At 43.5% G+C, this 140,754-nt stretch overlaps 14 protein-coding genes and 1 long non-coding RNA gene across 20 annotated transcripts in view; 5 read left to right on the top strand and 10 right to left on the bottom strand.

Moving 5' to 3' along the window:
- Positions 1 to 1,949, bottom strand: part of LOC136475788 (auxin response factor 6-like) — a 5,966-nt gene extending 4,017 nt beyond the window's left edge. Inside the window, exons 1-2 of the mRNA XM_066473380.1 lie at positions 1,035 to 1,949; positions 203 to 321 (exon numbers count right to left, since the gene is read on the bottom strand). Of these exons, the coding sequence (XP_066329477.1) occupies positions 203 to 321; positions 1,035 to 1,092 (177 nt within the window). The 5' untranslated portion in view covers positions 1,093 to 1,949. The remainder of the gene's footprint in view (positions 1 to 202; positions 322 to 1,034) is intronic.
- Positions 1,950 to 39,377: 37,428 nt separating this feature from the next.
- Positions 39,378 to 42,545, bottom strand: LOC136475786 (OVARIAN TUMOR DOMAIN-containing deubiquitinating enzyme 2). Its single transcript, XM_066473378.1, has 9 exons — positions 42,408 to 42,545; positions 41,775 to 41,849; positions 41,624 to 41,669; positions 40,768 to 40,876; positions 40,240 to 40,331; positions 40,099 to 40,161; positions 39,895 to 40,013; positions 39,677 to 39,752; positions 39,378 to 39,581 (listed from the first exon to the last, which is right to left on the bottom strand). The coding sequence occupies exons 2-9, from the start codon at positions 41,837 to 41,839 to the stop codon at positions 39,525 to 39,527; spliced, it is 627 nt and encodes a 208-aa protein (XP_066329475.1). The 5' UTR covers positions 41,840 to 41,849; positions 42,408 to 42,545; the 3' UTR covers positions 39,378 to 39,524.
- Positions 42,546 to 42,778: 233 nt separating this feature from the next.
- Positions 42,779 to 48,000, bottom strand: LOC136475785 (pentatricopeptide repeat-containing protein At4g21065-like). 2 transcript variants are annotated; one of them, XM_066473377.1, is made up of 7 exons: positions 46,516 to 48,000; positions 46,304 to 46,411; positions 45,793 to 46,214; positions 45,546 to 45,654; positions 44,623 to 44,754; positions 44,346 to 44,437; positions 42,779 to 44,122 (listed from the first exon to the last, which is right to left on the bottom strand). In XM_066473377.1, the coding sequence occupies exon 1, from the start codon at positions 47,991 to 47,993 to the stop codon at positions 46,572 to 46,574; it is 1,422 nt and encodes a 473-aa protein (XP_066329474.1). In that variant the 5' UTR covers positions 47,994 to 48,000; the 3' UTR covers positions 42,779 to 44,122; positions 44,346 to 44,437; positions 44,623 to 44,754; positions 45,546 to 45,654; positions 45,793 to 46,214; positions 46,304 to 46,411; positions 46,516 to 46,571. The 2 variants fall into 2 exon arrangements, with proteins under 2 accessions (XP_066329474.1, XP_066329473.1); XM_066473376.1 differs by having other exon boundaries at positions 42,779 to 43,848; positions 46,141 to 46,214.
- Positions 48,001 to 48,292: 292 nt separating this feature from the next.
- Positions 48,293 to 55,940, top strand: LOC136468595 (uncharacterized). Its single transcript, XM_066467107.1, has 17 exons — positions 48,293 to 48,659; positions 50,522 to 50,634; positions 50,723 to 50,803; positions 51,101 to 51,160; positions 51,334 to 51,753; positions 51,860 to 52,000; positions 52,097 to 52,240; positions 53,046 to 53,153; positions 53,252 to 53,840; positions 53,925 to 54,061; positions 54,140 to 54,256; positions 54,441 to 54,558; positions 54,643 to 54,780; positions 54,935 to 55,116; positions 55,208 to 55,276; positions 55,364 to 55,522; positions 55,613 to 55,940. Exons 1-17 carry the CDS (start codon positions 48,650 to 48,652, stop codon positions 55,742 to 55,744), a joined length of 2,718 nt encoding a protein of 905 aa, XP_066323204.1. The 5' UTR covers positions 48,293 to 48,649; the 3' UTR covers positions 55,745 to 55,940.
- Positions 55,941 to 56,591: 651 nt separating this feature from the next.
- Positions 56,592 to 57,651, top strand: LOC136471163 (uncharacterized). Of its 2 annotated transcripts, XR_010761955.1 has the most exons (4): positions 56,592 to 56,656; positions 56,737 to 56,853; positions 56,964 to 57,104; positions 57,479 to 57,651. It is a non-coding gene; the product is annotated as an uncharacterized lncRNA (long non-coding RNA). The 2 variants fall into 2 exon arrangements; XR_010761954.1 differs by having other exon boundaries at positions 56,636 to 56,853.
- Positions 57,652 to 60,537: 2,886 nt separating this feature from the next.
- LOC136468594 (protein FAR1-RELATED SEQUENCE 5-like) lies at positions 60,538 to 61,496 on the bottom strand. Its single transcript, XM_066467106.1, has 2 exons — positions 60,619 to 61,496; positions 60,538 to 60,574 (listed from the first exon to the last, which is right to left on the bottom strand). The coding sequence occupies exons 1-2, from the start codon at positions 61,494 to 61,496 to the stop codon at positions 60,538 to 60,540; spliced, it is 915 nt and encodes a 304-aa protein (XP_066323203.1).
- A 624-nt stretch (positions 61,497 to 62,120) lies between these two features.
- On the bottom strand, positions 62,121 to 64,208 carry LOC136471162 (uncharacterized). Of its 3 annotated transcripts, XM_066468893.1 has the most exons (7): positions 64,057 to 64,208; positions 63,376 to 63,504; positions 63,205 to 63,291; positions 62,933 to 63,079; positions 62,668 to 62,733; positions 62,387 to 62,566; positions 62,121 to 62,285 (listed from the first exon to the last, which is right to left on the bottom strand). In XM_066468893.1, exons 1-7 carry the CDS (start codon positions 64,093 to 64,095, stop codon positions 62,145 to 62,147), a joined length of 789 nt encoding a protein of 262 aa, XP_066324990.1. In that variant the 5' UTR covers positions 64,096 to 64,208; the 3' UTR covers positions 62,121 to 62,144. The 3 variants fall into 3 exon arrangements, with proteins under 3 accessions (XP_066324990.1, XP_066324988.1, XP_066324989.1); XM_066468891.1 differs by lacking the exon at positions 64,057 to 64,208 and having other exon boundaries at positions 63,376 to 63,740; XM_066468892.1 differs by lacking the exon at positions 64,057 to 64,208 and having other exon boundaries at positions 62,668 to 62,730; positions 63,376 to 63,740.
- A 374-nt stretch (positions 64,209 to 64,582) lies between these two features.
- Positions 64,583 to 65,551, bottom strand: LOC136468593 (uncharacterized). The gene has a single exon (XM_066467105.1). The coding sequence runs from the start codon at positions 65,549 to 65,551 to the stop codon at positions 64,583 to 64,585; it is 969 nt and encodes a 322-aa protein (XP_066323202.1).
- A 2,593-nt stretch (positions 65,552 to 68,144) lies between these two features.
- On the bottom strand, positions 68,145 to 68,677 carry LOC136471161 (uncharacterized). Its single transcript, XM_066468890.1, has one exon. It carries the CDS (start codon positions 68,628 to 68,630, stop codon positions 68,316 to 68,318), a length of 315 nt encoding a protein of 104 aa, XP_066324987.1. The 5' UTR covers positions 68,631 to 68,677; the 3' UTR covers positions 68,145 to 68,315.
- Positions 68,678 to 69,002: 325 nt separating this feature from the next.
- On the bottom strand, positions 69,003 to 69,980 carry LOC136468592 (agamous-like MADS-box protein AGL28). Its single transcript, XM_066467104.1, has one exon. The coding sequence runs from the start codon at positions 69,978 to 69,980 to the stop codon at positions 69,003 to 69,005; it is 978 nt and encodes a 325-aa protein (XP_066323201.1).
- A 1,410-nt stretch (positions 69,981 to 71,390) lies between these two features.
- On the bottom strand, positions 71,391 to 72,255 carry LOC136471160 (uncharacterized). The gene has a single exon (XM_066468889.1). The coding sequence runs from the start codon at positions 72,023 to 72,025 to the stop codon at positions 71,711 to 71,713; it is 315 nt and encodes a 104-aa protein (XP_066324986.1). The 5' UTR covers positions 72,026 to 72,255; the 3' UTR covers positions 71,391 to 71,710.
- A 272-nt stretch (positions 72,256 to 72,527) lies between these two features.
- On the bottom strand, positions 72,528 to 76,130 carry LOC136475783 (probable beta-1,3-galactosyltransferase 2). The gene is made up of 11 exons (XM_066473375.1): positions 75,776 to 76,130; positions 75,122 to 75,218; positions 74,857 to 74,918; positions 74,541 to 74,752; positions 74,383 to 74,446; positions 74,170 to 74,242; positions 73,934 to 74,054; positions 73,643 to 73,730; positions 73,425 to 73,550; positions 73,226 to 73,335; positions 72,528 to 73,051 (listed from the first exon to the last, which is right to left on the bottom strand). The coding sequence occupies exons 1-11, from the start codon at positions 75,877 to 75,879 to the stop codon at positions 72,903 to 72,905; spliced, it is 1,206 nt and encodes a 401-aa protein (XP_066329472.1). The 5' UTR covers positions 75,880 to 76,130; the 3' UTR covers positions 72,528 to 72,902.
- Positions 76,131 to 94,632: 18,502 nt separating this feature from the next.
- On the top strand, positions 94,633 to 119,956 carry LOC136475782 (BEACH domain-containing protein B-like). 2 transcript variants are annotated; one of them, XM_066473373.1, is made up of 40 exons: positions 94,634 to 95,063; positions 95,692 to 95,755; positions 96,232 to 96,436; positions 97,072 to 97,245; positions 97,443 to 97,760; positions 99,400 to 99,622; positions 100,679 to 100,732; positions 101,412 to 101,852; positions 102,379 to 102,676; positions 102,785 to 103,231; positions 103,313 to 103,471; positions 103,600 to 103,749; positions 104,610 to 104,765; positions 104,900 to 104,941; positions 105,044 to 105,388; positions 105,540 to 105,713; positions 106,219 to 106,379; positions 106,833 to 107,142; positions 107,234 to 107,639; positions 107,721 to 108,042; positions 108,243 to 108,431; positions 108,776 to 109,040; positions 109,157 to 109,345; positions 109,414 to 109,635; positions 109,720 to 109,896; positions 109,981 to 110,078; positions 112,664 to 113,119; positions 113,201 to 113,411; positions 113,653 to 113,874; positions 113,969 to 114,439; positions 114,533 to 114,835; positions 114,928 to 115,380; positions 115,470 to 115,516; positions 115,623 to 115,716; positions 115,923 to 116,129; positions 116,830 to 116,955; positions 117,059 to 117,427; positions 117,511 to 117,742; positions 118,268 to 119,019; positions 119,475 to 119,956. In XM_066473373.1, the coding sequence occupies exons 1-39, from the start codon at positions 94,903 to 94,905 to the stop codon at positions 118,963 to 118,965; spliced, it is 9,639 nt and encodes a 3,212-aa protein (XP_066329470.1). In that variant the 5' UTR covers positions 94,634 to 94,902; the 3' UTR covers positions 118,966 to 119,019; positions 119,475 to 119,956. The 2 variants fall into 2 exon arrangements, with proteins under 2 accessions (XP_066329471.1, XP_066329470.1); XM_066473374.1 differs by lacking the exons at positions 117,511 to 117,742; positions 118,268 to 119,019; positions 119,475 to 119,956 and having other exon boundaries at positions 94,633 to 95,063; positions 116,840 to 116,955; positions 117,059 to 117,196.
- A 2,303-nt stretch (positions 119,957 to 122,259) lies between these two features.
- Positions 122,260 to 123,204, top strand: LOC136471159 (uncharacterized). Its single transcript, XM_066468888.1, has 2 exons — positions 122,260 to 122,535; positions 122,694 to 123,204. The coding sequence occupies exons 1-2, from the start codon at positions 122,356 to 122,358 to the stop codon at positions 122,898 to 122,900; spliced, it is 387 nt and encodes a 128-aa protein (XP_066324985.1). The 5' UTR covers positions 122,260 to 122,355; the 3' UTR covers positions 122,901 to 123,204.
- A 15,437-nt stretch (positions 123,205 to 138,641) lies between these two features.
- LOC136468591 (secreted RxLR effector protein 161-like) lies at positions 138,642 to 138,998 on the top strand. Its single transcript, XM_066467103.1, has one exon. The coding sequence runs from the start codon at positions 138,642 to 138,644 to the stop codon at positions 138,996 to 138,998; it is 357 nt and encodes a 118-aa protein (XP_066323200.1).
- The last annotated feature ends 1,756 nt before the right edge of the window (positions 138,999 to 140,754 follow it).

The following is a 140,754-nucleotide window of genomic DNA, read 5'->3' as shown; positions in this document are numbered from 1 at the left end:
TGTTCAGTGAATTTCTTTAAAAAGAAAACAGAAGGAGCTTTAATTCTGGCACAACCATTTAAGATCTGACAATGAATACCGTAAGATATGGAATTCAGGACCACACAAGACTCACGTTCTTGACAGTATTAACACCCAGATAAACTCTGCAATATTTATGTCTAATTTCGTGGCAATCTGAAGTCCAAGGAAGAAAGGTAACCTGCTCACCGTGGCCTTGAGGAAAATACACCACTCGACTACCCACCGCAGGCAATGAAACAAGAGGGCCGGCACATGCATGCCACAACTCAGAATTTAGGCACTTGTGCTCTTCAGCTTCTGAAAAAGGCCAAAAGGATTTGAGCAGAAGGCATATCAGAATGAAGTTTACAAATCATCTCATAAGTAATAATTGTAGATCTAGGAAGCATCTTACAAACAAATCCTAGTTTATGAAATGATTCTAAGAAGGTATTATTATGAGCAGAATGACAGTTTTTTTTAGTATAGAATGGATATAATTGTTAAAAAAACATGCTTCTAGAAAAAGAAAATTTCTGAACAAAGTCTGCATCAAGAACCTCATATTTCATTACTAATTTGCTAAAAAAACATGCTTCTAGAAAAAGAAAATTTCTGAACAAAGTCTGCATCAAGAACCTCATATTTCATTACTAATTTGCTTACACTGAATTCAACAGAGGGCTGAAGAAGAATAAAAATAATTGCAGAACGTGTCAATAGCTTAATAAATCACCCAAAAGAAGAGTGAGCAGTGAGCTCAGAGCCCACCACAATAATTGCAGAACGTGTCAATAGCTTAATAAATCACCCAAAAGAAGAGTGAGCAGTGAGCTCAGAGCCCACCACATTGGAGTGATTTGGATCACATAATGACCGAGGAATTTAAAGCAAGGGACAGAAGTAAACCAAATTATCCTGCAGATTTATACCACCCAATGAAAAGGACAGTACTAGTGAACTAAGCAGTATGCGCAGAGCACAAAATTTGGTACAAACCATAAAATGAATGCCAACAAGCGATGCCGTACCTTCCGGCGACGCCGGCTGGTCCTGGAGGCCACCGCTGGCCGACGGCGAGAGCTTCATTCTTTTCCCGCCGCTCGCCGACCGATCCAGGAGCGCACGAAATGGAGGGGGGAAGGGGGAGAGAGAGAACCGAAGCAAGGGCCCTCCTATCTACACCAAAACCAAATCACGCGCCTTTCCAAGCATGTGCGCGGGGGTCCGGATTGAGCAGCCCGGCACCGCCACTTGCTCCTCCGCCGAACAGCGCCAAACCTCCGGCCGGTCGGCGCAAAGGCGCAATCTTTTCGATCCGCGATCACAAATTTACATCATGGCGCGAGCCGCTCGGTCCGAGAATCCCAGTTCCAATTCTTTGGGAGCTTTAGAGCTTGCGGGGAAGGGACAGCCGAACGGCAATGCCCAAAGGCTCCGCCTTCGTGGCTCCGGGAGCACCAGGAGGCACGCCGGCACAGCGAAACCTCCTCCCGCGCGGCTACCGAACTCAGATCTCGACACCGCGAGCTTCAGAAGGACAGCTCCGAGCTCCAGGGGACGCTTCCGCCGCCGCAACGCAGATCCGACCGCCGCCGGAGGGGATAACTAGGACCGCGGAGCACCCCCACCGCCGGTACTGACGGACACAGCTTCCTTCTCGCGCTTGCAACCTTGCACCCACTCTCTGCGGCAGCGAGGAGGAGGTGGCCTTGCTTCTTTCTTGGTTCCTGCTCGCTTTGCTTCTTCGTCTTCCTCGTGCTGCAGCTCTCGGCTCGTATGCGCTCGACTCCTCGGGGTTTTAACTTAAAAGGTTTTAACCCCACGAGTGGTGCTCCTCCTTTTCGCTTCTCTCTCTCTCCTCTCTGCGCTTTAAACAATCTCTCTCTCCTCCTCTGCTGCTGCTACATGCTTCTGGTAGTAGTAAAGTTTTTGCACATCTTTTTTTACAGCCCAGAGGGCGTATGTATGTACATGGCGTGGTTTGACATTGGTTCCTTCCCTTCCTTGTGCTGCTCCACTCCAGACCACCCTCTTCCTCCACGAGAAAGACGACGACCATCCACGACCAATGGCGTGGAATCGAAACGTGTTGTGCTGGAATGGAAAGGAAAGGCGAAGGCAATGGTCATCCCCAGTGGGGGCTGCGTCTCGTCCCATGGATCCTCCGTGATCCTGCCTTTTTGACCTTTGTTTATTCACCCTGAATGAAATCGATTGGTTAGCAGGAGCTACAAAAAATTGACACTCTAGTGTGGACGGAACAAACCAGCATGTGCTGGTTTGTGAAGGTGATTAGCAGTGTTGTTTAATGCGCAATTAGGCTCGTGGAAACCGGTCTGACTTGACTTTACGGAGCTGAGACTGAGAGCTCCTCCCTGCTCTGTCATCATCAGATTGGGAAAAAAAATGAAAGGGGCTTCATGTCCCCATCGTCGGCCGTCGCGTACTCCGTGCTGTACGTGTAGATGCCATCTCCGTACGCAATACTGTCCGGTTCCTCTGTCATACTAGAAACTAGGCCATTAATTAACAACCGAATATACACCCGGATGCAAATAAATCAATTCAGATTGATTAGGGCTGACTGGCTAAGCAGTGGCTCCACTAAAAAAGTACACGCTGTTTTTTTTATTCTTTTCATTAGGACAAGGTTTTGATCGATAATAGTATAATATTAATGTGCTCCATCAATTTCAAAATATAGCATTTCTGATTTTTTTCTAAGTCAAATTATTTTAGGATTTTATAAAGAAGAAGAGTATTAACATCTATTCTGTATATAAAAAAGTAAAATATGAAGATATATTTTATAATTGACCTAATGATTCTTATTTGATGACATGGATATTGTTGTTCATAGAAATTTGGTTGTTAAATTTGGGGTATTTTGACTTCGAACAAAATAAAAAAAAACTTGTTTATTTACAGAGGGGGTATTATTTATTTATCTGATATAAATTTTACCATAAGTAGGTTTTTTTTAATATGATTCTAGTGACATCATGGTTGGGTCACACAAGAATTATGTTTTGATAAGAGTAATTATTGATGAAAGGCTTGTCCTGGTGAAACGAAATAAGCTTTTAAATTTCAAAAATGAAGGCAGTATAAACTCAGAGATAGCTTATACGCATAGTATGTTATAATTGCCGCCTTTTCTGCAACTTTTTTTACAGGAGTAGGAGTACATGTGCGAAGGAGGAAGTCAAGGACCCTTAGAACTATTCAAACTACGTACTGTTCATCAGCAACAAAGGAAAGGGAGGACCACGAATCTATCCATTCCAGTGTCACTATACCAGCACGTTCACACAAATGCAGAGCTCAGCTGAGCTGACCGTCAATGATATGATGATGACAAGGCCGCCGATTCGCCGAACCTAAGCTCATTGCCTTGTTGGCTGTTGCCGACAGTATCCAAGGTCAAGATTCAACCGTGTATTTAAAGTTCCAGTCGAGGTACGCACCAGGAAGAATGAATTCCACAGCTGTTTTAATGTAGAATTTCTGTTTGAGAATGTCGTCAGCCCATTCAAAACACGAGAAAGTTCATGAAAATCTCCATGCCATGCACTCAGAGGAAGTTCAAGGGACGGGTGTGGTATCGGGTGGGAGGACACTGGCATGAAGAATGTTACAAAGAAAATGTTGTAGTATGAAAGGAGGACCCCGCATCGTCTCGCCGTGAGGTGGCTCGGAGCTAGCCCTGGGCAAATTTAACCGAAAACCGAGAACCGAAACCGAAAGAACCGGAGCCGAAACCGAAAAATTCGGTTCCTTATTCGGTTCATGATATTGAGGAACCGAAATAACCGAAGAAAATTCGGTTCCTACTCTCGGTTAACCGAATTAACCGAAAGAACCGAATTACATGAATTATACTTCACTTACTTGTATTTTGTAGGATTATGTTTGGTTTATGTGTAGTGTTTTATATTTGAACTTGTGTTACTATATTGCTATTGTTTTCTTATATATTATTATTATTATTAAAAATGAATATAGTGTTGCATAAATTTGCCTTAGAACAAGTATATTTATTATTGTCTTGAGGTCTTCTGAAAAAATTTGGTTAGTTCGGTTAGAACCGGAACCGAACCGAAATGACCGAGAACCGAAATGCTCGGTTTCTAAATTTTTTTGGAACCGATCGGTTCCTGTTTTCTAGGAACCGAATTTCATCAATAACCGAGGGAACCGAACCGAAACCGAACCAAGAACCGAACGTCCACCCTCACTCGGAGCGACCAGCCTTCACCGTGTGAAACCCCCACCTCTAGCTGCTCCTTGGCTGCCACCGCCACCGTTCTCCTTGGTATGAAAGGAGGACCATGTGTCGTCTCCCCGAGTGGTGGCGGTGGGCGCAATGGTGCTCAAAAAGACGGCCATCCGTAGTCCACCCCCTCTCCAGGCTACCCCTACTTCGCTAGCAGTTAGGTTAGCCAGCGGCAAGATCCGTGTTCGTCGGGGCCAAATCAGGTGCCTTCCTCCCGTGACTCGGTGGCTCCGCTACCTGTTCAGTCGTCTGGGGCAGACCCCTGTCCTGCGTGGCAATGCGGGCGCGGTTGTTAGCGTTGACGCCGGCTTGAGGTGCTCCACGAGCTTCATCGCAGGGCGGTGGACGTTGTTGGCATGCGGTGTCCGGCGCCATGGACCTGACCCGTGCAGGTGCGTCATCGGCGATGGTGGTGGTCATGTTGGTGACAACATCACCTGGTGGTGGGCTACCACACAGCTCGGGGCGCGGCTACCATGGTTCTCTATGGTATTCACGACCATGGAGGCCAAGGCGTCTGTCTCTGTGTGGTCCCCAACTCATTATGGGCCCTGCGAGCGTCTGATGGCCTCATGGCCACCCACCTAGGGGCCTCCTCTTGGATGCATGGGGTTTCGAGCGAAACCTCAGTCTAGTTTTGGGCGGGCTAACGATGGTGATGCCTCGGGTGCCAGATCACTCCTTGGAGACGTCGTTGAAGAAACCCATGCTCTAATAAGAGGACGATTGATCTATTTGGATCACATAAAAAACAAGCATCCACTTAAATAAAATAAACAAGAGCCTTTTACCTATGTGTCACTAAAATAGTTTGAAATTTCAGACCTGTCACTAAAAAAGTTTTGGTGCCTAATATGTCATCATGGATGAAAACGAGATTTTACCCTTGGCTGAGGTCACTTTGAAAATTTTCGTCGTTCTCCAGCTTGCCATTCTCTCCCTAACGCGCAAGCCCGTCTCATCAGCCTCCCTCTTCTCTTCCTTCTCCATCCAGCACCACGCTTCACGCTTCCCTCCCTCTTCTCTCGTGTGTTGATCAACCCACTCGTGAGCAGGCATGGGGCTACAATAGGGGCATAACACGAGGCGCGGGTAAGGACATTGCATGACGCCGAGGTGATGGCGGGTTGGCGGGTGTGGTGCTTGCAGTGCTGACAGGCAAGCCCCACGTGAGGGTGTGTCACGGGTAGGGCGATGGTGACTACGGCACAAGTAGGGTGAGGCCAGGCTAGGGCATGGCACATGGTGTTGGGCAAATTAAAGGGCGAGCACGATGACGACAACGTGAGGCCAAGGGTGTGGCACAGTGCTAGGATGATGGCGGATGTGGGCGGTGCCCCGATGAGGGTGTGGATAGTATAGAGCCACCACTCAGCACGTGGCAAGGGCAGGCGGGGCAGGTGATGTGTGAGGAGCGTAGCGAGGTTGGGTGGTGTGCGGCACGAGAGGGGCACACGAGGGCTGGCATGAGTGCATGGTGCATGTAGGCTGTCTTCACACGGGGGCGTGCCACGGTGCCAGGCACGAGGTCAGGTGGGTGTCGCAAGGATGGGTGCAATGCCGTGGTGGGGTGTAGCACGGTGCTGGGCTCTAGGGCTAGGGCAAGACCACCTCTTCCTAATTCTCCATTGCCTCTCTCTCTCAAATATGTTGACCCTGAGAGATCCGACGATGTGACTAGGGTTAGAATTTTAGGGTTTCATATTAGGGTTTTTGTGCTCTCTGGTAGTCCGATTGTAAAGGGAAGTTTGTGGAGGCCGGTTGACTAATGGTGAAGGCAGGGCGGAGTTTAAAGCATTTGTGTATTGTAGGCAACGTGGTGCCAAAGAAGACGATGTGGCTAGGATAAGTGTCACGATGGTGGAGAGCAGGGGCAAAGATAGTGGTGCGCCACCAGAGCTCGGGAGGTGGCGACGGCAAGGGTGCTCACATTGAATCTCAAGGAGAAGCTTGGGTTAGCGGTAGCTATGGGCGAGGATGGTAGCGGAGGTTGCGTGGATGTTGCCGGAGCGGGACAGGATGAGGCAGCGGCTACGGAGCAGTATGCACTACTACAGAATAAAGCTTTGGAGGCAGTCATTTCATATTTTTAGAGGCGGGTGAGGCACCGGCTAGGGAGCGCTCTGCACTGCTACAGAATAAAGCTTTGGAGGCGGTCATTTCGCATTTTTAGAGACGGGCATTCAGCCCGCCTCAACACCATTGTCACTTTTAATCAATATTTTTGGAGACGGTCATCTAAGTCTGCCTATAGAAACCGTCTTTACAGATGTGAACGTGTTACAATGCTTGCCTTTATAAATCAATAAAGAAATAAAAACACATTGCTAGCATCGAGCTCGACGATGCTGGCTACCACCGGCCTCAAATCTGTACTCGCCGCGAGTCTCGGGCCTCTCCGTCGGCTTCTCACCTTGGGTGCATCTTAACTCGCCGCCGCCGACAGTCTCGAGCTATAGGTCTAAGAGAAATATAAGGAGACGGGCAGGAAGACGGTGATGCCACATATCTGAGAGGAATATGAGGAGATAAGAGATGAGGGGATCACCAGGAGTCATTTCCACATGGATCTTGGCTTTCCACTCGTAGATCGACCACACCGCGGATCTATGCTCGTCGGTTGCACCCCCATCAATGTCGGAGGGGGGGAGAGCCATGCCCTTGACCGCGCCGCCGCTATCAAAGCATCCTCGGGCCGTGCCCTTGCCCTAGGCCATGACCATGACCCAGCCTCCACCTAGATGCGACGACTGCTCCCGTTGCCGCGCCCCATCAGTCGGCCCACCGCCATACTCCCATCGTGCTGTCAGCCATCAGATGTGCCCCCGCACTCGGCCACGCACCAACTCCGCTAGGGTGCCACCACCGCTGCTGCAAGGCTCCTCCACCAGGGTACTGTCACCGCCTGAAAGGTCCTAATGGCTAGAGGGGGGTGAATAGCCTAATAAAATTTCTACAACAACACTTAACAAAGTGGTTAGACAATTATGAGGCGAAGCGAGTGTTGTGCTAGCCTACTTAAAATGCAAGCCACCTACCACAATTCTAGTTTAGATAGTGTCTATTCACACAATAGCAAAGACACTATCCTATGTTAGTGTGCTCTCAAAGATTAACTAAAGAGCCACACCAACCAACCAAGCAAGCTCTCACAACTAGCTACACTAAAGAGCTTGTCAACTAGTTTACGGTAAAGTAAAGAGAGTGATTAAGATAGTTATACCGCAGTGTAGATGAAGAACCAATCAATCACAAAGATGAATAACAATGAAGACCAATCACCTCGGAATCAATGATGAACACAATGATTTTTACCGAGGTTCAGTTGCTTGCCGGCAAGCTAGTCCTCGTTGTGGCGATTCACTCACTTGGAGGTTCACGCGCTAATTGGCTTCACACGCCAAACCCTCAATAGGGTGCCGCACAACCAACATAAGATGAGGATCACACAAGCCACGAGCAATCCACTAGAGTACCTTTTGACGCTCCACCGGGGAAAGGTCAAGAACCACTCACAATCACCATGATCGGAGCCGGAGACAATCACCACCTCCGCTCGACGATCCTCGCTGCTCTAAGCCGTCTAGGTGGCGGCAACCACCAAGAGTAACAAGCAAAATCCGCAGCGAAACACGAACACCAAGTGCCTCTAGATGCAATCACTCAAGCAATGCACTTGGATCACTCCCAATCTCACTATGATGATGAATTAATGATGTAGATGAGTGGGAGGACTTTGGCTTAGCTCACAAGGTTGCTATGTCAATGAAAATGGCCAAAGATATGAGCCACAACCGGCCATGGGCTTAAATAGAAGCCCCCACGAAATAGAGCCGTTTTACCCTTCACTGGGTACTCTACGCTCTGACCGGACGCTCCGGTCCACCTGACCGGACCCTGGACCAGCGTCCGGTCCACAGATGGACGCCACGCGTCATCAACTTCAAACTGATTCTAACGGCTATGAAGTTGACCGAACACTCCGGTGAAATTGACCGGACGCTGGAGCCTCAGCGTCCGGTCGAGTATAGTAAGGGTCGAAACCTGGTTTTCCTCGACCGGACGCGTCCGGTCCACCTTGACCGGACACAGCCCAGCGTCCGGTGGTAAACCCTAGCCACTGTACCGACAGTCAACGCGACCGGACGCAGGCAGTCAGCGTCCGGTGCTCCTGGATCCAGCGTCCGGTCACTGGACCGACGCTGGCATCAGCTCTGTTTTCACTTCTATCTTCTCCACCCTTGCTCCAATGTGCCAACCACAAGAATTTGCATCCGGCGCAATAGAAAATAGGCATTCCATTTTCCCGAAAGCGCCGAATCCCGCCGAGCTTACGAGGCGGGAGGGAGAGAGGGACCCAAACCCATCTCAACCCTGCAAACACCACCTCCTTTGTAGATGTGCCAACACCACCACGTGTATCACCTTGTGCACAAGTGTTAGCATATTTTCACAAACATTTTTAAGGGTGTTAGCACTCCGCTAGATCCTAAATGCATATGCAATGAGTTAGAGCATCTAGTGGCACTTTGATAACCGTATTCCGATACGAGTTTCACCCCTCTTAATAGTACGGCTATCAAACCTAAATGTGATCACACTCTCTAAGTGTCTTGATCACCAAAACAAAATAGCTCCTACAAGTTATACCTTTGCCTTGAACTTTTTGTTTTTCTCTTTCTTCTTTTCAAGTTTAAGCCCTTGATCATCTCCATGCCATCACCATTGTCATGCTATGATCTTCATAAGCTTCTCCACTTGAAGTGTGCTACCTATCTCATGATCACTTGATAAACTAGGTTAGCACTTAGGGTTTCATCAATTCACCAAAACCAAACTAGAGCTTTCACCGCCGCAAGTGCCGCATCTAAGAGGAGAGAGAGATCTAAGGACTAGAGAATAAAAGGCAGTCGTATCCAAGAGTAGAGAAAGAGAGGAGGCGTGAGAAGTGAAGAGAAACCCTAAGGTTTGGTTATATATCGTTGGGTTACTGGGCTGGACCTTCTTAGTAGAGGCAGGCCATCTAAAATGGCCCGCTTCCGTATATAGATTTACAGAGGTGGGCCTTCTGAAATGTCTGCCTCTATTAATTACTATTTTTAGAGACGGACATTTCAAGATGTCCATTTCTGTAAATATATTTATGGAGATGGGCTTTTTTAGCGTCTTCGTCCGTCTCCAAAAATCATGAGGTATTTTGGGAGGCAGTGAGATTTTTTTGTCTGTCTTTGTTTCTAAAATAGTTTGTTAATATAAAAGAAGTTGTCTCCTAAAATAGTAATAGTTTATGTAGTAGTGCCGGAGGAAATGGAGAAGGTCTGCGTGGAAGAGTGGAGAAAGCGTGCAGCCCGTTCCACCTAACCCGTGCACATGCGCCCAGGAGTTACGCCAAGATATTGGAGATGCTAGCATTCGGATTTCCGGACGGACGCCCGCGCCTGCACCCTGTGTTGCGTGCATCTCCGTTTCCCGCGCCCTCGTCGCCCGGATGCCTTGCCCGACCTGCACCACCTGCTCGCACACAGGGACTGCACGCTTCCGCTCCGCTTCCCGCGTGTAGGTGGGGAGTACCGGCGCCCTACTCCGTATCGCACATGTGGGGACCGCATGCGCCTGCACCTGCTCCATATCGCGCTTGCACCCCCGCCTGCGGATGTGTACCGTGTGACTCTGGCCGTCCCATTTAACGCTTGAAACATGAAAACACTTGCAACACCAAAAAAAACTTGCTGCAATATTCGTCTGAAACAGATGAAATATTTGGAACAAATGCGTGCAACATCCATATAAAACATTTCCAACACTAAAATGGATCAAACATTTCGAACAAATGCTTACAACATCTCTGTGAAACACATGCAACATAAGATAAAAGACCTGTAACATACTCCCTCCGTCCAAAAAAATGCAATTCTCGTTTTTTGAGAAGTCCAACAATTTGAACTTTGACTAAATTTATATAAAAATATAAACATTTATGATACAAAGTAAGTACTATTAGATTAGTTATAGAATATAATTTTATATTAAATTTATTTGGAGACATAAATGCTAATAATGTTTGCTATAAACTTGGTCAAACTTGAACTCCTTTGACCGGCACGCATCCCATAATTGCATTCTTTTGCGGACAGAGGTAGTACGTCTGAAAAATAGATGAAACATTCTGATCAAACGCTTGCAACATACTATATAACCATTGCAATATGTGCAATATCCTGATCTACTTTTGCAACATCCATATGCAAACATACCTCTAAAACATTTGAAACTTACGCTTGCAATATGTGTTTCTTCCTGTTGTGTGGTGTCGTCGGGGTGGTGGCAGCGTGGTGCACGCCGTGGCCACGACAAGCGAGCGTGGAGTGGGGCGGCGGCGCGGCTGTGGATGGCTGCGTGGCGAGGGATGACCGCGGCAGTGAGGCAGAGTGGGCGGCGCGACGCATGATGGGTGCGCGCGCGGGGAGATGGCCGCGGCGGCGAGGAAGAGTGGTGCGACACGGCGTAGGATGGGGGCACGTGCGAGGAGATGACCGTGGCGGCGATGCGGATTGGGGCGAGCGGATGTCGCATGGTGCGGTGAAGCACGTGACGGGCGAGCAGAGTGGGAGATATTTTTAGAGAGATGAGGAGACGTAGAGAGCAAGTAAACCTATTAGGCCCAGGCCTGTCAAGGAGCGTCCGGGCAGACGGACACCCTGACTAAAGCATTACCGCCAAGATATTTATATGTACAAAGATCATTGTTGAACAGAGTCAAACTGCGATCATTGTTGAGCAAAACTAAACTGCGTCTGAGCACACATCTATATCAGAATGGACCAGAAGCCGAACTGCAGAGCAAGCCAAAGATCAATGGGAAAGCCGAGAAATAAGCGGTTGCCTTTTGAACGCCATTGTAGGCAGTTTGTTCCCAGCTCTCTGCTCGATCTCTCGCATAGTCGTCACATCACATGGCGATGGCAACGCCAAGAAAAGCATCCCGCCGTCCGGGACGTACGCGCACACGATGCAGCTAGCAGTGCCGCAGGAGCTTTGGATAATTCGATTCCGATCGGACAGCGACCTGGCCGACCGACGCTTCCTTCGGTTCGTTGTGTACCCTACATATTCTGATATATATACCCCTGCTCTGGCAACAAGGAGAGCAAACAATCCCCACACACATGGAAAGGCCTTCTAGGTTCATTCCTCAATAAGCTTATGCCATGTGCATCATGCATTATTGTATTGCATTTGGATGGATCGATCCAATGGATACTTTTGTTGGAATATATATATGAAGGACAAATTGCAACTTGAAATTTGAGAGACCCACATATATAAGATGTTTTATTCATTTCAAATTAAATGCCGACGACCATCTAGTCGGCTCCTTTACTGTAAAAACCACCCTACATCATACACATACTTAGGGGCCCCTTCGTTTCTCTTGGAATTGTGCCTTGGAAGATATTCACCTAAAACCACAGGCTAATTTATATAGCAATTGAATAGTTGGAATGAATTCTGGCCTCATTTCGGAACAACCGAATGAGCTCTTAGTCGATCGATTCCACCCATTTTAGCTAACATGAAGGCACTATACAAGCCATTGCTAGCCAAGCAAATTCTACCGTAACAAACTACCAAGCTGAGCTACGGCAGTTGCTACGCAGGTCACACTCTCGGGATCAAACGGCTGCTGCAATCCATGCATTAGTAGGCCCTGCATGCGGCGTGTACGTACGGTCATCATGCAATGCATGCATGCAAGCGCACCCGCATTTGTTGTTTGTGGTTACGTTGTGGATCAGGCACTACGTACGTGCTGCTGCACAGGCAAAAACCTGTGCCGGAAAAAAAAGCAGGTCATCCTCGTCGTCGTACCTGTACCTCGATTGCAAGGACAATTTGTCCATCTGCACAAATTTCTGCGCAGTCGTCATGGATTAGTCGGTTGGTCCTCCAATGTTCAGAAAAATTGACTATATGGGCGCAGATTAAGGAATTGGCCGGTCTGGTCCTGATGCTCATTAATGCCCCGGCAATCTTATTTAATCCTGAGACGGTGACAGAGCCATATATAATACAGGGGTGTGCTAATTATTAGATCAGATTTTTTGTTTTAATTATTTTTTGGTACCACACGGGCACACGGCAGAGCTGCAGAAGAGAACACAGTTGTACACACAAAGGTGCAAAAGCACAGGACCAAGCCAAGCAGTGGCTACACTTTATTTGGGAGGGCAGAGGCACAGGAAGCATGTGCTGATTGTGACAACCAGTAACATATATATGTTCTTTTGCATGTATAGATATGATGGGCAAAGCTATATAGATATCCAGGAACAACTAGGTTTTGTGATGTTTTTTTTATATAAATTTGCTCTACTTCCTGGTCAATTATGGTGTGCATGCATGCATTTTAATTAAGGCATATACATAGGGGAAATTAAAGGCATTTGTACAAATATTAACGACTAGTAAACCCTGCCTTAGAGCATCTCATAGAGAAGGCTAATAACACCCCCCCCCCCCCCCCCCCCCCCCACACCCACCCACCCACACACCCCCCAAAATTGATATCTGCTTGAATAGCTGTAAAACATGGGTCCAACAGTTCTCCAAAACTTCTCCCAATATTTAGTCGCTCCGGAAAACGAGCGTGCGCCCCGCATCTCTCCAGAAGAAAGGCACGCCCCCAATAGTGCTGCTGGTACTAATTACTGCTTTGCTGCTGATGGTACTAGTGCTGCCTTCTCAGCCACCGTCATCATTGTCTGTCCCTGTCCCTGTTCGTCTCCCTCTCTGGCTGCTTGCTTGATGCCTGCCTCCGTGTACTATTCGACAAGAGGAGGTGCGCTAGCATTCTGGAGAGCAGCCTGCCCATGTACGTGTGTTGCTTGCAGGCCTGAAGTCACCGTATATACCAACACAAAGGAACGAGCGGACGGAAAAGATCTAGATCCAACTAATCCGATCTCTCATCCAACTAACTAATGACGTGTCACTGTTGGGGGCGGAAATATTAGGGAGCTGCTGTGGAAGAAACTGATTTTGGGGTACAATTTGTCTAAGAGGGCCTCCAATAATAAATTTTGAGGGTTAACTTTTAAGGGACCTCTTGGAGATGCTCTTAGATTATTATTTATACATTCTCCTACCTTTTTTTTAAAAAAAATGCAAGAGGCACAATAGTATTATTGATCTGAAATTGATGTCATATATGGAAGCTAAGTGCATGAAAATCCAATGGTACCAAATTTGTATAGTATTATCTATAAATTCTTAAACTAAGTATTAGTCAAAGATGTGAACATTTTAATCTTGTGTCGCTGTGTGCCATCCAAGAATAAAAGGAGTGAGTACTCTTCAAATCACTCTCCGTCCTTTCTACGGTAATTATCCTCCAGCCTTTGGAAAATACATTTGATAACTTTTGTTCATTAAAGTTGTCAAAAGTGTAGTTGTTCTTGCTCTATTTTTCACTCTCAACCCCAGTTAACGGCGTGTTTGGTTGCATATATACCTGGCCTGGCCTATCCATGCAGCGTTCACAACCCTAGCCGTTTGAAATCGGATGCCCGATCGAGAACACTGCCTGGGCCAAGTGGTGCCTAGCTAGCAGGAGCGCACTAAACATGCCCTAAATAATTCTAAGAAAGAAGAGAAGTAGTTGTATCATATTATTTATTACAATTATGGATAATCATGTCACTTGTTTTTTTTTTGAGACAACAGTCCCTTGATCGGTACGGTGTCCGCATAATGTGCTATGAACAAATACTTATTGCAAAATGGAGGGAGTAGTTCACTACAACAGGGAAAATATTAGGCATTAGGGCAACCCAACTACCACACAATATAATCTCAGTTGCCAAATTCAAGAAGTGGTAAATTGACAACACCTGGGATTGCAGATCTGAGAATGGTGATACAGTATATACATATATGTACCACAACCACAAATCTGAGAATGGTGATGCAGTGAAAAGGGCTTGCATGGTCACGCATGCAGTAAAATTTGGTCATGAATTGTGCCTATCTGCTCACATATACCCATGCACAGTACAGCCGTGGAGCTAGGACCAATATATATAAATTGCTCATGTGGTGGTACCTAATGGGAAATGGTCCCTCCCTCCCTCTTTAAGTACGTCTTATTATCTCTTCTCTCTCTCTCACGACCATACTCACTTTGGAGAAAAGGGCTAGACTCTTTATGTGAAACTATTTACATATATCCAAACCCAAGAGTCAGCAAAAGTGTTGTAGTTGTCTTGTCTTTGTTTGATTGTTTCCTTGCATTGGCGAATGGTGAGACAGCGCCAATTCGTTCGCAGGATGGACGGACGATGTAGAGTGGGGATGCTCTACACTACGACAGGCACAGGGATAGATATCATCTATCTAGTTGCAACGTGCTCTCGAGTAGCTAGCTAGTAGGCATGAGCCGGCTACACACCTCAAAGTTCAAGGGTAGGTGCCATATATAGCCCATAGGTATACTAGCACATCTACCGTACTGTCTCTCCTGTTGGCTAGTTCGTATAGTTGCTGGTTCGTGAAGAAGTACTGCTGGCTGGTTTGTGTGAGAGAAAAATACTGTTCCGGCTGAAAATTTACGATCGTTTACGACAAGCCACAGCCAAACAAACAGGCTGCTGGTGTGGTAAAACTTCAGATAAGTACAGTGCACTACTTTCCTGAAGAACAAGAGTAGCCATTTCTCGATGGTTAGATTCTTTTCCTCCCTACCAGTAACACTGGTACAGAGATGGGCTTTACTCTCGGTGGAGAACCCCTTTAGTCCCGGTTCCTCACCCAGGAGCAAGCATCCGGGACTAAAGGGTGTCCTTTAGTCCCGAGTTAGGAACCGGGACTAAAGAGGAACCTTTCGTCCTGGTGGGTAACATCAACCGGGACTAAAGGTGCCTCCTGACATGCCACGGGGCCAGCACCTTTTAGTCCCGGTTGGTTTATTTTTTTTCTTTTTTCTTTTCTTTTCATTTTTTGTTTTTTTTTCAAAATAGGTTTTCGAAGTCGTATTGTACGCTGCTAATAATACATTTATACGCGCGTATAGTATGTTTCGGTTCAAGCACAATGAACGTATTAAATGACACAATTCAAGCATATATATATATATATCATATATATATTTACATGCATGCATGCATATGTGTATTTTACATTATATTATTTCATGTACATATATTACAAAAGATTGCATTACAGTTGTTGTGATATAACAAGTTTCCTCTCATCCTCTAGCTTGGCTTTCATGGCAGTGTTGGGTCGAAATAGAACTCGCCCTTGGAATCGATGACCTAGTCATTAAAAATCCGGCTATAGACTCTTGAATTGCTTTGAACTGGTCTTGCCGTATGACCTTTTCCTCCAACCATCGAGCCTACAGGTTTGAATTAAAGGAAAAATAAATTAATATATGTACATACATACATACATATATATATATATAAGACATAGTAACACAATCAATAATAATAATTAAATGAATATATAGTGTATTTTTAACGTACTTTGAGTTTCTCTGTAGGAGTTCTTTGGGAGACCTGCTTGATAAACTCGCAAACATAGTAACCACAGTAGTTGTTCCCCTGTTCTTGCCTCAGACACCACTTTACGAGAAAAATATTTGTCATCCAATCTGGTGATCCGGTGAAAGCTATATGTTTAATTAATAAAGATGATGCGATTTAGGGGACTTACTTTCAAAGGGATTATATTCAGTGGCGCTTTGCATTTTCCCATGTGTTGCTTCTCAATAAAGGTTTTCCAAACACTGTCCAATAAAAAATTGCCACATCATCAGATATAGTTAATCATCATGTTTGTGTGTATATATAGTTGCTAGAGATACCGAAATTACCTCTGGATAATATCTATCATATCTTGGTAGTCTTGTTATGGTTTTCTCATCGAGTCATAGATTATCAAGTGACTTTTCACCAGATCGATGTCCATCAATATCCAGTGATTGCTGCATGTGTTTATAGGATATAACGCATAACACTCATTAATTAACTAGAATCAACATATGAGCCATTAAGGATGATCGACATTATTAACACTCACTTAAGTTGTAGGGGAAGAGTATATCCTTCTTGTGGCGTTGGTTCACTAAGAAGTTCATGAGGTTACTCTCTGACTCAGACTTCCAATTAGGCTTTGGAGTAACTAGGTCTTTGAATACTATATGGGGATCAACAAAACCAATTTCATTGCAGCCTTTCTTTCTGCGCTCTGTCATTGTAAATCTGCATATATATAGTACTTGTTAGGATAATTTATATGCATATACACACATATGATGAGTTTAATAATAGATCGAAAGAATTATTACTTACATGCAATAGTAGCTAATGATAACTTTGTCCAGAGAGGTCAGGTGGCATAGTTGATGAAATTCTGCAAAGTCAACATACATAACATCATCGCCACGGAACCAATGTTCGTCTCTAATTCTGACACCAACGCAGAAGTATCCATCGGTAGACGCCTGCATGTACCACTTGTTTAGCAGGTACATTTGCGTCCCCAGATCACCTAAGGCTTGAGGGTTGTATAGACTCTGGCCTAGTACAAATTTTTTCTTCCAAATATCAACCTCCGCCGCACTCTCAATGTTTCTATCACCAAACATCTAGTAAAGGTTGAGACCAGTCTCTTCAATAAATTCACCAAGGTGATCCAAATCGACATCTAGAGGTATGTTTGCCTGATGCATTAATCCTAAATTCGAACCATATTCATTACCAACAACTAGCGGGGGGACTGATTGGTGCGATTGTCGTCCGAGTTATGCAACTCCTTTCCCTGCCCGCTTCTTTTTCTGTGCCACCTCAATTGACTTGGTGAGAGTGCGGTCATAGTCCATTAACGTTGCTTTGGACGGCTTACGAGATTCTCACTGTTATTGCTGGTAAGAAGCCACCTTTTTTCTTAGAATATCTGGAGCTACGAAGAAGTATGGTTTCTCCGGGTTTCTCCTTACTTCTTGATCCTTTTTAAGTTTGTCATAGAATCTGGACATATCTTTTTTATATGTATCAGTTACTTCTTCCTTCTCTTCAGATATTATTTTGGGAATAGCCCTTGGTTTCACGATGGCTTTCTTTGCCGGCGGGGGCTGGTTCTTCGTTTGCGGGGCTGGCCTCTTGCTAGTACTTGGCTTCTTTGTAGGCAGGGGTGGGGGAGGCATTGGAGATGATGTGGATGCAGCCTCGCCTTCCAACACATTGTCATCATACAGAGCACTATGATGATCTAGCGATTGAACAATTAGACTTAGGTTGGAGGAGGATCTGCTACAAAAAAAGGAATGACATATTATTATGAGCAGATTGTTAATTATTTAAGCCAATATAAATTAATGATGTAGTGTTTTCATCCACACCTATGGTGAGGTAGTTCAGGAGGAGGTGGAGGCGACATCCCGGGAATGATGATGCAGCGCTTGCGCCATAGAATGAATGTCTTCTCTGCTTCTCCTAGAGTCTTCTCGCCATCACCTCCAGGAATGTCAAGAGGCAAATCACTAAAACCTTTTTCAGCTTTATCTACCGAGATAGTAGCATATCCTTCTTGGATTATATTCTCATGAATCCTTGGTGTCTTGGTTCGGTCGATAGGATTAACAAGATCGATAGCCACCTTGATTGTGGAATTCCCCTTCGGAATGTGTAGCTCACACGATGTACAAGGTTTAGTGACGTCATCCACAGGGAAGTGCAGTCCTGTGTCCCCTTGATTTGGTATCTCCATGGAAGCGCAGCTGCTTTTCAACTGAGCAGGGGGGCTAATGTTGATTCCTGGCTCTGATGCCTGCTTGCTTGCACTCACTGCTATTTGCACTTGCCTTCTAATTTCCTCCTACATTCTTGCTTCAAGGTTTTTTCCCGCTCCTGTGCTTCACGCACCGCTTCCTCCAATCTCTGGAGCCGCTGTGCCTCGTCTTCCTTCTTTCTCTGGCGGCTTCTGTAGGAAGGTCTATCCTGAGGGAATCCATGCTCCCACGAGACACTTCCTTTGCCTCTAGTTCGGCCACCGTGTTCAATAGTCCCGATGGCGTATGTCAGTTCATCTTTCTCTCTGTTGGGCCTGAACGCACCACTAGTAGTAGCTCTCTGAGCATAAAACAATCTTTCTGCTGCTTCTTACAGTCGTGCGCCATAAACGCACTTCCCTGTCTCCTGGTCCAGTGTTCCTCCATGAGCAAAAAACCAATTCTTTGCACGCTCTCCCCACTCGAGTGATTCTGGTGTGATACCCTTGGTAAGAAGGTCTGCTTCCATTTTGTTCCACGTCTTAATGGCAGTCAGGTAGTCACCTGATCCTAAGTTATGGTGGTATGTCTTCTGTTGGGCATTACGCTGGTTCTTTATCACCCGACTCACACCCTCTTCCGATGTCTTGTACTATACAAACTCATCCCAATAGAGCCTCTGCTTTGAGATCGGGTCTAGGACAGTGAAATCTGGTGCTATGTTCTTCTTGACATACGTCGTGTATTAGTGTTTCTTCCAAGTCTAAAACTGGGTGGCCATCTTCTTCATTGCCCAATCCCTAACTCGCTCCTTCAATTCATCACCATCTATTATATCATCATAACCATCTGTTTGGAGCGTGAAATGTTCCAAGACATCATTCCAAATTAACGTCTTGTCACGATCGGAGACAAAACTGATATGAGGAGCATTGGTCTTCTTCTTCCATACGTGACTACTGATCGGGAGCCGGTCCCTTACAAGGTAACCACAGTGGTGCATGAATTTTGTTTTATTTGCCCCCCCCAGTTCGCCTGTATCCACATTGAACTCCGAGATGATGAAGCGGCCCTCCAATGGCTTTTTGGGACCTCGAACATTTTTACTCTTCGTTGTAGTTGTTGATGTCGATCCAGAGGGCTACAAAACATAAACATTATTTTTAATGTCATGAGCACACATAAGACATATGATAATATATATAGCTAATAATAAAAAATATATACTTGGCCAATATCTTTTTGCTCATTTTGTTCAAGAGCTAAGTACTAACTCCCGTCATCTGCATCCTCTTGCACGTTATTTTTAGCACCATCATCGCCGGCAACTTGAGTGCCAGTGTTGATCAAATTCATCATCAACTCCTCCTCATCCATGTTTCTCAGGTCAGCCATCTAGCTTCAAAAAACAAAACCAATATATAGTACGTCAAATCTTTGCTTACATGCGTAAAATCTACGAACAATATGCATTATTAAATCTTGCCCCTCGGTCACGGACGCAATTCGCCACACTAGGGCGAACTGCGTCGGTACTAGGGTGAATTAGGGCTATACATAAATGACCGAGGGCGAATTGCGTCAGTGACTAGGGCGAACCACGTCGGTGACATCAACAACGCGGTTCACCCTAGTCACCGACGCAATTCGCCCTAGTGTGATTGTTTAGCGTTAACGATAACGATAATACGAATGTTGATCGACTAGGCCGCGAGAGAGGGCGGTGTGACAAGAGTGGCGATGCTCCGCTCCGCCGTATATATGTTGGTACACATGGGTGAACAAGGGCGGCGGTGCTTCGCCGTATAAACCCTAAACCCTAGAACGAACGAGGGCGGCGGTGCTCTGCCGTATAAACCCTAAAACCTAGGGCGAATGAGGGCGGCGGTGCTCCACCGTATAAACCCTAAACCCTAGGGCGAACGAGGGCGGTGGTGCTCCACCGTATAAACCCTAAACCCTAGGCGAACGAGGGAGGTGGTGCTCTGCCGTATACATAGAAACGCATGGGCGAACGAGGGCGGCAATGCTCCACGACGTATATATACATGCATATGAATACAAATGACAAAAACATATGAATCGCGATCGAGGACAAGGACGTATGGCAAGATGAGCGGCGTGGTCTCGACGTCGGCGTAGAGTGGGCCGGGGCGGTGGTCGGCGCAGAAGAGCGGGCCGGGCCGTGTCGGCGCGGTGGCGACCGGCGTTGGGGCTACGCACACTGTGGTCTCTGCTAACGACAACGACGTGAGGCGGGCCGGGACGGGGGCGGTGCTCGGCACGAACTAGGGGCGGCGGCACGGTGGAGGTGGCCGGCGTGCTGACGACGACGACGTGAGGTGAGCCGGGCCGGGGCGATGTCGGAGCGGTGGAGGGCGTCGTTGGCACGGAGCGGCCCAGGCCGGGGCAACGGTCAACACGCTGGAGGGTGTGGCCCGTGCGTCGGGCCGAGGCGGGCAGCAGCTGGCGCCGTGAGGTCGTCGGCGCGCAGTGGAGGGTGGCGCGTGGGCACGCACGGTGGAGGGCCGACGACGAGGACGGTGGTCGGTGCGGTCGGTGTAGAGGTGGAGGGCGTCGTGGGGACCGAGGTCGGCGGCGATGTTGGGGCCGGGTCGATGGGGTCGCGACGGCAGCGGCGCGGTGAACGCGCGTGCGAGGACCGTGGACGCGCGCGAGGCGGTGGCGACGACCAGCATCGGGTGGGGTGGTGGCGGTGTCCTCGGTGTGGCGGGTCGGGTGGCGTGGGCACAGCGGGGGAGAGGAATCGGCGATGGCGCGCGCGGCGGCGAAGATCGACAACGCAAGGAAGAAGATGGGGCGACGAGGGGTTTGGGCACTGGCATATATATGCCACACCCCTTTACTCCCGGTGCTAGCCCCCACCGGGAGTAAAGGTCCTTTACTCCGGGTGCGTATTACCAACCGGGAGTAAATGTATACCTTTACTCCCGGTTGGTAACACGCACCGGGAGCAAAGGTTTACCTTTACTCCCGGTTAGTAATACGCACCGGGAGTAAAGGTTTTTTTGGCGGGCCATGAAACTGCAGCCCACCTTTACTCCCGGGTGGGCTTCCCACCCGGGAGTAAAGGTGGGCTGCAGTTTCGTTACCCGCCTATTTTGAGCAAATTTTTTTAATAGAAATGCAATAGTCTTGTTAAATACATAGTAAATTAAATAAAAGACATAAAATTATTTTGTTAAAAATATGGATTTTCTTTTTCTTTATTGCACATAGGAAAAATCTATAACCTAACTTTTTTATTTTTTGTTATAATTATAAAACATAATGTAACTAATATTTATTATTTCGTTAATGCAAAAATGTAGTGTTTAATTAAAATTATTAAAACTATTGGTTTTGGACAGGAAATTTATTTTCACATCATTTTAACGTTAATATTTTAATTTTTCATCACTCAATATCCAAATTTAACTTTTCGAGAGAGAAATCCCACCAAATCAAACATTGATTTAATTTGAAACACGACATAATAAATATCTGAATTTACAATTATTACATAATATCTCAAACACACACTACATTAAATCACTATATCATCAAGTGGGCATAGCAGTGAACTTCTTCTTTACGTATGTCCCTTGGTTATGATCGTGTCGTAACTATGGAGTGTCATCATCATTTACCAAGATGCTAGGGTCTTTGTTCACTTTGAAGGGCGGAATTCGATCATCCTTTTCATAATCTTCTGACATGTCTGACTTGTCCTCAATTCTCACGATGACTCTTTTCCCTGAAAGAACTATATGACGCTTTGGCTCTTTGGTTGAGTCATTATCGTTTTTCCCTCTTTTTGGTTTGGTAGACATATCATTGACATAGAACACCTGATTCACATCCTTGGCAAGGATGAATGGTTCGTCTTTGTACCCAATATTACTAAGGTCTATTGTTGTCATTCCATACTCGTTGTCTACTGTTACCCCGCCTCCGGTCACCTTGACCCATTGGCACTTGAACAATGGGATCTTCAAAGTAGGTGCATATTCTAGTTCCCATATTTCATCTATGCGGCCATAATATGTCTGCTTATTCCCATTCGGGTCTGTGGCATCTATGCGGACACCACTGTTTTGGTTGGTACTCCTTTTATCTTGGGCTACTGTGTAGAATATGTTCCCATTTATCTCGTACCCTTTGTATGTGATGATATGCCATGATGGTTGCATAGCCAATAAATACAATTGCTCATGGATGCTCTCATCACCTTGACATTTTTTTCGTAACCAACCATCAAAAGTTTCCATATGCTTACGCGTAATCCAAGCTTCAGTCTTCCCTAGAAACTCGTATCGTAAGAGATCCTTGTGTGTCTCAATATACGGATCTACCAAAGAGGAGTTCTGTAGAACTGTGTAGTGCGCTTTATTGAAATAATCATCCTCCGTACCAATATATGTTTTCTCCCTAGTGTCCCCTTTCCGCTTAGTCTCCCCTCATGTCTCGATTCAGGAACACCAATCGAGTCAAGGTCGGGAATAAAGTCAACACATAACTCAATGACCTCTTCTGTTCCATAGCCCTTCGCGATGCTTTCTTCTGGGTGAGCACGGTTGTGAACATATTTCTTCAGGACTCCCATGAATCTCTCTAAGGGGAACATGTTGTGTAGGAACATAGGACCGAGAATGAAAATCACCTTGACTAGGTGAACTAGGAGGTGTGTCATGATATCAAAGAAGGAAGGAGGGAACACCATCTCAAAGCTGACGAGACATTGAACCACATCATTATGTAGTTTAGCTAGATCAGTTGGATCAATTGCCTTATGAGAAATTGCATTGAGGAATGCACATAGCTTCACGGTGGCTAGACGTACATTTGGAGGTAGAATTCCTCTTAATGCAACTGGAAGTAATTGCGTCATGAGAACATGACAGTCATCGGACTTTAAGTTACAGAATTTCTTCTCTGGCACATTTATAATACCCTTTATATTCGAGGAGAATCCAGATGGTACCTTGATGTTGTTTAAGCATTCAAACATGATTTCCTTCTCTTTGCTTAGAGTGTAGCTAGCAGGGCGTAAGTAATGGCATCCATCATCTGTCTTCTCTGGATGCAGGTTGTCTCTTTCTCTCAAACAACGCAGGTCCTGTCGTGCTTTAAATGTGTCCTTAGGCTTTCCATACACACCCATGAAGCCTAGCAGGTTCACACAAAGATTCTTTGTCAGGTGTATCACGTCGATCGAGCTGCGGATCTCTAGGACTTGCCAATAGGGTAGGTCCCAAAATATGGACTTCTTCCACATGGGTGTGTGACCGTTAGCGTCGTTCGGAACAGGTTGGCTGCCATGTCCTTTTCCAAAGACGACTTTCACATCATTGACCATATCGAGTACATCCTCACCGGTTCGGTTGCGAGGCTTGGTCAGGTGGTCTGCCTTCCTTTTAAAATGCTTGCCTTTCTTTCTTACGGGGTGATTTGCAGGAAGAAATCAACGATGGCTAAGTTACACGACCTTTCGACATTTTTTCAAGAATACACCTCTAATATCACCGAAGCAGTGTGTACATGCATTATATCCCTTGTTTGATTGTCCTGAAAGATTACTTAGAGTAGGCCAATCATTGATTGTTACGAACAACAATGCTCGTAGATCAAAGTGTTCCTATTTGTACTCATCCCACACACGTACACCTTCTTTATTCCACAAAATGAGAAGTTCGTCAATAAGTGGTCTCAGGTACACATCGATGTCATTGCCAGGTTGCTTCAGGGCCTTGGATGAGCACAGGCATCATAATGAACTTCTGCTTCATGCATAACCAAGGAGGAATGTTGTAGATACTTAGAGTAACAGGCCAAGTGCTATGACTACTGTTCTGCTCTCTAAAAGGAATTGATACCATCTGTACTTAAAGCAAACCTTAAGTTTCTTGCGTCATTTGCAAACTCTGAGAATTCTCTATCGATTGCTCTCCACTGGGAACCCATCAGCAGGGTGTCTCAATATATTGTCTAACTTATGATCTTCTTTGTGCCATCGCAACAATTTTGCATGTTCTTTGTTTCTGAACAGACGTTTCAAGCGTGGTATTATAGGAGCATACCACATAACCTTGGCAAGGATTTTCTTCTGCGGACAGTTCGCCCCCAACATCACCAGGGTCATCTCGCCTGATCTTATACCGCGATGCATGGCATACTGGGCATGCATCCAATTTCTCGTACTCTTTGCCACGGTAGAGGATGCAGTCATTAGGACATGCATGTATCTTCTTGATTTCTAGCCCCATAGGACAGACAACTTGTTTTGCTTCGTAGGTAGTGGTGGGCAATTCATTATCCTTCGGAAATATCTTTTTTGGATTTTTAGTAACTCTCCAAATCCTTTGTTAGATACACCATTCTTTGCCTTCCATTGCAGCAATTCTAGTGTGGTTCCCAACTTTTTCTGCCCTGCATCACAAGTTGGGTACAACAATTTCTTGTGATCTTCTAGCATCCGCTCGAACTTGATCTTCTCCTTTTCACTTTCACATTCTCTTTGTGCGTCACGAATGACCTGACAAAGATCATCAGCAGGCTCATCTTCTACGGCTACCTCTTCTTCAGCTTCTCCCATTGCAGTATCATTGAAGCACGCACCATCGGGAATAATATCATTGTCGTCCCATTGTTCTTCTTCACCTTCTTTCATTACAACGTCGGTTTCTCCGTACTTTGTCCAACAAATATAGTTTGGCATAAAACCCTGACTTGAACAAGTGTGAATGAAGAGTCCTTGAGCAAGGATATTCCACCGTATTCTTACATATGGCACATGGGCAGCACATGAAACCATTGCGTTTGTTTGCCTCGGCCGCACGTAACAAAGAATGCACGCCGTCAATGAACTCTTGGGAGCGGCGATCAGCATTGTACATCCAATGCCGGCTCATCTGCATTACATGACATAAATATCATATTAAAACCTAGATCATAATTAATTATTTATACAACATGCGTGCCACCACAAAAGGTACAAATTTATGAAAGCATCGCTACAATGTAGATAATCCCAACTACCACTAAAAGAACTAAAGCTAAAATACATTTCAGGAGCACAAGAATTTCGCGACCAATCTCAACTAAAACAGACAGATCCCCCGATTGTGCAACATCTTTAGGGCTTCTTTGGCTAGATCACAGCCTCATTAGCCGCCGTATCTGCCTGTTGTGCAAGATATTTTTGCACGAGTTCAACATACTCTTCCTTCCCAGTAGAAGCCTGAACATCGTCCACTGCCATCCCACTGAAATTAAAACTAAAAAATTAGAACTTTAATCACAACCATCATGAAAATAGGTATAAACTAACCATAATCATAAAATACGATAAAATAACTCACATTGCGATCCGGCACCTTGTAGAAGATACTGACCCTTGTTGGGACCCTCCTTCTTCACTCGGTACTCCATCACAATCTTTGTCTCATCACGACACTTGCCGCATGGAATGAGAGGGAGGCCCGGCCTAAGTCGCTTTGAAAACCCATGAGAGGCCGAGGACCCGGAAAGCAGTTGTCATCTACTCTCTATACTCATTTTTAATACACTATAAATTTCTCATTTTATAAACAAATAAAATTAAGAAACTATAAAATTATCTATATCTCTAAACAATGAAGTGTGCTATGCATGCTAGAAATAAAAAGTGAATACTAATTTTAAATACCTACTTTAACCTTTCTTCATCCAAATATGCAAACTATAAGTTATTTTGAGCTCAAATTGTTTACAAATAAAAAAACACCATAAAACAATATATATATATATAGTGAACAATATGAGATAAGCCAATGATGAAAAATGAGAGTATGAGATTGGTAACCTTTACAACTGAAGAATCGACGGAGGAATCGAAGAAATTGACGGAGGAATCGAAGAATGGATGGAGGAACAATGGAGGGAGGAAGCAAGAACACTAGTGCAGTGAGCTTCAAAATGTGCTGAGCTCGGGCTCGGGGAGGAAGAAGGAGACGGCCGGGATATAAAGGGGGACCTTTAGTCCCTGGTTGGTGGCTCCAACCGGGACTAAAGGTAACTTTTCAACCCCCGGCGCAGCCACGGCCTGTGAGTAGACCTTTACTCCCGGTTAGGAGCCACCAACCAGGCAGTAAAAGTCTACCTTGAGTCCCAGGTTGGTGGTTCCAACCAGGACTAAAGGTCCCTGCCACCTCTGTCTGGCGACAGTAGCCGTTGGGCAGGGACCTTTAGTCCCGGTTGGAGCCATCAACCGGGACTAAAGGTCTCTCTAGTCCCGAGCGCAAAAATGCCAGGACTAGAGCCCATTTTGACCGAGGATCAAAGATCTGTTCTCTACTAATGTAATTAGTACATATGTTGCATTGGTCAATCGAGCTCTATTAGTACGTAGCTCTAGATTCAAACATATTCTCTCTTCTAATTTATAGGTCGTTTTAACTTTTCTAAATATATATATTCATGATAGCAAAAGTTATATACTAAAAAAAACACCAAAACTATCTATAATTTAGAACAGGTGTACACTTTCCTTCCGATGAAGGCTGCTCTAGTGAAGACGAAGACAACAAACATTAGTTTGTGCTCGATCTCCAGAGCTAGGAGCCCCTTTGTTTTCAAGGCATGTTTGGTTGAGCGCCATGCCAGCGATTTAAGAGCCTCAGAACGTCTAAAATCAGACACGCACCGAGTAGCTGCGAACAAAACAAGCCCTCGAGGATGTCTGTGTAGGGTTTCTCGCATTGGGATCGACGGAGGATATGCACGACGTCACCTAACTGTACCAGCTAGCTAGGTTACCAGCCATTGGAAATTTCTGCAAGGACACGATCGACGGCAATCGATGCAAATGATGTTCGTTATTATGATAAATTCGACTGATGTTAGATTTATTATAAGAGAAAAATACTATTGATTACGTGACAAGCGAACACGGTGAATGACCGATCGCTAGTGTAGTACCAAAATACTATTGATTACGTGACAAGCGAACACCGGTGAATGACCGATCGCTAGTGTAGTACCACCCTCTTCTTTAACTCTCATTACTGCACATGTACTGCGTGTGGTCTCCCTTTTCCGTTCCATCTGTTGTGTCAATGAACAGTATGCACGCGATTGTAGTGCTAGGCCGGCGTGTGTGTGACTGGGAGCCCGTAGTACTGGGGCTGTACAATTGTCACCGGCTGCATCCAGGGAAATCAATTGCCTCAGCTAATACCCCAGAAGTGGCCCTGTTCACGTGGACTACCAAACAGTCCGGTGGCACTTCTTCTCTAGCTACAGTGCCAAAACAAGCAATATACTGATGAGATCTCTCGCCTCTCGGCTGTAATGTAACATTTAATTCCTAGGTTCCAAAATATAAATCGTTTATATATACTTCTTCAGGACATGAATCGATCAAGAAATACTCCCTCTAGTCACAAATAAGTGAAGTTTTAAAGGGTTCAGTTGAAGCAATCATTCTAATTAAACTTTCGTCACTACTATAACTTACTTTTTACTGCTTGAGTTTGAATTGGAAATGGAAGCAGGCATATTTGTCTTGAAAAGTAGTTTCTTCATGAAAGTAAGTGTGTTATTAATTTGTGTAAATATATTATAATAAAATATACTAGTCAAACTTTATGGTTGACTTGAGGCAAGCATAAAGTGTCACTTATACCATGTTTAGCGCAGGCTTCATCGGTTCTAGCTCATCATGACACTTAGACCCTATTTAGTAGGCTTCATCGGCACAAGCTCCTCATGAAACTATAGTAAGGAGCTGAAACCGCTTGAAGCCCAGTCAAATATGGCCTTATATGTGACAAGAGAGAATAAAAGAGCAGGAAAACCATATTATTCTCCCTTATTAACTAGGAAAGCTAAGACCAAAAATATGAAAGTAGGGTGAAAAGGGTACCGCCAAAATGTATAATGAACATATATATTCAACATAGTGGAAAGTCTAAAACATATATTTTAGATTGGAGGGAGTAGTGAACAACTACCTTGATCACTTTATAAATCAATATATATCATAAAAGGCACAAACAATATGCAAGCATGCAGATGAGATGATAGCTATTTTCCACTCGAACAATGCTGGTTTTATTATTTGTGTCAATATATATATTTAGAATTTTATAACTAATTTTGTTAGTAACCATAGTTAATAAAGTTCTTTGTATTGAGCCAAAGGAACCATCAGTTATATAATAGAATACTAAACAAGGATTGCCCATGTAGCCATGCTTTTTAATTAGCAACCAAAATCTGAATTATGGAACCTTGGGGATTTAGATCGTACATAATAGTTGTCCAAATAGATCCTAAAAAGTGCTTATAACTAGATGGGAAAGTTACATGCCTACTCTATGCATCAATTCATTGCCTATGCACTCTATTGCAACTGCATCTCTTCGAATAATCCTGTTACTTTTGTCTATGTCCTTTGAAGCTACGAGCAAGGAACAATCCCAAAATGATTAGCTGCCATCATTATATATTACTAGCCCATCAACCCCATGCTCCTGCATGGCCTAGAATCTTATATTACATAAGCACACTAAAGTTTACTAATGTGTGTTTGCTTTGAATTTTACAACGGTAGAAGTGAGTAGTATAAAAAAGTATATATGATATTTACTACTATATAAATCTTTTCCATAGTTGCTTATGTTGGTAATTTAGATGAAGATTTGAGGGATATTTAAGTTTATTTTTTGTAATGACAAATATGGATAATTTAGATGCAAATTAGAGGGGTTACCATATATCATCTTTCATAATGGTAGAGGTGGATAATTTAGATGCAAATTAGAGGGGTTACCATATGCCCTCTCAAGAACAGATCTACCAAATAACAATCCCTACTCCACGGTGCTAACAGTGGGGTGTGAGGCAGAAATCACACGGGCCGTGATAACGGGCCATGGAACAGTTTTCGCTAACCAATAGATCTACTCAAGATCAAACACGTCTTAACCGCACGCTATGCACGATCAAGATTGATGTAAAACAGCCGATAAAACATAACTCATCGTTTAAAGTACAGATTAGATCAGTTTTAGATTAACAAACGATGAGTTAAAAAGGATATAAGGCCGATCTAGATCAATCCCAATCGGACAAAGTGATATTGCTTATAATTAAATAAATAATGGAAGCAATAAGTAATATCGGTAACTTAATGAATCTATCCAAAGAAACTGTCACCCTTAGATAGAGCCGATAACTTGACCTTGATCTAGTTCATGCTAGTGGGGGTCGACCGGATCGATGCAGTCATACTTGAACTAGGCAAGAATCGATAACTAACTTATACCAGAGTCGCAGTGGAGGTCGACCGGATCGATGCAGCCGTACGAACAGAGGTATAAGCCATGACGGTACTTACAACAAGCAGTGGAGGTCGACCGGATCGATGCAGCCGTACTTACTGAAGAACTCGTCGAGATCTACTCTACTCCTACTCCTAAGGGGTGGCCAGGAGCCGAAAAGTAAATAACTTGTATATTGGATTGATTGTGTTTTACAATAGCGGGGGTTTGGTATTTATACCCGGAACCTACGCATGACTCCTATCTAAGCACGACTCATCACAATCTTTGGCCCTACGAGAAAACATTCTAATTTAAGATAACTTGGACTCTAATCTTTCTCTTTTTGTAGAGTCCAACATGTTTTCTCCTGGCAGCCGATCGTCGCCCTCGCCGTCATTTGCTGGTGTTACCTGAAGAAAGCCGATTCGAGTGCTGCATTCGAATCAGCTAATTTCGATCTACACACAATTGCTTCTTTGATGACATGATCTTGGGAGCTTTCAAATCCCTGCGAGACTCCTTCCAAATTTTGGTGTAAACAAAATGTAATTTAGAAACATATATAGCATGCTTTATGGCTATTTAATTCATTTTCATAATGCCTTATATTGGTAATTTAGGCATGGATCTCATGGATATTTTAGTTTATTTTTCTAATAGTCTTGTTCACAATTTATATGCAAATTAAAGTGGCTACTTTATATTATCATTCATAGTGACATAAGTGGATAATTTAAAAGCAATTTAGGGGTTACTTTGTATTTATCTTCCATAATGGTAGAGGTGGGTAATGTAGATGCAATTTTAGGGGTTGCTTGAAATTACTTTTCATAATGGACAAATGTAGGTAATTTATTTGCACATTTAAGAGGTTATTAATGTATTTTTCATAATGGCGATGTTTAGATTTTTTTAGAAATTAGATTAGATCTAATGTCTATTATTGGTCATTATGATTAGAGTCTACCAAATTAGTTGGCAAATGTTTTAGATTATTGGGAGATTTTTTTGGATTTATTTCTAGCCTGTCTTGTGAGGATCAAAACGGAAGCCTATTGGAGGTCTCGGTGGGTAATTTTTTCTTTTGAAATATAGTAGATCTAGTGGCTATTACTGACCATGCATGATTAGAGTATACAAATTAGTGAGTAGACGTTTCTAACTAGTGTGAGAATTTAGAATTTTTATCTTTTTCTTAGTAATTCTAATGGGGATTAATATGGAGGCTCCATTGGAGGGCCTCCATAGGTTTTTTTTTCTAGAAATGAGATTGGATCTAATGGAATATTATTGTTCACGATGATTAGATTCTACCAAATTAATGACTAGGGCCCTGTTCGCTTATCTTATAATCCGTCTTTTTTAGCTTGTTTTTTTTCAGTCGGAACAGTGTTTTCCTCTCACAACAAATCAGCCGGAACAGTGTTTCGGCTTGTTTTTTCAGCGAAGCGAACGTGGCCTAGATGTTTCTGAATATTTTGGGAATTTTTAGAGTTTATCCTTTTTAGCGTCTCGTGAAAATAAATGCTTCATGAGGCCTCCAATCGCATAAATCTTGTCGATAATACTTTGCAATTTGATATACATATATATATATATACATACATACATATATATATATATATATATATATATATATATATATATATATATATATATATATATATATATATATATGGTAAGGCTATTCTGCAGCTGGCCATAGAATAACTTATTCTATGGCCACCTTGATTTACGATAATGTTTGTACCAATTTACGATAACATGAATATGCATTTACGATACTCGTGTTACTACACCCCACCGTGATATTTACCATAATGTTATAGTAAATCACTTAGTAAGGAGTTACTGTAGTCTCATAAATTAGCATAGTAACTATCGTAACTCAAAGTTGCCACAGAATAAGTTATTATATGGCCAACTGCAGTATATATATATATATATATATATATATATATATATATATATATATATATATATATATATAGAAATAGTACACCCGTCCTTCAGGAAAATCAGAGCACTGCCATACCTGTGGTGCTTTTGTATGGACAGAGAGAATCTGCAAAACGTTGTTGCTAGCTGGTCCTGATCATCAGCATCAGAAAACTGTTGTGTTTCACTTGAATGATGGATGGATGGATGCCCCAGCATATGTATTTTTTCCCAAACACTATGATGTTAAATTGTTAATAACTGCAAAGGACAACACTTCTTGAAATGTAGTAGCAGAACACTACTTGGAGTATATAATTCAACACATAATAATTGCATGCATGCATGTAGGAGTATATATAATCTATCTCATCTGGCCTACTGTTGAACTCATGAAGGGTCGATTCGTATTTGACCGATCAACGACACGTAGCACGTAGTATAGCAACATGGTAACAATTGAATTAGCCTCGACGAAGAGATGGTACTTACGTGCCGTCGTACGTCCTGCATGCACCCACACCGCGTCCTAGCCCAGGCAATAAACCAGTGGGCCATCACCTAGCTAGCACGGCCAGTGGGCCCCCACTGCGCTGTGCTGAGGGGCCACCCTCTACCTCTACCTCTAGCTGATCGATCTTGGACTACTAGCTTGGAGCAGCCCAGTGAGTGAGCGAGACTGATGAGTGATGAGGGGAAGGGGTGTGCATGTGGCGGCAAAAGCATGAGCATGAGCATGACAAGACAAGTTCAATGAGAGCATGCATGCATGCAGTGATGCAGCAGCGCTATATAAGCGTAGTATGTGGTGTCAAAAGCGGTCAAGGAAGGCATCCAATGATGCTTCCAAACTTAAGAATGAAGCACTGCATGCACGGCGGCCTAATATTCCTCCTCCTCCTCAAGTTAGGGCAAAGGTATTGTAGATAGATATAGATGATGATTAGCTTTAATTCCCACTGTCAATCAACAAACTAACTAAAGAGAGATTGTTCAATTTGTTCGGTAATCGGTAGCAGTAGTATAGACTAGTAGGATAGCATATAAATGAAGCTAAGCAATGGCCAGAAGCCCAGAAATAGCTACTAGCATGCAAGCGAGCTGACTCTAGTGTGTTATTTTGTTGGTGCACCAAGTAGGTCATCACTATGTTGTCAAAAAAGTAGGTCATCACTACTATATTGGGACAAGACCATGCAGGATAATAAACTTTAATGCATTCTATTCTATTTTACCACAGAATTAATTCAAAAGGAGATTGACTTGATATGCTTGCATTAGTATCCATGATTATATATTATATAATAGATCTTGCACTTCTTACTAGTGCAACTGCAATATATGGCGTGTAGGCCCTTACTGCAGAAAACACTGTTAGGTCTTATTTAGATATAGTCGGATTCATGACATCCAAACAAGGCCTTAGGACATAACTGCAGCCGGGCAAGGTAGAGTTCGCAGGATGTGTACAGCTATTTCATCAATGTTCCACTTAATTCTTATGTGCTCCAGCTTCTAGATCATAGCTAGATAGAGTGCAAGTGTAACAGGTTGCAACTCATCTCTGTTCAACATCAGTGCACTGAAAGCTTGACTCTCAGAATTGGTGTTCACTCAGGAATGGCAGCTATATAGGGGTCTCTCTCTCTGTGCTGGATTCATGATTGCACAAGCTATGCGTGCACAAGAGCAGAAGGCCCATATATGTGCTAATTGATTGCACATAAATATTTGGAAATTCATAACAACATTCTAGTATAACACATATATGTGCGGCAATTACATAATCCTTGAGCAGAAATGTATATATGCCCTCAACTAATAAGAGGGTCCATCTACCCCATCCTTGGACCTAACCAACCATCCAGTACTTCACATAATGTAAATTAACCCAAGGATGCCAAGTTAGCTACAGCTACCCTAGTAGGTGGCCCCGGCCGAGACTAGCAGTACAGCTCACTAAATTTACAAGGTTGGGGTAGGAGTACACTCGATCTTGACCACAAGGAATTGTTAGAATTAGGTCTCGTTTAGATCACCTTCAAATTCCAAGTTTTTTCACTCTCTCTCCATCACATCAATTTTTAGATGCATGCATGGAGCATTAAATGTAGGTAAAAAAAACTAATTGCAAAGTTTGGTTGTAAATCACGAGACGAATCTTTTGAGCCTAGTTAATCCATGATCGGACAAAGTTTGTCAAATACAAACGAAACGTGCTACAGTGTCCAGATTACAAAAATTTACAATCTAAACAAGGCCTTAAATGGGTACTCCTCACTCTCACATCTTCAACTATATGCACTTGCGTATGCATATATATTCCTATATACTACCTCCGTTTTCGTTTACTTGTCACCGAATGTTTACTGTAGCATTTTTTTTAGATACATTAAGTTTTCACATATATGATTCTTTATTGAACATACTTCATTAGTGTTATATACATTGAAGTATCTAAGATTTTTTTAGAAGAAAAAACAGATGGTTAAATTTACTACAGTAAAAAAATTGATAACAAGTAAACACAAACGGAGGGAAGTACCATATAATTATACACTAGTATAGAGTGATAGGACACCACCTAAAGCTAGGTATAGTACCATAGGCTAGCAGATGATGCATGGTTTGGGGGGCGACCTCTATGTCAGAGCCGAGGCAAGTTGATTACTTAGCGGATAATCACAAGGACCAATATTTTAGTTACTAGCGGCAAGTGCATGCTGCATGCATATCTGATATCTGATAAGGATAACACCAAAATATAAGATATGCCACTTGGCCACAACGGCCTTGATGGACATATAGTGATATATATTGACACAAAGGCGTACATGATTGAGTATATATATGGATTCAGACCTTAAAAAATATATATGGATTCATTTTATAATCTTATAATTCTCTTAGGCCCTGTTTGGATCATTGGAATTGAATTTATTTTAATAAATTATAATTTAGGCACATATTAATTAAGCTAATATGGTTGTAGGATAATATATTTGTATACTATTGTTAGCCATGCAAGGGAGATGCTTATATTTTGTATTTCTACTATAGGAAAGCGAGTTAAAGAACGTGCTATAAGTTGAAGAGTAAAAACATAACATGGTGATCTATATAACCAATTTCTATCTCCCACCCTATAAATTTGAGATAGGCTTATATGTGAACTTTGTAAAGTTGTGGAATCTCAAATTTTAAGCCAAATAGCATAATCCATCAAGTAGATTCTAAATTCTCTAAAATGAAAGGATCCAAACGGCCCCTTATATATATTAATGGAGGGAGTATTAGTTAAAGGAACATTTTTAGTAGTTTGATATATATTTTGGGTTTGCCTCGGATTCGTGAAGCAGGAGTTGTTGTCTAGAACTCTAGATCCCATAATTAAGAGGCAACAGGGGAAACGATGATGATTAGGATGGAATCAATGTCTCCCCATACCTAGTTAGTTTGCTTTCAATCGATGCGTGCATATGTCGTTGAAGAGAATGATATGACCCAATGTCATTCATGCCATGTCATACCACGCGCAAAAACACTTGTATATAAATGGCCCTGTTCGGCTTATCCCATATTCGGTTTGTTCGGCTTCTTTTTTAGCCGGAATAGTGTTTTTCTCTCACAACAATTCAGCCAGAACAGTATTTTTCAGCCAGTTTCAGCCAAGTTTCAGACCAGCGAACGAAGTCATTGTTTTGTTAGAAACAGGAGGAGCCGAAGCCTCTACCGGAAATACACTAAAGAATGAACCAAAGTGCCAACTGTGAGACCCCACTAATGGGCCTTGGGCCGGTCTGATGATGGGTTGGGCCGTGAACTACTGTAGCACGAAGAGGTTGGTGGTGCTGTAGCACGCGTAACACTGTAGCTGCGCGAGTTTAGTCCTCGGAGCCCGAGGGTGGGTCGATCCAACTTAAAAACCCAGCTCCGGGAAAGCTGACGAACTGCGGTTCGAACCTTTTGCGCGAAGCGAGGACGAAAGCGCAAGAGAGTTAATTAGCAGGCGTGGTCTATTCAACGTGTAAAGTGGATCTTAGCTGTTTTTCCGGGCTAGGACGTACGTCCCAGCAACGTCCTAGCCCGGAAAAACGGTTAAGATCCACTTTACACGTTGAATGGACCACGCCTGCTAATTAACTCTCTTGCGCTTTCGTCCTCGCTTCGCGCAAAAGGTTCGAACCGCAGTTCGTTAGCTTTTTGTAACGTCCCAGCCCCGGAAAAAGCGGCTAAGATTCCACTTTACACGTTGAATGGACCACGTCTGCTAATTAACTCTCTTGCGCTTTCGTTCTCGCTTCGCGCAAAAGGTTCGAACCGCAGTTCGTTAGCTTTCTCGGAGCTGGGTTTTTAAGTTGGATCGACCCACCCTCTGGTTCCGAGGACTAAACTCGCACAGTAACCGGCAACCCCTTCGTGCTACAGTAGTTCACGGCCCAGCCCATCATCAGACCGGCCCAAGGCCCATTAGTGGGGTCTCACATACACCCACCCTTAAGGACTCGACGTCCTCGTCGAGGGTCGAACCAACCTACCCAAACAGGACAAATGGTATTCAGAGCCAACTCTCGCGGTTCCATGGATATATGGCTCGGAAGCTCGGACAGGCTGCGCATGACTCCTGTGAGAGCATGGCACTTGGGCCGGGGAGCTGGGAATATATACGTGGGCCAAGAGAACTCTCGCGGTTCCACGGATATATGGCTCGGGAGCTCGGACAGGCTGCGCATGACTCCTGTGAGAGCATGGCACTTGGGCCGGGGAGCTGGGAATATATACGTGGCCAAGAGAGTCGATCTTGGACATTTGTCCCGTTTGGGTAGGTTGGTTCGACCCTCGACGAGGACGTCGAGTCCTTAAGGGTGGGTGTATGTGAGACCCCACTAATGGGCCTTGGGCCGGTCTGATGATGGGCTAGGTCGCGAACTACTGTAGCACGGAGGGGTTGGTGGTTACTGTAGCACGCGTAACACTGTAGCTGCGCGAGTTTAGTCCTCGGGGCCAGAGGGTGGGTCGATCCAACTTAAAAACCCAGCTCCGGGAAAGCTAACGAACTGCGGTTCGAACCTTTTACGCGAAGCGAGGACGAAAGCGCAAGAGAGTTAATTAGCAGGCGTGGTCCATTCAACGTGTAAAGTGGATCTTAACCGTTTTTCGGGCTGGGACGTTACACCAACAAACAAAACATGGACATGAAACAAAGAAAAATAAAAAAATACAAAATACTATCAAGCCAAGAGAAGAGATCAATGAGAGAAAATAATGCAATACTATCAAGCTGAAGCCTCTAATTAGATGTTCTCTTTGTGTCGATTCCCAAAAATCATCAGGAACGGTTTCACTCCTCGGAAGAAATAAAATTAATAGGTTTGTTTGGTTTGAGGAATGGGTTAGTCCATCATCTTCTCACTCTTCACTTTTTGTTTGGTTTGTGGAATGTAATGGATTGCTACATCATCACCTCGTTTCTCACAAACTAATAATTAATATTAGTGTGAGGAATAGAGTCATTCCACCAAATTTAAGGAATGAACGCATCACCTCATCTGGGATGGTTTGATTCATCAAACCAAACACATGCTAAGTAATACAGTAGTTGTCAGGAAATAGGTGTTCCCCTTGTAGTGAATTGCAACAATATATAGTGATGTGATCATGCATCCAACTATATAGGTTCGAGTTCCTTCAACTCGAATTTAGGTGCTTATTTTCTTCGTTCTGAAAAAAAAGTCTAGTATCTAATTAGATTGGTCTATCCTTATATATAATTATGTATGTAGTACCTAGCATCACTTTGACGTGGTATAGTACTATACATGTGCACATCAGGATAAAATGCGCGTGCAGTGGTTTATGCCATCAGCAATGCTGATGATGCACATACATCATCGTTATCTATAGATGGCCATTCTTATCCGGAAGTCATCCCTATCAATCAAAGGGAAGGTTTAAGCATTATATTACTTTGAGGACGTAAATTGAGCGTGGTTAGGTCTTCTATAGCATGAGTGCCCACTAGATTCAAGTTCTCGATTTAGTATGTGTGCTTCTTTTTTGATTTATTCTAAAATTCAATGATGATATTCTTTCGCAATATATCTGTCGACAGTGAAGCGTTTATAATGACTTATCAATCTCAATATTTTGTCAATCGAACTCAGCTCTTCGAATGTACTCACATGGGTGGGATATGCGTGTTTTTCATAGAGGTTAGTGTATGTGTATGTCCATGTAGGTGATGCTCGTCGACTTCGAGGCACTTACGATGATTTTGTTATTAATTTCAAGAATTACCGTTTCAGATTAATCCTTCGAATGTCCTCGTAGAACTATGATGTTCAAGTATGTATTCATACCGTAAATCTTGTTTCTAGAGGAGTCAATCAATATATCAGTTTGACTAGGTTTATAAAATTAGTATCTTTAAATAGATTTATATAAAAATATATGTTTTATTTAATCTAGCGATACTATTACGCGTCATAAATATTGGTATTTTTTTTATATATTTGATAATTGGCTCATAGGGAAAAAATTCCATTCTTTTTCATCGGCGGCAGTTGTTTTCAACCTGGCGCTAAGAGCGTTACTTTGGTCGAATTGCAACGTACGATACGACGTTAAAGCGAGCGTGATAATTTGGTATTTGATTTGAAGGTGGGATGCATATACATAAGAAAGGGAAAGCCGGTTGAAATCGAATTGGCGCATGTGTCACGCGATGAGCGAAATTGCGAATTGGATTTGTGAAATAAAGCGTGACAGCGACTAAAGTGAATCGAATTGAATTGGGAGAGATCCATGTGTGTGCATCAGTCAAAAAGATATTGAAAAGAAGGCCACACTCAATTGCGACGTGCCCATTTCTCACACACTCTCTCTCTCCATATGTAACCTACTACTCCTACTAGCTAGAGGTGGGTAGGCCTGTGCATTTGAGCAACATATATGAATTGAACACGCTGATCATTTATTGGGGCCCATGCATGCATGGCTCTGCAAGTAGTAACAGTATTGCCGTTGGGCATGCATGGACGCATGGGCAAAGCTAGCATGCTCACTGATCAATATGTGCGGTAGTGGACTGCTCAAATCAAATGTGCAAAACAAAAAGTATTTATTCCACGGACGCGCGCCTTTAATTATAGTCAAAATGTCACAGCACGGGAGAACATGCACGGATCACCCATGCGTGTATGCTTTCTTTTACTGTTTATATATATATCAAAGAGATGTCTGTTGTTTATATATTTGTTTAATAATCTCGGCTCGTGATCGACTGATATCCTGGTATCTGATGATCATGTGACTGACCTGCTCCATGCATGACTTCGTCTGGCATTTGATACGTGTTCTTTGACCGGCCGTCTTTTATTTCTCGATCTCAAAAGAAAGCTAGCGTAGCATTTTGAAAGAAAAAAGGGGGGCAAACAAGCAAAGGTGTGTGATTCTGGACAGCAGTTCAGTTGACATGTGTAGGCTGCACTCGTGCATTCCAGAATAGCCAGCTCGCAGATTATTCTTTGCCTGCTTTTATCTCTAGCTTAATAATTATTACCAGAGAAAGAAGCATCCGGATTTGACTAAACAGTGTGCTCGCTACACACAGATTATGGGTGTACGTTCTTCGTCGTCGTCCATTTTACTATTATTATTACGGGAATACGCATACCAACCACAGCTACTTGCAATGGTGGAGCCCTAGAACAAAACTGAAAAAAAAACAATTTCACCAAATGAGAAACCAGATATGATGCAACTGGCCACACAGCCCAATATGGATACGGCCCATGGGCCAACAGACCTAATGCAAGACCGCAAACGTGTCTCTCTTTTTTTTCCTTATATATAAGTGTTAATTAATTGTCTCAAAAAAAGTGTTAATTAATTTCTCCATAAAAAATGGGATCATATTTCAAAGCAAGGATGGAGGATGTTGCAAAACCCGAGCTCCTTATGTGCACAAGTTCTTTTTAAGGCAAAATACTTTCCCAGCGCGCATAGGAGTAGAATCAGAACGACAATGGATTTTGTAAGCGCTTCAACCGAGATTGACAGGCAATTTAGACATTATCCAGAACGAAGATGACAGAATTTATTCTGTTTGCCCTGTAAGAATTACATTGTGATACAAAGTAGTGCCAACCATATCCAACAAAAGGAGAATGTCAGTTGGGACCAAATGATAGTCAAGTTTACAACAGAACAGTCTAATCTCGTACTGTCATTTGTATTCTTGGAAGTTAACATGGCCAGTGGCTTGCGCATGTTCGACAGCCTCCTGCATTGCGCACAGACATGCTGCAACATTCAGTACAACGATATTTGCACATTTGGTCGGAAGTTGAAACCTTTTGCGTTTTATAAGAGCCTTGCCTTTTGACCGATGACGCCGATCTGGCACACCCCACAGCGCAGAGTGAAGTTTGCAGTGTCAGTATAGCTCCTCTTCCTGCATGTTGCATGTCAAACAAAACAATCGATAAAATGTTGACTCCAACATATTTCCATGGTTTCAAACAAATGGGCAATATTATCATCATCAGGGAAGTTGGCAGGTAAGAACAGTGTTCAAATGGCTATGGGTTGAGTACCTCTGCGCCTCCCTCACTAAGTTGAGGGCAAGGCCTTCTGCTGGACCAATGGAACGGTTATGATTGACAGGGAAGATTGTCTGGTCAAATTCTTCTGGTGCTCCTTCAGCTGGAGACATCTGAATTTTTGTTCATAAAGAAGTAGATATAGTTAGCAAATACCTCGTGTCTTGTTAATTAGCATAATACCGTCAATGAACTTACAGCGAGAGCATCGTAATGCAATCCATCATAAATGAGAATGGCCCTTTCACTATAATTCTTCTCCTGTGTCAAGGGGTGCAAAACTGATAAGTAAATTAACAAATTTGGCACAAGAACATAGGGGGAAGAAAGATCACTAACCTGACCATAGAGATCACAGCGGGTGGTCTGAATGTCATATGCCGCAATTTCACGCCCGTAATATTCGGATAGAATAGAAAGTTCAATGGCTCCTTTACAGACAAAGAGGGTTGAAATTAGTTCTAAAAGAAGCAAAGTGGCAATTTTACAAAACACCATGTTCAAAAACATTTATTGTTACAGTCTTAAAGCTTCTAAACAGAAACACTTTTACTAATAACTCATAGTTCTATTGGTTGTTGTGTGTAATTAAAGAGCCTCTCTTAACTAGTGGTTTCTGATGGACGACCATAAATTAATGGTGGAGATGCCTAATCAGGAGCCACGAGGACTTGAATCCCAACATTTTTCATGGTATTAGGAGCAGCTGTTTTTTTCTCATAATGTCCTTTTTTTGGGAAAGAAAGTCTCGTTAATAACGCAGACATTTGAAATCCAGTTCACATATAGAATAGCATGGAAACCCTTCAAGCTGAGACTATTTTCAGCTTTAACGCTGATGTACAAGTCTATAGTGCTGAAACTCACCTCCCCACTTTTCAGGATCCAAAATCCAAGCACAATACGCTTCATTTGGTTTGCCAAGAAATGCTTCATTGTATTTCTCGGGATCACTAGCAACTGTTGCTGCTATGACCTTCAAGCAAAGGAGGGAAGAAAAGGTAGCTGTGTGTCAACATAAAAGTTCAGAGAGGAAGCAAAATGGCAATACCAGGTGCAGATCTGCACTCTGTGAACAGCAATTTCTAGCTAAAAGTAAGAGAAACTCCATGGAATACAAATGAGGATTCAATTTATCATAGCTCAACTAAGGTGGTCTATTGAAATTATTCTTGTTTGAAGTGTGAGAAGCAGAGTGGCAGTGGATGAAACATCACATCTTGCATAAACATTTTTTTATGACAATGGAATTGGTACAGTACACACAATAATATAATGAAGCAACACTCAGACTGGCCAAGATGCTATTGGATCTAACAGCTGTCATCAATTACATAATCAGCAGATGGTATTAGAACAAACCTCAAAACAGCTTCAATGGATTTCAGTTAGCATCCAGCAGCTCTGCTAATCTATCTATATGACATATTTTCACACCACTGTCAAACCGTCCCATGCAGCAAGACATACCAATTTTTAATGCACTTATGCATGGCCCCACAGGCCACAGCTCCTTTTATTAGTAGACGGTGGAAATCATGACAGTAATAAGATCTCGGGCAACAGATTTGGCTCTGCCGTTTTTCAGGCAACCATGCAAGCTCCGATCCAAGCAAAGCATAATACCATTTTGACAATATACCAAAGACAAAGAGACAAGTCTAAAAGTGAGGCCCACCGCAGGCAGCAAACAGCTAATTACAGAGTTGGTCGAAGCAGTTACCTGTCTGAGCTCAGAAGCCTTATTCCGGTTGTGCTCCATAACGTAGCTGTACCAAAGCACAGGTGTTGTAAACTGTAATAAGCAACCGGTTCCATTTGCTAGACCATGAATCATGAATGGTGCAGTAGCAGCAGTGCTATGACAGACTTACCCCACAGCATTGAAGAGGCAACTGTTATCCGAAGGGATGACCCTCCTGACAACGACACCTTCCATTTCGCCCGGCCTACAATCACCCCAAACAAAACAAGCGCCAGTTATGCTGAAAGAACCAATGGCGACGCCGACTGAAGCTATCGCGGGCTACTATAATACACTCGCTATAACAAGAGCGATAGCAGCAGCAAGATTGCCCTGCCTGCCCGCCACGTCCTTATGTTCCAACTTCCAATCCCACGGACGCACGGCACGGCAGGTAGAAGGAAGGCAGAGGTTCCATCCAGAACGGCGCACAACGCAGGGAGTTGCGTGGAATGGAAGGGAAAAGGCTACGCCGCTACGGGAAGCTACCAGGTGGGGTTCTCCAAGAAATGGGTAAAAGAAGGCGCCAGCCAACCACCCCCACGGCTCCGCTCCACCCACCGCCGCTAGGCACGCGGGCTGCGGGAGAGCGAAATCCCACGCCCCAAGGCGGCGGGCCGTGCCGACCGAGAGGCAACGGATTCCCGCGCTCGCAAGCCGCAGGCGACGACACGGCCACCGCGCGCGAAGCAGGCAGAGGAATCACGCACGCACGCAGACCTCGGAGCAGCAGCAAAAGCAGAGCACGGACGCACGCACGTACCCGGAAGCGGCAGGAGACTCGTCGCAGGGGGAGGGGTCGACACGGACACGCGGGGCGCGTCGCGCTCTGTCCGAATTCGCGGAGCTCTGAATCGAGGGATGGAGGGAGGGCAGCGGAGGAAAGGGGCGCGGAGAGGAAGGGGGAGGCGGTATATAAACCAGGCCAGCGGCGAGGCGAGGAATCAGACGGAAGTGGCACTGTGGCAGAGGGCCCGGATCTGCTTGGCCTGTGGCCTGTGGCAGGCAGAGATCTCCCTCTGACAGCCGCCCCAGTGCCTGCCTCGATCTGGCAGGTGAGCACAGCGCTCCTGACACCCTTGCCTGAAATGCTACGACTACGAGTAGGAGGAATTCATGGATGGCATGCCCATTCGATTTTTTTTTTTACGGCACACACCCCTTCGATATAAAACCAGGTGACAGATATATCTTTATTATATTATATTAAAAATGGGAGTCGCTAATTTTAGGGTTTTTTCAGGCGACGGTTATTACTCAGATTTTATGTTAAAATTGTAGTTTTAGTTTGTTGCAACTTTTGTTGGCATAATCTGCAAGATGTAAGAATAAAAAACTTGATAGACAAAATCACAAACCTGACAAATCTAATATATATTGACACAAAGACAATTAATAATTTATAATTTTTTTTCTATAGTTAGGGCCTGTTTAGTTTCCAAAAAATTTTACGCAGTACTCATTACATCGAATCTTGCGGCACACGCATGGAGTACTAAATGTAGACGAAAAAAAAACTAATTGCACAGTTGGGTGAGAAATCGCGAGACGAAACTTTTGAACCTAATTAGTCCATAATTAGACACTAATTGCCAAATGCAAACGAAAGTGCTACAGTAGCAAAAACCCAAAAAAAATTGGATCTAAACGCGGCCTTAGACAAGGACAAAAAAAAAATGTTGTAACACAAAAACAATGAACAAATCACGAGAGGATAGATTACAAGATGATCGAAAAAATTAGACGAGGCAGAAAACGAGGGAGCTGATAATCCTGCTACAGCTAGCGTGTTTGGATAAAGATCCGATAGGTAAAGCGGGCCAATAAAAGAATACATCACCACCAGCACAAGCTACGGGGCTACGGCACAAGATCAAACGGACGAGCCGTCGCCTGAACAAACGAAGCATTTCAGTCGACTGATATATTGGAAACATGGTTAAAAATAGATGTCGAAGAAAGACACTTCTACGAGCAAGCAGTGAGACGTGCCTCGCTACGAGAGCGGAAAAATCAAAGGCCCTTTGTCAACGCCAAGAGCCGCGAGCCTACAGGCATCTGCCCCGATGGCGAGTCCAAAGTCCGTTTCCTCGGCGGGCGAATCCGATCCCACAAGCAAAGCGACCACCGACCGGTGCCGCTGCTTGGCTACTGGGCAAACCTTTGGTTCCCCTGGCTCCTTTCCCCCAGGCCCCCGTCTCCTCCTAGTCATAAGTCAGAACTCAGAACAGGAAACATGGCAGATATATGGGGGCATTTTTTTTTGCGATCATATATGGCGGCATATTGCGCGGCAAGTAACTACTGTTAGTGTAATTTCTTTTTATATCCATGACAGATAGGCGGCATATATTGCGTGGCTTCTCCGTCGGTGCGTCCCAAGATTGAATTTGTACTCGTGTTAGCATGGACGCAGCCACGCAGGTATTCTGTCCAAACTGGAACAGCTGCTTCCCAGAGAACCAATATCCCCCCTGTCTGATAGCAGAAAGTGGTTAGTTGATATGCTCGTGGTTTATCCAGGCACCATATATTATCCCCGCTATTTCCACAACCCGCGAGAGTCAAAGCCACAGCAATTTCAACAAGATGTCAGCCATGCCAAAAGGTGCATGGTATGATGCACCACAATGCAGAAAGCCAGAAACATACCGCGTCATCAGGAGAAAGGAAAAAGAGAAAGATATGGTATTTTTCTCACCAGATCTTGCAAAAGGATAAAATCTGCTATTCTGTCACAAGGGCTGGCACTTGGGCCTGGAGGCAGTAAGCCTGGAACCAGATCACTCTGAGCTGCATTGGAATATGAAACGTCAGCTCACTGAAACAACGTGTGGGTAAATTTTTCAGTGAAAACGCACAACTAAATGGAATTCTTAATCTTAATGAAATACAAATCGCAAAACCTAAAATATTTGTGAGAGGCTCGACAGCACAAGCAGAAGAGCAAACAGAACAAGAATGACAGCATTGAATACCTGTTTAAGGCAGCACTATTTCAGTAGCATCTCAAGTTCATCAGGCTCCACTAACCCTACTTCATTCTCATCAAAAGAATCGAGCCTAATCCAGCTTTGGAGCTCCTCCTTGAGTAACACAATAATTATTACCTATATACAGAGTACAGACAAGTCTATCAGGCAATCTTGCTATGTTAAGAAGATAGCGCTCATTTGTAGATCAATATCTAGATTAAGGAATCAATATACTCATCAGCTAATCTTGCAGAACAGTATTTTCATTAGTTGAATCTAAGTATCTAACGTTCATTTTCAAACAGACTAGTTCAACCATGAGCATCTTGACATCTTAAAACAAGAAACAGGTTAGATATCTTTTTTTTTTTTTGAATCTCAGGTTAGATATCTTAGTTGAATGAAAGGATAGATTTCTTTGCAAGTTCCCATCCCGTTCAATATCAGGAGCCATAGCTGAACAGAAAGGCATCATGGAGCCTCTGAAACTAAGTCGTAGGCTTCTAATGGAGGTTCATACATTTACGGTGGAGATGACTAATGAGGAATCGTGAGCTATAAAGTCCCAGATATTTTCTAATATCAGGTGTAAGAGACTTGGAAAATAAAATATCACAATATGTCCATTCTTATGGAACCAATAGTCTGTTCAATACATTGGAACATTGCCACAAATAGTCCCAGATATGACCAGATACTATGCAAGATTTAAGGAGAAAGTCCAGTCCACGGGAAAAAAAAATGCCATCATAGTGTTTTGTTGCCAGCCTGATTGCCACAATGCCATCCAAAGTTCTGACATTGACAAAATGACATATTGTGGCATAGCCGATGCTATTTTGACAACGCCACAAATTTGATAGCATTTTGGCAACTGAGTTTCAACATAATGCTATGAAACGCAAATTAAAACTACTGAAACTCACCTTCCCATTTTTCACGATCCAAAATCCAAGCACAGCAGGCTTCATTTGGTTTGCAAAGAAACGCTACATTGAACTTTTCAGGATCACAAGTAACTGATGCTGCTCCAACCTTCAAGCAGATAGGGAAGAAATAAATAGCAATATCAACAATATGAAAGTCCAGATAGTAGGAAAAATGGCCATAGCACGTGCACACTTGCACTACATTCACAATATTTCGTAGCTAAAAGAGTAAAAGAGGCAGCACCATGGGTATCAAATGTTACGGTTCTGGTTTGAAATCAATGACACAGTGGGTAGACCATCGTATCTTGCACAAAAATGTTGATTTATAATTATAACAGCTGCCTCATAAATGTTGACATGCCCTTTAATCCAACCAATTTCATCAAGTTTGATTCGATAGTCAACTCATGAGAAATGGCTTGAGAACAGCCCTGGAAGAAGATTTATAATTATATACATGGACTCGATTAACATCCAGTTGTTCCTCTACATTGATATATTTCTATATCATTGTAAAATCGTTTGGTACAGATCGCTTTATTAGACATTCGAAATCATACAGGAATAAAGTATCAATTGATTTGTCTACCCTTTTTCAGGCACAAGAAAACTCATGATCTGGCAGCCTCAAAAGCCTTTTTCTGGCGGTGTTCCATCACGTATCTGTATCAAAACAGAGGTGTTATAAAGCATAATATGCAACCTCTCCATTTGCTAAAATCATCAAATAGTACAGTATGACAAAAAATTACCCCACAGCATTTATGAGGCAGCTGTTGTCCGAAGTGATCACCCTCCTCATAACACATTTCCATTTCAACCGGCCTACAGAATTGTTGAAAGCAAACACCCCAAACCTCCTGTCATCAGGAACCAACATATTAAATAATCATCATCTAGTATATAGAAGAGTAATGTTCAATTGTACAAATATAAGGATAGGTTCTTTTAGAAGTTTCCTAACCTTTGCAAAAATCAGGACCAGCAGCTTCATTAAAAGTGAATCTGTGCAATTACTAATCAGAAACTCATGGAAGGAACTTGTGCTGCAATCGAACTCTGGCCAGGTGGCTTCCTGACAATTGCTTCAGTCCTTATCTTCCTTCTAAGGGTATCCACTTCATGCCACAGATTTTGGTTAGCATATATATTTGACAGAAGCACACTAGCACCTCCTTTGTAGGAGCAGAGTGACTCAATCTTATTGAGCACGAGCTCCCCAATCTCTAGTTCATTATTGATACTGCATGCACTCAGCAGGGCCCCAAGAATCTCCAAGTTTGGTTCTAAAGGCATCATGCTAATGAATTCATAAGCACGGCGAACAAGCCCTGCTCTGCTGAAAAGATCCACCATGCATCCATAGTGCTTGATGTCCCGGGGGACATTGTGCTCACTCTCCATGGAATTGAAGATATGTATCCCCTCGTCTACCAGTCCAGCATGGCTACAGGCAGACAGAACCACAATGAAAGTAGTTGAATCTGGTAATACTCCATCCTCCTGCATGCTGAAGAACAATTCAACCGCTTCTTCACCACGTCCATGAGAAGACAGCCCTGAAATCATTGCTGTCCATGAATGCAAGTCCTTCTCACGCATCAAACAAAACAATCTACGTGCAGACTCAATGCTGCCACACTTCCCATACATGTCAACCAATGCATTCCTAACAATTAACTCGCCCTCCAATCCAGTCTTCTCCACATACGAATGCAGACCCTTTGCATGCTCCAGCGAGCCCAGACCGGCACAGGCAGAAGCAAGCAACGCCACCGTGGCCTCATTAGGCCACACAAGATCATCAGCACCTCTCATCTCGTTAAACACCTCAACGGCTTTCAAGTACATCCCGGAGTCTACATAGCCGGACACCATGCTGGTCCACGCAACCACATCCTTCACCGGCATTTCCTCAAACACCCTGCGAGCGGTGACCACCGACCCGCACGCGAGGTACATGTTCATCAGCGCCGTCTGGGTGAAGAGGTGGCAGTTGTAGCCAAGACGGAAGCCCTGCCCGTGCAGAGACTGGCACAGTGTAGGGCCGCTGCGGGAACAGGCGCCGATCAAGAGCGGCAAGGTGTAGGGGTCCGTGGGGACGCCTCGGCTGCGCATTTGGTCAAACAGGCGGAGCGCCAGGCGCTGCGGGGAGGCGCGGATGAGCGAGTTGAAGGAGAACGGAGAGAGCGAGGAGGCCGGGAGATAGGCGAGGAGGGCGAGGGAGAAGGGGAGGGAGAGGCTGGAGGATGCGAGGAGCAGGCGGGAGGCCACGAAGGGGTTGCGGGCAAGGCCAGAGACGAGGCAATAGGACAGAACAGGGAGGTGGTCGCGGAGGGAGGCGGCGGGGATGAGGAGGGGCCGCAGGCGCCGGTGGCGGCGGAAGAGGGAGTTGGCCTCCGCCCACGCCGGGATGGGAGGGGAAGGCCGTGGCGGCGGCATGCAGATCGCAAGGGCATCTGTCTTCGTCGTTTCAAATTTAAGTTTCCAAAATATGTAAACCGAACGTGCTAGGCATTTCAAATTTGGGTTTGGTCGTTTCAAACTTTGTAACCAACAATCAAGATAATTGATCACAACTCATCAATCTAAGCATGCTCCTAAGTCCATTAGAGGCCTCAGTCCATTATTATCTGAACCAAGATATGCTTCTCGTTCGTTATTGTAATATGTATATACAAATTGAATTTAACTAACCCAATTTAAATTCCACATTTCCTATTGTACAGTCGCCTGAAATCTGTCTCTGTTTCAGGCGATGCCTCCTCCGTTGGATGGAGTTTGCGATCTGTGCGCTTTGGGTACGATCTTTCTTATCGGGTCCGGGCACCGGAGGCCGCATCCGCTACTACCCAACGGACCGAGAACCCAATTCGGAGACTGTTCGTATTCCTCGATCCCCGCGCATAAAAAGGTATCGTGCTTTCTAGAGCTCGTCGCGGTGGCGATTGTTCTGCCCCTCTCCGTGGTTCTCCCCGTCGAGGCTCGTCGGCGTCCCCTCCTCGACGATTCGGAGGCTCGCTGCTCCGCCATAGCGTCGAGGCTCGTCGGCGTCTCCTCCTCGGCGATTCGGAGGCTCGCTGCTCCGCCATAGCTTGATGTCAGCAGGTAACTTCTTACGCTGCGCTCTCTTTCCCTGATTCGAGCTCTGTTTTTGGGTCATCTGTGTTTATGGTTCAGTAGATCTACGCTTTGATTGCATCTTTGATGTATTTGTGGTTCGATTTCATGGAGGATGAGTCTGCTTGCTTTCGCCTCACCTGGACGGGCGTTGTCTCGTCGAGGATGAGTCTGCTTGTGTCGTCGCTTCAGCGGCAGCCGACGAGCGACCGGGCGGAAGCAAGGTGGGGTGGGGATGATGTCAGGCGAGGTGGATGAGGGGTGATTTGCGCTTATTTAGCCCCTTGATTTTGTGCTTGTTTGATTTTGTTGTGGGTTTTTAGAAGTCCCCCTGCTCGAGGGGTAGTAGGATAGACGCCAGGGCAGCTGCAGCTTGCCTCCATGCTGGGTCTGGTTCGATTTGCGGCTGGGATCGAGGGGGAGCTAGGATTTGTTTGATTTTTAATTTTTTTAGTCGCCCTGAAGGAGCCTGACAATTGTGAAGACGCTTGCATTGCTGGTAGAAGATTGGATCCAGGTGAAGTATAGGGGATCCAGCAGATCCGGAGGAGCATTGCAATATGGTGTCGATTTGCATATGCTGGTACATGATGTGGTGTCGATTTGCTTTGATTGGTAAAATCTTCTAGCGTCAGGAGGTCATAGGGTTAGAGATTGGTGGTGTTTATGTTTGTTGTGTTGGGTTGAGCGAGCTAGCTACGGCCCGTACTGTGCGCCATGGTGTAGCAGCCTGAGCATTAGGGCGATTTGTTATTGTTCTTTGTGTGCAATGGTTTTTATGGTCAGCAATGGTGCTTGCTTTTTTTTTGCTTGGTATGGTTGTTCAATGGTTTATTTGATCTATAGTTGAAGAGAGGACTATACCACAACATATTGAAAAATCGAAAAGGGCTATTCTCTACCTGAATGTGCTGCTTACTGATCTATTATTGGTTTTATCCTTAACAAAATGCTCTGCAATATAGATTATCATCATATAAGTAGTAAATTGCACACTTAAATTACTGCAATTATGGTGTTTAACATGTGTAATATCCAGTCTTTTAACTTGTGTGTTCCATTCTTTTTTGTTCATTTCAGATTCAGATACTAGTTCTGATTTACAGTGAGTTGTTTGATAACTTGATTAGTTTTAATTTTTTTGTATGGTACTGAGCTTCCATCAGGAGTACGGTTGTCTGTTGAATATATGCTATTGCTATTGATAATGCTATGATATGATTTCAGATTCAGATACAATGTATGCTATATATGCTATTGCTAATGCTATGATATGATTTCGATCCTCCGTGCATGTGCAGATGTGCTCGCTGATTCACATGATTAAATAGGACTGTCCATTTAGTAGTTTTTGTTTATTTGGTTCTGTCAGATACGTTAAATAGGACTAAATTGATTTGTGTTTGTGTCTGCATGAGCTCACATGCATGGTTTATTTTAGAAATTTGTTTAAGCTCCCACAACTTACTGCATGTAATTTTGATAACTGAATTATGTGTTATACTATACTATTGTACTATCTGCATATTAATAACAAACCATGAGAGTGCTATGCATTTCGCATTTCAGGACTGAATTTCCTTTGCACAATATATGAAAATTGTATAGGGTGAGCAATACTGTCCACAAGCAGCATGTCAAGCATCTAGGTGTTCTGGTCAAAATCATGCTCCTGTTCTAGTAATTTCCTTCTTTATATAGAAGTCATTGTACTAGTAATTTTAGCTTCTTATGTACTTGACATGCTAGGCCCTGACCCCTCATCTGTAGAGAGCTTTGCTAAATTTCAATTCGATTGGTTTTTTACTGCAGCTAGCAATGAGATCATTAACCATTTTTTTGTTATGTAGCCATGGATGATGATGAGTTTCTTTCTGATGGTGAGTCTACAAATGGTGAGAGTGAGGATGATCTTCCTAACAACTCAGAAGAGGAAACCTCTGATCCTTTCAATGATGGCGAGGTACTAAGTTCATTTTGAATTTGTTTTTGTGTGTGCACTTGTGTATTATAATAATTTGATATATGATATATCTTGTTGCCTTTTTTAGGATCCAAATCCTGAAGATGATAATATTGATACTAGTGAAATGCTGAAAACTTTGAAGCATGTTCAAAAAGCCGTTTGTGGAGTATGTTGTGAAACCTTTGTCTGTTAATATCTGATATATTGTGTTGTGGTTGTTTTAGTTTTGTATTACTCCTGTAGTAGTAGTAGTAGTTTAGGGTCCATGCTAGTTTTATTGTTCCTGTATATACTACATGATTATTATACTGTAGATGATTGAGTGATACTGGTGGCATTGGTCCTTGCCTATTTTTCTTTTCTGTTCTTGAATGCTTGATGTCATCATGCACTTTTGTTCTTGTATAGTGCTATTTGCATTTGAACTGTACCTGATATTTTTGTTTCTATTATGTATTCTCAGTTTGCTAAGTTTGTTGAGAAGAAAGGGAAAGCAAGGGGTTCAGGTGTCCAGACTAGAAAGGTAAATTCAGTAGCATTACGATTGAGCGGATGCATGATGAGCATGATATTTCAGGGAATAGGTTTTGTTCAAAAAACATAGCCAACTAATGAAGTTTTTTGCTAAATTTGTCACCATGTTTAGTGATTCTAGTATCCTAACCAGATTTTCTTTTTTGTTGCATTGTTTTACAGAGTATCAGAACAGTTAGAGGTAGAGGTAAAGGGAAATTGAGTGGCACTGCAGGTACATCAGAGAGACCAGGAAGTAGGTTTAATAGCAAGTACTTTGGAGAAAAGATAATAGCAAAGTTGGATGAGCGCAAAAAGAAAATTATCAGGCATCATGGCTTTGGAATTTTACTGGAGTACGATGGTTGCTCAGCACCCAGAGGATTTGTGCAATGGATAGCAGATCAAGTAGATGTGAGTTGTAGTGACATAGTAGTTGGAGGGAAAGTGATTCCATTGGATCCATTGTCAGTCCATCTCTTTTTAGGGCTTCCAAATGATGGTGAAGATATTAAGGAGAATTATACTGAGTCTACGAAGAGCAATTTCCTTTCAGCAATCAAAGAGTCCCTCTTTGCCCATGATCAAGACATTTGGGGACAAGTTGGTAGGAGGCACGTTATCTGATGATGACGTGCTTCGATACTTCATGGTTGTAGCCTTGTCTACATTTCTTTGTGTTAATTCTAGTACTTATCCGAGCCCGTAGTATCTAGGTTCATTGATTGATGTATCTAAGGTGAAAGAATGGAATTGGTCAAAGTTCATCTATGATTGGATGTTTTCTTCCATTACAAACTATAGAAAGAAGCATCGGAGTACAATTGGTGGTTGCAGATACTTTCTAGCTGTAAGTGTGCCTATATTTGTATTTTTTTCCTTTATTCAGTTGTCCGTTTTTTGGTTATGCAGCATGTTTTAGTGATGCCTTTGAAATCATATGTAGGGTTATTATCTTGATTATATCAACTTTGGAGTACGTAATCAGCTACCCCTAGATCTGCCAAGAATCCATTGTTGGAAGGGCTCGATGATCAAGACCTTTGCTTCATATGATCGTGTGTCTGGTGAGATTTATGGAAAGCGACCGGTGAGTAGTGAACCTAAAAATTCATATTTGTAGTTGTGATGTTGTGTATCCATGAGCTTTATTGATGTATCATGTATCCTTACTGCATGAGTTTAGATCTTTCTGGAGTTGTATAAATATTTCTTAGTCTTAGTGCCCTAAGGCTCTTCTGATTCTTACTGTCAGCAAAATGTTGACCTTGTGCTTTCTTAGAAAAAATTCTCTTCTGATTCTGCTAACACAACTTTTCATCTATTTATTGTGGTTTTGCTTGCCCAATATACATTGGTGTTGTATTGTCTAGTATGAAAAAAATCTACCAAAAATCTTGAGTGTTGATCTTAGGTTGCTTACTTGATCAAAGGCATTTATTGCAATCACCAATAATATAAATTACAAGTTACGACCATTGCAATTTTAGTTATAAGCATGTGCAATATGCATGTTAAATCTGTGCAAGTGTCATTCTTGTATTAAGTTCATAGCTCAAGATTGTGATTTCTGTAGTGATGTTGTTGGTCTGACTGTGATTAATTTCAGAGGCTGCCTGTTTAGTTTTTAGAACCAGTGGCTATCTATTTAGTTGCAGGTAGTGTTTCATTTTGTCCTGTGCAGTATTTATTAAGTTTTAGAAGTGATTTATCTGCTGTGTGATATCTCAAAACTTTCTACATCTAATAGCCCCTAGTTCTCTATGAAGTTTGTGTGGCTGCCCATGCCTTGTTAACATTCTGTTATTGGGTTTTTGTTGACTTCTAATGCACATCTAGAGTTGTATTAGCTGTATGGGTTTTTTGAGATCACTGGTTGAGTTGATTTTATGTAGGTGAAATCCATCGATGACACATGCTATGCTGAAGAGTATCTACCGGAAGAGGCTTGTGCTCTTTTTAGGAGAACTTTGGATAGACGTTGTGATTTCATCAGGACAAATGTATGTGTCTTTGTGCAATCCTTTGATTTGATCATTTCATTACTCTTGTATAATGAAATTTACATGATTCATATGTTACTATTAACTTGGCATTACAGGACATGGATAACATGTGCAATATTTTTGAAAACCACCATACAAGACTAGGCTTTAGGAGCCCAGGCACACTTGTTGCTAAGATGTTTATGTATATGCATAGGACTCATGTAATTAATCGTGGTGGTGATGCTTCTGATGAGGCTGAGGGTTCTGCTGCTAGAGTGCCCCCTCCAAGACATGATGATGGTGATGATGGAGTTGTTGATGGTATCCGTGCTGAATATGAAGCTCCTCTTCCTTCTCCAGCACATCATAATGGTGATGATGATGCTGTCCGTGCTAAATATGAAGCCCCACTGCCTTCTCCAGGACATTTTGTTGTGCAAGATGATGTCTTTGATGCGGGAATGGCTGGTGATACAAGTAAAACAGCTGTGAAAGAAGTGGATGGTGCTGCTACTGCTGCAAATAATACCATTATTGAAGATGTGCATCCTACAGTTGCTGCTCCTACTGAAACAAATGAAGAAGAATGCTCTGTGACTGATAAAATTGAATCTGATGGATTATACGATGGATCTGGTGGTGAGAATTGTCGTGCTTCTCAGTCAACTGAAATTATTCCTTCCAAAGACTCATCAGCTGAAGGTACATGGAATGTTGTGTAACATTTATTTCTACATTTAGTTGATTTGTTTGTATGTGTGTTCATAATCTTATGATTATTTTTAGGTTCAGCTATAAGTAAAAGGAAGAGGAAAAGATGCGCATCACAATATTCGAGCGCCAATAGTGTAGCGTCTAGGACTCGACTCTCTCAACGTCTTGGCAAGTCCCCTCTGAGTCACATAAAAGATCATAATGCTGAGGTGAATGTTCATATTTCTCATTTTATTTGTCTTCACTTGTTTATTTTCTAAATTGTTGGGTCACTTTTGTCTTTTTAGGCAACTGTGCCGGATCAAACTGGAAATGGATGTAACAAGGATAATACTGTAGTTATTGAGGAAGACCAAGTGTTAACTACTAATGTTGCAACTAAACGTCAAAAGCTCCATCTAAAAGTGAGTTTTGCATTATTTGGTTCTTGTTTTTATATGCTTTTGTAGCTGTTCTGCTATTCCATGATCAGATAGGCATAGGTTCCAGCATATTTTTGCTGTTAGTAATATACACTACTAGGTATTGATGTAGTAAATGAAATACCCTACTGAATAGACTTGTTTCATTCTGTTCTCTATTGTTTAGAAAGGCAAAGCAACTAGTGCATATACTGCTTCCCCCTTGGTTCCTACTGTTCATGAAGGCGAGACAACTAATGCGGCCGCTGCTATGCCCTTGGTTGGTACAGTTGAGAGGGCCCCAGGTTTGTCCCACTGATGAAAAAAAATGCTTTACGAAATCTAAGATATATGAATTGGGTTCATGTTTGAGCATGGTCTCTATGTAGGACAAATAGGAGAAGCACCGAGTCTAAGGAATGCTATTGGTTCTCTGAGTGGTCTTGGTCCTTTTGGAGTGGAGAATGCTCAAGCTGGTTCTAGAGCTGACTTGGATGAAAATGCAGTTTCTGCTCAAGATCTTAATGGTTAGTCCCTATTTTTTATGTTGCATTCTCTTTATCAGTAAATTGCACCTTTGTAATTCTGCAATTGTAGTATTTGAATTCTGCAATATGAATTTTTTTATTTCATTTAAGTTTCAGCCTTCTTTATTGTCTTATATTTTTTTTGCTGGAAAAGCACCTGTCAAGGAACCTTGTCTGAAGACGAAGATTCCATTCTTTCGTAGCCCTAGTGTACCTTCGTTCAGAATGTTTGAAGAACTAGATGACTTAGGAAATTATGTTGCAGATCCTAACTTGAGGCGCTCTGTTGGTACTACTTGTGATACATCTTGTCCTCTTGATAGAGCATTGTCTATGGTACATGTCCTCTTCCATCTTGTTTATTCTTCCCATGCTAAGTCATTATATATTATGTATATGAAATTTTATTTATTCTTTGTTGCTGCAGTTGAGTAGAGTTTCTACTTCAGGTCAGAATGTTGGTGCTAATATGTCCCACGGAGGTGTCCCTGGAAATGTATGTTGTTTTGTTTCTATAGATGCCAAGTAGTTTTTGATGTACAAGGAATGTTTTCCCACCTGATTTAGTTTCATTTTTTCATAGGTTGAAACCAAAAGCAACTTGAACTTGAAATCTAGGTCTGCATCTAAAGAATGGGTTTTTGTTGATAAGCCGACGTCTCCTAGAGGTGGTAATGTGAGCAATGAGGAGACCATTGGCACTGGAAATGCTGGGACTAAGATAAATGGGAATGTTGAAAATGTAATCCTCCCTATTGCATTATATCGATTTTGTATTGTGATGTAACTTTTGATCTCTCTGGTCTTATTTCTGTATTTATTGTTGTTTTAGGACGTTATCCGTATGGAGTCTTTACCTTTAACTGAATATTCTGAGATCGAAGAAGATCCAAGTCAACCTGTTCCTCTTGCTGCAGTCAGTCCTTATGGAGATCCTATAAAAATTGTAATTAGGCGTACCTAATCTTATCATTCTGGAAAGTTTGTGGTGGGAGATAATGTGATGGTGCATGCTTCCTTCTGCTTTATCTTTTTTGGAGACATTGTAGTAGAAGGGGAAGTAGTTAGTACAATGCTACATGGTAGCAGTTGGGGCTGCTTTCGGATCATGTAATAGCTTATATATATTTGGAGTAAATGCCCCCTTCTTTTTTCTTTGATAGTGTATCGTATTGTGTTTGTGTGATTTTTTGTGATGTATTTTTAGGATATATTGAAATTATTAGATCCTTGCTCTAACACTATTAGTTTTTCCATTTTTTCGAACAATTTTATGTGTTCCTTGTTGTATGTTTTGTAGACACCTATTCAATCACGTCTTCCATCCCATAGTGAAAAGTCTGTGGTTGGTGTGCCTTGCTTGTCTACAAAGTCTATTGGCAGCTATGGATTTGTATTGAACTCTGAGTCGTCCAGTGAAGTTGTTTGGCAGTCTTCGAGTTCAAAGGTTGCTATTCATCGTCCTAGACGGCTTGCGAAGCCTAGCATGTACAAGATCAGCCCTTTTATCATCCCTCAATCCAAGATTAGTGTGTCCAAACTTGAATCTGATGTGTATGAAGCTGTTTTGAAGATGGGAGAAAGCAGCGAACACTTGAAGTAAGTTTGAAATTTACACAATTTTCCCATTCTTAGCCTTCTGCAGCACCGTGTGTTAATACTTGTACCAATTCACTATGAATTGTTTTGTTTTTGTGTTTGCAGTCTAAAAGTGGTGGATTATGGGTTTGTTGTTGTCTTGTTGAGTGCACTTTCATCTTCTCTTCGGCCTGGCGGAAAGGTCAACCATTTTGTAGTGAACGCATTTTACAAGCTGCTGTTCCTTAGAAAACACCCCAGGGATTCTAGAAAGCATTACTTCTTCTCTAAAGTTGGGGTTAGTAGTCGTTGATGTATTCTTTGTAAACTATATGTTTGCACTATATGGAAATAATATCGGTCAATTTGTTATTGTAGGATTATCTTATTGGAAATCATGGTCGTGATGATGAGAAGGAGAAGGAGCTATTTGAGACTGCTGTGAGATGCTTTAAGGGTGCTCATCGTGCCAGGCCTTTAACATCCAGCGACTATGTGCGTAACATATCTTCTCTATTGTTTGAAAAAGAGTACTAGCATAAATGTTGTGTTCTAGTCCTACTATGTGATGTTACTAATAATCACAATGTTTGTTATTTTGTCAGCTCTATTTTCCAATACTCTTCCATGATCGGTGGTATGTTGTTGTACTGTATTTTAGCCTGAGATGGTGTATAATCTTGGATTCATGCACAGTGTGCTTTGGAGTAGACTCAGCTTTCCACAAAGCTGTGAAAGATGAATTTGTAAGTATCAGTTTGTATTTGTATATGCACCATTTGTCTATTTTCAGTATTGCAGTGGCAGCTTTTTCCCATTATTTTCAGTTCTACAGTAGTTTACTATATCCTTCATTGAAACAAATATTATTTTGCATGGTGTAGTCATTTTCTTTTTACCTGATTTGTAGCTAGAAAACTTAGGCCACTGTCTGGAAACAAGTTGTTAATATCGACTATGGCTTACATGCATTCCATGTCTTCTTTGGAACTGTACCCCAGCAATCTGATAAGTATGTGATTGAAATGTAGTCCTTTGATTTATATAGATCATGTGGATTTTGTTTGTGCTTATAGTCCCATTGTTTCCTATTTTTCCCTTTTTCTTTTTCTTTTTTCAGCATAATCAATGATAGTGGTGTGTATGCTATAAAGAATCTAGAGCATTTTGAAGTCCATCTGAATATGTTGGAGAAGTACACCGAAGATGATATTAGTCAACTTCGCATCAAACTTGTTAATGACATGGTTTTCAATGAATACAATAGTGCATATGATGGTACATGCAAAGTGAAGGAGGTAATATTAGTTCCAACGTCACTTTGTTTATTATAACTTCACGTTTTTTAATCTGATTGTTTGTTTCTATTTTTTTCTTTCTCAGGTCTCTGGCAATTTGAATCATGGAGCATTATTTGAGGCTTGTCTCTAGATCTTGCGTTTAGGTCAATATAGGGTGTAGGTTCTTGCTATGAGTGCATGCCACTTTGTAAAGAAGTAGCTAGTTTGGTGAGAGCATTTGATGCTAAAATGGTTGTAAATTTTAATATATATTGAAGAGGCTAAAGTAAACAAGATGATAATATTCTGTTGGATTGCTGATGTTAACTCTTTTGTACCCATTATTATAGTTTTATGGTTTTGTCTATAAGTGTTTTTTGTTGTGTACTACTAACCTTTTATAGGGAAGACAAGGAGAAGTTTGAGGGTTGTGCATGTTCCTCTTGTCTTCTTGTTTATACATAGTTCAATTGGGTCTTGTGTTATATTATTATGAATTTGATTTTGTTCTTACAGACCAAGATGTTGAAGTATGACTTTTGTGCATGGATACTAGAAGCACCATGAGGGTACGCGGTCAGTTAAAGTCCAACCAGCATCTTATTGAGATCCTTTGTCCTCAGTACCATGGCAACATGTGAGTTTTGCATTTTTTAAATTTAGTCTGTGTAGCACTTGCTTTTTAACTCATTGATAGTTGTTGAATTGATCATATGATGACAATATGAGTCGCCTTGTTATATGTTTCTTGTGATTTCTTTGTTATTTGTGATTGTGCTTACCCTCACCTAGTTTGTATCCTTGTCCTTCCATAGAAAGAAATTGTCCTTTGTGATTTGTGCTAACACACCTTGTCTTATGTTTGTTGTGTTTTGTGTCAGTCCACACCAAGTTTTTATCCTTGTCCTTCCATAGAAAGAAATTGTCCTTTGTGCTCTGTCCTATGTGATCTGTGTTTGTGTTAGATGAAGGTTTGTGGAGGTAGGCCAAGATGTGGTGGCTGTTCCATCTTTGTTTTTGTTGAATGATTTCACAGGAGGTTCGATGGCCTCATCAACAATTGTTTTGTGTTTTTCTTGATCTAGAATGAATTCATCATTTAGTTGTCTGTCCTGTTCTGTATATTCTGTGCAACCATTTCTTGCATATTGATTATGTATTGTGATTTGACTACATTGTCTTATTTGTTGGGTTTGTCTGTACAGGAAGATGGGAAGGCCACCTAGCTCCAATTCTGCCGATATCAGGAGTGGGAGACCACCTGAGCAAGTTAGATCAGAACATGCCATTGCTCAAGCAGAGGGTCGCCTTTCTTGATATTGCTAGGATTTGTGAACTCTTTGTGTGAGTGATTGAAATATTTATGTGTTGATAATTTTAGTTGTGAAGCGTGATGGTAATTTTCATAACAAGGATGACTCAAAAGTTGTTATTTTTTTGCAGCTTGCAACAAAAAAGAAAAATGACAATCCAATTGAAACCATAGATGAAGCATATGGCAGGTATGTATGTCTGCACCAAGTTCTCTTAGCAGTAGCAGTAGCTGTAGGACACTGCATATGTAAACCAAACAACTTAAATATTCAGTTATGTAATTGCAGTTTGATGTAATATAAATTGCCAGTGTAGGGCACTGCAATTTTAGTTATGAGCACGTGCAATCCATGTTTTATCAAGTTGCGGCCCAGTAGTCTCTTCCAGTAGCCTCAGATAGATACATTTCATTGTAGGTCTAAAGATATAATAGTACTGAATTTACAATTGCTCTATTACTAATAAATTACATAAATTATTTGGCCACTGTAGTTGCAGCTATTAGCATTCCATCTCTTGTTTTTGGTTTTCTCAATTCTTGACTTTCCCCTTCTTTGCTTTGCTTGCTGCACTTGCACTGCTACTATTTATTGGTGTTGTCAACATCTCCTGCATGATAATATCAACAACATTAGATGAATATACATATGAAGAAGTGACATCTGTTGTTGTAGTGCTAACATTTACTTTTTGCCTATGTTTCTCTGTGTTACCTGATTTCCTTTTCTTTGTTTTTTTAGGCACAGGAGGAAGATGCTTTTTTTGGCATGTCTTGATGTTATGCCCTCCTTCACGACAGTGTGTACAGGTAAAGTTGCTTTTTGCTTTGCTTCTGATGTCCTCAACTATTCCTATTTGCCTGGTCACTTTCTTGGGCCTTCCTCTTTTCTGAGCATTATTAGGGTCTTGCAAAAGCATTGTATCACTTTCTTGAGCTGATTCTGTTTGAGGTAGTCTGACTGCATCATTAGCATCTTGCAAAACATTAGTACCACTTTGTTGAACAGATTGTGATTGTTGCAGTCTGACTTCATCTGCTGGTTCATTGAGTTTTCTTTGCATTCGCTCGGCTTCTTCTAGAACATAGTTGAATGTTTCCATTGTTCTTGATCCATCTGAAGCAATATTGCTCAACTTGTTTGACAATATGTTGTGCCTCAATGGCCTGCTCTTCTCAATCTCTATTTCTGGTACAGTATTCTGCCTTGTCAACTGTTTCCTCTCTTTAGCCCTCCATCTTTCAATGAAATAACTGTCATCTAGCTGAGATATATTTAGGTTTGTGAGCACCTTGATGATATGGCAGCATATTATACCATCTTTTTCAAATTTGCAACACAGACATCTGTAGTTTTTCTGTGTCAAGTCTACTGTCACAATGTATCTCCTTGTTCTGAACTCAAACTGCCTATGGTACTCTGATTTTAACACTGCATAAACTTGATCTTTCTGGAGTTCTTGAGCCTCATATTTTGTTGCCAATATGAGCTCCTTTTGAAACTTGAAGAATATCTTTCTGTTGTACAGCCTTGCAGCCTGCCTTTCGAACTCATATGCCGTACTCAACCAAGGCATTGATCTAGTTTCAAAGTCCTGTTCTGCTTGATTCTTTTCTGTTGTATCTGAAATTCTTTGGAACTCATTCATAAATCTCATAATACTATACCTTGGTGTGACATCCAGTTTGAATAATGCATTTGTGCCTTCACTTCTCGCTGTAGAGTTGATGAAAGGGAAGAAATGCTTCTTGAAGTAACATGGAACAAAATTTTCCCTATTAAACCACATGTCATCAAGGTATCTGAAGCCACCGACATCATATGTTTGTGGTAACTTCTTGTACAAGTACTCAAACTCTGTTTCGGTCAATGAGTTCCTAAGAATGTCAAAGAGATCGTCATGCAGGTTCTTGTTTCTTTCCAATGAAAATATCCTGCCACCTTTCTCCTGAGCTTTCTTCACAATGTGGAAGAAGCAGTTCCGATAAATAGTGTACGGTAGAACGTTTCTGATAGCAGCCTTCATTGCTAGGTCCTGGTCAGTGATTATAGTTTTAGGGTGCTTTCCTCCCATACAAGTCAGCATTGTCTGAAACAACCACTCAAAAGTTTCAGTAGTTTCATCCATTATGAAAGCGTAGCCAAACAGGCAATTGTCCTCATGACCTGTAATACCAACAATTGGTGCAAACTTGAGGGAGTACTTGTTCGTGTTGTAGGTTGTATCAAAACTGATGCAATCTCCAAATTCCTCATAGTACCTTCTGCTTGTACCATTGGACCAGAAAATGTTTTTCACTTTGTTGTTTTCATCTATGGAAAACTTGTAGAAGAACATTGGGTCCTTAGCCTGTTTCTTAGAGAACCAGTCATACACTTGCTGCATGTCATTATCCGATGTTGCCTTATTTATCTTTGTCTTCTCGTTGCTGATATGTTTCTTGTTGTATGGAGTGACATCGCCTCTTATATAAGATAGGACTGCCATAATCTTCCTATCTGGTAGGTTCACTTTGTTGAATGTTGCAATAAGTTCCTTCTCCATTTCAGTCATCCTAATCTGTGAAAATAGTTTATTTTTCTGATCCTTGCTTGCAAACGCATGATTATGCTCAAGATTCAACCTGGTTATTGTCCATTCTCCATTCTATAGTGTGACAACAAGTTCAGCGGGGCACTCGGTTGGTACAAGCGTACTTGTTTTCCTTTTGTTTGGCACAGGATTAGGTGTTGGCGGCGTAGCAGAAATCTTCTTTTTGTTATTTCTTGCGCTTTGGACTCTAGAAACAGAAATCTTCCTTTTGTTGTTTCTTGTGCTTCGTACTCCTGAAACATCAGTGCTATCATCCTCCTTTCTCTTACCAGACAAGTTACACTTGTATGTGACCCTTGTTATCTGGCCATAGTTGTGATCTTTCTTGTCTTGGCACTTGTATGTGTGCCATTTGACCAATGAAAACCCGACTATAAATGCGTAGTCATTGTAGAAACTATACGCATCTTCTGTTGTTTTGAATTTCATGCCTAGCTGTGGAACATGCCTGCTAGCATGTTCGTGAGACAAACACTCAGCTGCCATAATACTTTGGCTTTCAATCTGAATTGCCCTGAGCTCTTCTTCATCTTGTTCTTCACTTGCTACTAGATGTTGTTTTGTCATGTTGCCCTCTGTATCTTGCTCCCCTTCACTGCCTTATCCATCTTGTCTTTCCTCATGTACCATGTTTTCTTCATTTGCAAACTCTGGTACTGCTTCTGATTCTTCATTTCGCAGGCTATCTCCATCATCTTGTGGTGGCTCATAGATTCTGTTGGTAGTGATGAACATCCGGTTCTATTTTCACCGGTAAGGAAAAAGGTGTACTGTTAGATATTTCATCTTGTATTGTAGCAAACAAAGTAATTTAGCTGTATATGTAGAGAACAAGTAAATACCTCTAGTGGAAATGGCTCATTGAGTATGTCCATGAAACTTCCTGTCATTTCAGATGACAAAAATTCTTCATAATTCTGATTTGAAGATTTAGCCTGAGCTATGACTTGGTTCATAAGGCTTGTATAGCTTGATCCGCCCTGTGATAGTACATAACTTGTTCCTCCTGGTGACATGATCTCCTGCAAATTTTGGGGTTCACCATTACAATAAAATCTTAGTTCTTTTGTTAGTACCCATTTTTTTCAAAAAAATTGTGAAATGCGAGTTTTAGGAATCTCACTTCTTGTCTCTGCATTTCTTGTTCTTGTCCATAGCTGCTGTAGTTCACTGGTGGTATTGAGCTCTGCTGTTACAGCATGAGGTCAGTCAAATGCTAAGGAGATAGAGAGGAAGATAAAGTAGTGGAATAACACATTGAAGCAAGACAAAGTAAGTCAAACTTGTAATGCCTGCTGCATTATTATTATTGTATTTTTTGCACAGGGTTTGATGAACTTATATATGTCACACTGACAATATGTGTTATAAGTTGAATTCCTTTTTACCTCATGAGTATTGTTGGCATTTTCAATGTTTGTATGAAACATGTAGCTCTCAGGATTGAATTCCACTTCTCTTTCGGACGCACCCTGCATATGAAGAAGACTATCCTGTCCATAACTGTTGTATTCCAGTAGTGCTGATGAACTATCCTGTTCATTACAAACAAACAAAAAGAAACTCAAATATCAGTAGTTGCAATTAGGAATAGTCTAAATTACAAGTTTGTAGCATTGAAAATGTAGCTTAATATGTAATAACTGCAATTTTTATTTACCTGATTAGTATAATTGGGGTTTACAATGTTTGAATCAAAATTGTAGTAACTTTGAATATTGGCTTCTAAATCTCTTGCTAAAGCACTCTGCATATATTAAGATAAACCGATTAGTGAAAGCAACACTGCCAAAGCACTCTGCATATAATAAGATAAATAAAATTTTCAAACCTGTTCACAATGTATGTTAGTTGTTATCTCTGATAATTGTGTAAGTTCCAGTCCAGTGTCATCACATCCAATACCCATTTCCCTTAAGAAGTCTTCATCTCCTATTTGATGCAGTCGTTCGTTGTGAACCTGCATAAACATGCAACAAACTGTTATTTTTAGGTGTAAGAAGATCTTTTGCATTGCAGTCAGCCAGTGGGCAGTGACATTTGTGGTGGTCATCTAAACTTACAACCAAAACAAACAAGCAAAAAAGAAGGGTGTCTGCCTCTATTGCAATTCTGTCATGTGCAAGGAATTCCACAAGCTGATCAATTTGTGATCAAGTTGCCTCTGAGTTCTTTACAAGTTTCCCCAAAATCCTATACAAGTTACCTGTAAATCCTATACTAGTTGTCTCTGAATTCTATACAAGTTGCCCCTAAATTCTATACAAGTTGCCTAGGTTCATAACACATTGTTCTTTTAGTCATCAACCACCATGGAGGCATGGATCCCACTAGATTTGTAAAATCTAAATCGGGTTGACAAGTGTACTTTACTTTGGATAACTATAGACCTATAGCAACAGCAACAAAGAAGACAGAAGCAAGATGGTTACGGTTCAGGTGTTTCAGTGAACTGATGCAATGAAAAAAAGCAGATGAAGGCAAGAAATAGAATAATCTTGCTGGTTAGTACCTTTTTCCTAGGCAGATCATATCCTTTGCCCTTGTTCATCTTCTTGTGTTTTACCTGTGCATTTATTCTCTAATTTTCGCTCCTCTCCACTGTAATTCCTCTTCTAGATCCAGATTGATCGGGGTTTTTCTTTCTTGCTGGAGGGTGTAGTGGCAGAGCTGTAATTTGTGAACTGTTCAATTGGGCCGAATAGCTGTTTTGTGGGCCGAATGAGTAGTTATTTGATATAGCGGGTATCGGATGTTGCACCCGTTAAGGTTTGGCGGGCCCGGTAGCTGCTTTGGTGGTTCATTTGCGGACCCGTTTTGTTGCCTGCTACATAGAAACAACAGAGAACAGATCTGACCCTTGGATGAAGATCCAAGGGCCCTGGACGTCGCCTGAGATGGTTGATATATTTCAGGCGACTGAAATATAGCAACTCCCTTTAAATTCATTGATCATGTAGACCTAAGGCACAACGGCATTATTATTCACCATTAAGTGAACACGTAGTAACAGTACTAGTAATTAAACTGACGCAAAGCTACCCAGAGAAGTTGCACGTCGCCGTTGGCCCGAAGTAACACCCTGCTTCCGTTTCATAAGCGGAGCCATAGCCGCCGCCATCTCCAAGGTCGTAGGCATAGCCTTCATAGCCTGTGACATGGCTGTGGTCAGAGCCGTAGTTGAAAGCCAGTGGCACCGGCGCCGCCGCCGGCGGGAGATCAGGAGGAGGCAGCAGCATCGGAGCGTGGGTGGCGGCATGCCCGACGACGTTGCCGCCTATCAGAAGAGCCATCGTCAGCGCGTCCACGGGCGCCTGCTGATGATGGCTGCTGCTGCTGGCGCCACCATAATCATCAACCGCGAACGACGTGCCGTCGCCGAGGTCGTAGTAGCAGGCGTCGCAGGAGCCAGCCGCCGCCGCCGCGGCGCACTGATGCTGCCTCATCGCATGGTCGGCGTCGTCCTTAACTCGCTCGAGCGCGGCGAGCATGGCGACGAGTTCGGCCATCTCGGCTTGGCGCACGACGTCGTCGGTCCACACCCCGGCCGCGCGCGCCGCCGCGTCTAGCGCGTCCTTCCGCCGCGCCTCCGCCGCGATGGACTCGCACAGGCGGTCGCGCTGGCCGTCGAACTCGTACATCATCGGCGGCGGCGGCGCCTCGAACGCGTCGTTGGCGGCGGCGGAGGAGACGGGGTCGAGGTCGAGGTACCGCTCGACGACGGCGCTCACGGAGGGGTGGCCGAACGAGTAGGGCTTCCCGGCCGGGGAGTACACGATGACCGCGACCTTGGCGCCGGTCAGCGCGCAGAGCTCGCTGGCCTTCTTGTTGAGGCCCTCGCGGCGCTTGGAGAAGCACACGTGCCTCACCTCCATGCACTTGATGGGCTTGATGTCGATCTTTCGGCGCCCCAGCGTCTTCTTCCTCTTGCGCTCCCCGCCGCAGCCGGCCTCGACGACCATCTCCGCCTCCGAAGCCATCGACGCCGACGCCGCCGTCACCTGCATCTCGTCGCCCTCTCGCGGGATGATCGCGGAACGGCGAGAGCTAGCGTGCGTGCGCGAGGACGAGAAGAGAGAGGTTCTCTGGACGTGCCACGTCGGGAGGTGGGTATATAAGGGAGCAGAACAGATGCATGCAAGGAAACCGAGGGCCCCATATCGGACAGATTTCGTGACTGTCGATTGATTGATTGAGAATTTCGTTACGGCAGGGTTTCCATGTTTGAGAATTGAGACGCGAAATCGAACTCTGTTCCAACGTTCGTTCGAATGGGGTGGGTGACCCCGTGCTGTACTACGATTTCCGTATCTCGATCAGTCACCGTGTACTGCCCCGTTCGACTGGCAGAATTTTGACCGAAACTAGCTGAAAAATATTATTCTAGCTGAATTGTTGTAGGAGAAAAATACTATTTCAGTAAAAAAAGAAGTCAAACAATCAGAATATGGGGTAAGTCGAACGGGGCCGCTAACGAGCATGGTGTCTAGTCAGTGCCTTACCTGCGTTCGAACGGGATCAGCACAATTGCAGAAATATGGATGAAAGTGGTGCAGAAAATTATATACACGGATCAACCTATTTGCTTGAACTTATCAGCTTAATTTATCAGTCATAATACAGCGTTTTTTTCTCACAACAAAACAGCATTATCCGGCTTATCAGTCGTAAAAACCATCAGCCGAACAGCTTACCTTTTTTTTTACCGAAACATAAAATTTACCATTTTGTGATTTCAGCACAGCCATTTTTTCATTAATTATTTTGATATAAAAAAGTGGGCCCAATCACGGAAGCAGTAGGCGCGCGCTTCAGATTAGCTGTAAAATGTGGCTTTGGATTTCGGCAGCACTAGCTCCTCAGACGTTCCGATGCCATGCTGCTCCGCCCGCGCCAACTCCATTCCCCGCGCTCGCATTCAAACCGCCTACTTTGGATCCACTGTCTTCACTAATCAGATGATTCGCCCCCGCCTCTTCCACACCGGTGTAGCGCCCGTCTCTTCTAAACCACCAGGAAGACTCGCCCAGCCTCTTCCATAACAGAACCGCGTCCTCCCCACACCGCCACCGCTGACCAGCACTTCCTCCACGCGCCGGTGACTGCGGCTTGGCCCTGCTCGCCCTCATGGATACCAACTTCGGCGGTCTGTACTTGCAACTTGAAACACTAGAATGCAACGTACATTTGAAATAGATGAAACATTTAGAACATACGCTTGCAACATGTGTGTGAAACATATCCAACATCTAGATAAAACTAGTGCAACATGAAAAAAAACACTTACTGCAACATAAGACTGAAACAACTGAAACATTGAAATATAGTGTGAAATCATATGTGTGAAAACATATACAACATCTAGATAAAAAACGATTGCAACGTACATCTGGAAACAACGAAATATTTTGAACAAACTACTGTAACATGCTTCTAAAACACTTGCAACATATGCTACATGTGCAACATCCTCGATCTACTTTTGCAACATCCATAAAAAACAACCGCAACATACCTTTAAAACGACTGAAACACACATTTACAACATATGGGAGGGGAAGCCTTGGCCCGTCGCTTCCAGCCGTCAGGTTGGAACCGGTGGCGAGCGGCGGCGCACGAGCACCGTTGCCACCAACACCACCGGTACCGGGCTTGGCTCGGCGGCGATGGTGAGGGATGGGGGGCAAGGAGCGCCAGGGCCGCGTGGGTGAGGGGAGCTTGGTCGCTAGTATGTGAGAGGGCGCCGCCACGGGTAGGGAGGGCGCTGCGCACCAGGGTGGAGGAGAGCCGCCAACTCCCCTGCAACACCGCCGCGCCACCTCCATGGATCTCGCAGGATGCGAGCAGATCTCGCTCCTGCTCTATGGATCTCGTCGGGTAGGGAAGAGAGCCACCGAATCTACGGACGTTAGGGGCTACCGATGGGGGAGGACGTCGGGCGTTGCGGTCAGGGATAAGGAGCACGGAAGGGGTAAGGGCGGGAGCAGAGCGAGGGGTGCAGGAGTTGATTTATTTTTTTAGGCGAGCGAAGCATGCTTAATGATAGCATTACCATTCGGATTTTGTTCCCAATCAGATCATGCACACACAAGCCTCCTGATCTCAGAAGAGAAGACAAACCACAAGTTCATGCTGTGCCTGTGGATCCAGTTCTGCTTCAAAGCAGCGCTACCATCCAATCTTGAAAAACGTCCAAATCGATCCTCCTATTGCCTTTTTCCTATGAAACCCTCACTGATGGAAGTGCAAAACCGAAAGGGACAAGGCATCTCGTCTCACATACATAGGCCCTGTTTGGATCCATGGGTTAGAGCTGGTTTGGGCTAGTTGGAGCTCAACTAGCCCTAAAGTAGTTAAACAGGAGGGTTAGAGTGGGTTATTTGTACCTAGCCCACCCTAAAAAACTATCCCCCAAAGAGGTGATTATTTGGGCTAGTTGGAGCTATTTAAGGTGGAACTAACTCTAGCTGTGCTAGAGTATCCAAACAGGGCTATAGTCATGTGTCAGCAATTGCATCCGCATTGCAGCTTGCAAGCGAGGTGAAGAGTCTGAAGACTAAGTTGAATCAGGAACAAAATTCAGGAGTGATTATTCCTTCTCAAATCCATTTTTTTAAAGTAAACCAAGAAACTGCAAAGCATCTGCACGGGTGATACTGAACTAAACACAAATCTAGACTTCTAGACACAACTTCTCAACTAGTCGCGGCGCCAGGAGACGAGATCCGGCGCCGGCGCGAGCGCTCCCGACAACAACTTCTCCGTGTCAGGCTACGGCAACGGCGGAGGCAAGAACGACACGCCCCTGGCGGCGGCGACCCTCCTGCGGAGCGGGTACCGCCCCGAGCCGCTCGTCGTCCCCAGGAAACGCGGCGCGGCGGGCTGCTCGTCCGCGGCGAGGACTGGCCGCGCGGGGGACGGAGGGGCGGACCGCGGGAGCAGGAGGCACGCCGACGACCGGACGGACCGGGCCACGATCCTCGAGTCCCGGAGCCGCGCGAGCGCGCCGGGGCGGAGGAACCGCTGGTGCTGCTGCTGCTGGTGGCGCTCGGAGGCGCGCGGTAAGGCTCGGAGGCGGCGGTCCATGGCAGGCGGTTGGGCGAAGGATGGCGGCGGCGCAGGCGAGGAGAGCAGCTGAGATGTGTGGATTGCGTGGGGTGATTGGCGGGGGACGAGTAGGAGATTTTAAGGAGGCGGGCGGGGAAGGGAGGAGTGAGCAGTGGAGGGAAACGATGGCGGGAACGGAAAGCCTGCGCGGGCAAATTGACAAAGGAGTGGAGACGATGACGAAGTCTAGTACTGGCACTGGTACACGCGGACCCTGTCACTGACCTGTGGGCCTCGTTTGCCAGTTTAGGCGCGTGCATATTGATCATGTAGACCTAAGGCACAACGGCATTATTATTCACCATTAAGTGAACACGTAGTAATAGTACTAGTAATTAAACTGACGCAAAGCTACCCAGAGAAGTTGCACGTCGCCGTTGGCCCGAAGTAACACCCTGCTTCCGTTTCATAAGTGGAGCCATGGCCGCCGCCATCTCCAAGGTCGTAGGCATAGCCTTCATAGCCTGTGACATGGCTGTGGTCAGAGCCGTAGTTGAAAGCCAGTGGCACCGGCGCCGCCGCCGGCGGGAGATCAGGAGGAGGCAGCAGCATCGGAGCGTGGGTGGCGGCATGGCCGACGACGTTGCCGCCCATCAGAAGAGCCATCGTCAGCGCGTCCACGGCCGCCTGCTGATGATGGCTGCTGCTGCTGGCGCCACCATAATCATCAACCGCGAACGACGTGCCGTCGCCGAGGTCGTAGTAGCAGGCGTCGCAGCCGCCAGCCGCCGCCGCCGCCGCCGCCGCGGCGCACTGATGCTGCCTCATCGCATGGTCGGCGTCGTCCTTAACCCGCTCGAGCGCGGCGAGCATGGCGACGAGTTCGGCCATCTCGGTTTGGCGCACGACGTCGTCGGTCCACACCCCGGCCTCGCGCGCCGCCGCGTCTAGCGCGTCCTTCCGCCGCGCCTCCGCCGCGACGGACTCGCACAGGCGGTCGCGCTCGCCGTCGAACTCGTACATCATCGTCGGCGGCGGCGCCTCGAACGCGTCGTTGGCGGCGGCGGAGGAGACGGGGTCGAGGTCGAGGTACCGCTCGACGACGGCGCTCACGGAGGGGTGGCCGAACGAGTAGGGCTTCCCGGCCGGGGAGTACACGATGACCGCGACCTTGGCGCCGGTCAGCGCGCAGAGCTCGCTGGCCTTCTTGTTGAGGCCCTCGCGGCGCTTGGAGAAGCACACGTGCCTCACCTCCATGCGCTTGATGGGCTTGATGTCGATCTTTCGGCGCCCCAGCGTCTTCTTCCTCTTGCGCTCCCCGCCGCCGCCGGCCTCGACGACCATCTCCGCCTCCGAAGCCATCGACGCCGACGCCGCCGTCACCTGCATCTCGTCGCCCTCTCGCGGGATGATCGCGGAATGGCGAGAGCTAGCGTGCGTGCGCGAGGACGAGAAGACAGAGGTTCTCTGGACGTGCCACGTCGGGAGGTGGGTATATAAGGGAGCAGAAGAGATGCATGCAAGGAAACCGAGGGCCCCATATCGGACAGATTTCGTGACTGTCGATTGATTGATTCAGAATTTCGTTACGGCAGGGTTTCCATGTTTGAGAATTGAGACGCGAAATCGAACTCTGTTCCAACGTTCGAATGGGGTGGGTGACCCCGTGCTGTACTACGATTTCCGTATCTCGATCGGTCACCGTGTACTGCCCTGTTCTGCTGGCAAAATTTTGGCTGAAACTAGATGAAAAATATTGTTCTAGCTAAATTATTGTGAGAGAAAAAAATACTATTTCGATAAAAAAAAGTCGAATAAGTAGAATATGGGTAAGCCGAACGAGGCCACTAAGAACTCTAGGATTGACGAGCATCGTGTCTGGTCAGTGCCTTACGTGCGTTCGAACGGGATCAGCACAATTGCAGAAATATGGATGAAAGTGGTGCAGAAAATCATATACACGGATCAACCTATTTGCTTAAACTCATCAGCTTGGTTTATTAGTCATACAACGTTTTTCTCTCACAATAAAACAGAATCAGCCGGCTTATCAGTCGTAAAAACCATCAGCTGAACAACTTACCTTTTTTTACCGAAACATAAAATTTACCATTTGTTGCAACATATGGGAGGGGAAGTCAGGTCGAAACCGGTGGCGAGCGGCGGCGCACGAGCACCATTGCCACCAACACCACCAGTACCAGGCTTGGCTCGGCGGCGATGGTGAGGGATGGGGGGCGAGGAGCGCCAGGGCCGCGTGGGTGAGGGGAGCTTGGTCGCCGGTGTGTGAGAGGGCGCAGCCGCGGGTAGAGAGGGCGCTGCGCACCAGGGTGGAGGAGAGCCGCCAACTCCCCTGCAACACCGACGCGCCACCTCCATGGATCTCGCAGGATGCTAGCAGATCTCGCTCATGCTCCATGGATCTCGTCGGGGTAGGGGAGAGAGCCACCGGATCTACGGACGTTAGGGGCTACCGATGGGGGAGGACGCCGGGCGTTGCGGTTGGGGACAAGGAGCACGGAAGGGATAAGGGCGGGAGGAGAGCGAGGGGTGCAGGAGTTGATTTGTTTTTTTAGACGAGCGAAACATGCTTAATGATAGCATTACCGTTCGGATTTTGTTCCCAATCAGATCATGCACACACAAGCCTCCTGATCTCAGAAGAGAAGACAAACCACAAGTTCATGCTGTGCCTGTGGATCCAGTTCTGCTTCAAAGCAGCGCTACCATCCAATCTTGAAAAACGTCCAAATCTATCCTCCTATTGCCTTTTCCTATGAAACCCTCACTGATGGAAGTGCAAAACCGAAAGGGACAAGGCATCTCGTCTCACATACATAGTCATGTGTCAGCAATTGCATCCGCATTGCAGCTTGCAAGCGAGGTGAAGAGTCTGAAGACTACTCAGTTGAATCAGGAACAAAATTCCGGAGTGATTATTCCTTCTCAAATCCAATTTTTTTTAAGTAAACCAAGAAACTGCAAAGCATCTGCACGGGTGATCCTGAACTAAACACAAATCTAGACTTCTAGACACAACTTCTCAACTAGTCGCGGCGCCAGGAGACGAGATCCGGCGCCGGCGCGAGCGCTCCCGACAACAACTTCTCCGTGTCAGGCTACGGCGACGGCGGAGGCAAGAACGACACGCCCCTGGCGGCGGCGACCCTCCTGCGGAGCGGGTACCGCCCCGAGCCGCTCGTCGTCCCCAGGAAACGCGGCGCGGCGGGCTGCTCGTCCGCGGCGAGGACTGGCCGCGCGGGGGACGGAGGGGCGGACCGCGGGAGCAGGAGGCACGCCGACGACCGGACGGACCGGGCCACGATCCTCGAGTCCCGGAGCCGCGCGAGCGCGCCGGGGCGGAGGAACCGCTGGTGCTGCTGCTGCTGGTGGCGCTCGGAGGCGCGCGGTAAGGCTCGGAGGCGGCGGTCCATGGCAGGCGGTTGGGCGAAGGATGGCGGCGGCGCAGGCGAGGCGAGCAGCTGAGATGTGTGGATTGCGTGGGGTGATTGGCGGGGGACGAGTAGGAGATTTTAAGGAGGCGGGCGGGGAAGGGAGGAGTGAGCAGTGGAGGGAAACGATGGCGGGAACGGAAAGCCTGCGCGGGCAAATTGACAAAGGAGGGGAGACGATGACGAAGTCTAGTACTGGCACTGGTCCAGCGCACTGGTACACGCGGACCCTGTCACTGACCTGTGGGCCTCGTTTGCCAGTTTAGGCGCGTGCATCTTAGTGGTACCAAGCTTCCGACGTGTAGGCTAGGTGTACTAGCTCACAATTTGCACATGATTCAGTGGTAGCTTCAGAACGAATTTACTAGTAAAGCTAAGTTACTTCTTTTATGGCATAAAGTGGATACCGATTACTAAATTTACTATTACTTTTATGGCACAAAGTGAACGTTGCACTCTAGTTTCAACTGATTTTCACAAGAAATACTTGAAAATCACTGAGATAAGGCGCCAGGCAGGCATGAAAGTTTTATTGTTTTTGGTATCACATATCGGCAGCCATACATACAGTACAGGAGATCGGTACAAAATGACCACCTTAGACATTTTACCGCACAAAAGAATGCATCACCACTCATATCATATCCTTCTTCATCTTCATCTTCATCTTCTTCACTGGCACCGGCTGACAGACGCTACATAAAATTGTGGTCCGCTTTCGTCGGTGTTAGCCCGTTACAAGATCACAGCTACCTACAATGAATTACATACACACAAAACCGTGGGACAATGTACAAACAACAGTCAGAATGGTTTGATCTATTATATAGCAGCTTCTGTTGATGTTTCTTTTTTTGTGCTAGAAAGTGGCGTTCCACAGCGCCTTCTCGCCTTCGGCGCACTTGTTGTGGACTTCCCAGATCCTCCCCTCGGAGTTGCATATGCCGCTGCATCTCCAGTCAAATGACGCGGCACAGATGTTCCCTGCCTGAGCTTTCCATTCGCAGTCTGTGATTAAAGGTGGTACAAAATGAGACTCCGTGAAAATATTTCACATTCTTCAGTCTATCAAATAGTTCCAAACTTCCATAGTTATGTTTCAAAAGAGCAGTTGAAATGATCAGGCCTCATGAATGATGAACGAACAAACTTAAGTTTGTCAGACATGTAACAGAAGCTCACCAGGGGGAGTACCACAACAAAGTCTCCTATCATCAATATGCTCAACATCTAACCCGATGAACCAAGATCCTAATGAAACGTCCTCGTTTATATACTTGTGCAGGATATGCCTGGCATAGTTGGATTAATAGCAACTAAGTCAGTGAAAAATCCTAAAATGAACTGTATTTCGAGAAAATTCAAGCACATGTTAACTCACTTGTTTATAGATATATAGGTTGCCAAATCTTTCGAAATAGCATATAATTGACCAGTAGCATGCCGGAAATACTTGTTTCCTGATTCCCCAAATTTCCAGTGCTCAGGTTCATAATATCTCACGCCCCTGGAGGAAAGGACAAACATGTCCAATATCTTTCAGTAAATTGCTATCCCTATCCTCAAGACAATTGGATTCTGTCCATAAGATATGCTTACTTTTCAGATAGGACAGGTCCGGATTTCATGCATCCAATATATACTCTCGGCTTCAATGCCTGTTTTGACAAAATCTGTCCAAGTGTTGCTGCAAATGCAAAACTTCGGCATTAGATGCTTTGCCAGGGCTTATCATATGCTATTTTTGAAAAATATTCACTCACCAGCTAGTACATCTAGTTTTAAGTGTACAAAAAAGGAAATGGCTGATGATTATTGAAAAGTAACCGGGAGTTCCTAAATCCTAACTGAAGATCAACAAAGAGCGTAAAGTTCTCACAAGGAGATTACCTATGTTCACATGCACATCATCATCAACCTTAACATAAAAGTCAGCATCCCATAGTGAAACAGCTGTAGCAAAGTAGGCCTTGGTTTTGCCTGACAATGCAAGGTATCCTTCAACATGATCCTGAATAAAATTGCAACCATGGTGAATAGGGAGGAAAATCCAGCAGTCTGACCAAAACTCAGAACAAAATCCACCTATATCACTCCCGTGCGAAAATAATAGGGAATTAACTTACTATCCTCATGAAGTCCCCATGTTTCCTGTCCTCTGCTTCAATTGCTCTATCAACAATGCCACCTGATATAGCACTGCAAGGCACGTGCAGCTTAAGGCAAGTTACTTTCATGTTTTTTTAGGAAACAAGTTACTTTCACGGTTGAAATAAATGAACCCAGAACTTCTTGTAAACGTCAACTACAGATAGCCACAAAGTATGTTTCCATCACACCTGTGGCCAATGACGAACCGAATTATGATCCCCTTCTCTTCTTCAAGCTTTTTCCTCTTTTCACCTAATTTTAAGTACTATAATATTAGTTATTCAGAGCATGGTAACTAGAAACATTCCAAACCAATGACATGTACATTATATTTTAATATTAGAACCTTGGGGCATCCAGGTGTAACGTATTGAATCTCTCCTCTTGCGACTGCTAAATGCGGTATTGATCCCTATCACCATAAGATACTTTCGCCTCCCAATTGATTCAGAAACTTTAAACTCTTCCGCAACAGGGGAACCGTTCAGCAGGGATTCTTGCAGTGATCTTGCAGCTGAGAGCTCTGTCTCTAAGCTTGTTATCGTCTTATCTAGTGTTCTACATCCAAGTATACGTAAACACCAACCAGAAGACTAATAAAAGAATCGATAATCTCAAACATGGGACAGACATTAGGTCAAGAAAGAAAGGCCAATACATACTGTACATCATGATGGCTATCTTGAACTTGTAAAATATCTCTGTAATCTTGCTTTTCTTGGACCTGGTACCAAATAATAATAACAAAATAAAGTATCATCAATGATTCCAAGCATGGCATTGTATTAACCGTAAAGCACTGAATTTTATAACGCTAACTTGTTGTGGCAGCTGTTCTAATAACAATAGAAAGGCATGAATAAAACTACGAGTCTCTGCCTTTGGAATTCTTGGAGGAATTAGAAGGGGTAGAAAGAAGCAGCCTACCTTTTTAGAACCACACTCCGCAGCAACTGGCACGTTGCCTTCCTCTACATTTGCGTTTGGCCTAGCAATCTCACTTGCCTCAGGCAGTGTCCACATTCTGAAACAGAGGATCATGGCAACGTAAGGAAGCATAGATCATTAGGTCTCGCGGAGCACCACATGATACTAGTTGAAATTGATGAACCAGACATCCGTACGTTTGGTGCACTGTTACAGTGCTACAAAACTGAAGCCAGCAGAGAGTACAAAGCTACAAGTGCATTCTGGATTCTGAGTAGGACTATCCATAAAAGGACCACCCCAATTGGCAAAGGAAAATGGCCCCATATTGCAATTGCAATCCACTGAATCCGCACCTCATGGTCTCATGGAACATCAAAATCCCAGCTCAATAGCAATTGCATAGAAAACCAGCAAACGCGCCCATGGAATCCAGAAACATGTAAGGAAACAAAACAGCACGCCCAACCCAAATCCAGCGAACGCGAATTCACGGCGACACAGGAATCTATCCCCCGATAATGCAGAGGGCTAATCAAACGCCAGGGGTCTCGAGCCGGGGCCAACTCAAACAAGCGAGCAGCGCTAATAAGCCAAGAATCTCGAATTGGAGGCGCGGGAAGGAATCTGGAGCCGGAGCAGCGGCTGGGTTACCTGTTGGTGAAGAGCAGGCCGAGGCAGAAGCTGCCGACGCAGAGCAGGACAGCCCACCTCCTCGACACCCCGCCATCGCCTCCTCCGCCTCGTCTCCAGCTCATGGCCGCCGCTGCCGATGCGCGCTATGAGCTATCCCTCCCTTCAGCAGCTCCTCCTCCCGACCCGGCCTCAGCTCCTCACCTCTCAGATCGAATCCATGGAGAGGGACGGAGCTTGACGTCGAGGAAAGGAAGAAGGAAGGGAGGAGCGCTTGGCTCGTTGCCCTTTCTTCAGTCTCCGTCGCAGCAGCTGGAGCGCTCCTCGCTTTCCATGTGGGTGAGGGGTCGGTAGATGCGACGCGAAGCAGAGCAACCGACGGTCGGTCGGTCGGTCACGCGCCACTTGCCCCCGCCCACCGCAATTAAACTAACTACCCATTAGGCCATTAGTTACCGCCATTCAGCAGCAGTAACTGCGAAGCAATGGCCGCCGTACGACGAGAGACGACGAGCGCGGGCAATCGAATCACTGCGGCGCGGGCTCACCCGCGGAGCTAGTAGATCGGGGGAGCGGCGGGCGGCGGCTCGGAGTTCCAGTCCATCCAGAACCGCAGGCTGAACAGTGAACAAAAACTCCTCCGCTGTTTTTTAATGGCTTCGGCTCGTCCGTTTCCCCGCCCGTCCTGGCGCGCCTCACATGGGCGGCCCTGGCTCTGCGATCGCACGCACGCACGTGGTTCCACCGCTCCCGCCGCGCGTCGACCCGACCCGAACCCCAACCGCCGCTGGGCGACGCGCAAGTGCGCTGCTGCTGGTGCGGTGTCGCTTTCGTCCGGGGCGTGGTCCTCGCGCCCCCGGCGCCTGCGGGGTCGTCGGTGCCTGCGTCCAGCCAGTGGACACGGCAGGTAGAGAGGGGCACGGGGCGGGTGCCGTGGCCGCCTTGGCGGATAATGTCGCGTACTCGCGTCTGATCGTGAGCTAGCGCGCAGGTTGCGGCTGCAGCCGCATGCGGGTGATTATGACTATGGCTCTGTTTGGATACTCTAACTAAGTTAGAGGTTAGAGTTACTCTCTAGCTCATGAATAGCCCTAAACTAACTCTAGCCAAAGAGGTGTTTGGATGCAAAGATTAGATTGACAATAAATATACTTTCCCAATCATTTGGCTCCTTCCCAGCCGGATTTGGTGTGGCCGGCTGTTGTGTGCCCTCCTCCCGCTCACAAATAACACAAACAAGTGGAGTTGCCGGGCGTAGGGTGAGGCTGGAGTCGCCCACGCGTCTCCTGCTCCGGCTCGCGGTGGACGATAGGGAGGGAGGCCGGAGCCCCTGACGCGGCCAGGGAGGAGCTCGTCGACGTTGCCCTGGAGGACGGCTCCGTAGAGCCCAAGCCCCGGGAACACCTCCGCCGCCGGCGCTTGCGAGTTGAGGTTGAGATCCGCGAGGCCAGCGCGAGCGTAGCCAGGGCCGCTCACCGACGGCTGCGAGCCCCATGCGTCGAAGTCGTCTCCGTCCATCGATGGGAGGCGGCGGCACGGCTGGGGAGACGCGACAGCGCGGATGCCGGGAGGCGGCGACGTGCGTGTGGCGAGATCCGCGGCGGCGCGCATGTGGGGAACGGGAGGGAGACGAGTGCGGGTGGGGAACGGGAGCGAGATCCCGTGCGGGAGAAAAAACACTTTTCCAGTGGGCCCCACCTCAAATAGCCTCAATAAGCATCTCTTGTGGTGGATAGTTTTTTGGGTGGGTTAGATGCAAATAACCCCAATCTAACCCTCATGTTTGGATACTTTAGGGCTATTTGAGCCCCAAATAGCTCCAACTAACTCTAACCCATGGATCCAAACAAGGCCTGTGAGAGAGATCACCTGATCTGTATCAGGGTTAGAGAGTGTGGTAATGGCAGTGTCTGGCGTGAGCAGGGCAAACTGCTTGGGTAACCTCCGTTTCCAAATACCACAACGTGCTTGACACCGAACTTTTAATACGTCTTATTATTATTATAATTGGACTCTATGTTACTGTTGGTCGCTGGTTATTCTAACTCATATAAAAAAATCAGAAGTAGCACCATGACGAGAAAATTTCCGTTCTAATATTAGCGAAATGAAAGAGAAAAGATAGATCCATGGTTAATTCTGTATGATCGATCTAGGGCCCGTTTGGAGGGCTCTAGCTCCTCGTAAAAGGGCTTCGGCCCTGGCTTCTCATGGGAAGAAGTTTTTTTTTTTGGAGTTAGGGCCATTTTAGGAAAAGTTTGACAAAAACAGTTCTAGTAGTAGTTTTGTAGTAATTGGTATTAGGTTTGTGAAGATGAGCTAAGAGAAGACGCTTTTTCTAGTTCTGGCTCCTCCATACAAAAATAGCTCAGGCTCCTTGCAATGAGCCGTTTTTTAGGTGTCCATTGGCAGGGCTCCTTAAGATGAGCCGCAAGTAGCCGGAGACGAAGCCCTACCAAAAGGGGGCAAGAGTCTCGTACGACATTGTCATGCGCCACATGGATTTCGTCACCATGGCGTTGCTTCATAGTTAGCACACAGAGACGACAGCCTCGGTGTCACGTCTTCCTATGGGAAGGTACGCCACACTTGTTTAGGCCGGGCCTCGTCATCGTTGGGTGCTCTAATGTTCGTTGCAGGCAAATATGATGAAGCAAACCGCCACCACATATGACTAGGTATCGAAAAATGAAACACATGCAACAATTTGACCAGGAGTTCGGCCCCTCCGACAAAACACGAGCATCCTCGCCTACCTTCGAGCACCTGAACTGTCCTTCTATTATCAATGCACACATGCAGGGCAAGCTAACAAGCCAGCTCAGACCAGCTCGTTCTGGCTCGCTAAGATAACAAGGCAGCTCGATTTAGCTCATTTACGAGCTCGAGCTGAGTCGTTTAGCTCGGTTCAGCTCATTTACGAGCTCGAGTTGGCTGGTCATAGAAAATATAATATATGTTTTTATCTAAAGCTTGAGAATAATAATAATATAAAAATAGTCTATTTATAAGCCTTAAATCAAACAAATAAATTAAATGCGTACAAGTATATCAATGTATTATAGTACTTGTCGATGTTTCGTAAACCGGACTAATAAACTTATACGATTGCCGCGCTGCTCCAGGAAGACGATGGTAGCATCTAAAAGACACGAGGATTTATACTGGTTCAGACCAGGGCCCTACGTCTAGTCTCAGAGATGATCGAGTGCGTGTTCCTCGCTTAAATACTCTAAAGTTTTTACAATGGATGGTGCAAGAATGGTGGAAGAGGTAGGAGAACCTAAGCTAGGCGTTGGGTTGTCCAAAGGGAAGCTTCAGGAGGCCTTCTACGATGGAGAATGAGTGAATGAGTCAGGGACTCAGAATGATCTCGAAAGGGTGCCCTGGCCGCCCTTATATAGAGTTTCGGGGCCTAGGGCGCATATAGCGGAGGTGGTTCTCCCGACCGAGGGTCGTGAGCCTTGAGGGAGGTCCTAGCTAACTTGGCTTGCTAGCTACACCATCTTGTGGAGCGCGTCCAGACGTGGTTGTCGTCATCGTCTTGTGGCCACGTCGTGGCAGGATGTGGCGTGGTGCTTACTATGCCGGCCGTGGCGACACTGTAGGCACGGTGATGGTTCACCAGCCGTCCTGTGCGACAGTGGTCTTCAGCCATGGTCTTTGTCGTCATCTCCTGATTTCATGAGGCGCGGTATAAGAGTTGGTAGTCGTGCTTATGTCGTCGTTGTGGAGCTGAGGGCCACGATACCAATCATTGGGTCAGTGGCTCTCGTCGGTTCGGGTGGCCTTTAAGTCAAGGCCCCTGTCGTAGATCCCGTCCCGTAACAGGGTGAGATCGTACATGCATCTTGTCGGGTTGTATCTGACCGGTGGTTATCGTGCCTGTCGTCACTGCCCGAAGACGAGTTGTCCTATTTGATCTTTGTGGTGCAGGGCTAGCATATGACCGGACCGAGGTGATTGCTATCCTCTCGGTCCTTGCGGGATCGGTGAGACGTGTCTGCCCTTGCTAGAGTAGGTGTACTTAGCGGGGCTCGACCTCTCCCCGTCCTCTTTAGGGGTTGTGATAGGGGCAAGGTCGCATGTTTTTTGAGCGTCATGCGGCTAAGGAAGTAGAAAGAGGTCATGGCTGACCCTAGCCCTAGCATCCGCCCTGGCTTGCTCGGCTTGGCTGGGCCTCGATCATTCAGTCCTTCGCCAGCTAGTGTATTGCGATCACGAAGTGATCGTGAAAGCGCTGAAAGACGTGCACATTGAGCGTGGGTCTATAGTTGTGGCTCGTGCGAGCTTCGTTGCTCGACCCTTCGCGGGTTGGTGCTTTTAATGCGGTAGGTGGCCACTGCGTTCCATCTTATCAGGTCACCCTGGCGTCATGGTACGTGATTGTTAAGCCTTACCATGTTAGTGTGCTGCGTATCGGGGTTCATGACCAGGCGGGGCTAAGTAGTCTCGTCGACGTTGTACTTGTCCTGCCTTTATGAGAGTCTCGATTTTGCCCATTCTTACGCGGACATCTGACATTGGTTGTGGCTTCCCGTGCTTCGCCATGCGGCTTGGGAGTTTTAGGCTGTTCGGTCTGTTCTTGGGCCTATAAATGGAGACCTTCCTATCGTTTGAAGTCATCATGAGTTGTTCACAAATTGTTCCTGTCCTTCCTGCTGAGAGAGCGATGAGATGGGAGAGAAGAGTTTGAGGAGAGCCACGTGGCTCCCTTCATATGTCCCTCTGAGGGTCATCTATGGTGGCTGGAGTTGACGTCGCCCTTTCAACAACTGGTGCTTGATGGGATTTTGCGAGCAGGAGAGGACCGGGGAGGTGCTTAGGCCCCTTTTTGGGCTCAGTGGTTTTAGCAGTCTCCAAACCCTCTAGGTTTGGGCTCGCTGAAACACTAGTCCTAATGGCCATGATCAACCTCTCCGGAGAACTATGGGTGCCTCGTCTTTCCCCTCGTGTTTTCCAGAGAGTGCTGGTAGTGGTGACCTTACCCTTTCCCATACGCTTTGGTCCGGAGGTGATGGCACGACGAGAAGGTCATCCCCTGCGCTCATGGCATTCTCCTCTAGTTGTTTTCGAGGTATCGTCATCGTGATGACACTTGGTCTTAGCACCCTGTGGGCATTGCGCCCGCTCCTGTATTAGAGATTTAGAGGGGCTAAGCAGGGAGAGTTTTCCCCTCAAATTTTAGGCTTCCCTCACAACGCCCCCTCGATTCTTATGGTTGGGGTCGTGCCTTTGTCTAGGGTTGACAGAATTCTTGTTTGAGACGAGAGGTTATCTCCTTGACCTCTTTCTACACAGTTGCGAGGATTTTTGTGGTCGTGCGTTGGCTCGTGGGTCTTAGACCATTTGTTTATTCCATGTGACCGAGTTGTGACCACGTTTTGGGCTCTGCATCCCATGTTACCCTAGCCATCTGTTTTGCCGATCTCTCCCGGAGAGGTCATGAACCTCTAATGGTTGATGAGTCTACAAAGCTAGCCTTAGGTCTAAGACCTAGGATGCGGGGAAGAGTTAGTTGAGCATGGCCCTAACTTCTTTTGGGTTACGGGGATCCAACTCCATTCATTCCCTGGCATCTTTGTCGACCTCAAGTGGTCATGTTGCCTTGTTAAAGGCATATTTTGGTTTCGCCCCACACGGGGAGAGGCATGTCCACCGTAACCACATGGTCGGAGTGGTGCGCCTCGTCGGGGTCTATGGGTAATTTGAGCGGGACCTGGAGTTTGGTTGTGCCTCATGTGAGACGTCCCGTGAATCGTCAGCCGTCAATCCCGTTGGTCTCCAACCACCTCCACAGTGGCCAGAGGGCAAGATGCCTTCCCTCCGGATGGGGGTTAACCTAGGAGACTTTGAAGCGGTGATTGAAACACTGTTATAAATGGTTGTGTGGCTCTGTACCACCGATTAGAGCCGTAGAGCCCTTCTCCTCTCTGCCCTATCCCTTTTGTGGCCTCAAGTCCTTCTAAGGGTCAGTCCAAGATAAGTTTTCCTAAGTACGATGCAGGGTCGTGGTCGTGGTAGGTCACTCTGCGCATGACCTTGGAGGGCTATTGGCCTCCTTAGTTACGTCATGGCGTAATGGTGCCCATTTACGAGCGATCATGCTCCGCGAAGTACAGGGCGCATGAATCGAAATGGTATGGACAAAGTGGGGAAACACAAGGCTTACCTAGTTCAGTGCCGCTTCGTGGGCAACCATCGCACCGCCTTTCCCCCGATCGCTTCACCTCATCTGCAAAATTTTCCAAAATGGTTAGTAAATGAAGGTGAATGTGCATGCGCCTAAGGTATCCCTTATGGCTAGCTCTTGTGGTTATAAATTAGGAGAGCTAGTACAACAAAGGGGATCATCTGCTTTTTAATGTTTGCCCTACTGCTTCCCTCTTCTCGTCTTCATGTGCTCGTAGCTTTCTTTCCCCTTTGAGTCGATGGACCACGATAACCCTCCGTGGGAGGAGATGCCAGAGGCTGGTGGTTTGCTACGCGAATAGGGGTAAGTATTCAAGCAATATTTTGAGTTTTGAGGTTGACTTGAGTTGATCGCGAGCGCTCCTCAGGGCCGTTTCTCATGCTGCATCAAGAAGGGTCGCTGGCGCTGCCTCGACTGAGGCCCCACCAGTGGCAAGGTCGAGCGCATCCTCATCATCCCTAGGCGACCACCGAGAGTTTCATCGAACTCATCCGCGAGGCAGACGAAGCCCACAAGCAGTTTTCTATAGCGGCCCATGAAGCGAGGCGGCTGGAGCTCGCCCTTGACGCTGCCAAAGCCGCTCTCACAGCCTCAAATAGCAAAGCCACCACCGCTCAGGCGGCGACCGCCGATGCCTAGGCCCGCATTGTGGGTAAGGATTCCCCATATCTTGTCGTCTTGATGTATGTTCATGGTCTCTAATCCTGGTGTCATCTTGTTGCCAGCATTGGAGGAGCAGCTGGTGGCTTCTCGTCATGAAGAGAAGACAGCTCGCCTCCAGGGGTTCATCGTGGCAGAGGACCATGAGCGGGCCATGGTGGCGGGAATCCAGCAAGGAGCTGGTGCTGCCCTTACCGCCATGTAGCTGCGGATCGAGATGAACCTCTATCGGGTGATGCCTGGGTTCCCTAAGCATGCTGGGTAGGAGGAGCAGATGGCGTGGGTCTCAAGATTTATACAATGAGATCTACAATATTTATGATAAACATATGCATCTACAACCACCCTTTCAAAGTTTTTATGAACATAGAGTATGATGGGATTGAAAATCTTGTGTATGGCAATGTTAGAGAGACCAATTGATTTAGGAAATTTCTCATGTGAGAATGGATTTGATGAGGTGTTCATGCAATAACTTCCTATGCTCATTGATGTTATCTTCCTTTTCAAGTTCTAAGGGTGTTTCTTTATAAATGTCTATTGGTGAAAACATTGTCTCCATTATTCCATGCCTATGACATTCTTTGGACGTTTTATTGTCCAAGATTTCTCATGGATCGGTGACTCTCAGGTTGATCTCATTTAAAGCCTCGTCCATCCATTCAATGGCAATGGTACATAAGTTCTTAATATCCTCCAACCATCGTTGTTGCTCTTCTTGGTCTTTCTTGTGGCCTTCATGATTCCTATGCTTTGGGTGTCTTGGTGAATTTTTAGGATCATCATAAGACTTAGGAGAGAAAGCATAAGAGGGACCATTAGGGTCAAGAATGGGTTGAAAGATGGGGGGTTTAGATAAGACATCTAATGTGGGCATAGAAGGGGAGAGAATAGGAGTGGCTTCTAAATAGCTTGGCTCTCCTTCTATGGGTTCACTAGACATGCCATCCTTGAATTCTTCCCAATATCCTATATGAGAATAAGGACACTTTCTAAGAGATCCCTTCTTGAGAGGATTTGAATTATATTCGCTCGAAGGTCTCTTATGTAGTAGAAAGTTTAAGCTTTTCTCAAAATCAGCATAAAAAAGATCATCCTTAATTTCAATAGGGATTTCCAAAGGTAGAATTCCTTCTTCTCTTGGGGGATTTGGGGTATTGATGGTTCAGGATTAATAGCTAAATCTTGAGATTGGAGTGGTTGTGATTTGGCTATTAGAATTTCCTCTTCTTGATCGGGGGATAATTCCTTACCTTTCTCGGGGAGTTCATTATGAATGCTAGTGCAGGAAGTCTTTCCACTAATTCTATCAAGCACAGCCCTTGCTTCACTAGTAGATAAATTAAAGAAAGCTCCTCTAGAGGCTGCATTAAGGGATTCCATGGAATCCTTGCTAAGACCTATGTAAAAATATTGAAGAAGTACAGGGTCTTAAATGGCAAGGTCTGGGTCAATGAAGATGAGTTTATTAAAATGATCCCACAATGTACCAAGAGATTCTTCTTCTAGTTGTCTAAAATTTAGAACCTCTTTCTGAAGGCTAACCACTTTAGAGGTGGGAAAGAAACATAAACAAAATTTAGGCCATAACGTTTCCCAATCTCCTTGCACACTTCCTACGTTTTGACTATGCCATGTTTTAGCTTTTCCCGTCAAAGAGAACGAAAATAACTTCCATCTTAAGGTCTTGTCAGACATGCCAGTGATACGCAAACATGCATAGATCTACTCAAACTCACATAGGTGTGAGTATGGGTTTTTATAACCTTCTCCTGAGAAGGATTTATCCTAAATCAATTTTATTAAACACGGACGTAGCTCATAACTAGGTGTTATGATAGGCTCTAAGGATTCTGGTGGCTTTAGGCTTGCACTCGTGGGTTTAGCATATCGATAAATAGGAGTGGAATCCATGCTAAAAAATGTTAAGCTAGGCTTGAAGTTAATTCAACAACCGTTTTCCGACAACGGTGCTAGAAAGCTTGTTAGTATATTTTAACGCACACAGATAAATCTACAAGCGTATAGATACTACTGTAGCTTTCACCAGAAAATATTCCAAGTATCATATCCATAGGGAAACGTGTAAGACTAACTATGGTCTAACTTAACGAGGGGTAGTGAATAGGTTAAGGGTTAATTTATCTAGGAGTAGCAACAAGGTTAGGGTAAATAGGAGCGTAGAGAGGACAACTGAGATTCTCTAGTTCTGACTTGGGTAAGCTTATGTCTTCTACTATTCAACTAGGGACATTACTAGGGAAAGACACCAGCAGAGGATGCTTTCCTTCACAACCACGTCCTACGTGCGCCTACAGACGGGAGGTGGATTATAAAGGATTCAACTAGGCCATAAGAGTCACCCTCACGAGCTACCATCGATCCGAAATACAGGGTGCATCCACGATTAACCTAAGTCTAAGCACCACGCTTACACTTACAATTAATACTCTACTCCCTCTAGTGCAGGAATAAAGCACTCAAAAGAGTCGTGAACCTAAAAAACAATATAAATAAGATACTTACTTGAATCAGAAGTTAATTGTTAGAGAAATCTCAGAAGCAAACTTAATTAGAACTTGAATCCACCAAGGCACAAGCTGTAGAGAGAGCAAGTCCGGCATCTCCTCTAAACTCTTCCCTCACTCACTATCTTACTATTTCTAATTATAAGACTAAGTCTTATAGAGGACTAATCTTATTTTGATAGCTAGCTCTGATCCTCATGAGGAGAATATGAATTAGGGTTTCAGGATCTGATGAGGGAAGGGGATAAGGGCTGCTATATATAGGCCAGAGGTAGAGTAGTAGCCAAGGAATCGAGGTGGAGTAAGGGGTAAGGACTCTAGGAGGAGTAGGGGGCAAGGAATTGCCACGTCATCGATCCGCGTCAACTCTCTCGACCACCATTGGATGAACCGACCTAAAACCGCCTTAGAATCAAGGGTGTAGATCATAGGTAGAGTACACGGTGATGGAGGGTGATGGGCCACCCTCATGGGCCGAGTGGCCTCCCTAGTGGGCTAGCTAGCCCACTATGGTGCTAGGTGGGCTCCTCCTTCTAGTGGCGAGGCTTGGGCTCCGTCTTGGGTCGACTTTCATAGGTGTCGCGGGTAAAATCACTTATTATCGTCGGTTTGCTCGTTTGGAGTGTATGACAGTAGTCCTAGGAGCCGTTTTCTAGATAAATCCTTCCGCAGTCATGAAATCATCAAAGCTCATATAATTCATTAGTTTAAACCCCTAAATCTTCATTGGTGATTACATTTATGCCCTTATACATGTTTAATTAACGGTTTATAATAGTTGTTAACTATCGTCAATACTAACTAATCGGTGCCCTGAGACCACCCGAGGTTATAACCTCGATAATACTACACCATACATCCATGATCCACACTCCATACCATACATAATGCATCCATAATCTGTTATTGATTATCGATACATCCATTTAAACAAAATGATAGTCATAGTAATCCCAAATTTATAGCGGCCAAGTCCGACCATCAATCAACGAATTGTAAAGTGCAAGACATAAGTCATACAAAACCAATATAAGTTTAAGGCCAACAACTTTGGCTCAGTAGGCTCATGAGCCAGCTCGAGCCAGCTTGACTCGTTAACTACATGAGCTAACCTAGACTTAGCTTGTTGAAAAATATAAACGAGCCGAGCCGAGTTGAGCCACTAACGAGTCAAGTTGAGCAAGCTATCGAGCAGCGAGCTTTTCATCTAGCCCTACATGCATATCATATCAGCCACATACATCATAGCGAGACTACAAATGGATAGAAAAATAGAAAGAAAGACAGAACAAATAAATTCTCCATGCTTTTATCACAATCCAACGGTCGTTCCAAATATAGTTGAAGAGCATGCATGAAGAAGACGTGTATCTGAACCATCTTTAACATCCTTGGTTGTCTCATCGAGGTAAAAGTGTTACTGAAGATTGAAGAAAAAGGCCTTGTCGACCCATGAGTCGGTGTGCCATAACTGGCCCGTCAGCCCGTCCGCCCATGTCATCCACCTCGTCGACTTTAAGTGACGTGTGCTTCTCGATATAGGTGGTATCGGTGCATCTCGAAGCCCGCCCCACTCATGTCGTTCAGCTCATCGATGCGAGTGGAGGAGAGCATATTATAGACTTGCATATGTGAGGACACTGGTTCCACTCTTATAGGTAAGGAGGAGGAGGGCATAACACTATATCTCGTTTAAGAGGAAATGATGAAGAAAAAAGCTAGGATTAGTATTTGTTGTAGAAGAACTTACAAAATAGTATAAAACCATCAAAAACAATGTCACCGATTTATATTTTGAGGAGTTAAAAAGCAAAACTATTTGTGCTTCAACGATTACCTATGTCTATTTTTGCTTGTTTTCTTGCTATAACATTGTTCATTTACTTCTATTATATCTTGAGACAAGACATATAACTGATTTAATATACAACCAATTTTTATGGGTATATACGTTGGATTTATTGATGTGTACCAAAGATATAGAAAATTGTTAGGGATTTGCATATTGTATATTACAAAATAGGTATAACTAGATTGCATTAGTTTATTAGAACCAATGATGGAGAGCAGAGAGTCTAGTTGTGTTGTTGTGTTGCAATACCCTAAAGGGCAATATATAATACTTGAGGGAAGTCTCTAGACTATAGCAAAATACCTAAACAACCTTGCACCTGCTTAATAATACATATTACACACTTCTACATTTAACACCCTTAAAATCACCTCCTCAAATGCAATCCTTATGATACTACTGATCTTTCATGAGTTTTACATGAGAGAAACACATCCTTAGCTTGCAGAGTGAATATAAAATTCTAGAAACAAATATCCAAGTGAATGCTTGTAAATAAATATTCATGGTCAACTTTGAAATAGAATAGGTGAATGGCAAGTAATATCTACAATGCATGGTCAAACAACAATGGTCGTAAAGGAAAGATAGATGTCGCCTTTGTCAATGAAATGCTTTGTTATATATGACTTATGAGTGTTGTAGGGTCGAGATGGCGGACTAGAGGGGGGGTTGAATAGTCCTTTCTAAAATTAATCACGCCGGCTAACAGAAATAAATGCAGAATTAAATCTATCGGTCAAGCCAAGACTACACCCCTCTATCTAAGTTCTCAAGCACCTTATTAAGATCCTAATTAGGCAACAAAGGTGCCGGGCTAGCTAGAGCTCACCTAACAATTCTAGCTTGCAAGGTCACACAAACCTATGCAACTAGTACTTTAGTAACCGGGGAGCTCCTACACAATCTAGTAAGCAAAAGCACAAAGCCACCTAAGCTCACTAGCAATGCTCAATAACAAAGCTACACAAGCCAAATTATAGAGCGTACATTACTTAGCTACACAAACTAAGCAATACGACTAACAAGGTTACTCAAACCGAATTAGTCACGCAAGTGAGCTATTTCTATGCTACACAAGCAAGAAGCTAACTAATTACAAGAGCAACTACACAAGCACAAAGTATCATAAATGTAAATACAAGCTGTGTAACGAGGATGCCAAACCAACGGAAGACAAAGATGACACGGTTGATTTTATATCCTGCGGTTCACGTACTTGCCAGCAACAACACAAGCTTAATGTATATGAAAGTAAACACAAGCTTGTGTAACGGGGATGCAAACCAACGGGAAGAACAAGGTTGACACGATGATTTTTCTCCCGAGGTTCACGTGTTTGCCAACACGCTAGTCCCGTTGTGTCGACCGCTCACTTGGTGGTTCGGCGGCTAATTAGCATCACCCGCTAAGCCCGCACGTTGGGCGCCGCAAGAACCTACCCCTTGAGTGAGGGTAGCTCAATGACACGCTTTACTAAAGTTGCTCTTCGCGACTCCCGCGGGGCGAGCACAATGCCCCTCACAAGCACTTCTCCGGAGCGCCGCACAAGCTTCTTGCGCGCTTCGACAGAGACCACCACCAAGCCATCTAGGAGGTGGCAACCTCCAAGAGTAACAAGCACCATCGGCTTGCAACTCGATCACCTAGTGCCACTCGATGCAACCTCACGATGCAATCGCACTAGAATCGCTCACTCACACAATCGAATGATCACTATCAAGTATATGTGTGATGGAGGTCTCCCAAGCACTCACAAGCATGGACACTAAGTCCCTTGAGGTGCTCCACACCAGCCATGGCCGAAGGCCACTTCTATTTATAGCCCTAGGGGCTAAACTAGCCGTTACCCCTTCACTGGGCAACGGTCGGGCCGACCGGACGCTCCGATCGAGTTGACCGGACGCTGGACCTCAGCGTCCGGTCGCTCACAGATGACCACGTGTCCCGATTCCAACGGTCACTGACTTGACCGGACGCAGCAGCTTCAACTGACCGGACACTGGACCCTCAGCGTCCGGTCGTTTCCAGTAAGCTTCCGAGCATGACCGGACGCGTCCGGTCGAACGCGATCGGACGCAGCCAGCGTCCGGTCACTCTCCAGCTACTGCTACACCCCATGTCAGCGTGACCGGACGTAGCCTGCCAGCGTCCGGTGCATTCAGATCCAGCGTCCGGTCAGTTTACCGACGCCAGCATCTTCTCCATTCTCTTCACCCTTGCTCAAGTGTGCTAACCACAAGAATTTGCATCCGGTGCAATAGAAAATAGGCATTCCATTTTCCTGAAAGCGCCGAATCCCGTCTAGATCACTCGAGTGGCACTAGATGACCGATATGCAAACAAGTTTGCCCCTCTTGATAGTACGGCCATCTATCCTAAACCCGGTCATAAACTTCTCTACACACCTATGACCGGTGAAATGAAATGCCCTAGGTTATACCTTTGCCTTGCGCATTCCATTCCATCTCCTTCAATGTCGATGCAACACATGCACCAACACGATCAACAATGATATGATCCACTTCATATTATCACATGATCATATTGGTTCATCGATCTTGACTCTACTTGCTCTTCACCGTTGCCATCGTCCATCGGCGCCAAGTCTTGCTCAAGCTTCACCGCCACGCGGTCCATCACTCCAAAGCCTTCGACTTGCCCTTCACGCTTGCAACCGGTCTATCAAGCCAAGTCTTATCTTGATCTTCTCCACCTTGATCACCAGTTCCCGTGGTCGACCATCCACTTGGTGGGTTCAAAGGATATTAGAAAGGTACCACCCAACACACCAACACACTAGTTTCCGTTGTGTCGACCATCTCTGGTGGTTCAACGGCTAATTAGCACCATACCCAAGCCCACACGGTTGGGTGCGCAAGAACCATCATGAACCAAGTGAGGGTAGCTCAATCGACACGCTCTACTAGTTGTTGCTCTTCGCGGCTCTCGCGGGGTGACCACGTTACCCCTCACAATCTCTTCTCCGGAGCACCGCACAAGCTTCTTGCGTGCTTCGACGGAGACTACCACCAAGCCATCCAGGAGGTGGCAACCTCTAAGAGTAACAAGCACCACCGGCTTGCGACTCAATCACCTAGTGCCACTCGATGCACTCTCACAATGCAATCGCACTAGAATCACACTCACACTCAATTGAATGATCACTATCAAGCGTATGTGAGTTAGAGGGCTCCCAAGCACACCTACACAAGCCAACAAGGCTTAAGGGTGCTCAGCAACCAGCCCAAGGCCGAGCTCCACCTCTATTTATAGCCCCCAAGCCAAATAGAGCCGTTGGAGCAAAGTGGCTAGTTTCTGCGAGGGCACTGGACAAGGCGGTGCCCACCCCAATGGTCAAATTCCAACGGCTAATTTGAACTAGCCGTTGAGCCCCTAGCACTGGACATAGGGTGGTGGTGCACCGCCCTAGGCGTGGCGGTGCCCCCGACCAAGTTCCCCCCTCTCTGGAAAAAAGTGGTGGTGACACACCGCCATGGTCACCGGACAGTTCGGTGACCCTAACTTGCTCCAAATTGAAAACCATCACTTTAAGGCTGTAGAACTATTCGTTAGCTTTCCGAAAAGTGCTAGATCATCGAAATCGGAGTTCAGAGCTAGGAGTTATGTCTGAAATACGAAAGGGTGTTGTTGCTGTTTTTGGGCACCGCCCTAGGGGTGGCGGTGCCCACTTTTTTGCCACCGGAAAGGGTGGTGCCACCCTCTATAATGGCTACGATTTGGCTACGAGTTAGGTTGCAACTTTCGACCTCCGGACAACCATAACTTGCACTTTTCTTCTCCTTTTTCTCTTCAAGTTGATCCGTTTCAACACCAACAATATCCCATTTGCAAATGTGCCAACACCACCAAGTGTTCACCATCTTATGCATGTGTGTTATGTTTTCACAAATATTTTCCAAAGGATTAGTCACTCAATTCACCACGCCACTCGATCCTAATAACGATGCAAACTTAGATCACTCGAGTGGCACTAGATGATCGATATGCAAACAAGTTTTGTCCCTCTTGATAGTACAGCCATCTATCCTAAATCTGGTCATAAACTTCTCTACACACCTATGACCGGTGAAATAAAATGCCCTACAAATATACATTTGTCTTGCGCAGTCTATTCCATCTCCTCCAATGTTAATGCAACACATACACCAACCTTGATCAACAAATGATATGATCCACTTCATATCATCATAGAACCATATTGATTCATCGATCTTGACTTTACTTGCTCTTCACCATTGCCTTTGTCTATCGGCGCCAAGTCTTGCTCAAGCTTCACTGCCATGCGGTCCATCGCTCCAAAGCCTCCAACTTGCCCTTCACGCTTGCAACCGGTCCATTAACCCAAGTATTGTCTTGATCTTCTCCACCTTAGTCACATGACTCCATGTCATGTCTCATATGCAATGAGCTCATTCATCACATGTGTGAACCTTGCAACATATCCAAGCCATTTTACCTCCATGGCATAGGTTGCTCACACATGATGTACTTATTGACTAATCACCTGTGTATCTCACATTTAAGCACATTAGTCCACCTAGGTTGTCACTTAATTATCAAAACCAAACTAGGGACCTTTTCAAGTGTCCAAATATATCAAAAGGCAGATGTCTCCTTTGATGATGAAATGTTACATGTGTCCAAATATATAGCAACCGCCTTTTCAAGATAGGCACCATTAGATGTGGAACCACTGAAATGTAACTCATATCTCATCATATGCGAAGTTGGCACACCTACATCAAGGAATGATGCCTTAGGTAAAGGAGAGACAAGAAATAACGAAATAAACTATTTATTTAGCATCCATATTACAAATAGTTATTCTCTTAATATATTTAATCTTTCCAAAGCAATGGCACTATCGATGTGCCAAAATTGTATTTACCCCACAAAAATACCATTGATGGACCTCCATAGCACTAATGTGAAGCTCTGCCACTAGACCTAAGTATCATACATCTAAATCATACAACAATTGGTGAAACTGAATAATAAGATTAAGTTCTTTTACCCCACTAATACCGACCTAAAATGAGTTTTTTCTATATCTTTTTTAACGTTTTAAACCAAAGTTCATCTACCATGTAGGTTTCTATGATTAAAAAATTTAATATAACTGGATTCATGAAAGTAGTTTTCAACAATCATGAGTTTTTAGCTATTGACAACATAGCTCTTTTTTTTTAAAACACGGGCAGCGGCAACAGCTCTGCTCGGTATTATATATTAAGAGAGGGGTAGTGGACACCATAATAAAACATACTACTTCTATTTCATGAAATGAGTCGCTTTTTATTTTTCAACAAAATTTAATTGCCAATATCGAGTTTCATGGCTAGGACCAGGCACTGGAAAAGTCAGGAAACAGACTTGTAGCACCCCTTTCATCCCTTCTATTTCCTCACACTATACCATGAAAAGTCCTTAACAGCCACGGACATTGTCCTTTCCCTTGTCATCAGGAAACCCAGAAAATAAAAGGGATTTTTTCACTGTCTATGACCAAATTCCAGAAAACGAGTTCTGGGCATACTTGCCTTCCCATCTTTTAAAGACTAGCATAGTAAAATTGCTAACCGCAACCATTGATATATATGCACATAATGTCAAGGCTAACCAGAAATATAGAAGAACAAATAAAGAATGCCACTTTTGCAGCTTCTGCTCCTCCATCTCCTCCTGACACAACAAGCTATCTCTCTAGCTGATTCGTAAAAAAAAGATCACACTCTAGCTACCCCTGCCCGAGGAGCCGAAGTTACTTTAAAAGAAGCATCACTAGTTTATAATTAGGACACTTAATTGGCTTAAGATGTTGAGTAAGTAGGTATTCATGATTAAATCTAGAACATAAATCATGGTAATCTCACGTGCTAGCATGCATAGCCCTAATATACTAGTTGCACAGAGCAACATGAACATTATCAAAGCGAACGACAACATGCTTATTTTGTAGACAGAGATGCTGTCATTGGTGGTGGTACAAAGTCATCTATGAGCGGTGGAGAAAAAACTCGAAGCAGCTGGCGATGGAAGACGACCCATCGTGGAGGTTGGGAGCAGCCGTGCGAAAAAGTGCTTCCCAAAAACCATATTCGCCCTCATGATCACAGAGCGGATTTCCACAGATCATTTACGCAGGTTCTGTGTGCCCCGCGAGGCGAGTAAGCATGCATGTGTGGGATCAGCTTACATGTAAATTTTGCATGATAGAAACTTAGAAAGGAAGCACTCGTATTTGCTCTGTTTTAAGGTGTATTTGTGTCAATGTGTTAGTCTTTTTTATGTTTGATCATTAGATATTCAGATGTACTTACTGTTTGACGATATGGCACAACTTATCAACATGACGTAGCCAATCTATCTAGAAACAATAACGGGGCAGCTTCATTCAAGAGTGAACAATATTTTGTTAAGGAGTTATAAAAAAGAAGCTGGAAATGATGGTGGCTACTTCTTTTGCCTTATCTTGTGGTTCGGTGTTTTGTGAATAAAAAATAAATGAGACGGAGAAAAAGGGAGAGACGCAAACGCAAGTGCCTACTTTCTAAAAGGGGAGATGCAAATTTTAATCGGATGAAAACAATATGGTTTTTTACCACACTTGCCTCTCCATATTTAGGTCGTCGTCTAAGCACTTCATCTTGGTTTCCTTCCCATCATTCTTCAATCTTTAACACACCCCACCTTGTCCCATTGCTCACTCCTACTCCGCGGGTCATCTTGGCGGTGAACCCTTTCCTACATCCAAACTTTATATAAGAGTTAGTTCCTTATGATGTTGATATTATGCATTAGTTTAGACCCCTTTTAGAATGTATGATCTTTTCTAGGAAATATAATCCAATTTCATAAAGAAAAATAGAATTAATAAAATACTGTGGTCCAAAGAGTCTTATTGTATATAAATAAAACCGGAAAACCTAAAGGATACAAGTCCATCTTCACCGATGAGCTGGAATTATACACAAACAAAATGCCGTCTTTATAGAAGCTTATAATTACGGGTTGTTCTTGGCACCACTCGTAGAGAATGAACTTAAAAAGTCTTTCTTTCTGAAAAAGTCCCAAATGAACTAATTTCTTTATCATATAAACGTCATATATAACTAAAAACAGAGGAGTAACAATTCAAAAATAAAAAAAGTACATGTGGATTTAACACTGGCATGGGCCATTTCACAAGGTGAAAAGATGAAAATGGGTCATCCATATCGGCTCAAGGCTCACATTCGGGCGAAACAGAACCCAACCGAAGTTAACAGTTGCCTAATATTCACTCTGTTCGCTTGTTGGTTTCAGCCAGCAAAAACCAGCCAGCCACCAGTATTTTTCTCTCACAACAAACTAGCACCGACCAATCCAAACCAACCCATAAACCAACCAGCAGGCCGATTGATCAGTGGCACCACCCGCCCGCAACAGCCGGGTCAACTCTGCATTCCGACGAGAGATTATAGGGCACCAAAGAGGAAAAGAAGTCTGCCGGCCCAGCCCATCGTAACGGGATTTTATCACAAAAGCCCCTAGTAAACAGTATGATTATTTTGTAATTTTCTCCCTGAACTTCTCCCCTACTGAGAAACAACCCCACCGGACCATTGCTTCCCTTCCTTCCAGATCCCCTCGCACTCCTCGATCTGACTGTTAAAAAAAAAACTCGCTCGCTGGAAGAAAACCGGCCGGAACATTTTATCCTGTTGCAATTCCCCTCACGCGATCTCGCCGTCTCCACTTCTGTCACTACCTTGGGATCGGGTTGGGCTGGATTGGATTCGAACCGAATCCTGCGGGCTCGCCTCGCGCTGTCGCGTCGTCGTCGTCGTCTTCGCCGCGGCGGTGATGCGCTGTTGCCACTGCCGCTGCTGCTAGCGCCGGATCGGGGGCGATGAACATCGTCAAGGGCGTCGCCGATCTCCTCCGCAAGTCGGCGCCCGCCTCGCCGGGGGCCGGCGCCGGCGGGGGCGGCGGAGGAGGAGACCAAGGAGGCGTCGGGTCCCCCTCCCCGGACAGGGTCGCCGCCCCGCCGTCCCCAAGGGTCCGCTTCAGGTAACCCACACGTGCCTCGTTTGCCGTGGGCAATGCGACTTGCTTGTTTCAACCCTGGTGTTGGTCGCCGCTATTTGTTAGCGCGCGAGCCAGTGAGTTCGAGCTCGCTGTTGCATTTTCTACTTCGCTTCCGTGCTTTGCACCACCTTTTAGCTGTCGTTGGTGATTGTTGAAGCATCGTGGTGTTAACTCGTGCTGATGGATAGCTGCAATGGAATGGAATTAGATGAATATGTTGAATGCTAACTGGTTAAGCTGTAGACCAGTGAGACAAATCAGACAATTTAACTCGTCATACTTTTCTATGCCAGTGTGCGTGACAGTTGGATGATGAAGGGTAAAAATATCCTTTCTAGCATGTTATGGAGGGTGCGTTGAATCAGGCAATCCTATGGCCGAGTGGGTTACTCTGGCTGGCTATGCCTATGCTCACCAATTACAAGCTAATGTTTTGGAGGTTTTGGATTTGAGATAAATAACTAAGTTCTGTCGATACGTTTTGTGTCCATGTTTTTGCCCCTAAGGTTACATCATGGTGAACTGGAGTTTCAGTGCTCCTTGTATTGTTACAACACAATCTGATATGCTTATGTCTCTTCTCTCTCAATCGTGTGTTTTGTGATTCCAGTGACAGTGGTGAGGAAGGAGTCCTTAATGCACTTTGGCAGAAGTATGAGAGTGGCATTGACAAGGTACCTGGCTGACAATGTTGGTTTGCCTTCACAGACCTTTCCTTGGATTATATCGGATGTAATTGAAGAATCATTTGACTAATCAGTACTTATTGCATCGCATGCATCCTAGCATTAAAACTTTCAGCAGACATGGTCCTGATTTCAGTGTAACACTTATGACAACTAGTCAATGTATTCTGTCCTATCTTTCAACAATTCCCATAAGATAACTTGGTTGACTGAGTAATTTGACTAGCTTGCTCACCTGGTATCCTGTATGAGGACAGGAGGAAAAAGAATCCAAGACCGTGAATAGTATTAATTTGTCTTTAGACCATATAGTTAAGTTTAAGGATGGAAGTATAAGGATTTTTCACTTTTAGCATAAACATAGATACACTTGAAGTTACTAAGCTTCTGTGGCATTTTTATGGGAAGTACTTCTTTTCAAAGTGATCATGTTTCCTCATTTCATTGTTAACAATTTCATATAGGCTGAAAAGAAGAAGTCCCTGCAAACATTTGTCATGCATTTTATAAAAGCATTTAAAGATTGGGAGCCAGGCCATATTGAGCAATCAGTCGATCATGAATCATTATCAGATGATACAGTTTTAGGATGCTCTACTGGTCATCCTTCTGAGGTCATCCTTATTCTCATTCAAGAGATTTCTCAAATAACTTCATCTATCACTGAAAGTAAGTGGATCTATCGAACAAAAAGTAGTTCTCGTTTCAACATTTCTTATATTATATCATACAACTTTTGAGGTCTGTACTTGACACTACAGCTGTACCTTTTCAAGCTGCCATTCATAAGTCTGTCAGGACCTCTTTTCATATTGTTCTAAGAAAGGCGCATAACATTTCCCCCAAAACTTTAGATATCATTAACTTTGGCAGCAATTTTATCCAGTAACTACATCAGTGTTATATACTCATACATTTAAAAATTAGATGTGTGCTTTTGGTGATGTTTGTGAATTCCCTCAAGCTGGCAGAACTTATATGAAGGGCTCTGTAAATCAGATAAATGCTGGCTTGTTTTTGCTGAATATAGCACAGCCTTGTAATTTTCTGTAACCTTGGTTTTTGTATGTCTAATTACCATCCTGGCTGTTGATGTAGTCTAAATTTCTAAGGCACTAACATGCCAGTAAATAAACTTATCCAACTCTGGGTCTTTTTTTTGTTGATGATGAATCTATTCCTTCTGGTGAGGAGACACATCCTGGCATTCTGCTGAATTATTGATATTGGTTTAATAGCAGCTGCATTATTTGATGTGGCAACTAAAATGATAAATTTGGATCTTGTTTTTCCTGCATTGTTAGGCAGCAGCTGTCCAGAATCCTCCGCTAACATTTCGGAGTTATTGGGTGACCTGGGATTAAACACAGAAGGTTTGACAATTTTGGAGTGCTTGACAATTCTTACGCGCTCAGTGCATAACTGTAAAGTATTTAGTTATTATGGAGGCGTGCAGAAGGTCACTGCTCTTTTGAAAGGTACACTCTCTTTACTTGGCTATAAGTATTACTACTTCTAGATTTATTTCATTTCCTACTTCTAGATTCATTTAATATCCTTTTTATTTTATTTCTTTGATAACAATTTCACTTTGTAGCAGAAGACTATGATAACTGATATATGTTTACTTTTGCTGTGGATATTGTCCTAACTGATGTTTCTCTCGTATATTCAGCCGCAGTTGTAAAGCTGAAGACCTTGACCAGCTTGCTTGCTGCAGATGAAGAACTGTCAAATAAAACTGTAGAGAACGTGAGAACGATGCAAAAGGTTCTTGTGTACATTGTTACAATAATTTCAAACTTCATGGATCTGGAACCAAGTACAACAAGGATTTCACAGTTTATACTAAACAGCTCCAGGCATACCCTATCAAGCAACTATTTGGCCACAGTTGCTCCAAATACTTCCAAAAACATGGTTTCTGATAGAAATTGGCAGAAAAAGGCCATTGTTTCAGTTATGGAAGCTGGTGGTGTCAATTGGTTAGTAGGTAAAGTTATCTTCTCAGTGTTGGTATATGACACTATCATTGTAACACTTACTCGTTATTGTTGAGTAACTCTTAAAGCATGGTATGAGTCTAGTTTGCTCAGTTGTCTAGTGATAGTTTCAAGTGCATTACATAATTTCTAGAAACGTACTCCCTCCGGTTCTTTTATCAGGTGTACTAGGATTTGGAGAAGTCTTTAAAGGTGTACTTTGACTACAAATTTCTTCAATAATAATATATTATCAACTGCTAAAAAACCAATCTCGTTTGTCGTGTTACAATATCATTGTCACGTCCGTGGGGGAGTAACCTGATGGGGTAGCTGTGGGAGCTCGCTGGCCGTTCGGTGTTGAGGTAAGCAGCAGGGAGATGAGGAAACAGAGAAGGGAGATGAGAATGGGAATTGGCTGTAATTGCTTGTTTATTCCTTGATCACCACTTATTATAAAGGATTTACAAGCATAATCCTCTCCTAAATTCTTGCTTGCCTGAATTATGCCTTCCTGATTGATCCCTGGGACCACCTAATTAGCCCTTGTTACGGCGCCTGTAACTATTCCTGACCATAAGAATCATGTTGATGCAATTTTTGTACGGTACCCATGCATACAATTTGATTAACCGTTAGTCAACTTCGGTGAAGTTTAACTTCTCCAAATTCAGTATGCCCTATAAAAAGAAACAGAAATTTGAGGAATGAAATATCATAGGAAAGATGACAATTACATGTAGTTCCACTATGAAGCTAAGAGCGTGATAGAGAGTACTACACGGGATGCATGGTGCCAAGACTCTTGAATATAATCTGGGATCAAATAGTCTTAACCATGGGTTTGCTGGTGTGATTAAATTTTGTTTTGGTAAAAAGAACTGAGCCACTTGAGTGCCAACCCTGAATGTAGATGACTAATCTGAAAAAACTAGGACCTTTTCTACATTATATTTATTTTCTGTGCAGGAGGGTGAATCTGAATCACCTCTGTTTCATTTCCCAATCGGCTCAAAACCTGTACTGTGTTGCCTAGTCCATCATTTGTGTTCCTTTTACATTTGCCTAGCTACTAAAAGTTGGTTTGTTAATAAAACTTGTCAGGAGTAGATTTGTTTGTTCAGAGGTATTTCCCTCTATTTTGTCACCATATTTTTTTTTGGAGGTCAGATAGAGTAAGATGAGGAGAGAATAAGATGTACCTTGCCATCACCAGCAGCACTGGGTCTTCTCTTTGTTTATTTAAACAAAGAATGTTCTATGTACTATGTTATGCATTTATAGATATCTAAGTTGTACTGAAGACGTTGGTATATGTAATAAAAGGCAAGACTGTTTCTGATAACAAACACAATATATCTGTGAAGCCGCTAATAAACGTGTCAGTATGTCTTATTGAACTTCTTAATTCTTAATGAAACGACACACAACTCTCCTGCGTAGTTCAAGAAAAAAACCCTCTTAATTAAATGTTGTAGTAAATAGATTCAGAGTAGTTTTCCATACCAAGGTATAGCATGTTTTTTCTATATGCTTCAGTTGGCAGAGCATTCAAGGAAATTGTTCCAATGAATTGTCCTCTTGTTATATCATCTAACCACATTTTTACATCATCGTTATCTTACACATCTGTTTTTTTTCTTCTTGCAGAACTCCTAAGGGTTATTCGAAGATTGAATTTGAAAGAGCAGTGGACTGACTTGTCACTCCACTTTATAACTCTGTACTCTCTGAGATCAACTATATCTGAAAATACTCGTGCACAAAATCATTTCAGAAGTATAGGGGGACTGGAGGTTCTATTAGATGGACTGGGACTGCCATCAAGCAAATTTTCAGTCTCAAAGCAGTCTTTTGTTCCCAGTGATGAAAGGTATGTGTTTCATTAGTGGCAAAACCAGACCTTTGATGTAGTAGGTTCTGAAGTTTGGAACAGAGAGCTGTAATTACATCTGAAGAAAAAAACTAAATAAGATATACTTATCTACACGAATGTATCTATCTCAAGGATTATAATGTCATCCCTCAAGTTGGTGGAAGATTTACCCGTCCAGTGCCTCCTTAGGAGAAAGGTTTTAGGAACTTTTATGATCTAGTTTAGTTTGTCCTAAAAGCTTAAGGGTTTGGATCCAAATTCCCCTTTCTAAACAGTGCCCTAGGAGGTATTTTAGTTCTGTCCCTTTGTTCACTGCATTCACATTGTTCTGGTTACAGTTTCATTTTTCCATTTTCATTCATTTTGCTGTTCTGCCAGACATCATGATTGATTCTCTATGATTGATACATAATTACACATTCCATCTCTTCTCTACTGCTGTCATTTGACTGCTACTTCATCAGTCAGGACTCAGGACAGGATAACATTTTGTAATCTACAAGATTGCCAAAATGTACTTTGAACACTAACTTAGTTTGACATGTGTATATATTTAGTACTCCCTCCGTTCCAAATTATAAGACATTTTGGCTTTTCTAGATACATTGCTTTATGTATCTAGACATAGTGTATATCTAAGTGCATAGCAAAATCTATGTATCTAGAAAAGCCAAAATATCTTATAATTTGGAATGGAGGGAGTACTTATTTGGGAAAATATGCAGATATCATTTTCACATATCCAATCTGAATATCCATAAGAAAAGCAGCACTATTTTTGACCGCACATTCCTTATAGTTACTTGTTTTTATTGAAGGGAGTATCTTAGAGTAAGACACCTCCATTTCCTCTTTGATTTAATGACTATAACTTGACAATGATAATGATGACAGTATCTGGCAAGCTAACTATTGCAGGTGTTCAATAGGAGGCTTTTACCATTATAAGTTGATGGTGCACTGTAAAAAGAATCTGTCAGAGTTTACCAGCTAAATATACCAGATCCTATCTGTTTTGTTCTTTGATCATATATAGCATCCTTTTGCTTGCAGGAGTGGCATTCTCCAGCTCCAGATACTATCTTTGGAAATTCTGAGGGAAGCAGTGTATCCTTTTCCATCATTTTTAAGTGCTGAAATTAGTGCAGTTGGTTATAGTAGTTTGTTATTTTTTTATTCTGGCATTTTGGAGCTATGATAGATGATCTACTCTGACATCCTGTATGACAAAAGAGCTTCATTGGATCATGGGTTAGAGAGTTTTTTCTCTTGTAAAAAAATCGGTTGCATTGGCTGATTAGTCATTGACAAGTAGGTAAACAGTCAGGTGTGAGGTAGCGCCTTGAAATATTACACTACATGACGGTTAATCATCCGTGTTCATTTACTATTAGGCAACATCTTTCTGATTAATCTTCTGTCTTGTCTGGTTTACACTTTAATAGTCTATAATGCTGCTGAATGAATGCTCATATGCACTATGTGTTTCATATAGAAACTATATAATGAAAGGTTTGATTGATGATGAATTATATATCTTTCTATAATAGTGATTAGTAAGTGTTCAGGACTATATGATCGTGTAACTTTCAATTAAATATGATTAGTTGGCCACATAACAATTAAATATTTGCCAATACCATCCTGTCTGACAAGTGTATACTGATAGGGCTAAATTTTACTTTTGATGTCACTATTTTGTTCAGAACTTCGTTTATTGTCAGAAAATTGTTGCCATATACTGTTTCATGATTTGTCTTTCTTGTGTCCTTGACTGTTGATTCAGCTTTGGTAATGTCAATAATCTGCAATTCTTGTGTGAAAACGGGCGGATACATAAATTTGCAAACAGTATCTGTTGGTCTGCATTTATGCTTCAGGAGTTTCATCAGCAAAAATTTCTTAATGCTCAGGCCATCCTGAAAGCTGATAAAGAAAGCACTGGCCCTTCACCAACATTGGAATCTTTCTCGAATCCTGTAGATATTTTTGATACATCAGAATGGAATGAGTATTCTGTAAAATTAAGCAGAGCGCTTTGTTCATTTCTTCTTCTTCCCAAGGAGATCAAATACTGCCCTGCTCCAACCGATGTTACCCAAATTTCACTATCCATCTCATTGGCATACTGGGAGCAATGTGCAAGGTGGATTATAAAGGTTCTTTCAACAGTTTTCCCGTGCATCAAAGCTTGTGCTACTGAAACTGAATTGCCTAACCATATAAGGTCAATTCCTTCTCCTTTTGTTTGAATATGTCACTTTGTTGACTAGATGCATCTCTAACCTACCCTAACAACTTGCTTGGGAAAATGGCTTTGTTGTTATTGATAAGCTATTGTTCTTTACACTCATTATGTCTAATCTATCAAGATAGTGTTTATTGGGTTTAATATAAGATATTTTCCATGCTAAGATGCATTGGTCAAACATCAAATCAAGGAAAATGAATATACTCAGTGGAATGCTCAACGAGTGTCAATTTAAATATCCTTCTAGATAATTTCCACCATTTGAGCCATCTTTCAAATAGTTTCTGGTTTTTTATTATCTGCTTTCTAATCTTTTTCACCTTTCCTAATTGTTCACTGTTCTGGCTATCATATTCTTTTTTTTTGGGACAAGGTAACATCAGTCTCTATGTGAAATATTCTTTTTAGGTCTTTGCATGCTGAACATGTAGTATTTTAATGGGACCATTTTGTTACTAAATTTCTTTCGCTGATATTTTCTTTTTGTTGACAAATGCTCCAGGATTTTAGCAAATACCATGCAGCATTACATGCTTTGCACGTTTAGGAAGGTTCTCATTTCAGCACCAGCTCTACTTAAATCTTTTCGAGAGGAGGGTCTCTGGGATCTGATATTTTCAGAGAATTTTTTCTACTTTGGATCATCTTTGGACTACATTCAACAGAATGATCAACTTATTGATGCTCCCAAATCAATCGATTCCAAAAGCTTCAATGAAACTGATGTCAACGTTCTTCAAGCAGAAGCTATTTCCTTCTTGGAGTTTGCTGCAACACTCAATGAAAACTCAAATAACTTGGTATCCCAATTTTTCCCAGCTTTAGCTAAGATGTTACTCCTATTATGATAATTTGAACAGTGCCATTTTTTTTTGTTTGCCTCTAAAATTGCCTTGATTTGTTTGTAGCCAGAATGCTTAGCATTGGTAGGTGCACTTGAACATTGTACCTATGATCCTGGATTGGCTGGTGCTATTGTTAAGAGCTTTCACGTGATCCTACAACTTGCAACCGAACAAACTCTAGCTTCTTTCAAGTCAATCGATGTGCTCACTAGAGTCCTGAAGGTTGCATGCCTTCAAGCACAAGAAATAAGGAAGCTGTCCCAAGATGACTTAAATCAAAATGGTTTTCAATCCAGAAATGCTCAAATGACTTATTCAGATGAGAGAATTAAGAACACTGGTACATTTGTGAAACTGGCTTTCAACCTTTTCAAGGAGTATGCCACAATATCTGACATCGGAAGGATAGCAGTTTTACACAATGCTAATTGCATCGAGTGTTTATTTGATTTGTTCCAAGAAGAATACCTCAGGAAACACATATTGGAGCAAGTACTTGCCTTATTTAGGGTAAGTCGTATTCACCCTCTTTCCTTTTATTGTTCTTTATACTAATGTCTGACTCTTAAACCTCTCCTTTCTTACAATCAGTTACCTTCGTCATCAGCACAAGACCACGCAGCAAGGATGCAACTATGCTCCAAATATCTCGAGACTTTCACTCACGCAAAAGAAAAGGAAAAGGGTTTTGCAGAATTGTTGATTGATCTATTAGTCAATATGAGAGAGATCATAATGATAGATCGTGTGGTATGTTTTTTGTTCTCTTGTAAAGATGGATTTGCACATGGTACTTACATATTTTTGGTATTTCTCTTCTCATCATAATCCACATTGTCCCTGACAGTTTTTTTTTTTTACTATTATACTTTTGGCAGTATTATCAAAATCTGTTTCGCGATGGGGAGTGCTTCTTGCATATAGTCTCTTTGCTGAATGGAACTTTTGATGAAGCAGTTGGGGAGCAATTGGTCCTTAATGTCCTTCAGACACTGACTGCTTTACTTGCTGAAAATAATGAGTCAAAGGTAATAAAATATTTGGCTATAGTTCATGCATGTGTTACATAAACTGTACTAAGCAAGTACTTTGAAGGCTGCTGCTACCATTTTGGTTGTTCCTGGATAAGCATCTGTATCTTGTTTTTGGATCTCCTCCTGGGTTACCATTGGCAACTTAATCCCTGCAGTGCTGCATACCAGCAGCATTAGGTGCTGCACCAGCACCGTTTGCACGTTGGTGCTATTCACTTGGTACTTAAGCTGGCACGGACACTTGGTAAAGTTCATAGGCCTACACGCATGGCACAACACTAGGTGGAAATTAGACTATTGGATAGGTCTAGTTATGGTCTTATGGGTGTGCACACAGCCCACCCAACCCACCTGTTCCACCCAACCAAAATCATGAAACAAACTGATGCATGGATTGGATAAAAAAGGGTTGGAAACTAATTAGACTCATGGGTCACCTCACTGCGCTGCCATCCCTGCATTTGTTGGCCTCTGTGATGTTTCTCTTCTTTCCTCCTTGCGACACAGTTTGCAGCTCCTATTCCCAGTGGGCAGATGCATACATAGGAAGGATGGCTGAAACTGAACTGGTTCAGTGTTCACTCCTTGACGACCATAGGGCCTGTTCGAAACAGCCGGCTGTAGCTGCGGCTGCTGCTGCAGCAGCACAAGGAAGACTGCTGTGCAGTTGTTCATTTGCAGCCGCAGCGGTAAGTAGTAGAAGCAAACAGGCCAGCACATACAAGCAAGCACCCCCCTGAGCTGGATTTTTTTTTTACAAGGGGGTAGTTAGTCTAAATATTGGTCTCTCCAGCTCTTTACTTGTGCTGTTATTTGCTTGATGTGATTTTAAAATTCTGGTTTGCCTTATCCAGGCTGCCTTCAGATTGCTGGTCGGTGCAGGTTATCAAACACTGCAAAGCTTGCTATTGGACTTTTGTAAGTGGATTCCAAGTCCTAAACTCCTGGATGCCCTACTTGACATGCTTGTTGATGGGACATTTGACATGAATGAAAAAACAACAATAAAGGTGAGGAATGCCATGTTTTTGGAACTAACGGAATCCTTGTATATATACTTGATTTGCATCACTAAATTGTACCCCCTTCTATTACATTCTGCTACCTGATATTTGTTACCTGATTCTGCTATCCTTTTCATCAGAATGAAGATGTGATTATGCTATTACTAAATGTTCTGCAAAAGGTACGTCTGTCCCTCCCTACTTCCCTCTGTGTTTGCGTGCGCGCATGCGCTGTGTTGATACTTATATGAGTATATGTAACATTGGTGATTTTCAATTGGCAGAGCAGCACTTCACTCCAGCATTATGGGCTTATGGTCTTGCAGCAGTTGCTCAAGGGGTCCATTACAAATAGAACTTCTTGTTTCAGAGCAGGGTTGCTTAGTTTCCTTCTTGATTGGTTTAAAGTTGAGGAAGGGGATGATATTGTAATAAAAATTGCAGAAATAATTCAGATCATTGGTGGACACAGTATTTGTGGAAAGGATATTCGAAAAATTTTTGCCCTCCTTCGCGACGAGGAGATTATTGCAAAGCAGAAGCACAGTTCATTGCTTTTGACAAGTGTTAGTCACATGCTCAAGGAAAAGGGGCCTGAAGCTTTCTTTGAGTTTAGTGGTCATGACTCTGTGAGTATGTTGATCTTAATGTACTATAAGCCGTTTTGGTAGTATTTTATTTCTGCTAATTTTAGAAGGATCATTTTTTCATCATATCTTTGTGTCTTATTTTGCTTTCCTTTGTATGATTCCTGAATCCTGATACTTTTATCCCTGACAGGGCATTGAAATTAAGTCACCAGTTCAATGGCCTTACAATAAAGGTTTATCTTTCTGTTGCTGGCTAAGGGTGGAAAGTTTCCCTGAGAAGGGTCTGATGGGCCTTTTCTCTTTCTTCACTGAAAATGGAAAAGGATGTTTAGCTATGCTTGGGAAAAATACTCTAATCTATGAGGTAACTCCTGCCTCCTGCCTACATTCACTTTTTTATTAAATTTTGTCAGTGCTCCTTTTCTTTCATCAACTAAATTTATCCTCATAAAAAAAATTCTTACGTAAGTGAAACAAATTTTAATCCAAGCAGCTAGAGGATTAATTTGATAGCCAGCTGGCAAGTGGCAATGAAATTCGGTGAAATTCAACACAATGCCTCGCTTATATTCTCATGACAGTCCTGTAAAAATGAATGCTGGTTGCACCTGAGATTAATAAATTTCTGACACAAACATGACTATGTTAGTGCTTCTGTTAGATGCTATGCTGCCTATTGATTAATCCTAGTTATTTAGCTGTGTTACCAATATGAGCTTCAGATTTCCAGCTCACAAGGACCTTTCTTTGCCATGGTTGCACATCTATGTATATATGGCATAAATTCGCTGCATGACTTGAATTGTGAAGTAAATAGAAACTTGATTTTGGTATTAACATATGTCAAATTACCTCCACATGCTTTGCAGTCTGTCAGTCCAAAGCATCAGTGTGTTTTGTTATCTCTAAGCCTCCCTACAAAGCAGTGGAAATTCCTTTGTGTTACTCATACAATTGGGAGAACCTTCTCTGGAGGGAGTCAACTGAGATGCTATGTAGATGGCGATCTAGTATCAAGTGAAAAGTGCAGGTATGTCAAATCCTCACGTCTTTGCTGCATGATTTGCATTTTGTGAGTCAATTTTATTCAATCATCAGATCTAAGTACTTACAATAATCTTCAAATACTTTCTTATTCACTAATCACAATAGCTGTTGTGTTTCTTAGTACATGGGGGTGTTCGGTATCTCCTGGAGGAAGATTAGACATTAACAACTTGGACTAATAACAGTAGTTTGCTCAAAACACCACATTTGAGATAGTATTCTGCCACTAACAGTGTCAAGATTGTAATCTCTATTAGTTCTCGCATGGTCGTAGAAGAATGGTATTACTGCTAAGGCGCTCAAACATTCAACGAAAAGACTAAAAAGTGCAGGGCATAATTGCATAAAAATTAGCTGTTGCATATCTTATATACTCATTTGGCTTTTATGATATCTATTTTTCAATAGTATCTTATCTTTCTTTTGCTACTTGCAGGTATGCAAAAGTAAATGAAATAATGACTCGCTGTAGTGTTGGTACAGAATTGATGCCCATCGGTGAAGAACCTTCTTCTCTTGGTTTTGAGAGCACTTTTGCTTTTACTGGTCAAATGGGCCCTGTTTACGCATTTTCCGATGCTCTCTCCCCTGAACAAATAAGGGGCATTTATAACCTAGGACCAAGTTACATGTACTCTTTCCTTGGTGATCAGAATTTGCTTACAAATGATGACTCACGGTACAAGGGAATACTTGATGCAAAGGATGGCATTTCATCGAAAATGATTTTTGGCTTGAATGCACAGGTTTGAGCCGGCCTCCAAGCATGATGTTCTATCTTTTTCAAGACAATGCTGGAATTATATAATTGAATACTTATCCTTTTCTTCTCTGCAGGCTAGTAACAATCGGACTTTGTTTAATGTATCATTTGCACTGGATGGTCTTGACAAGAGTAAGTTTGAGGCAACCACCATGGGTGGAACAAAGTTATGCTCTCGGCGCCTGCTGCAAGAAATAATCTATTGTGTTGGTGGCGTATCTGTATTTTTCCCTCTTCTGATCCACTTTGATGATGCTGTGGTTCAGAATGGAGAGTCTGCCGCCAGAGATCAATGTGCTGGTCAAGTTATTGAGCTTGTTGCATCTGTTCTAGATGGAAATATAGCAAATCAGCAACAGATGCATCTTCTTTCTGGATTCTCTATCTTAGGGTTCCTGTTCCAATCTGTTTCACCGCAGCTGCTAAATTCCAAGACTCTTTCAGCATTGAAATACATGTTTACTGTTTTGAAGACCTCTAGTGAGCTCTCTCTCCCTCTCCCTCTCTCATCTTCCTACTTGTTTGGAAGAGGTTATATCAGTAGCTTATCTGCTTTTTCAGGCATGTCAGAGATTCTATTGAGAGATGCTCTTTCACAGTTTTACTTGAATCCACATATCTGGGCATATGCAAGCTATCAAGTACAGAGAGAACTTTATTTGTTTCTGATACAATATTTTGAAGCTGATGGGAGATTTTTACCAGTATTATGTGCGCTCCCTAGGATCATTGATGTCGTAAGACAGTTCTACTCAGAAAAGCCAGATCCAAGGTCCTCTAAGCCTTTGCTGGTAAGCAAAAAGGTGACTGGGGAGAGACCAAGCATGGAAGAAATTCGCAAGATCCGACTTCTCCTGTTGAGTCTGGCAGAAATGAGCTTAAAGTAAATTACTTGCAACTGTTCGTCAAAGATACTCATTATCTTATGTGTTTTCTCTCCATAAGCAGTCCTAAATTTCTGTCCTTTTCATTTTCATTGTTGCGCTATACACAATTCTGAATCTTTTTTCCTTGATTTGCATATGCTAATATTTTCATTCATATTATTTTGGACTTAATTGGTGATGTGATTATCTGTTTCAGGCTAAAGGTTTCTCAACATGATATCAGAGCTCTTGTTTCCTTTCTTGAAAGAAGTCAAGATGTTGCATGTATTGAGGATATACTTCATATGATTATCCGTGCCCTTTCACACAACTCGCTTCTACCATCTTTCTTGGAGCAAGTAAATTCACTTGGTGGTTGTTACATTTTCATAAATCTTCTTAAGAGGTAATTTTCTTTGATTTACTTACAGATTATTAAGTAAAAGCAAGCAAAGCTTTCACACTGTATAGTGTGAAATGAATCTACATCAATTCTCATGTTGACAGGGAGCTTTTGCTATCGTCGTTACTCATTAGGATTTATTAAATTGCAGCTCTTCTGGACTTTAAAAAAAACTGAACTTTCTCCAACTGGTCAACAATATTTTTCCTTTACTTCATGTCATCCTTTTTGTGATACCATTCATGCCAATAGATGCAAATGCAGTTTTTTTATGTCTGTTTTCTTTCTGTATCGTACTTTTCAGTTTATATATGAAGATGCGAATATTTACATCATTTGTTTGCCAGGGAATTTGAGCCAATCCGCCTATTGGGCCTTCAGCTTCTTGGAAAGCTTTTGGTTGGAGTTCCATCTGAGAAAAGAGGACCAAAAATTTTTGGCCTCCCTGTAGGACGACCTAGATCCATTGCTGAAGATATAAGGAAAGGGACAACAGCAGCATCTCAACTGTTTTTCTTTTCAATACCTGATAGACTTTTCAAATTTCCACTTTCAGATCATTTATGTGCTAGTCTTTTTGATGTTCTTCTTGGTGGAGCCAGTCCTAAGCAGGTAATCATCAAATTTCATACCAAGTGTAATACTATGGTATTTATCCTCTTATCTCTGACTTCCAGTGTTAACTAATGCCCACAATAAAGCAACTAATGCTTATATTTTCTGTCTAGGTTTTACAGAAACGTTCACAATCTGATGCTTTAAAAGATAGGAGCATGGCTCCTTTCTTTGTCCCTCAGATTCTGGTTTGCATTTTTAAATATATTCAATCTTGTCAAGATGCTTCAGCGCGTACAAAGATTTTAAGTGATCTTCTTGATTTGCTGGATTCAAACCCTGCAAATGTTGAATCCCTTATGGTACTTTCTAATACTATTTCAGTGATTAGAAATCAGTTTTATATTGCTCATAAAAATGATCCTGTCAGGAGTATGGTTGGAGCTCTTGGCTTGAAACATCTGCGAAGCTTGATGTACTTAGGAACTACAAATCGAATTCTGTAGCCAAGGCTGACGGTTTGGAGACCAATGAGCTGATTCTTGTGAGGAACATGTATTCATTGGTCCTCTCCTATTGCATATTCTCTGTGAAAGGTGGCTGGCATCAGCTTGAAGATACAACAAATTTCCTTCTACTGAAAATTGAGCAGGTTGAGATTCTGTCATTGCAATTTCGTAACTTTTTCAATTTGTTGACACTTCAGATTGCTTAATTGATAATGCCTAATTTACAGGGTCAGTTGCCAAATTCCTCCCTGCTACGAGACATTTTTGAAGATCTCATTGGAAGCCTTCTTGAGACATCTTCTGAAGAAAGTGTTTTCAATTCTCAGCCATTCCGTGATAATATCTTGTATCTTTTGAATCTTAGTCATGAACTCTTTGTTGACCAAATTGGAATTAAACTCTTGGTATGTCTGAGTGATACTTTGTACCAAACTGATTTTTTTCCAGCTGTGGTCCTCATTCACTCATCCTACCCTTCTCTTTTGCAGTTTCCTTCACCTGACATGTCTGCACAATTGTCATCTGATGACATCAACTCGGCAGTTCTAGAAATTACGAATACTGAGGGCAATGGCCTACTTACAAGGTAATATGACGGTTCTGTAGCCACACACAAATTGCTACTTCTGATCAAAATATCTAGGTTTGCCCTAAGTCAATCTTTTTTGAACTTTGACCACTAGTATCTAAAATTTTATATGGATTGTTTTTTTTCTCTCTCGAACATGCAGCATATCTTTATGAATTAGAGAGAAAAAAGGGAGGGACTCTCATACAAAGCAATCTCTCCACCTCACTTAGGAGATAAGAGCAGGTTGCAAGATGAAACAAAAGAGGGATCACCCTAAAAACGAATAAGAAACGACCAAAAGATGGATTGACATCCTTTTTTCTTCTCGAACTACACAGGATAGCTGCGCGTCATTTCATTAAGGTAGAAAAAAGAGTACATGAGTCCAGAAGGACCCAAACCCGAGTACAGGAACAGCACATACACCAACACCCCAGGAATTAGATTACAGACGCGCCACAGGCGAAAAGAAAATTGACCAGCGACCTCAGGACTTAAGATCCAAGGGCCAGCAACCTGGGCAGGAGCTCTTGGAGCTTGGATATCACTGCTGAGCACCAGAGCCACCCTCCATGCTTACTGCCCTAAGCACAGCCTGAATACTCATCCTCATATTCTCAAACACACAATCATTTCGGTGTTTCGAGACCTCACACGCCACCAAGATTATCAAGGAATTGAGGCCCTTACACATTTATTTTTGGCACTGCTGTGATTAAATTCCTCCACCATCCAGAGAAATGACTCACTGAAGGTTCAGGTGCCAACTGCATTATGCCCAGGTGCTGAAAAATCAAGGCCCAGACTTGGCAAGAAAATAAACAGCCAACTAGAAGATGATTAATCATCTCCTCGGCTTGTCACAGAAGGGGCAAACCTCCAGGTGGGGCAGACCCCGTTTTGCTAGGCGGTCAGCCATCCACCACCGATTATGTACCACCAGCCAGATGAAGAATTTGCAACACAAGGGAGGGAGGGGGGGGGGGGGGGGGGGGGGGGGTAACTTTTCCATATTCTTATCCATGGGCTGAACTTGATGGTTCCTACGAAGAAGGCTGTATAAGCAGACTTGCTTCTAGGAGCCCGACGGAGTCAACTTCCACTTATACTGGTCTGGCACATCCTGTTGCAAGGCTATGCCATCCACCAAATCCCAAAATTGAAGATATTCAACCAATACCTGTACTGTAAGAGCCCCTTTTATGTCGTCGACCCATCTTCTATTTTGGAGTGCTTGGGCTATGGTCCACCTCTTGGTTGTTTGTTTCGAAACTGTTTTGAACAGATTGGGGGCCACCTCTGCTATGGTATGGCCATCCAACCAACGATCTGTCCATAACAGTATTTTCTTCCCATTGCCTACTATGGCATCCACAGCAACATTAAAAAGGGCCTGGTCATTTCGTGGGACTTGGATTGGGAGGCCAGCCCATGGCCTTGAAGGGTTTGTCTTTTGTGCCCACAACCAACGGATTCTTAGTGCCTAGCCAAAAAGTTCAAGATTATGAATTCCAAGTCCTCCAGATTCAAGAGGCTGCTGTACCCTTTCCCATGCGACCAAGCAATTGCCTCCATTTGCCTGCTCTTGCCCCTTCCAGAGGAACCCCGCCTCTTTAATACATAACTCGTTTAACTTAAGATAATATGTTTTTATAGATATTGGTAGTCAGTTAAAAAGGTTTGATTTACAAGAAATGTAGATGCACCTATTTGTGATCAGAGGAAATATCAAGGAAAATACTATGAAACATATTTCTAACAGTTAGTCTGTATGCTTGAATTCTTCTAAATAAGGCATTAAAATATCAAATTGCTTGAAATCATGTGCCAAAAACATGTCTTGGTGTGTCCAGATTATTGCTCTTTACTTTTTGAGAAAATCCTGTTTGTGCCCCTGAATGACTCCCACTTTGCAATCTGCTACTGCATCGTTCCGTGCTATGCCATCGTTTTCTATAATGAATCCCTTTCATACCTTCAGAGTTAGTTTAACCATCAAGTAGAGGTTTGAAAGGCCATTTTGCTCCTCTTCATGTTCCCAGGAATAAGATATTGAAATATCTGCTGTGGTGGGGCCCTGATTTATCTTTAGCATTAAATAGTAGAAGGTTGGTTGGAAGGCAACCAATAAGTGGAGACCATTGAATTTCTCAAATAAAAACTATGAATGTGTGGCATGGACACATGATGGCCATTTTACACTACTTCACTTTTTAAATTGATGGGATGGCATGGAGTGAATTGGTTTGGCAAAATGACTCGGTAGAGCAAGTTCTGCAGTGGCATTGAGATTTTTTTTTTCAGCCAGTTGCATCATGTATTAAACATTGCAGCAAACGACTTGGTTGCATCATGTACTTAGGATAGTTCAGTGTAGATGAATGACACCAAACTTCATGCACTTTCTGAAGTTAACACACTGATTTGCTTTTTATTTGAGGTTGGCTGTGTTAGTTGAATTAGTTTGATATTACCTTGCTGGCCTGTTAACTCATTGTTATATTGTTTTCACTGACTTGGTTTGTGGGCCATATATAGTAGTACTTATGAGCATTTTGTATTTATACCAATAGTAAATATTTCAATTTGCATTTTTGCAGTCTTCCTTGGAGTAATACATTGTTTATTGATGGAGAAAAGTTGAGCGATGACTGGTGGAGCTTTTTTGACAAGATATGGACGCTTCTGTGCTATTTGAATGGCAAAGGACAAACCAGATTAACACCAAAAGGTTCAAATACAGCTGGCCCATCTATCGGGCAAAGGGCCCGCGGATTGGTAGAATCCCTCAATATCCCGGCTGCAGAAATGGCTGCTGTAGTTGTAACGGGAGGCATCAGTAGCGCATTGGGTGGAAAGACTAACAAAATTGCTGACAAAGCTATGATGCTAAGAGGGGAGAGATTTCCAAGAATTATCTTCCACCTCATCATTATGTATCTCTGCAAAGCTGGCTTAGAAAACGCATCCAAGTGTGTTCAGCAATTTATATCACTGCTCCCTAATCTTATCTCTGAAGATGATCTGTGCAAAAACAGACTGCATTTTTTGATTTGGTAGGATTTGTACTCTTTAGTTATATATAATCATTCGCTTGATGATGGTTAATTTGACAGTTTAGTAACTTATTGCTGCAGGTCCTTACTAAGGGTAAGATCCCAGTATGGGCAACTTGATGATGGTGCGCGTTTCCATGTTATGTCCCACTTGATTCTTGAAACTGTGATATATGGAAAGTCTATGCTTGCAACTAGTATGGTAGGCAGAGATGATTCTACTGAAGCAAACAGCAACAAAGAGGCTGGGTTCATTCTTAATCTTGTACAGAAGGACCGGGTTCTCGCTGCGGTTTGTCCCTGTCTTCACGTTTAGTTCTATGCAGAAACTATTTTTTGTTTCTCAGAAATTTCTGAAGCATCTAACAGATTTAATAGCATGCATTGTTGCTTTGCTCTCAGCTGTGCTTTGTTTTTTTTTTTAGCTGGAGGGAGAACTTTCAGTGGGCCCCTGAAGTCAATTTTTTTTGTTCAGTTTGCAATTGATTCTGAAACAAAGCTTGTTCTGACATGATCACTTTTCTGCTACCCAGGCTACTGATGAGATAAAGTACATGAAGGATGCAATGGTTGATCGCATGAAGCTGCTCCAGGAACTCCATTCTAAACTTGATGAGCGCTCAATTCAAGACGTTGAACAACTGCAGAGTTTTGAGGATGATATACAGTTTGCCAAGACTGCTGCTATAGCTGCGGACGACGGTAGAAAAGCAGCTTTCCAGCTAGCATTTGACGAGGATCAGCAAATTGTTGCAGTAAGTCATGACTAGCCTCATTTTTATGGTTTTACCAAACATAATGTTTAGTAATTTAATATTCCATATATAAACTGATGTATGTTTCATACAGGACAAGTGGATTCATATTCTCCGTGCTCTGAGTGATGAGAGGGGGCCATGGTCTGCTGCTCCTTTTCCAAATAATATTGTGACTTACTGGAAACTTGACAAAACCGAAGATAAATGGCGGCGCCGACTGAAGCTCAAGCGGAACTATAAGTTTGATGAGTGCCTTTGTCAGCCATCATCCATCAAATCTAGTAACGAGAATGCTGCCCCAACTGTTGACCCATCTGCTAATGCCAAGATAACAGAAAAAATGAAGCACTTATTTTTGAAAGGAGTGCGCGGAATTACAGGGGACATAAGTTCTGAATCATGTGAGGATAGCAACGACATGAGTGATCCTCCCCAGAATGTCCCGCCAGAGAACCACCCTGTTAGTGATACTACTGATTCTGCAGATTCCTCAGATTATCCTGCTATTGTTCAAAATAGAAAAGAAAGTTCATCAACCAGTAATGATAATGATTATATTGAGGTAAGCAGGTTCATTGTGTAGTTGCAGAATGTCTGGATGGGTATTTGTTGTTCTTCCCTCACTCAATTTCTTTATTTCTTTCTCATTTCCCAGGTGCTATCATCAGTTCACTGTGTTCTTGTAACCCCCAAAAGAAAACTAGCTGGGCAATTGACTATCACACGAAATGCCCTTCATTTTTCTTTTGAATTTCTAGTTGAAGGGACTGGAGGATCATCTGTTTTCGACAGATTTCAAGATAAAAAAGATTCAGACTCCAAGAATGAGATGGGAGGTTTGGAAAAAGTGAAGGGCAATCTCGATGGAGGACGAGGCAATGCTGCTGAATCTAGTGACACTCAAATTAAAAATCAATCTGGTAAAATCAAACACCATAGAAGGTGGAAAATAACTAGGGTATGTCTGCTTTTTCTATCTCGGAGTTTGTGCGATCTTGTGTTGGCTTGTCACAAATTTGAGTATTTGACTAATTTTTTTCTTGTTGACAGATAAAGGCAGTTCATTGGACACGTTACCTGCTACAATATACTGCCACAGAGATATTCTTTGATGATGCAAATGCACCAGTATTTCTTAATTTTTCCTCCCAAAATGATGCTAAAAGTGTTGGATCTCTCTTAGTTTCCCTGAGGAATGATGCTTTGTTCCCCAAAGGAACTACCAGAGACAAGAATAGTTTAATTTCCTTTGTTGACAGAAAGGTTGCCCTTGAAATGGCTGAGAGTGCTAGGGAAAGTTGGAGAAGAAGAGAAATAAGCAACTTTGAGTATCTTATGATTCTCAACACTCTTGCTGGACGATCTTACAACGATTTAACTCAATATCCTATATTTCCTTGGATATTGGCTGACTACTCTTCAGAAAAGCTTGATTTCAACAAATCATCTACATTCAGGGACCTGTCAAAACCAGTAGGTGCCTTGGATGCAAAGCGCTTTAAGGTAGGATCAATTCCTATGGAGCTCTCAGTCTCTCACTTCTGGTTAATCTGCTTTCTGACAATTTTGAATAAACTATATGTAATATGCAGGCTTTTGAAGATAGATATCTTAATTTTGTTGATCCGGATATACCAAGGTTTGATCATTCTTTCGTTGTATTCCTTCAAACATTTCTCGTGTGCACCATCTTACCCTGATACCCACTAAGCAATTCTTTCTGTTTTTCCTTTTTTTTCTGGCAGTTTTTACTATGGATCCCACTACTCTAGCATGGGAATTGTTCTTTATTACCTTCTAAGGCTTGAGCCTTTTACTGCGCTGCACCGCAATCTTCAGGTTCTTTCATTATTCTTGTCTCCCTGCCCTGTCCTGCCTTCATGTGTTCTTTTTGCTGTTGTTCTTAAATCTTTGCTAGCTTATTTTTTTCTTATAAACTGAAAGAGTAGGATTTGAAATTTGTTGTTTTTCTATGATAGCATGTTTTTTTATCATCAGAGTTCTGAAAACACCAACTAATATGTTGTTTTACATGTTGCTTACAGGGTGGTAAGTTTGACCATGCAGATCGTCTATTTCAGAGCATTGAAAGCACATACAGGAACTGCCTATCAAATACAAGTGATGTCAAAGAGCTTATACCTGAATTCTTTTACATGCCTGAGTTTCTTGAGAATTCAAATTCATATCACCTTGGCATAAAGCAGGATGGTGAACCATTAGGTGATGTTGGTCTCCCTCCATGGGCAAAGGTTATCCATTATTTTGTTTGTGTTAGTATTATTATTTTGCTGAATAATACTGATAATATTCAATTGGCTCTAGTTCATGGAACAATCCAGTACTGGACTTATAGCTTTATTCATATTCTGCTCATGCAAAATTATTCAGTTTTTGTTCCTGATAGTTCTTTAGTGATGTCTTCATCTAGCTACATCACCACATTCAGCTGTAAGAACTCTGTTTCAAAAAGAATTTTAAGTAATGAACTTTTCTTAGTGTGCAATGATTTTGCATGATATTTCAGGTGGAATATGAATGTAGAAAATCTTATACTGCATCAAATCAGATAGTATTATGCATCCTACTGTGTTACCGTCCTCCATTTTAGCAAAATGTTTAAATAATGAACGGTAGTAACATTGCATCTTATGCCTTCTATCTTATCCATTTAATTTGCTAGTGGAAGAATTTTTATGTTTGCATTGGATACGTTCAACTTAAACGTGGTGCAATCTCGGTATTCAACAACCACCAGGGTGCTAATATTTTATCACAAAATTATATAATTGTAAAAGTTGTAGAAATACACGATTGGGAAATTATTCAAGGAGATGCTATCATCCAAAGATACAAAAGTTTGGGCTTGCGCTTACCATGGCCACCAGCCCTTGCATCATATCATTCTAATGAAACATGTCTCATCGTTTAATTTTTGTGTGACACATTTAGGGTTCCCCAGAAGAATTTATTCATATCAGTCGAGAAGCCCTTGAAAGTGAATATGTAAGCTCTAATTTACATCATTGGATTGATCTCATATTTGGTTACAAGCAGCGTGGCAAGCCTGCAGTTGAGGTACGTATATCATATTTTGTTAAAAACTCATCACCCATGGGTCGATGGTTTCTCAGTGCTCAAACTTAACCATTTCTAAATTTCTATCTGTTATTTGGAGCAGGCAGCAAACATATTTTATTATTTGACATATGAGGGTGCAGTTGATTTGGAGAACATGGATGATATGTTACAAAAGTCCGCTATTGAGGACCAAATTGCAAATTTTGGACAGACACCAATTCAATTTTTTCGGAAGAAACACCCAAGGAGAGGTCCTCCTATACCAATTGTGCATCCACTATATTTTGCACCACAATCAATAACAGTGACTTCTGTTGTCCTGACCACAATCACCCCTTCATCTGTATTATTCATTGGCTTGTTGGACTCAAACATTGTTTTGATGAATGAGGGGCTCGTACTCTCCGTAAAGCTTTGGCTAACAACACAGTTGCAGTCTGGTGGAAACTTCACATTTTCTGGATCACTGGTATCTTTCTAATTGCAAATATCTCTGAGGTGGCATTGTTTTGTTTCATTTACTTCCTTTCACTTTTTATTCTTTTCTTGCAGGAACCTTTCTTCGGAATTGGTTCTGATGTTATTTCTCCGAGGAAAATTGGCACTTCTTTGGCTGAAAATGTTGAGTTTGGAAGACAATGCTTAGCAGCTGTTCAAATTCATGGTGACAATTACTTAATTTTATGTGGTAATTGGGAGAATAGTTTCCAAATCATTTCTCTAAGTGATGGAAAAATTGTGCAGAGCATCCGTCAGCATAAAGATGTAGTTAGTTGTGTGGCAGGTAACATTTCTTCATTAAACTCCTAGAAGCTCCAGATTTAAGGAGTTGTTAACATAACTATTTTGTGCTGAGAGTTAGCAATGCTTCAATGGGAATATTATGCAGGGATGCAAGTGTTATAATTACTTCGGGTCATTGAGTCGACCCCAAAACTTTCTCAAATGAACTAGATTGGCACTTCACGTAATTTGAGTGAGGGGAGAAATGAACTAGAATGGCATTTGACCATAATTAGATAGTTGACCCAAAAAAACACCATTGGGTATCCACTTGCATCCTATTATGGGGATACATTACAAATATGGCTTGCAGACCTGTTGATTTATCTTATCCAATGTTTCTCACTTTTTTCACTGTTAGGAAACCAAGTATACTGAATATAACTTCTAAACTTGTGAACTAAATCATACTTGCATCTAGCACTAGAGTGCTCTACAATTCCTGTAGCTTCTTAGTCAATATTGCTTAGATATTATAATGTTGCTTAGTCAATATTACTATATCTGGCAACATAATTTTGTGCAGTTTCGTCTGATGGAAGTGTGATTGCAACTGGAAGCTATGACACAACTGTTATGATCTGGTATGCATTCCGAGGGAGATCAAATGACAAAAGATCTAGGAATGCAAATTATGACCTATCAACTAAGGATCATGTCATCATTGAAAGCCCTTCCCATATCTTATGTGGCCATGATGATATTATCACATGCTTATTTGTCAGCACGGAATTAGACATTGTTATCAGTGGGTCAAAGGACGGGACTTGTATGTTCCATACACTGCGTGAGGGGACATATGTTCGATCCATTCGACATCCGTCAGGTGCTGGTTTGTCAAAACTGGTAACATCACAGCATGGTAGGTTAGTGATATACTCTGATAGTGACCTTTCATTGCATATGTATTCCATAAATGGAAAGCATATTGCTTCTTCGGAATCCAATAGCCGTCTCAATTGCATGGAGCTAAGTTGCTGTGGAGAGTTTATGGTATGTGCTGGTGATCATGGCCAAATTGTTCTGCGCTCTATGCATTCTCTTGATGTTGTTTGGAGGTATGAGGGAGCTGGGAAAACAATAACTTCCTTAGTTGTAACTCCTGAGGAGTGCTTCTTGGCGGGAACAAAGGATGGTAGCTTGATTGTTTTTTCAATAGAAAACCCTTTGCTTCGTAAAAACGCCATGCAATGGCACAAGGCAAAACCTTCCATTGGTGGTTAGTGGTATATAGATGAAAACAGTACCAGAACTTCTTGCTGCATGTTTCAAATAGAGGTGAGTCATGTTCTCCTCTCCATTTGTTTTGTAGCTCTCCAATTTTGTATAGTGTTCATCGTGCATTTTTAGTTCTTATGAGTACTTTAGTAAGACAATGCTTAGCTAGTTCAAACTAGTACAGTTTTTATTGGAGAGATACAATTACTGTAGGTGGGTCGTCATTTTCCCCAAATGTAGGTATCATATATAAACAATGCACTGTTCTGACCTTTGACTGTATTCAAATCCAGTGACTTGTGAAATGCTTAACTACCAGATATGGCATACAAGTTTGGTTTCCGCAATGTTTACCAATTTCGCTGTGTGTATTGCTATCATACTATCTAATGCATTGATGTTTGTGGCCAAGAGCTTTGTTGTGGTGTGCATCGACGTCTGTGGCTGTGGTTCAACTTCTTCTTTTCTTTTTTTTTTGGCTAGGAATATTGATGAGTCTTTATAAAATTCTGCAGGTTATCTACCGGCAATAATTGTAAAAGAGAAGATTCTATAACTCCTGTATAAATGTACATATGGCATCAGATTGAGTTTAGCATTCTGAAGAAGGCGTGTGCCGATCACAATCAAGAGGATATTTCTTCTAACTGCAAAACACATACTATGGAAACTAAAGGTTTATGTTCCATGTTCAAGACAAGAGCAAGGGCATAGGACCTTCATATGATACTCTTGAGATTTGTAGGGTGGTAGCTAGTTGGTAACGGGGGTGCATTTGGGTGTAATATAACCTTTTTTGTGGGGCATTCTTGCTAGATAAGAGCGAGCCACAGTTTTCCCAGATAGAATTTTTAGGTAAATAGGTTGTCACTGACCTATAACTAATAATCTGAACATTGTAAATGGAACTGATGGGGGTTCATAATAGAAGGCGTGCAGCTTTGGAAAAGAGATAATCGTAAATCTTGTGAGCCGTCTGAATTTGTCACTGAAAAGCTACTATTGTGTTGTATGACTGCACAACTTGATGTTGATTTATCGTTCAAACATGGTAGGGTCAACCAAGGTTGAAATCTTTATTTGACCTCACTGGAAATTTTCATTCCCGAAATGACACTACCGTAAGAATGGGCATGTAACGGTGTTAATTGAGACGCAAAAAGACGATTTTGATGGTAGTGTCATTTTTTCAAAAGCAGTTGCAGCAGGTGACTACGGCAGGTGTCCCAGTACAATATGTGCGACACCAGATCTGTTTTTGCAACATCCAGATGAAACACTTGCAACATATGTCGGAAACAGCTGAAACACTTGCAACATACGTCTGAAAAACACACTTAAGGCCCTGTTTGGTTGAGCTGTGGCTGTGGGAAAAAGCTGCTGTGGGCTGTGAGCTGTGAAAAAGCTGCTGTGGGCTGTGAGCTGTAGAAAAGCTGAAAGCTGTTTGGTTAAACAAGTATAAAATATACCTTTTATCTTTATCTCTCTTGAAACAACTATGGAAGAGCTTTTTATTCCACCAATTTCGAAAAGCAGAAAGCCAAAAGCCAAAAGCAGGGTCAAACCAGCTTTCAAAAATGAACTACGGAAAAGCAGCTGCTTCTGAAAAAGCACCCTCCAAAAACAGCCCCTTTGGTTGGGCTTTTGGCTTTTGGGGCCAAAAGCCAAAGCCAAAAGCCCAACCAAACAGGGCCTAAAAGCCTTAAACATATGCAACATCTAGATGAAACACTTGCAACATACGTATGAAACACCTTGCAACATAGGTCTGATATAGATAAAATATTTGGAACATACACTTGAAACATACGTGTGTAGCCATGGCAACATGTGCATCATCCGGATTTACTTTTACAACATTCCCATCTACTTTTATAACATCAATATAAAACACTTGCATATACCTCTAGAACACCTAAACATACATTTGCGACATGCTCTTTCAGCGCAAACATCTCCTTGCTGCTTTCGCGAATGGAGGCTCGTCGGCGCGTGGAGGTCACCGGTTTGCTCGCCGGCAATGCGGAGCTGGGCGACACGGGCGGTGATGGCGCAGAGGACGGGTGGGTGGCACATGAAGGTCGCCGGCGCGGAGCTCGCCGGCGACGCGGAGTTGAGCGGCTGTGCACAAAGAGCGGGGTGGGTGCGGCACGAGCAGCGGTGGCACATAAAGGCGAGTGGGCACGACAGCGGTGGCACAGATGGTGGGTGGAGCGTCCGGACGGCCCAGCATTTCCGTTTTTCTATAAATTTGACCAAAACTAGAAACATAGAAGCAAGTACAAATATAGGAATGAGAAATTATGGGGACACATGCATCATCCTCGTCTGTTTGCTTAAGCTTATTCAGAACTAACAATATTTTAGCATAAGCACCAGCGTAAGCCAAATTTTAGCATAAGTAGTGACGTGACCACAAGGTCGGTCACGCCACGTGCATCCGAAACTGCTGTATCTTTAGCGTGCCTGACTCGTGATGGGGGGGGGGGGGGGCACATGGCGTGAGTCGTGGCGTGCCTGACTCGGGATGGGGGGGGGGGGGGGGCACATGGCGTGAGTCGTGGGCTCGTGGCACATGCCGCCGCTCGCCTGCCTCTAAAGAGCGAGATATGTAAATGTATGTATAGCAGCATATACAGGTTCTGTTCGCTTGTGTTATAATCTATACTTTTTAGTTTATTTTTTTAACTAGAATAATATTTTTCTTTCACAATAAATCAGCTAGAACAGTATTTGGGTTTTTTTTTTCAACGAAGCGAATGAGAGCATCCCTACGATTCGAATCTTCGATGCTTCCTAGATACCGTGTGATTACGATCGCTCGGAAAGGTGGCCCGACGGCGGACGCTACGTACCAAAGCATCCTTAATCACGTGCGCGGCGCACACACTCGAGCGAAGGGGAAAGCCGGCCGAGCCGAATCCTTCACGGACACGCGGTCGGTCACACGGACGAGACGAATCACGCATCTCGTGCCATCTGGCTCACACATCAGCCTCGGAGAGGTTACTCTCAATCAAATCAGCCAGCCAAATAAAGTCCGTGTTAATCGAGCAATTTGCCAGGTGACAAGGACGTGTCATGGCGAGTGAAACCGTGCAAAAAACTGGACACCCCGCCCCGCCCCGCCCGGCCCAAAAAGCGCGCGCACACAGGATCCACCACTGCGTGCATGCGTGCGATGCGTGGCCCCATCGTCCCCACACACGACGACACGCTGACCTCCGCAGGCCGGCGCTATATATTCAGCAGCGACCCACTCGAGGCGGGCTCCATCATCCATCTCCTGGTGTACCGCTATCTCTGCGTCCAGCCTCCGCCTCTTTGGATTGTTGGTGACTGCTCCAGCTAGGGATAGAGACAGGAGTCTGGAGTCGTATAGTAGCCTTGTCGATCATGACGTCGTCGCCCGAGCTGCCGCGCTGCGACACGGAGACGTTGCTGAGCCTCGGCCGCCCCGCCCCCGCGCCGCCCCGGTGCCACGCGACGGGCGAGCTGAAGCAGAAGCAGAAGCAGGCGGCCGCCACGCGCTGCTGCTGCTGCGGCGGCGGCGGCCGCACTGCCACGGAGCTCCAGGTGCGTACGCAATCTCGCCGGCCATGTGTTTGCTTTGTTGTCGCGTCCTGTAGTACGCCAAGTAGCTACCGAGCTAGGAGTCGTTGTAGTTCAATCAATTGTGTCATGGATCGCGGATCGGTTTTACACTTTTACCTGACCAGGAGTGATGTCTGCAGGCGATGGCGATCCTGCGTGTGGCGAGGCGAGCGGCGGCGGAGGAGGAAGGGGCGTCGGTTGACGGCGGCGCGGCGGGCCTGTCGATGAGGAGGTCGATGGAGTGGTTCCTGCAGCGGCGGCGGGAGGTGAGGCGCCAGCGCGGGGCCGCCGCCGCCTCGCCTTCGTCGTCCTCGTCCTCCTGCTTGACTGACAGTAGCCGAATCTAGCTAGCTTCGATTCCGTTTTCATCAGCATGCAGATGCAGCTCAGTTCAATGCAGCGTTCGTTCGTTTTTAGAAGAACCGGACAAACCATTTTTTGGAAGAACATGAACAGCTCATATGCGCGTTAATTGTTGGAGCGAACGCGACGCCGCAGCAGCGCGTGGGCGCCGCGGCCAAACCAAACCTGCAGCTGCAGTTCGAAAACAAGAGTACCCGTGGGTCTTGCTCTCGCACCCCGCGCACGTGAGTTTTGCTAGGCAACTGCAACTTTCCCCCACCTAGCCAACGCCCTACGTCCCGAGCTCCCTACGAGCTAAGTAGGCTGGGCTGCGACCCTACCGCGCACGCGGCAGGCCGCCACCCGGCGGCGCCGTGCACGCCTACACACCAGTCTCTCTGGAGCTCTAGCCTCTACCCTGGTGTGTGGCTGTAAAATTCGGGGGTTGCTGTTTGTACATGGATTATCGAAAAAGACTTAACAATCAGTTAGTTTAGTTCACTTGTTCAGATGCCAAGACTAAACTTTAGGTCTAGTGATCCAAGCAGATCCTAAACTACTCGTCCTGGCACAAACAGCTTAAAGATTTACTCCGTATATATTTTTGAAGAAGTTAGGGTTCTTTGACATTTTGTATTGGAAACCGTGAGGTTTGGAACATTGTTTCCTTTCCTTTGCAATTACTACTTTGGTACATCCGGTTGTTGTAAGAGCTTAGGGCTTGTTTGGCAGGGCTCCTCTTCGGCTCTGGCTCCGGCTTCTCCAGAGGAGCCCTGCCAAATGTTTTCTTGGAGGAGCTGTTTTTCAGTAAAAAACAGAGGAGCTGGAGCCGTTTTGGAGGAGCCACAATTTGTGGCTCCTCCAAAACGGCTCCGGCTCCTCCGGAGGAGCCCCTCAGGAGGAGCCGTGCCAAACAAGCCCTTAGTTTGTTCTGTTCATCGTCGTTTGGATAGTAATTTGTTGGCAAGCATCTCCAAGAGATCATCTAATTTGTTTTGTAAAGCTAAATATGGCTATTATCAAAAAAAAAAAAAAAACGTCTCCAACAGATTGGCTAAGCTGCTCTCCAAATCTAGTCGCTCGCCATCCCGAAAATCTCGCTTGCGATATTTTGATAGCCGGCATGGCTCGCCATCGCAGTTTCCCCGTGCTCGGTGGCTCCTTCCCGCGTGTGGCGTTCTCTTCCCGCACCTGCGGCTCCTTCCCGCGTGTCACGCCCTTGCCGGCGGCCAACGACGATGATAACGCGCGCGTCTGCGATCTGGACGCCGCTCTCACAAAAGTAGGAAGGGAAGTCCCTCACGGCTTGCTCGGTCAGATTCTCGTGGAACATCTGGCGTGCGGCCGCCCGCGTGGATTACAACAGGGAGCAATGCTCCTCTGCACATCTCACCGCATTAATCCACGAATTCTCGTTCAGTGTGCATTGAACCTTATTATCTGTAATCTGCAATGTGCTGCGATGAAGGCCAAACAAAGATTGGCTGCCGCCGCTGCCTCAATGGCAGCAACGAGGAGGCATGTTGATGTGCCTGTGCCTGTGCCTCTGCTCGTGAGGAGAGTCATGAGCACCAAGGAATATGACTGACCAGGAGGAGAGCTTAGAGGAGGTGCTGCTCCTGTGCGGGGAGGTGGATGCCTTGTGGACGGAAGTGTAGCGCCTGCTGTTCAACGTGGACCTTCATCACCAACCGCAAGCCAAGCTGCCGCTGTCATGCCCCCGAGGTGCTCGATAATAGAGCCTGTCTACTGTATAACCGCGTGTTTAAGTAGAAGCTAGCACTCGGTTGTTGGCTAACTGCAAAACACACGAATTCAAAACAGATAAAAAAACCGTGTGTTTTAGCATAAGCTAGCACTCGGTTGTCGGCTCCCTTGAAAATACACGATTTTCAACAGAGAAAAAACCGTGTATTTTACAACAAACTAGCACACTAGCACACGGTTATTGGCTGCCCGTAAAACAATTGATTTTTAAAGAAGACAACATCTATTGTAATTTCTGTGCAACTGAAGTGTAAAATAGTAAAGCACAATGACTAAGATGAAAAAATAGCCCATTAAACATGTAGCAGTCCATAATAAAAAGCCCAAAAACATAAATCCATAGGAATATAGTAGATAGACTTGGGAGCGAAGCAAAGCAAAAACAGATCTGTTGTGCGTGGGGAAAGCCTCTGCTCTGCTCACGCTCACGCAGAGCAGGGGAAAGGGGGGCATAAATCATATTGCAAAGAAGAACAATAGGAAATTTCAAGAAGAAGCACTACAAAACTGATCCATACCTCGTCAGCAAAGGTTAGTATCCCAATCTTTTTAATCTGTTTTTCTAAAAAAGCAACAAAAAACACAATAGCACCTCAGATCAAAGACTAGGAGAACTTGGATCATGCATGAAATTTGTATTTATGAGAGCTATAAACACATTCAGGATGGCAAAGATGGCCTGCTTCTTGTGCTTGCTCCAACAACAGGGCGTGGCCCTGGTTGCTCACTGTGCACAAGAAGCAGGTCCAGCACTTGGGGTTGTGATGTGGTCTAAAGGTAGAAACAAGCCTACAGAAAGAAAAAGAAACCAAGATAAAAGTCTGCTAGCTTTTACACCATCTTACAAAACCACCTATGTTGTACATAGAAATAAAGACAAACCGGCACACAACCATACATGCATGACGAAAAACCACCTATGTTGCTGGATCACAATTTTCTATGCCAAGTGCTTAATCACCATTTCCTACATATAATTGATGCTCCAACTTTATAGTAGTAGAAATCACACACAATCGAATTTTCTAGGCCAATTTCTAAAAGTAATTCTACAGCCACACCACTCAGCAATCCTCAACTAAAATTACAAATATATCTGTTATGCATTTGCTATATTCCTATTATAAATAAATTATAAAACAAAAATATGGAAATTATACATTTGACATAGTGCAACATGTACTTGCTGCTAATGCAATTATATTGTACATGTATACAATTTAAAGATCCGACTCATACAAGTATTGCTACTTGTACCACTATCAAATTAAACTAACAGTTTTGATGCGGTGCAGGGTCAGAGGTGGCTAGGAATGGCTATAATCTCGCATACTGATTTTTTATGATGCTTCAACTTTATCCTAATGACATATCATCATTTTTTACTAAATGCAAGCAAAGAATAGGGCAAAAATAAGACTGGAGTAGGAAATATTACATATCACTGAAACTATGGATGGCCATAACTTCCAGGTAATATAAATATCAATAATTAAGTTTTGATTTAGAAAAAATCTATTTTCCATGGACTTACTAGAAATACAGGTGAATCCTCCTAAATTTAACATTACTAAATGATGTACATCATCTACTGCAGGTACCATATACACATGCAAGTGAAAACTCAGAACCAAACTTTGATCTCACAACAGCAGATGGGATAAAGAAGTGGCAAGAAACACTACAATTCATGTACCAGACTAACTAAGTACTAGATTAAAATATTGCTTTAAATAATCATTTACTTAGTGCAACTAGACATATGTCAATAAGTATATATGTTCAAATAGATGCAGGGTGGACATAATGCATTTGCAAATTCTATGTTGACAAATCTATCAGACATCAGTTACAATGACAGATATGAGCACAGTAGGAACACCAATTATGATGCAGAAATACTTACTGGAACTGATGTCGGCCCTTCAAATACCTACAGATACAAAAAGGTGAGCAAATCATTACTTCGATTAAAAAATGTCAAGATAAAAAGGTTATTTTTTGAACTAAATTATATTTCAATATAGGGAGGCTACACGGAACTTATGCTGGAACAAATCAGGAACTCACAGGAAGATGATGAGACTGATAGGAATAGGTAGGTAAAAATTATACTATAAGTATACAGAAATTACAGTGGACACATGTGCAAATTACAGCTATATATGCAATGTAAATTCAGCATAATAGGAGTGTAATTTTCAATACTTCATTATAAACTGTGCAGCAACATGAAGGGATGCAAGGAACATTAACACAGATGATAATTGGAAATGACATGAATAAGGTAAAAATTGTATATGCCTGTCAATCTAGTTGTGTTATATTTTTGGTAAATAATAACCATTGTCATTAACAAACAAATAACACAGAATATGAGCCTTGATGATCTGGATGAAATCTTTGGACCATAAACCGAGTGGTCAATATCAGAGTCAAGAATGCCATATGAGGTAGATACAGACAGCTAAGCAATTTGATTACATTTATAAGCAATACCAATATGTACTGGCATCAAAAGTAAACTTATCTTTGCAAAAATAGGATGGAGAAATGGCAAGCATGGCTACTGATGATAGATCTGAAATTGAACAATATAATTGGCAAATTGATGTATTCAATAACATGAAAATTGATGAGGTACATAAAAAATGATCTCTTCAACTATTTCAGTCTACAATGAAAAAAATTATTTGTATCATCAATGCCATTACTCAGAAACTTAGACTGCTGCTAATATATTTACAGGCACAGCAAGAACATTAAGATGATCAAGTAATAATGGGAGAAAATGACTCGAGGATCATAGCGGCAAAATCGACAAGTTCAGATATTACATCAGCTATAACAGATGATAATGAGCATGTAAATGGTAGCCAGGAACTAACAGAGGAAGAGATTGAAGAATTCATAAAAAATGAGCAGGTTGCAGCATCTGAAGACAACAATGCACCAATCAACAGCAAGTACACCCCACAACTATCAATGGAATTTAAGACTAGGCATGATGCTCACCATTTCATCAACTTCTATGCATTCCTAGCTGGATTTGAAGTTGTCATAACGCATACAACAAGAACTACAAGTAAGAAAAGAAATAATGAGATAGTGAAAGTGACAATGAGATGTAATCGTCAAGGAAAAGAAAAGGCACCAAAGTCTTTAGAGCAAGAAGAAGCGAAAATAGACAAGGATATTGGAAAGCAACCGGTAAGGAGAAGGGAAACAAATGTGCAGCAGAAATCAGATTGCCCTTGTGTTATGATGGTGAAAGAATAAGGAGGTGCATGGAAGATTAAAACTCTTGATTTGGAACATAATCATCAGCTATGCCCCGGAGAGAGGGATCAGCTATTTTCTGGTCACAAGTATATGACAGACATGAAAAAGGACTTATCAAGACTCTGAACGATAACAATATCCTGACTAGGAAGATGGTTTCTATTCTATCATATCTGAGAGGTGGACTTACAGCTCTATCGATGAAAAAGAAAGATATCAGCAACTATAGACAAAGCTAAACAGAGAAGTTAAAGGTTCGGATATGACAAAAGTACTGGATTATTTCAGAAAGAAACAAACTGAGGATCCTTATTTCTTTTACAAATTTGATTTAGAAGAGGACAAGAGAGTTAGAAACTTGTTTTGGATAGACTGTTCTTCTATGAAATATTATGCAGATTATGGAGAATGTGTAAGTTTTGACACGACATATATGACCAATCGACACAACTTGCCTTTCGCACCATTTGTTGGGATAATAGGACATGGCCAAAGTTGCCTCTTCGGATGTGCTTTCCTGCATGATGAGACAATTGAAACTTTTAAGTGGGTATTTCAAACTTTTCTTGAAGCAATGGGAGGAAAATACCCTCAAACGATCATCATAGACCAAGACATGGCGATGAAATCAGCAATAGAGCAAGTCTTCATAAACACAAAGCACACAAAACTGCTTGTTCCACATAAAGACCAAATGCTACAATAAGAATGTCAAGGTGTTTGCAGCAAACGAAGGGCTATATGAAGACTTTGAAGATACAGTGAGCAATAGTCTAATAGTGGAAGAATTTGAACAACTTTGGAAGAGAACGATTGAGGAAAGAAACCTTGAAGAGAATAAGTACTTTCCAAAATGTGGGAAATGAGGAAAAGGTTTATCCTGGTCTACTACAAAAATGACTTCTTTCCTTTTATACAGACCACATCCAGTAGTGAGGCAACAAATGCGAGGTTCAAAGATAATGTAGGGCCAACTTATAGTATCATTAGCTTTCTGAAAGAGTATAATCAAATTGTTGATACCATAAATCAAGCAAAAAAGTTGGAGGACAGCTATAGCAAGCAGAAAAGGTCAAAGGAATTTTATTCGGCTATAGAATAGAGTAGCAGGTAGCTCAGCTATACAATAGAAACATATTCAAAAAGTTCCAGCTTTAACTGAAGGAAACATCAAGGCTAAACTACAGGGAACTAAAGATGGGAAAACATTTTAGGTGTGGCACAAAAGTAACTAGATTCATGAGGTTCATAGGTTTAGGATATATACAGCTGGCCTAATAGAAGGTGAAGAAGAATTTACCTGCATATATGCAAAATTCAGCAAAGATGGGATATTCTGCTCTCATATCCTAAAAATAGTCATTGAAAAGGAAATTAGCATAATTCCAGAGTACTTCTTAGACAGGTGGAGAAAAAAGGATATGAAGGTACATGTTGAAAGAAAAGAAGAAGAAATAGTTGCAACAAGCTCATTGTTGAGATTCAACATATTATCCAGGAAGTCAACAATACTGATTTCAAAAGGATCAAAAAAATAAGGAAGCCATGGAATACCTTATGGCATAGTTCAATAAGATGGAAATCAATTTAGATAGAATGTTATCTGCTCAGCAAACAGGTGAAGCACAAAATGACCAGCAAGGGAATGAAGAAGGAGAAACTATAGGAGCAGAAACTGAAGATCCACAGACTGAAATAGATGATCTGAAAAGAATTTATAGAAAGAGAAGGCCACCTAAACCTATGAGAATGAAGACACATATAGAAGAAATAAAGAAGAAGATGGTGGCAGCAAAAAAGAAGAAAAACAAGAAAACAAATGACATAGACAGTGCAGGTAACAAAGAAGTAGAGAAAAAATTTTAGTACATACAAATACAATTTGAATCCAAATGTAAAAATTCTTATTTATATGAACTAATAATGTCCTGTAGACTCCCCGGTGAAGCCAGAAAGAAAAAAGAGGAAGGAAACAACAAATGGCAGCATTGATCACCAAGCAACAAAACACTGAGGACATGGTAATCAAAGATGATCAATAGATGGAAGTGAAATTTATCAATCAGAAGGAGGGATGCAGTGAATTTTAGTGGTCAATTAATTTATGTAATTAGTTTAATGAACAGAATATTACAAGCTTAAATTAATTTATACCCAGAACTAATTGCAAATGATGAGAACTACAATTGCAGTGCCCAATAGCCGCAATTTACATTATTGGTGATTGCAATTGTGTAACCGAATGTTTTATTTTCTATTTTTTGACAACAACAGATATTATTAATAATAGAGAACTTGAAAATTAAGTAGTATATTGTGGATGCATCTTATTTCTATAGTAGCTAGAGCATATTTTCCAACCTAAGAGGTTTTGTGAACTCCAAATTGAGTATTCTGTATGTGAGAAAATTCTCTATCAAACAAAAAACAACCAGTCAAGTGTTTAAGCACAAGAGTACAAACCAATTGAACTTATAGTATGCAGGCATTAAGATCTCAAAAAGCATGCGAGCAAACACATACTTGAATAGAATTTCCTACCAACAGCAAGCCGACAACTCCGACAAAGACAACACGACCATCTGGGCTCACAAGAATTAAGTGTAATATTTATCATCGACGTAAAATTGCACCAGGTGGGATTGTTTACAAAGACATGCAGAGGTGGGACATTATAAGGAGGTCCATGAACCTCAGCAGCTACATATGTCGAATTGAAATACCATCTCACCTTAAATTTTGCAGCGGTCTCAAGTGTGCTCAAGAGAGCATACAGAGACTATGTAGGCAACTCAGCTGCTTCCTTGTATTTTGTTTGCGCAAACAGTTCCTAGAACCTTTACACAACCTACAGTACAAAGACAAAAATTAACATGATGATTACACTAATATATAGTACTACAGTTTAATAAACCTATGTTTTCAAGAAAATGAGGGACGAAGGGCAGTTTACTAAACCTGTAGCTCACTAAAATACAGAAAAGGAGCAGTGACAGCACACAATGTAGGGTGCTGTCAGTGCTGCTTTTGGGCAAATGATAACTGGCAACAACATACCTCATATGTAACCACACCACTAGACTCTAAATCTTGGAGAAGGGTTGCTGTAGAAACAGCTCCAGTTGTTGAAATGATGTGCACTGCCGTTGGGCCTTATTGTGAGAAGTCCTTTATTCTGGCAGAAGGTAGTTGTTTTTGCAGTTCTTGATTGGGCTTAATGAATCACATCAAGCCCCTCACAGAAGGGAACAATTCGCATTTGCTGAATAGCTGATGGCTTCTCAAAACCTAAAGAATGCAAATGCAAATTAAGTTATGCAATTGTAGGGCAGATCAAAACTTAGTGCATAAAGGAATATCAGGAAGTAAAATGAGATTTGTATATACCATAGGCATAAAATGCCTCTCACAAGGTTCTCTTGTAGCCCCATGTTGTCAAAACTTTCAAAAACTTCATCATACAAAGTGAACAAGTCTTTAGTCCTGTACATTTCAACCACGGTACAAAAGTTAAGTAAATGAAAAACTTAGGGCAAGTGAAGAACTAAACATAGCATCAAAGTGACTAAGTAAACAAATATATGCATGAGGACTTACAGTAGCTCCTGCATTTTCTAGTCATACTGCTTGTCGTCAAACTGGGACCCTTCTGGTGCCAAGCCTGCCATGGCTGTAATGGAGAAGGTAATCAATAAATCACAAAGTCAACACACTATGGATGAAAGACTAGACCAACTAACAAAATTGGCTAACCTTGAAAAGGGAGCAATAATTCCATTTGATAATGGACAAGATTGACAAGCACAGAACAAAGACGACACTGCACGGTCAAGTACACAAAATAAGTATCGGTAGAAACTATAGCTTATTTGGGCAGCCATTCCTATGCTGGTTCAAATGTGCGTTAACTGAGAAAGGATCCACAAATGGCAGTCTTCGTTTCTAACATTTACCAATGTTGTCATTCTTGCAGAGTTTCATATGATAGTTGCACTAACGGGATCTATTTCAGTATTCAGAATATTTAACAGAGATCAAAAAGTACATAGTGAGCTGATGCTCAAACATACACAAAATAGAGACGAAAATAAAAATTTGTGGGGTTTGTGTTGCCACAAAACATAATTAACAGATTTCAAAGATATGCTAGCACAAATCATAAAAAAAATCTATGAAAGGACAAGGACAAAAAGGAGGTGTGTGTCGGCACAAATCATAACAAAGATGTAGTCTGTGCTAGCACAATTCACAATAAACAAAGTTCAAACATGTGTTAACACAAATAACAAGAAACAAAAATTCTATGAAAGGACAAGGACAAAAATGAGATGTGTATCGGCACAAAACCACAAGTAAAAAAATGTAGTGTGTGCTAGCATAATTTTTTTCTATGAAAGGACAACGACAAAAAAGATGTGTGGGCTGGCACAAATCACAATATACAAAGAAAAAGCTAAGCTAAAACAAATCACAAGATGGGGGCCAATACAAGCCAATGGAGGTCTAGGGGGAAAGAAGAAACTCACATTGGTGTTAGAAGTCTATAGGGTCAAGTTGTCACACAGAAGCTGCATGATCAGCGTGCTGTCATTGTAGGACTCCTCTATGAGGCTATCTAGCTCAGAGATTGCCTCATCAAAAGCCTGCAACAAACATTAGCAACTCCAGTGCTGCTGTGAATGATGTTAAAACTAGCAGCCCTTGCACCCCTCCAGTCCTTAGCTGAGGGCCCATCAACATTTTTCTAGGTAGCTGCAAGGATCCACACTTGCCACATTAAAAAGTCCATAAACAGATTGAAAAATAGGTTTTCTATTTAACCTATTTTGCAAAAAGCTTACCAGTGATGGGATGAACAGTGGCCATCAGACCCTCAACAATACCAAACTTGTCATTGATAAGCTACAGCATAAATAAATAACCAATTTTAGATAATATAGGATCCCTAAGAGCAATTTATGTTAGCAGTAAAGGAACATATGCACCTTAGCAAGAGGAGCAAGGCAGTTGGTTGTGCAGCTAGCATTGGGGACAATGTTCCACTAGTGAAGACGAATCACTATCAGAGGACAATGTTCCACCATAGCTTGAGGTCAGAACCACACAAAGCAATGCAAAGCCTTTAGAAACTCTAGACAACAACACCACCTTGGATTTATAGTTAGAAGTTGCAGCACCTTCACAAACTCTAGCAAAATAGCCATCACCGTATGACCTTGCGAGAAGCAAGGTGTTGTGTGCTAGCACAAATCACAATAAAAAGACAAGGACAAAAATCAAACACACCCTAATAAAAATCAAACACAAGTTAAGAACAAAAGATAAACTTGTGCCCAAACATTGGCTGCTAACTACATCAGGTTTATTTACCAATTTGTATATATGGAACTAACGGCCACCAGACTCAACGACAAACACTAACTGGCAGGTCACCAACTGAATTCTCTATTGATTCCTCATAATTTTCAAGCACATCTTCAAAGCCAACCAAAGTAACCGCGGCCTGGACAGACTTCTTTCCACTAAGCATGATTGCAGTAGATTTCTTCATCAACATGCTATCTGCAGCCTGTAAGATACACAATAATTGGTACTGATGAACTTAGCTCGGCATGTATAGAGAGAATATACAATTCAAACAGATGCTAAAAATGAGAATTAAAATAAAAATGCACTTACATAGACAATCAAGTCCTTCTTTCTTTAAATGAAGAACCATATCATTTTCTAGAGCATGACCTTGACCTACCTTAAGAATCTACTGCATAACAAAAGAGAAAGAGAGTCAAGTTTAGATACTGCAACAAGAAAGCAAATGGGGGTGGTAGGGCTAATAAGGATCAAGAGCTCATAATGTGATAATGGACAAGGGATCACACCTGCTCTGATGATAATTATTTTTTGTTCTGTTGTCATGTCGAGGGAGAAAAAACTCTAATCAGAAACTGAACAACTTTTGGAGCAATCCGCCATGGACACTTCAGAAATAATTGTCATCAGCACCTGAAGACAACCTGTAGGGAATCTCCTAATGTTTGTAGGCTAAAATCAAAATACAAATAATATAGCAAGCTTATACAACCAAATTGATTATACTTATAACTACAATTACTCCCTGAAAGCATGTGTCATTAGAACATAGAGGACATTCAACAAAATATACCATGTTCAAACTAAAAAAAGGTAATGCAGGTAAGATCACTAACCGGATCAAACCGTCATTTTTAGAAGAACAAGAGGGACCTCCACAACCCTCAAGCTTGTCCTTGTCTTCGCTACCAAATGACAACTATAAGTCTTGTCCTTATCTACTTAGGATAATTATCTAGAGTAGTTGGTGGACTGTGTCAGCCATTATCTTTATCCCTAGCATCTACTTTAGCATCTCTAGAATATGTTGTAGTTTTCTTAAGGCTCAAGCAAGCTTTCTTAAGGCTCAAGCACGCTATCCTATATGTATCCTCAACCTGCCATAGTTGTGGAATGGCTAATAAAATCTAAAATTCAGCCCCAAACCTATGTTTTGGTTCTAACAAATGGTATCAGAGCCTAAGTTCATCTGGGTTCTACCCTTACCCCATCCCAATCCATCGCCATGTCTCTCCACTCCTCATCCTCTTCCTCCAACCGTTCCACCACCTCCAGCATACATGTGCTAGCGGCTGTAGCAGCCAGGCACTGAGGAGGCGACGGCCGAGCATGCAGCAGCAGCGAAGTGGGTGGCTCTCATTGCACCATGGCAGAGCTTGCTATGGCGCATGCTGGCTGAAGCAGCCCACCAGGCAGTTGCAGAGGGCACGAGAGGCTACAACGGCGGTGGCTACGCTCCGGCCGGAGGTGGACGTAGGGTGAGCAGGAGGACTATGGTGCCTGAGCGAGCGTGTTGGATGTAGGAGCAGACACTGAGCGGGCCTAGCCCAACACGGGTGGCCTGGGTAGACGCGGTGGACATGAGGCTGGCGACTACGACGGTTTCGACAACCAACGTGGACGCGACGCGGGCCGCTTCGACGGACGACGCTACGACTTCTACTAGGATGAGTTAGCGGCATGCGACGCCAACGCCTGACTAGAGTGGGAGGAGCGGCGCAAGGCGCGGGACCTAGGCAGACAGGATGCTGGCACATGGAGCCCTTACAGGCAGCGCACCTCCCCTTCCCCGAATGGGGCTGTGGTCACCATGGCTGGCCCGGCTCCCCTCCCATCGTGTAGACCATCATCAAGGATGTCGGCGGTGGATGGCCCATGCTCACCAAGACCAACTATGTTGAGTGGTCCATGGTGATGAAGGTGAAGATGCAGGCGCGATGCAGTACGGTACAACGACGTTGACTTCGATGAGGATCGGCGAGCACTGGAGGCGCTTCTTGCTGCTGTTCTAATGGAGATGCACTCCTCCCTCATCAACAAGCGGACCACCAAGGACACCTGGGACGCCATCGCAGTGACCGTGCCCATAGGTCCACGCTTTAAAAGCTGCGTCAGGAGTGGGAGAGCCTAGCTTTCAAGCCGGGTGAGGACGTCGATGACTTTGCTCTCCACCTCAACACCCTGATGCAGCAGTTGGCATAGTACGGCAACAACGACATCGATGAGGAGAGAGCTATCGAGAAGTTCCTCCATGTTGTCCCCAAGAAGTACTCACAGGTCGCCATCGCGATAGAGATGTTGCTAGATTTATCCGAGCTGTCGATCGAGGAGGTGATGGGTTGCCTCAAGGCCATTGACAACCATGAGCAGATACCTCCCTCAGAGCTGGTCACCATCAATGGCAAGCTTCTCTTCACCAAGGAGAAGTGGCTCGCCCGCCAGCGGGAGCGGAAGAAGGGGGAGGCCTCAGGTTCTTCGGCTTCGAGTTCATCGAGTAGCCGCAAGTGTCGGCCGCACAAGCGGGACAAGGCGCATGGTGGTGCTCCTGGCAAAGCTTGCCATGACGACACCTGTAACAACTGTGGGAGGTCTAGCCACTGGGCCAAGGACTGCCAGTAGGCAAAGCACGGTGGTTAGGCACATGTCGCGCAAGCACAGGAGGGTGATGAGCCAGCTCTATTCTTCGTACATGGGAGCATCGAGCTGCACTCCTCTCCCACACCGGCCACCGCCGCGCTCCTCCACCTCAACAAGCCATGGGCTCATGCCTTCCTCAGCAACGGGTTTGGCTATGACAAGATCGATGGGTGGTACCTCGACACTGGCGCCACCCACCACATGACCAGGCGACGGGAGTTCTTCTTTGAGCTCGAGTTTGGTGTTTGAGGCTCCATCAAGTTCAGGGATGCCTCCACCATGGAGATCAAGGGTGTCAGCTCCATTGTCTTCACCGCCAAGACCAGCGAGCACCGACTGCTCACTGGTGTCTACTACATCCCCGTACTGAGGAACTCCATCATCAGCCTAGGATAGCTGGATGAGAATGGCTCACGCGTGGAGATCATGCATGGGGTCTTACGTATCTAGGATTGCCATCGTCGCCTTCTCGTCAAGGTGAACAGAGGCCCCAACTGCCTTTACATCCTCCACATTCAGGTGGCGCAGCCCGTGTGTCTCGTAGCCCACCATGACGATGACTCCTGGTGATGGCACAAGCGCTTTGGGCACCTCAACTTTGAGGACCTAAAGCAGCTCGGTAACAAGGAGATGGTGCAGGGCATGCCATGAGTCAAGCGCGTGGAGCAATTCTATGACACATGTGTCCTCACCAAGTAGTGGTGGCTCCCCTTTCCCCACAAGGTGAGCTTCCACGCCAAGGAGAAGCTAGAGCTCATGCACGGTGACCTCTTCGGCCCTGTGACACTAGCCACACTTGGAGGCCGGCGCTTCTTCCTGCTCCTCATTGATGATGTGTCCCGCTACATGTGGGCGGTCCTGCTTGACACCAAGGTGGCTGTGGACACCATCAAGCTACTACAGAGAAGGAGTGCATCTGCAAGCTTTGGGTGCTACGCACCGATAATGGCGGCGAGTTCACAGCAGCTGAGTTCATGGTGTACTACGTCGACGAGGGGATCTAGCGCCACTTCTCCTCACTATACACCCCATAGCAGAACAGCGTCATTGAGCGCCATAGCCAGATGGTGGTGGCCACCGCCTGCGCCCTCCTCAAGCAGAGAGGGATGTCGGCCATCCACTGGGGGAGGCGGTGATGACTGCCGTCCATCTCCTCAACTGCTCACCCACCAAGGCCCTTGACGGCAAAAGACTGTATGAGGCCTGGCATGGGTGTAAGCCAGTGGTGAGCCACCTCCATGTCTTCGGCTATCTCGCCTTTGTCAAGGAGCTCAACCATGTCGGCAAGCTCGATGACCAGAGCACGCTAGGGGTCTTCATCGTCTACATGGAGGACGTCAAGGCCTACCACATCCTCGACCCTGCAACATAGTGTGTCCACATCTCCTAGGACATTGTGTTCGATGAAGGGTGAGGCTAGGCCTAGGACAAGGTGGTGGATGATGGCTTGACTTTGACTCTTAGAGACTTTGTCGTCGACTAAGTCCACTTCAAGGGAGTCAGGGAAGCTAGCAGCTCATCTTCACCAAGCTCGTCTACCTTAGCACCCGGCTCGCTATTAGCTCCAGCGAGTACTCCACCACCTACACCACAAGCAAGTCCTCCACCACCTATACCACTAGCTACGCCCCGCTCTCCTACACCAGCTCCCCAATCTCCTACATCGGTGCCCACACCTCTAAGGTCAGCACTAGTAGCCTTGGTCCGTGATGAGCAGCGCACGATGGAGTTCGCCACTCCACTGTCCGACAACGAGGATCGCGTCAATGCCTACCACGACGATGAGCCTTTGCACTACCGCACCTTGGACAACATCTTCGGTGATCAGCCTGTTCTTGGACTGGTGGTGCACTACTTTGAGGTAGAGCTACACCTGGCATAGGAGGACAGTGAGCCCCGCTCCTTCACTGAGGTGGAGGGAGACGTGGCATGGCGTGCCGTGATGCAGTAGGAGATGGACGCGGTCAAGCGGAACCAGACATGGGAGCTAGCAGATCTTCATGTCGGTCACTGTGCCATCTCCCTTAAGTGGGTCTACAAGCTCAAGAAGGATGAGGCCAGGGCGGTGATCAAGCACTTGGCATGTCTGGTGGCGCGTGGGTTCATCCAGCAGGAGGAAGTCGACTTCGATGATGCCTTTGCGCCCATTGCGTGGATGGAGTCTATCTGTCTCCTCCTCGCACTGGCGGCCCAGGAGGGTTGGCGTGTGCACCACATGGACGTCAAGTCTGCCTTCCTCAATGGTGACCTAAAGGAGGAGGTCTACATCCACCAGCCACCGGGATTCATCATCCCTAGCAAGGAGAACAAGGTTCTTCGCCTACGCAAGGCCCTCTATGGCTTGCGGCAGGCACCCCGAGCTTGGAACGCTAAGTTGGACTTCACTCTCAAGCAAATGGGGTTCCAGCAAAGTCATCATGAGGCTGCATTCTATTGGCGAGGCAAGAGAGGCAATGCCCTATTGGTAGGCATCTATGTCGATGATTTGGTGATCACCGGCACCAAGGAGGCCAAGGTGGAGTCATTAAAGGACGAGATGAAGGTGACCTTCTAGATGAGTGACTTGGGCCTTCTACCTGGGGATCAAGGTCCACCAGGATAGCTCTGGCATCTCCCTTCACCATACCGTCTACGCCAAGTGCATCATCGAGTTGGGTGGGCTCACCGGTTGCAACCCAGCACACACTCCCATGGAGGAGAGGCTAAAGCTGAGCCATGACAACACGGCGAAGGATGTCAATGCCACATGGTACCAGCACATTATGGGCAGCCTTCGCTACCTCATCCACACATGGCCAGACCTGACGTTCGCCATTGGCTATGTCAGTTGGTTCATGTATCGACCGACGATGGAGCATGAGCAAGCCATCAAGAGGATCCTCCGCTACATCGTGGGCACTTCTGACTATGGCTTGCACTACCCAAGGTGTCCTAGTGCGGAGCACTTCATTGGGTACAACGATAGCAACCTTGTTGATGACATCGACACAAGCAAGAGCACCAGCGGGATGCTATTCTTCCTCGGCAAGTATCTAATTAGCTGGTAGTCGGTCAAGTAGCAAGTGGTGGCTCTGTCCAATTGCGAGGTAGAGTACATCGCTGCCACAACCGCTTCAACTCAAGCTCTCTGGTTGGCTCGGCTGCTAGGCGATCTCCTGGGCAGAGACGCAGAAGTAGTGGAGCTTAGGGTGGACAGCAAGTCCGCCTTGGCCTTGGCGAAGAACCCCATCTTCCATGAGCGCAGCAAGCATATCTAAATCAAGTACCACTTCATTAGGAGTTGCTTGGATGAGGGGAGCATCAAGGTCGGCTACATTAACACCCAGGATCAACTCGCTGACCTTCTCACCAAGTCCCTTGGGCGGGTCAAGTTTCAGGAGCTTCTTGCTAGGATTGGGATGGTTCAAATTCCCCAGAAGGCACCACACAAGACTTAAGGGAGAATGATAGCTATAAGTCTTGTCCTTATCTACTTAGGATAATTATCTAGAGTAGTTGGTGGTTGTGTCAGCCCTTATCTTTATCCCTACCATCTACTTTAGCATCTCTAGAATATGCTATTGTTTTCTTAAGGCTCAAGCAAGCTTTCTTAAGGCTCAACCAAGCTATCCTATATGTATACCCAACCTGCCATAGTTGTGGAATGGCTACTGAAATCTGAAATTTAGCCCCAAACCTATGTTTTGGTTCTAACACCAAAGGTTACTACACTAACACATAGTGGACAAAAAAGACACACTAACAGAGAAAGACATAAACTTAGAATAATGGTAAACAAACAGTTCACATCAAGCATCCAAACAAACCATCCAACCAAATATTATCATCCACTTTAGTTTAGCCTTTTGACTGTAGATTAATATTTACAGCCACTTTAGCACCAACTGTTCTCATCAACGTAGTTGCTTCTTTACAAAGTACCATGCACTCATAGCATGAATCTACACCCTACATGACATGAACCTAAACACAAGATCTAAACACAACACGCAGGCCATGCTCTCTTCTAGTACTTTTCGTAGACCTAAGAAAAAAATATTAGAAACAAATATCAATTGAGTACATGATGGAACAATACACAAAGTGATATTGCAACTAGTATTACCTCAGCATCATATTCCATCACTTTAGATCTACCATCAATAGAACAATTGTATTCATTGAAAATCATGTCGTTGACGTACTTGATACGAAGATGCCCAATATCAGCTTCAGAAAATGTGTCCATCAAATAGACATTTAGGTCCCAAAGCTCCAGATTCTTTATTGCAAAGATACCACTATCATTGCTAAAGCTAAAACAAGATATGAGAAAGACAAGATAGAATATTATAAGCACCACACAAAATGATATGATCTAAAAAAATCAAAAAAGACTATACTTAACCTAATTCTCAGTCTGCTGAGGTACATCTGCATAGATAACTTCATATCCATGGAACCCAAAGTCAATTTGAATAACTTCACTCCAGAGTGTGGTCAAGTTTGGTATCTAAAAGCAGGTAGAGGAAATAATTAGAGTGCAGATATATATTTTTTCTTATTTGAACAAAATTTCACATTGCATTCAAACAAAATGATGTGAATCCATGTGTTGCTACTTACAAATTCATCACGGACAACTTTATCGAAATGTGAGTCTACTCCAAAATGTAGAGTATAGGAATCCAAGATTACAATCAATCTTCGATTGAAATACACAACAACGACATACCACCGATCATGGAATAGAATTGGAAAATAAAAATAACACATAATGAAAAAGAAGGGATTACTAGCACAACTGCAATGCACACAACATAT

The sequence above is a fragment of the Miscanthus floridulus genome, chromosome 8, assembly GCF_019320115.1.
Source record: "Miscanthus floridulus cultivar M001 chromosome 8, ASM1932011v1, whole genome shotgun sequence".
Classification (NCBI taxonomy): Eukaryota; Viridiplantae; Streptophyta; class Magnoliopsida; order Poales; family Poaceae; genus Miscanthus; species Miscanthus floridulus.
Note: the sequence above shows the minus strand (reverse complement) of the source record. Positions and strands in the feature narration are given on the sequence as shown.

Coding starts and splice junctions, on each gene's coding strand:
- LOC136468594 (XM_066467106.1), bottom strand. CDS start 61,496: ATGGAGAAGGAACTTATTGCAACATTCAACAAAGTGAACCTACCAGAT. Junction 60,575..60,618: donor AAACTGGATGTCACACCAAG/GTATAGTATTAT, acceptor AAAGAATTTCAG/ATACAACAGAAAAGAATCAA.
- LOC136475783 (XM_066473375.1), bottom strand. CDS start 75,879: ATGAGCTGGAGACGAGGCGGAGGAGGCGATGGCGGGGTGTCGAGGAGG. Junction 75,219..75,775: donor GGCCTGCTCTTCACCAACAG/GTAACCCAGCCG, acceptor CCTCTGTTTCAG/AATGTGGACACTGCCTGAGG. Junction 73,551..73,642: donor GGACCTGTCCTATCTGAAAA/GTAAGCATATCT, acceptor CCTTTCCTCCAG/GGGCGTGAGATATTATGAAC.
- LOC136468591 (XM_066467103.1), top strand. CDS start 138,642: ATGGAGGAGAGGCTAAAGCTGAGCCATGACAACACGGCGAAGGATGTC.
- LOC136471160 (XM_066468889.1), bottom strand. CDS start 72,025: ATGGACCGCCGCCTCCGAGCCTTACCGCGCGCCTCCGAGCGCCACCAG.
- LOC136471162 (XM_066468891.1), bottom strand. CDS start 63,597: ATGACCACCACAAATGTCACTGCCCACTGGCTGACTGCAATGCAAAAG. Junction 63,292..63,375: donor CTAACATACATTGTGAACAG/GTTTGAAAATTT, acceptor TAATATATGCAG/AGTGCTTTAGCAAGAGATTT. Junction 63,080..63,204: donor ACCCCAATTATACTAATCAG/GTAAATAAAAAT, acceptor TGTAATGAACAG/GATAGTTCATCAGCACTACT.
- LOC136475782 (XM_066473373.1), top strand. CDS start 94,903: ATGAACATCGTCAAGGGCGTCGCCGATCTCCTCCGCAAGTCGGCGCCC. Junction 96,437..97,071: donor AACTTCATCTATCACTGAAA/GTAAGTGGATCT, acceptor CTGCATTGTTAG/GCAGCAGCTGTCCAGAATCC. Junction 115,717..115,922: donor CGCTGCACCGCAATCTTCAG/GTTCTTTCATTA, acceptor TGTTGCTTACAG/GGTGGTAAGTTTGACCATGC.
- LOC136471161 (XM_066468890.1), bottom strand. CDS start 68,630: ATGGACCGCCGCCTCCGAGCCTTACCGCGCGCCTCCGAGCGCCACCAG.
- LOC136475785 (XM_066473377.1), bottom strand. CDS start 47,993: ATGCCGCCGCCACGGCCTTCCCCTCCCATCCCGGCGTGGGCGGAGGCC.
- LOC136471159 (XM_066468888.1), top strand. CDS start 122,356: ATGACGTCGTCGCCCGAGCTGCCGCGCTGCGACACGGAGACGTTGCTG. Junction 122,536..122,693: donor GCACTGCCACGGAGCTCCAG/GTGCGTACGCAA, acceptor TGATGTCTGCAG/GCGATGGCGATCCTGCGTGT.
- LOC136475786 (XM_066473378.1), bottom strand. CDS start 41,839: ATGGAAGGTGTCGTTGTCAGGAGGGTCATCCCTTCGGATAACAGTTGC. Junction 41,670..41,774: donor TGCCTCTTCAATGCTGTGGG/GTAAGTCTGTCA, acceptor GCTTTGGTACAG/CTACGTTATGGAGCACAACC. Junction 40,877..41,623: donor AGGCTTCTGAGCTCAGACAG/GTAACTGCTTCG, acceptor CTTTGCTTGAAG/GTCATAGCAGCAACAGTTGC.
- LOC136468595 (XM_066467107.1), top strand. Junction 51,754..51,859: donor ATCAAGACATTTGGGGACAA/GTTGGTAGGAGG, acceptor CCGAGCCCGTAG/TATCTAGGTTCATTGATTGA. Junction 52,001..52,096: donor GTTGCAGATACTTTCTAGCT/GTAAGTGTGCCT, acceptor AATCATATGTAG/GGTTATTATCTTGATTATAT.
- LOC136468592 (XM_066467104.1), bottom strand. CDS start 69,980: ATGCAGGTGACGGCGGCGTCGGCGTCGATGGCTTCGGAGGCGGAGATG.
- LOC136468593 (XM_066467105.1), bottom strand. CDS start 65,551: ATGCAGGTGACGGCGGCGTCGGCGTCGATGGCTTCGGAGGCGGAGATG.